Raw genomic sequence first — 144179 nt, forward strand, 5'->3', positions numbered from 1 at the left:
TTGGCCTGTATGCATTCAAATCAAAATAAATTTGATGAAATGCAAGTTTGCGAGCATTCACAACTTACAATAAAGTACAAAAATTGGACTGCACTTTGGACTACTCTCCTCCAAATGGAAAACAGGATTTGAACTTGTTGACATTTTCTGTTCCAAATTATTGTTATTCTAGTACAAGTATGTTTTCAACGAGCTGACCCAAATAAAATGGACTGAACTCCGCTGACGCTGCCCATTACCAAACTTGCAAATCAAACATTACCTCTCATTTTGGAAAATGGAGAATGAAAATGGTGCTCTTATAAAAAAAACGGTCTCCTTCAAATGATAATGAATGCAGTTTTCTTTCAGACTAATTAAAATCACATTAGAGCAAAAGTTGTTCTCCTATTGCAGGAAAATCACTTCGAACTCATGGCACATGCTCTCTACCTTCTTACCTTATTACCTTCTGTTTTTACCATAAAGGAAGCATCCAGGTCAAAATTACTCTTCAGGAAGGGTTGTCTATGGTCTTATTCAGCACATCTCTGTTGAATGGCCGACCTGAAAGCTCACTCTTGTTGAATTTGTCAGATTTATGAATCACCATATTTTCAATCGATTAGAGTTGCTCTTACATCAGTTTATTCTTTATCAATGGTGGTATCAATGGTATATGAGGATATGTTTTAATTTTCCCTCCAGCCATCTTCAACCGAATAGATTTCCAAGTGAATCTTGTAGTGTTCCACAGCATGCAGGAAGAAAAGGAAAAGTTCTTTCATTCACTTCACAATCCCATCGATGAATATGAGCACAAATAAACACACAAGTGACGTTGGTCCGTTGTTGCAAGCCCTCTTGGAGACATAAAAGTGGTGATCCAGGTTTTGCACTTCACCGATGGCCATAGGAAAGAGTGTGGACACAGTGCTAAAATGGGACCCAAAGCTACACAAGGACTTTTAAAGCAATATGTGATCCTCCTCTTTATCAACGAGAAGCCAGCCACTGAGATGACCTGGGTGAAATTTAATTCACCAAACCCATCCCTGGAATATGTAAAGAAGGCACTGTCCACTGAATTTTACACCAGCTTTAAAAAACCTCTCAAGTTGGTGCTGACATTGCCAGTGGCGACCACGAAATTCAGCGTAGGCTCCTTCAACTGTGCACAATGTAAGGAACTGAATGAAGTCTCCTGTGAGTCTGCTCCACATGCAGCAACCACATCATTCGCACAGATGATTCCAAATGTGTAGTTATCACTTATTATTCATGTTGTCATATCAATAGAAAATCAAATACTTGAAATCATTAGTTTGTTCATCTCTTTGTCTTCATAGTCTCAGCCTGCAGTAGTAGCAGCAGTAGTAGCGGGTCAAATAGCATCAGTAATTTCAGGAAATAGCTTTCTTAGAAATATTGTGTCATATTGTGAGAGCTACAGTATATTTCTGGTGCTTTCTTGGATTTACAGAATAATTGGTTAGCACTCAGTGACACCGTATGTCCTCTTGCCACCAGAAGCTAAACCTGGCTGGGTCTGAGCAGTGCAAGCCTTTTCTTTCCTTACTTAGTGATTTAGGGCATTTAAGATAGTGACTCTGAGCAAAATGTGTAATAATCCATGCTTTTTTTGTTGTGTGTGTGTGTGTGTGTGTGTGTGTGTGTGTGTGTGTGTGTGTGTGTGTGTGTGTTTGCACCTCTCTTTCTCGATCTCACACGCTTCAACAAAAAGCCCCATGTTTACAATGATTTTAGTTTGTGTTCATTGATGAATCAAAGGCAGAGTTGGATGATAAAAATGTTTGTGAAACCAAACAGTTGCCAGTGATGCTGTTCCTGTTTCAGCTCCCCTCACTGACTGCACCCAACCTCCATCCATCCCCGTACTTGTCAGCCATGTCTCCAGTGTGAAACAGTATCTGGACAATTACATCTAAAATAGGCCTTTAGTTTTTGTAGGGTGAGTTTTGTTTGTTTATTTTGTTTAAATGTGCCATGGGTACAGCATGATTAGCCGTATTACAGCTCTTGGGTGGATTTCTGCCTCTGTTTAGTTTTATATCACTGCAGTGTGGTGGACCAGTTATGTGACTATAAATTTCCCAAACTATAAAAAAAAAAATGCTTTCAGCCATAGACAGTAGAGGGCGAAAGTGCAGAAAATAGCCAACCTCTCGAAGAGCTTTTATGTGCAACATTAGCTCATGGTTAAGCTTTCAGAGACACTGCAGTGCTTTCCGCTAGATGCACGCTGACATACGAACCAGAAAGCTGATTTTAATTACAAAAGCTGTTTCCTGTGTAACCAGAGGGCTCTGTTAGAAGTTCAGTCTGTTCCAGTATGCGGCAGGATGGAGTTTTCATGTCAAGTCAGATTCTGAAAGTCTATTACTTTCCTCATTGCAGTTGAAAGTGTTTTAAAGCTGAAAGCATCTGGTCTTTGAATCACATTATCGTTTCAATACAAAAGCCAATGCATCAAGAAGTAAAGTTTGTCGTGTCACAATGATGGTAGTGGATACATTAGGGATGTATGAAAACGAGAAAACACCAGATGACATGCAAATGTGAGACTAAAGCTGCACAGAGGACTTCTAAGGAAACACTGCCGGCAATGCAACAATTGAAAGTGTAGCTTGAGGCTGTGAGTTGAAAGAAACACAAGCGTACATGATTAAAACAGATAGATGGAAAAGAGAAACCTTTCGGGATACATTTTTTAATTTCATTTTTAACTTTGCTGACATTAGCCTTTATCATTTGCTTGATGGGTGGAAAAAAGGTTTTCTCCTTCGAAAAACTAGGCTGTGTTTGGTTTTATATGCTCGAAAGTCACACCTGTTACACAAACTAATGTCAGTCTTACATGAATACATCGACCTAATTGAGATTCTCTTGTGTTGGATGTTAGTGCCATTTTATTTGTGAATCATAAAGTCAGACGGTTTGCTTTGAGACAAAAGAAACGATCAAAACCAAATTTGCTGCTGTGATCATGCAAGAGAGAAATGACTCTTGATTACCTAATCAACAATACTTGTTTTTGAGGATGAGGATTGTTAACTGGCAAACTCTACCTACTCCGACACACTCTGTTAATCACATGCCTCGCTATGGCACCAACCCTCTTTGCAGTAATCTAGTCGATTGTCACCAAATAATTGACAAAAATCAAATGAAAATGAAATGTCAGGTGAACATCACAACCTCTTCACAGAAAAAAGTGGAGGCTAAGCAAATTGGATCATCAACATTATACATTGTGCAACACAGTTTATGACGTGTATACAAAAAAATATTCTTCATGAACGTAACAACTGCATAACTCGCCCCCGCAAAAAACAATTAAAGTTGTCAAATGAAAAGCGAGCAAGAGCAGGTGCCTGCTGTCACTGCTTTCTGACACGACGATTCATAAAAATCATAACAGCTGCAAAAAACTGCTAGAAGCTTCTCCTCAGATGTTGCCTGTGGCACGCCTCTCGTCTTAAATAGATTGTTCCAAGAGAAAGTATGAGCAGGTGCCTCAAAGAACACACTTCACCAAGCACTTGACATATCTCCATAGGCTATAATTATCAGAAGATGGGGGAAAATGTGTTGTATTCTCTGAAGGAATGAATAGGGCAATTTAAATGAGAAGACCAAAGATGCATATCATAAATCTCCTGACTGGGATTGTGTTGCACAATCAGCTGGGATTGCAGCACTTTTGTGGAGCATCCATCAATATTACAGGCTATACGAACAAAGATACCACCTCCTAATGTTCTTCTGTGTGCAAGAGTTATTATCTAGACTGTAGCATAAACCTAGCATTTGTTCAGATGCTCTTTTATGAGCTAATAATTTCATTTTGCCCACAAATTCAACCAATTTCGTCTGTCCTTCTGTGTGGCTTAAACATGACTGTGTTTTCTTGTTGTGTTACTCCCTGTCTTGCTTTGTGCCGAGATGCATTTACAATTACCTACCTAACTTTTGAAAGCTCATTTTCAGGAGTGCTGCAGTTGGCGGTGCTAACAGAACTCAACACATAACCTGTAATCTTTCATGGACATGTTGGAGCTCATGAAAGATTACAGGTTATACAATGATTTCTGTTATGTGTTGAGCCTTTTGTGTTAGATGCAGCTCTCTACAAGCATTGGTGTGCACATTAAAGAAAGATTGGCAGTTTGGCATGTGCTGTTATTGCGGACTGTTATTGGCTCTACCAAAGTGGATTCTCAATGACAAAAGCTGCATTTGAAAAAAAATGTTTTCATTTTCAAATTGCATCTTTTCACTATGAATGCATCTTCATATGAAAATAACAGTGAATCTTCATGAAAATAGATCCTGCACCACCAGCATCTGAATCCACAAATAATCACATTCAGATGAATTCTTGCTTTTGAGATTAGATTTGGGCGGTTATGTCGTTTTCATAGACAGTATACTGCCACTTGAAACACACTGAGGATGAGTCCATTTCACACAACTCTGTAATTTGAATAATATCGCAGCAAATTTTAAATGTGCACCAAGTTAGAAATAAATGACCATGTGTGACGGGTACAAAAGTTTCATGAATATGCATGGGTGAGCGACTCCATATTTATATCACTTGACTGCCTGCTCTCTCTTCTTCTCTTGGACAGGTCTTAAAGGGGATGAAGAATTGCTGCCTTGTGAAATTATAGTGAAAGACTCATGGATTACCTGTGATTGCAGACTAGTAGATACAGCTAGGTCTAGGCTTAGAAACTATTAAAGCTATGTCATTTTTTGACATGTATGTTAAGAGAACAGAGGCTCTGCATTTCTTAAAACGAAAGAACGCAAGCGAGCGAGTGAGAGAGAGACAGAGAGAGAGAGAGAGAGAGAGAATCAGTATATGATCAATACTTCTTTCAAATATGTACCCGTAGTGACTAAATTGTATTACCATATAATCCTTTAGGACAATTTAAATCAAGGAGTCTCCTTGTTATATAGTCACAGCTTTAACATTAACCTATCGGAGCAGCCTACAAATAATGCAACAGTGGTAAAAATTGAGTCTAAGGGATAAAGGTCACATTGCTGTTGCTTACCAAGCTGTTCTCCTCTCCATTTTGCTGTAGCAGCAGTGTGATCTGGCATTATCAGTTTTTGCGCAGATAGTGCAGAAAAAGCAGTAGTTTATTTGTCAAGCAATCAGTCACTATCCTCAGGCGATGCTGAGCCCGGAATGCGGTGATGGCACCCCACTTTAAAACTAGCCGCTGACTTATTTGCAGCAGCTTTAATGAGTGCTCAATATAACTCCATGGATTTGTCATCACAAACTTAGGCCGCTCACACATGTTGAGTGGTAAAACCGCACTGATATTCTTCCCTGTGGAGGCGGGATTGTGCAACTCACATATCTAATGCAAATTCAACTTTGACACATCTGGTGGTCACCTTAGAAGAACTCACCAATGACTGCAGTTGGTGCAAGTGACAAAACAACATTTCATGCATCCACATTCGGCATTTTTATTTTTGTTTGCTTGGTTTTTGCTCCCAGTGAGAAACATGAAATACATTGCGACTGATTTCCAGATTACCCAGGAGAATTCTTCCTGAGATGCTGTACTCCGTGTTGGCAGTGCAGTAAGTACTTACCGCAGTGCAATGTTACTGCTGGTCGTGTGGAAGTGGCTGTGGTTGTGTTACCTGATGACAAGATTCTCTGTTATGTTTTGTTCCGAAAACAGGAACTTGAAGCAATTACATTAAAAGCCCAGAGCCAAAGGGGAGAGATTTGGAAGAGAATTCACCAGAGCCAATAGGAGGATTATTATTAAAGTCCCAGTGCTCCCTTGGAACATCCACAGAGTGTTTATTGACTGATATCACCCTGACTGTCCTGTTAGATTTGATGCAGCTGTTAGGGCAGCACAACATAACGATTTATGATTCTCTCAGGTAAATACGATTTGCTGACCTCAACAATCAAGTTTATAGTCCGACAACCTGATGAGAAGTGTAAACACCCCAACGATCTCGATGTCCGGCATCCTTTAAAGTACAATAATCAAGTGTTGAGACTTTACACATGGCAGTCAAAACAGACAACAGACAGCGCATAAAACTCTCACACACACGCACACACACACACACACACACACACACACACACACACAGGAATAAGGGCTTCATCTCTTTATGTAAGAACAGAAAAACGTATAGCAAGATTTCTCACTGTGATTTGTTTCGGTCTGTAACAAAGGGAGTGTCGTGGCCATAAAGTTTCATTCTCATTGATAGAGAAAAGATTGTAAAAAGAGACCGCATTAGAGAATTCTAGAGTTTTTGATCACCAAATAATTTTGAACAGATAACGTTTTAGCTACACTGAGCAAATGATTAAAGATCAGTTCACTTTCATATGGTAAAGCAGTTTTACAAGGCAAATGTTATACATTCACTTATTTTTTATGCTCTGTTCCTCTCTCTTTCAAAAATTGAGATTGGCTTAGCTCTGGCAAGATAAAGGCACTCATCATCTGATATCTCCTCTGAAAACTTCTATGTTCTCTCCTCATTTGTATACAGTATGTAGGACACATTTGGTCCTCTCCTGGAGATTATGTGTGTGTGTGTGTGTGTGTGTGTGTGTGTGTGTGTGTGTGTGTGTGTGTGTGTGTGTGTGTGTGTGTGTGTGTGTGTTTGTGAATCAAACAGAGTTGCAGGCGAGGTTGGTAATCGTCCATTGTGGCTTGGTGGGAGTGGGTTTGAGTATGGGTCCATATTTCAGGAGGGCCGTGTCAGTGTTTATTTTCCTAAAATGCAGTATGGAGGGATCCCGGGCATTCTGAAAGTAGCCCTGGACATTCAGTGGAATTGCAGAGGCAGTGGTGACTTTGCTTCTGACTGCAATGTCACCATTGACTGTGACAAACCTATGAATGTCATGAATACATTTTTTTTCTGGAGTCTTAACCAGGCATAGTAAGCCGCCAATGGCAGTAGTGAGATTCAAATATAAGCAGATCTATACATTGTCCATATATTTGTCTAAAAGTTTTCGGTGGAAACACTACAAAATGTTTCAAGCCCATACAAAGTGTACGTCCTTCCACAGGGATTGTCTCTGTATTTGCGTCTTGATGTTCCAGCCGCTATAAAATGATTGCACTGGTTGGCACAAGGACGACACAACATGAAAGCATACTGTTCCATTTTGCCGACAGAACAGATATCACCACTGATCTGTGACTGGTGGCCTCTCTAGTTTAATCTAAATTTGTAATATTTCCCGGCCCAAACTTATGCCTTCGTCACACTTTTGGTAGGTTTTCACAGGATGAATTGACACTGACTGCTTTCTTGGGTAAGGCTTTCTCGGAGGACTACTGAGAACCACTCAGAGGTGACAACTTCCTTTTATTCCCCACTTGGTGGAATTTTTTGGGGCACAGCACCACGTAGTGATAGGCAAACGTCCTAGCCTCTCTGGGAGACAAATCAGAATGGGTTTCTGCTGACTTGGTGATACCCCGAAACTGTTTAATCTTTAAAGTCAACTGGGAAAATCTGTCTAAACTTGACATAGCCCACCGATGATGCTGGCACCTTGTGTGTCTGACCTTGAATCTCCGCTGAAATCATCTTTAAGTAGTATCTTTAAAAATTCTGTAATTGATTTTGGAATCTTTAACAGTGCTCCTTTACCTGCTTCAAGTCGTTTGCTATTAGGTTGAGTTTTGCTATTATTTTGAGCCAGCTTTTATCTTTATTGTCCCTGCTCACTCTAACATTTAACATCTAAGTTCTGTTAAGGTTCAGTAACGAGTGGAGCCACATGCAGCAACACTCTGAGTGAGTTTAAAGGTTTATTGCCACGTACTTGGACTCAAAGGGATGACGGCAGATTGATGAACTGCAGAAGCTTGATGAGGAGATAATGCGCAGGTGTGCCAGCCACAGGAAGCGGGAGGGAATAGCTCCACCCACAGGTACACAAACAAACACAGACAGGGGATCCACAGATACAAGAGAGCAGGGTTACCATAGAAACACAAGGAAAACACTGGAATCATGAAGGAGAACATGACAATTTCTTTCATAACATGCTTCAGCTAGGGGTCTTCGTGACTGCCTCAAGATCAATCTCAAGCAATGTTCCCTCTAATTTTTCATGTGTCTTGGCATACACACAAGCAAAAATGGTACAGAAAAAAAGGTTATTGGTCTAATTCATTTACAGTTTATGTTGAATTTTATTTTATGCGCAGCATAGATTTTCTTGTGCGCTGAGAATGTGCGAGTAGTGCGCGATTGCGCATGCGCGCAGCTTAGAGGGAACATTGATCTCAAGTAATCACTTTCATGCTATGCAACCTATCTGGGATGGAAATTACACATCCACCTACACACATCTAAATCCAGAAGACTATATCAGCACAAAGGGGGCAGCAGAATGCAAACAGATAACTAAAAACGCACAAATGAGTCATATTTATAGGCGATCTGAACCAACAAATGAGTGACAATGACCCCAACAGTGAAGGGGTCAATGAAAAAGCCTTTCTCAGCCCGGTCTGCCTCACACAGCCAAAAAAATCAGATAAACTGGGCAGGTCAGTTTTCTTCTGAGTTGCAGAAGAGGCCTTTTGTCCGTTTTATCACAAATGAACTCCATGAATTTGTCGATGTCATTCACAATGTCCACCTTCAAATCTCTCTCATATTTCTCTCCAAGATTTATTGCCGATATGTGCAGTTGGAGTGCAGAGATGGAGGGAGCGTTACTGAGAAATCTAACCGTGTTCTGAATTTGCTTTTAAAAGCTTCACATTTCAGCAACAAGTGGGCCCCTGACAGGAGTGGAGACGATAACCTCTCTCAGCCCGGTAACTCTGTGCTCACTCATGGCTCCGTACATACATCGGGTTGTTTTGCCACTTTTTTTTCAGTACACAAGCTTTGAGCACAGGGTCGCATTTTTCCAGCCACTATTCCCAGCCACTATTCCCACGTAGTTAACAGGCAATATAGAAGACTGTAACTGTGGAGGTTGAGTATAAAAGCCATTTACTTAATCTGGAGGGACTTTGTCAGCAATGTGTCCTTTGCGGCTTCTATTGACGCTGCTTTCATCGCATTATTAGTAGTAGTAGTAGTAGTAGCACTATACAAATAATAAATGAGCTAAGGAGACAGGAGCCAAACTGAAATATCAATAAAAAAAAATTATAATATAAAATAACAATAAAATATCTATAATTTTTAAATATTCAGAAATATAAATAAAATATTTGTGGGTTAATTTTTATCCCAGGCCCCGGATGAGGCAAGACTATGTGGTTCCAGGAAACATTTGGAAATGAAACTATCATTAAGGTCTTGTGATGAAGTGTAAAGCCAAAAACAATTATTTTTAAGAGAAAGTTTGGGATACCAGTTTTATTGAAAACGACTAGTTCAAGGCTAGTTTCATAACAATGTTTGCACGTCAGGTTTTTATATTGGCCAATTTGCCAGAATAAGAATCTCTCTACTCTTTATCCTAACCTATCATACAGTATTGAATATTTTGATGATAGTCATTATTAACAGGGAGCAGGATAAGAACTACTGTCAGGACCTAAATGTCAGACAGAACAGGACCTACTTCTCCTTCCATCTTCAGTTGCACAGAGTCATGTGGGAAGAAAGCTGATGTTGGTTAAGCATAAGCAAATGGAAAAGCCAAATGACAACAGGCTCATATGGAATTAATTTACCCCACAAGATAGTACTGCAGTGAGTCAGACGTCTGTGAGATACTGTGGTAACACCACAAACCTCCTGAAACGTCCAAGACTCAGTCACAGTGGTGAGCATGATGAGATTCAGAGAGGGAGAGGATGAAAAGCAGGCAAATACCACATGCAGTGCCACGGCCAGACAGAGGAGTCTCACAGTGGCAGGTTCATATGAGGTAATGTCATTTTATAAATCTAAACAAAAAGCAGGAAATGTTAGTTTGTATGTAATTTTGTCAAAGTGCAGTTTCAATTAAACAATTCATATTCTGTTTCAAGGACGGTAAACAGAAAAACTATTGGATTGTAAAACGCTGCTTGATGACCAATAACCCGTGAATTATGAGAGGAGAACACAGATGGAGGAGAGTAACAGGGAGTGTTACATCTCCTTAGAGCACTAACAAATATGGGGGATCTGAACCTGGCAGGACTCCCATGAGGTGGAGTCCTTTGTCACAAACTGGCTCAGGATTCAGACAAGGAGGGAGATCATACATGAGTTTTATAGCTTAGATATTGTTTAAACCCAGAATAGACAAAAAAGTGACTAAACTAAAGGAAGCAAGAATAAAATGGATGTGAATAGCACCAAACCAAATGGCTGCCACCAGAGCATGACAAGATCGTTTGTCTGGCCTTGGTATAACACTAACACTCTGCATAAAAGATTTCATGTAATACCTATTATATATTTTTCCTATTCAAGCTACTGCATAAGAACTAATTGCGCCTAGCTTATGTACCTCAGTCCACTGCAGGGATTCAGTCTGTTTAGGTTCTCTATTGCTCTTTCATACTGTGTAACAGCGTCCATGTAGTTATTAACAACTGACTGCCTGATTAACCGTGGAATTCATTCCTGCGATCCATTATTCGCTTTTATTTCTGCCTTACAGAAGATGAAGATCATGGATGTAAGGAAGTGTTGCTTGAATGTATAGAAGAAGAAGTGTTAGGTTGGATTGATAATCAGGAAGCAGGAGGAAGAAGGTATACTTCATTTTTACACAATTAGTTCAAGGACAGGGTGAGAGGGTGTCAGAGGAATCGACCTTGTGCTCCGTCAGTTGCAGGAGTTGCAATTTGAACCACTAACCTCCGAACCACTGGACCACTGCATTTCTGACTTAGTAATAGCATTGACCAACAAGCTAAACATAGAGAGAAGACTGTGGACATCAAGAATCCAACAGCACAAGCATGAGTGAAGAGCCAACACTTGAACAGAAGAAACGAAACACAACCCGAATTAGAGACCTTCAATTCCCACAGCATCCAACAGTGATCATTAGCTCAACAGAGGGACTGACAGCTCATCCCCAACTGGTGGCAGCTCTCTTAAACATCATTTCTGCTACTGCTTGTTTGTTTGCTTACTCGAGTAGGGGCCTGACATTCTGATAAGAGGCTGACAAAGAGCTCTCAGGGGAAGATGGGGTAACAAAAAAAAGGAATCAGATGTTCCGTCCTCATTTTCACTATAATGGACCTACAGTGCAGATGAGGAGAGAGGTCATGTCTGGTCATGAAGGAAAAACAAAGAGAGACTGGACAAATGACAAAGAGAAAGCCAGAGAGAGAGAGAGATTTCAGACAGCTTTATAATGAGATTAATAGCAAGGGATTGGAATTTCAGCGAGATACCTGAGGCTTTGGGACAAAGTGAAAAGCACAACATGTTCTCCAGTCTCGCTCTTGTGTCTTGTTGTCGCACCTCGTCGTAGTTATTTTAGGCTAACCCACGATCTGCCGCTTAGGTAAAAGGATGGAAAAACAGTGTGACCAAACCTTTCCATCAGATTTCAAAAACATTTTTTCAAAAAAGCTGATGTCAATCCGTCCGTGGATCATCATCTGTGACAGCTGGCTACAGATTGAATCAAAATGGAGGCTCACATAGAAGTGTACAGTTGCCATGGAGAATTTTGAACACACCAGCATTGATATAGAATATTGTAAGAAACACGTTGTGTTTCCAAGGAAAGTGTAATTGTTCTTACATTAACTATTACATCATTTTTATGTTAAATAAGTATAGGTTATATAAGCACAGCGGCTGTTTTATAAAAGATATAATCACCAGTCTTTTTCAGTCCCTCCTTTGTGTCCAATGTGTCTCCCAAACAGCTGACAGACATTTACAGTCTTTTTACCAGTGTGCTACACCGATGGGCCAGCGAACCAGTGGACAGATCCAATCTCATTAGCCTGCGACTGACAAACAGCTCCTGTCAAAATGTTAGTGCCTCCTGTGGCAGAGATAGCAGGAGGATATGTCACAGACATACAGGTTAAACTGTATTCTGGTATGGCCTCGCCATCTCACACAGGGCTGAGGACATTAATCTCCTTTATGACAGTCCCCAACCCCTGCCTTCACAAACTGGTCCAAGTTTATGGGAAGGTACATAGCAGATAGCATTGACAGTGGAAAGTTTATCTACTGCAATATGTGTACAATTTGTCATGTCATGTCAAGTTTTATCATATTACACTCGTAATTGTAAAGCTTATTGCAGCAGCAGAAGTTATGTAGTAGTTTTACACTTTGAAATAAAGTTCCAATTAAATCAAATATATCTGCTCAATTTATATCTCAATTTATATTTCAGAAATGAATATTATTTCATATAGCATACACACTACACTTATGCATGCTTAGTACTGATTAAATACCTGTGTGTATGCAAACACATGTTATCCATGCATGACATATGACACTGCCTTGAAAGTAAATGTACGTAAACATTGTATGGTATCTACATTACATTGTACGTCTATTTCAGGTCTTTTGTCTATGTCCTTTACATCCATTAAGTAGATTAGAGGAGGCTTCTTAATTACAATGGAACGGGCAGTGCTTCTACTATTAGCACGCCGCGATAGACCCTTTGTTATGTTAAATGGGCCATAGGGATCTTTCACTTACTGAGCTGGTTGGCAGGTTGTATTAAGCGTAGAATGGAAAGATGCCACAGTCTCATTTAAGAGTAAACATGTTTGATTATGTGCCCATCCATTTAGTAACGCTAGGCTAATTTTGCCTGATTGTGCTGTTGTTGCCTGGCAGGTTTCGTGGAAACACACGAACACACAGTATGTTTCACAGCAGTGGAAGTAATACTTCTCAACTCTGTATGTAAGCGTCTCCAGCAGACATGGCATTTTAGAGAAAGGAGAGAAAGCTGCAAAGAGGCTCTGTGAGATGTAGTCTGTAACAGGGAGGGAGAATGGCAGCTGTGAGAATGGCAGCTGTGAGAAAGGCAGCGCATTTAGCATGGACCTGGCTGACGGGAGATTTGCGATCACTCTATGGGAAGCGTTTAGCCAAGCTGCTTGCCAATGGCTGTGCAAGATAACACTGCCAATTTCTTATTCATGGAGATGTGCAGTGATTTATGTTATAGTTGTATTTCACTTGAGATTAGCTGGAGAGAACCCCAGTGTGTCTCAGTATCAAAGATAAAACCTCTTTGCCAGTGGGACATGTTGTTTTTTTGTCATCCATCCCATGTGGCAGCGGGGGGCTCAAAACATATAGACGCTTTGCTGTGTTTTATTTGATAGTTTGCCTTTTTTTCCATGGATTTTGAGATGAACAAAGTTAGATATTTCGGAGGCGTATGCAAGCATATTCCCATAGTGTTTAGGAAAGGCAGGAGAGGCAGGTCTGCTTCATATCCCCTGTGTCAGTTCACAAAGGGGAAAGACAGATTTAGTTTTAATGCACCTCTTACCTGCAATAACCTCAAAATACTTTGAAGCTTCACATCACTAACAGTCGGGATGTCATTTAAAGTCAAATTGAAATGTGTTGTAGTCGGGGATAGTCTTGTTTGAACTGCTTGATTCTGTTAACTTCACAAACTTACTCTATCTATCTATCTATCTATCTATCTATCTATCTATCTATCTATCTATCTATCTATCTATCTATCTTTCTATCTATCTATCTATCTTTCTATCTATCTATCTATCTATCTATGTATCTATCTATCTATCTATCTATCTATCTATCTATCTATCTATCTTTCTATCTATCTATCTATCTATCTATCTATCTATCTATCTTATTTTTAGTGAGAATACACACACATATACATTTATATTGGGGTTAAACCAGGTAAACACACAGAAATTCAGAAAATAAAATTGAAAATATTTAAGATTTTAAATCTGGTTTCAAAATGATTACTTTGGTACATTACATTGATTAGTTACAAATGATATCTTCATCATTGGCTTATTTGATGACTACTACCTATTATATTGTTGGTGTGGTTAAACGATACAGCTGCTTTTTGAATCAATGAATCTAAAATTGTGTTCTCATGTACTTAAAGTCTTCAGATTTCGAAAAACAAAGCTTGCTCTTTTTTTTCCCCTAGAAAAGCCAAAACAAAATCCTTCAGGTAGTTACTACATGTAGGTTACGAGCTTGTGTGTATGTGTTGCAAATATCAAGAAGTGCCCTCGGGTTAATATGGAGATGGTATAAAAGCTGACCAAGAACCATTCACACACACACACACACACACACACACACACACAGTACACAGAGAACGGACCTCCTTCACCACCTGTCCTGGGGATGGAGCTGAGCTGACATTTAAAAAGAAAGCCCTGTATTACTGTTTCCTCTCTCTTGTTAGGTCTCCGGGAACTCCACTTGACAGACACATCTCCCATGCTGCAATTCTGGCCCACACAACCCTGAACATCATAGAGCATGAACACACACACAAGACAGACGAAGCACTGCTAGAGCTATCAGACCCACTTGGTTTCACACGAGAACACTCCACACTTCTTACAGGGTTCTACGGGCTTATCAGTGCATGGTGGTGGTGCTTAAACGTATATGTGTGCATCCATTCAAGCTACATATGGGTCACTTCCATAAATTCAAAGTTGGTACACAGATTTGCAGAGAGTCAAGCAGAATAGTATTCTACGCATTCCAACACCCACCAAGTTAGAAATGTGATAAAGGACAAACGGGGTCAAGATGATTTCAGCTTCCTCCAGCCCCGATTCAGAGCTTAGACGCGGCGCAGAGAATGGAGGCAGACTGCAGAGAAGAAAGTCAAGTGGGAGTAGTGGAAGTGGAGAGAAAGGGAGCAAGAGGTGGGGAGGGTGTTGGTGTGGCTGCCGTGAGGATGAAAATTGATTTATTGCGGCGCTGATGAGGAGCGGCGTGCCAGGAGACAGTGGGTGCTCTCCAAGCCCTCGCTGCAGCAACATAAAATGAAACAGGGGCCCTCCCTTCTGTTCTAATTGCTGCAGGGATCGCAGCAAAGGATCGAGGTCGCTAAGAAGGAATGTATGCAACCTCAAGGTTCATGTCAAGATGCCAGCAGCGAGCACATAGCACATGTTGCACCTTTCTCAGCATTCTATTGTAATTACACCGTTGTCAATGCTATTCAGAGTGTAAACATTAACCCCTGCAGCCCACACACAGATCAGCCATTCACGCAAAACACATAATGGAAAGATATGCACCTTATTCACACACAAAGTCAACAGATCGATACATGATGACTGATCTGTTGTATCGCCCTGCAGCAAAAAAGGTTTTAAGGATTGCAAAGTTGCTCAGTTGGATTCCAGCGTACAGCCCCGCTTGAGGGAGTTTATGCTTCAAACGCGCTCTCACAGCGTGCGCAAATCCACTGTTTAAGTTTAGACAGATCTTTCAAAAAATTAAGGAGGCATAATGTGTTGTCCTGACCTTTTCACTGGAACCTTTAACACTCACACTAAAGAAAAAAATGTGAGTCTGTGAAAGCTATTATTCAGAAGACATGTATGGTTTATTTCTGTGAGGTGGAATACTTATTTCAAACCTGTAAGTGATTTTTTGACATTATAACTGAATGAAATTGCTCTGGGTAATGAGAAAGGATGAGCAACTGGACTTTTCCCTCAGAGGATTAATATCCAACTCTGCAGCTCTACAAAGATTTTAGCCTCTTATTCTTTTTCACATTCACACGGAGACTCTACTCTGATGTTCATGACAAAAGTGTGCTTTTATATTCAGTACAGGACCAGTTTTAAGTAGGTTTACCAGCCTCATTTAAAATCACAAACTCTGGAGTATAAAGACTGTAAGAGTTTACTAGATGAAACATATAAAGCCACCTTTCTCACCTTTTGGGCTGGCATAGTGGCCAAACTAATGACAGGTGTCTTTTGTTGTCAATGTGTTTCTGAATGGCCGGTGTGATATTAACAACTATTTACATGTCAGACATTACATTAATAGGTCAACATTAATATCTGTTGTGAGACGCAGTAGAACACACTGAGGTTGCACACACATGAGCGACCCAACGTAGCATAAATGACTGAGATACAAAGAAAGAAAAAGCCACGTATTTGTCTATATATCAAATAATCGAGCTAAATAGAAAGTTAATAATAATGGAATGTTAATATTATATGTTTGTTTGTTTGTTTGTTTGGGTAGGGAATTGTTCATAAGCCGCTGAGCAGTCAGGATTGTGTATATTTCATTTTCATTATTTTTTGTTTTGCCCCCCCTGCGGTAAAAAATCGATGCAGCTTTAAAATTGTCATGGTCATGGTGGTACACACACTATTATTTAATCAACTTCTCCAATCCAATTCAATCCAGTGAAGCATCAAATGTTTTTTGAGAGATGTTGACTCAACTCTGGCTATTTTTGAAGCCACATTTTTTGAAACTGTCATACAGCTCTGCATTATGGTGAATATGTAATATAGTGCAACCCATATTTACATAATCAGAGTGGAAACGTTTCCACAGAACACAATCTAAAACTGCATCACCGCAAAATACACTTCCATGGAGTTGAAAGAACATCTCTCTGGCTCGGAGTCAACCAATACTGAACATTATGAGCAGCGTAAAGAAATGATTTATCGTAGCGCTGCTCTATTGTGTAGCATTAGTTTGCATGGCTATACTTGTGAACAAAATGATTAACGCTTGTCAATTGCGAAGATGTTATTGCGATCAAAGGTAATCAACTGAAGTATCATTATTCAGCACTTTTCCCACAAATACAAGATAGCATGAAAGTACTGATCAATATTGTGTGTGACCACCATTTGTATAGTGCAATGCAACACATCTCCTTCGCATTAAATTGATCAAACTGTTGATTGTAGCCTGTTAAATATTCTCACACTCCTCTTGAATATGATCCCATCATAAGGAACACCTGTGTGGCGATCATGGCTTTTAATCAGCATCTTGAAATGTCACACCTGTACAGGAGATGGATTATCTGGACAAAAGAGAAATGGGTGATGGAGACAGATTTATGAGCAAAATTTGAGAAAAGACGTTTGAGAGCACAGAACAAATCTTTAACTGTTGGTTTTATATTTTTGTTCCGCATCCGTCATGAATGTTACAAAACAATAAACCCAGGCTGGGAGCTCGGTGATTGTTTTCTGCAAATGCTTAAGTACTATATAAACAGTATGCTGCTGCACCCTGAGCGTTTTTAATGGGGCATCAAGCTTTGACAACAGAAGCATTTACTTGAGCACCCCAAAGAGCTCTGGAGCATGCTGCAGTGGTTTAAGGCAGACACAGCACGAGGGCGGGGGATGCGGCTGAGTTAACCAATACTGCTGACAAAGGTGGTGGTCAGCTTGTTTGTCTGTGTGTGTGTGTGTGTGTGTGTGTATGTGTGTGTGTGTGTGTGTGTGTGTGTGTGTGTGTGAGAGAGAGAGAGAGAGAGAGAGAGAGAGAGAGAGAGAGAGAGAGATCTACTTGCACACACGAATGTATAACTGGAAATGTCAAATGCAGACTTTGAGTTTCACAGCATGTTTTTCCTTTAAATTTCAAATGCCACTTTCTCTGATTGTGGGTAGGTACTGTAATCAATTTTCTATCAAATGCCTCAAACAAGTCAAACCCAGTAATTATCTGAGGTGATGCTATCACTTCCCCATCATTAGTGGATCCATGAATCACAGTGACAAAAGGCGTAGAGTGATGAAAGGCAAAGAAAAGAAACTGGCTGTGGCTGCACACAAACAGCAACAGTGTAGACTAATTTAAGAGTCGGTAAAGGATCAGCTGCAGGTCAGCAGCTCAGTAATTGTTTTGTGCCTGGCTAGACAGCTCATTGAGAGTATTGGCAGCAGTACAATGCTACTATTGTCTGACTATTATGGTAGCAATGCAAACAAAAATTATCTGAAATTGTCCATCGCAATAATTTCCTAAAACACACAAGTAAGTCCTTTGAATCTGTGTTTATCGGTGATTTGACGATTTAGGACAATTAAAAGGGACAATATGTGAGGAAATGTGTGTACAGAGTAGAAAGCTGCAGAGAGAAACAAGCAGAGGAGAGCCCCCGACTTCTGGCTAACACAAGATGAATTATGATAACTCGCACCAACATCTGCGCTAAATAATTGATGCCCTTTTCCTGCTCATTGGCCAACTTCTGAGACTCAATTTCCACTGAGATGACAGAGACAAAAACAAAGGAGATAGCAAGGGAGAGGCTGAATTAAACAAAGGAATTGAAGCTGCGCAGCTTCTTGCAGCAGAGCTCTTCATTGAGTTGCCTGTGATGAGAGACTCATAGGAACAGCAAACCCAGGAGGCCTACAGCAGTGCAGAGTGAATGTAAAATAAGACGAAGAGACTCCTTTGTGAGTTCGTAACAAAAGCAAACATAGAAAAAAGCCACACATTGTATGAGATACATTTCTAACACTCAGTAAACTTGATGTTAACAATCCTTGAACAAAAAACCCAGGTAGGAAAATCAAAATGTAATTGCAGCAGGCCGGAGGCTGAGCCTGAGGCACAGACCCGTAATTAACCTTCAAGCTGTGACGAACAGAGGACAAAAAAATGTGCCAGGCTTTAATGTTCTTGTCTGTGGTCAGTAAATAAGAGGCCCTGGGAAGACTGCTTTATTTGAAACACTCTCACAGGTCGGCCTGCCAGGTAGCTGGGCATTAATATCAGCTACTGCGAGAACCTGTCAGGATTTATTAGTTGGTATCACTGGTACTCAGCCAGCTGGTGTCAGCTCTGGCGGAGAAAGAGAAAAAGAGATAGATAGACGCGTGGATAGAGAGAGAGACAGAGGAGACAGTCAGACGGATCGATGGTCAAAGAGACTGGAGAAGAGACAACCTGCTTTCCTGTCTTTCTGTCCGCCTGGACATTGACCTGTCTGTGATGCCATGTGTGCATTTGTGTGCAGGATCATGTGGATATTTTTACAGACTGCTTTATGATAAGTTCACATTTCAGTTAGTCTCTGTATGTATGCTATACATGGTATAGTCTACCAGAGACTATAGGCTCATCTGTCCAGACTAAGGTTTTAGGATTCGCTGAGGTTCAGATGGTGCCTCATAAAGCTATTGGGGATATGAAAACAGGAGCACACACACACACACACACACACACACACACACACACACACACACACACACACACAGACACACACACACACACACAGACACAGACACAAACACATGGGGAATATTAGTCATTCTGAGTTCAACATGAAGTCTCTTGTTGTATTTCATCTGAATTTTGGCCTTCAAATCGTATCTTAATTGTTTATCATGCTGTTCCTCTCTAGACTACCTTAACATTGCTAAACACTGAGGGGTGGGAGGGGGCATTTTTCTCTGTTGCTAAGCAACAGGCACAGCCTAACTACCCTGCCAAGGCATACACAGCAGAGCAGTTAATGAGGATACAAAAGACTCAACTTCAAACGCCTGACGATGCTGTGATTCAGATTGAAATTGCCTGTAAATTTACATTATATGACGCAGGAAAATGAAATTCATACAGTACATTCAACAGAACACAAGGCTCTACCTTTAGATGAGGATGTTTTCGATTCACATCTCCATCTAATGCCAAGTCCCTGAGGCAAAGCATAGACATACACGTAGGTCCGGAACATCAAGCAGCAAGATGCTTCAGTTGAGTAGGAATGTACAGTATTTGTGATAAACAACAGAGATATGTATGAGTTACTGAAATGTACAATACAGGGTCACAATAGGATTAAAGGACTGCTAATAGGAAGGAAAAACACAGAAGCAGCAGCTACAGCAGGCTTCTGCCAAAGATAATGATGATTAAAGACGTCCCTGTTGTTTTGCATCTCTGTCTGCGTAAAATTAGCCTGAATCTTGAGGGAACTTATAGGAAAGGCTTGACTGTTTGAGACTGTTATGATTCGTTGTGTGTGTGTTGCAACATGTGTTACACAGTGAAATCCGCAGAGGTCCCCTGGTCTCTAATGAAATTGAAATACCTGTGTGTCCCTGGACTTATCCCTCCCTCTTCCCCAACCTTGGCAGATGTACTCATTAGGAAGATTATTTCAGTTTACATTCACGTCTGATTAAAAAGAACAACTGGGGAAGATCTGAAGTTTACTTAACTTTGCATACTCTGGAGAAGTGACCCTTTACCCCTGACTCATTATATCCTCTAACGAGAGCGAGGTTTTTTTGCTCAAGGCAGCTTGATTAAAGAAATAATGTATGAAACAATGTCCATGGAAACACACTTCACTTCAACACTGCCAGAATGTAATGACATGTCAGAAATAAACTTCCTAAATAAACATGGAAGGCTTTGGAAGACTTTCACACTGTTCAGCCAACAATGGTAAATTTGTTATTCAGACATTTCTGAGAACGAATTATTAAAAATATCAGTCTTGTTGACACTAAACCTGCGGTTGTGGATGATGTAGCTGAAGCCCTCTTTATAATCAAAGATGTGCAAAGGAATGAAAACACGACAGACTTACAACCTCCATCTCTCTCACTGCACTACATTTTTTCCCACGTTTCCTTTACTTGTGTCTTCAGTGTGTAGGACTAAGATGCAAGGGAAAGATGTGAGGCGAGAGGAACTGAATGTTTATGAGGAATGAAACATCCTCCTGCTTCAAGCGTCATCTGAAGCGCTGTCACTGATGTTAGTGATGAAAGCAGCCCAGCTGAATCAGCTGTCACTGGCTCTGTGTGCATGCACCCGGTAATCCAATTAGAATGCGATTTTAAAGAAGTGCTGCAAATACAGGTCATTTACACCAATACTGTGATCATGGTAAAGTGATTATGTTCATAATAAGAGTAGCAACAATCACAGAAAAATAAGTGGATTACTGCAGTTTTAAAGGCACGTATACGTCTAAATCACATTTCTTCTAATCTGACCAAGTTATGGCACATTCTAAAGTAACCTTTGTGTATTGAGCTGTAGGAATAGACACAACATGATGGTGAAAAAATACCACACTTCTTTCCACACAAGACGTTTTATTAGACAACTCAATAGTGCCTGTTGTGACCTCCATGTTGGATAGTTTCTTCACTCATCACTCCTCAAGTATGAACTCCGCAGAGCAAAGGCAAAGGCAAAGTGTTTCTCTATCACTTACTTCAGTAGAATCCTCCTCATGAGCATGGCAGCTTTGACCAGAAGCTATGCAGCCAAAACCTCACTCATTTTAGATCTAAACAAACCTCTGGCCATGGAGATGTTCCATTGCGATCATGATGAAGATAACAGCAGCCCTGACTCAAAGCTATTTAGTGCCAGGAATAATCAAATGTTCTGAAGAAAGGAACATAATACAGCACGTACCAGGCTATTGATCTTAGTCCTTTGCCAGTCATTCTTTTATGCCTGTGTATTATATATGTCCCTTCATCACATTCATCATGGGTCTACTAACGTATTCAAGGTAGTCAGTCTTGACCCAGCCCCTTTAAGAAGGGCAGGACCCTGTAATATCAAGGAGAGCTGCCACCTCATTTACATGCATGCACTGCAAGATGATTTAGAATCCTTTAAAACCTGAAAAATTCAAGGATTCACAAATTAAATATGATGATATATTCAAGTAAATCATCTTTTTCGTCTGTCATGTTAGAAATCAGTCCCAAAAAATATGTGGAGAATTGACAGTGTGACTGAAACGATGCGCCAAATCACTCATCCTCCGAATGTCATAACAGCAGGCTTATAGATCATCATGACAAATTTGAGCATCCTTGATGTGAGCCTGCACATATCATAGATCAATAAGAGAACGCATGGCTTACAACAAAATCGTTTACATCAATACAGCACCCTCAGCCAGCAGACGATAAGGGAATGTCACATGCAGTGTCGTATTGACCTCTCTGTAATGCGGCATGAGTGCAATCGTTGACAAGCTTGACAGAAAAAGAATTCCATGAGAGAATCTATCTGAAACTGTGGGAAGCAAACAGCGGTGCACGCATAGGGGGTGTGAATGCACGTGTGTGTGTGCGTGTAGGGAGTTAAGTGTTAAATAAATCTGCCCCCCATCTCCCACTGGTTTGTACCTGTGAGGCTAATTAAAGAAATGATTGGACTTTGATCAAGGAAGGTTAGATACTGTATTAGTCAAGATGAAGCATGAGAGATGTTAAAAAGCCTAATTGCTGCGTCCTTAAGCGCAAGAAATGTGTAGAGATGGAAAATTGCCAAGCGTGTGGTGGGAGGAGGACAAGAGAAAAGGTTGATGGTTGCTAATGGTACACAGTTTTACATACATACACAAACTGTACATTATTTGTAAACATTTGAAGAAGTTCCTTTACACCGTAAGGATTACAATCATGAATTACTTAGATATTTAATAATATAGATGGTTCATATTTTACAGTATGATGGGATGTAGATCCAGCGGCTTTGAGTGACTGAAGGGATGTGAAGAGCTTTATAAGATGACAGACAGGAAGTCAAGTGGTTCATCTGGTTTTCTGAAGTGAAGTGAAGATGCTATTGACAATTTTGAAGGATAAAATGGAAATGAGTTAGAAGAAGAGTGCAAGTTATGACTTCTTTGCTCAGTCAAACTCCAATGATGTTTTGAGTTATATAACATAGCCAATAAGAAATGATCAGATTTCGTATGAGTATCTAAATGGGTGTAATCCTCATCTTGGTTTAACTTTGCTTGATTTATAGCTTGCAAAAAAGACAAATGCTGTATTCCAGTTTGCTCTGGTTTACACACTGCTTCCTGTATAAACGCAGCGAACAATGATTCCATAACCTGCATTTCATTTCATTTCATTATCCGTCATGTTCTCACAGGGGTTTTATATTGTTAAGCGTTGCATAATCTACACACATTAACATCCGTGACACAGTCTTCCATGAATTACACAGTGGAGAAGCTGTAATGTTTCATATTGAAGCTTGTAAGATATTTTTTTTTTAATTCAGCATTTTATTCTTTGATGACTTTGGATGCCCCCAGGCTGTAGTCTGACTTTACTGATTTTTCTTTTTTGCCTTGTGCTGTGCAGCTATGGTGTGTGGGTGACTGATTGCAGTGAGAGATGGAGGCGTTTCATCGGTGGAGGCAGGGACTGAGTGAAAACACTGCGCTCTCTGGTGGCGGAGAGGGCTCATTAGCATTCCCGTTCACTGAGTGACGACACTGCAGCACAAGGCTGACAAGGGCAGAGGAGCTCTGAAGGATCGGGGAGGACGGCAACACTGTGATACATCTGTGTGTGTCAAAAGGTGTGTGGGACAGATTCATTGGAGACAATTCGTTACTAATTATTCCAAGACAACAATGTCGGTGGAGGTCTTGCAAGTGATTCATAATTACAGTGGATATGAGGTGGAATGAGTGAGAGAGTGACTGACAGTGTCAGTAATAACCGCTCCATCCAACACGTGCCGCTGCAACACGTGTGTTAAAGAGTAGAGCCTTTACATAAACCACTCGGCTGGCCTGCCATTTACTTACTGGGCTCTCTCCTTGATGGAGGATTATGAGACCTGTGTGAAAATTAAAGTCTGACATGTCTGTCAGTTTAAAAGCAAAGTAGATTAAGTATTTCCATAGCAACGGTGGTAAAAGCCAGCAATGTCACAGCAAGATATATAGTCTGTCAGAACATTGTTAAAAAAAACTTTAAATGCATTTTTCATACACGATGTTGAGTTACTGGCCTGGTGTCATGCTGAAGCTGTTAAGCAGTTACACAACCGTTGTGATTATGCACTGCGGGGACAGTGGCGTCTTGTGTAGGTCACTTTGTCGTGTAATGTAGTGTTCTTGCTGTTTGGCACAGCAGTGACATGTTTCTGTTCTGCCCCCATCTGTTTTCACTTTCTACTGAATGTTAATAAAGTCGGAAACGTCATGAAACAGCCAAAGTTTAAAATGTTACACTCTATTAGCTTAATGAGCAACAATGTCTGCTGGCACTGTTTAATATAAACAAACGTTTTAATGTCCCTGCTCCAGATGGTGCCAACAAATATCTGTTGCCACATTACGGCAACATTTTCATTAATATTGTAGGATGTCTAGCAAATGTGCTGGTTTTTTTTGTTTTCTTTTAAGAATAAGTCATTGCCAAAATGGTATCAGGGAACGGGGAAAGCAAGACAGACAGAGAGACAGACAGAGAGACAGACAGACAGAGAGGCAGACAGAACCATGTAAAGGATCACTTGGTCGACAAACATATCAATCACTAAGACTTGTGGAACAAAGCACAGTGCAATATTCTCTCTTTGCTTTGATGATCAATTCACCTTTTTCACCTGGGTCCAGGCTGACTGCTGACTCAAACACGGCTAAAAAGAAAGCCATGTTTTTAGGTGTTCATTTTGTCCATCAGCACTATTCTATTTGCTCAAGGGGAGGGCTGCTGTTTACAGCTTTCCTCCTTCATCTTGATGTTGTATCTAGCACAGCAGGTTTGGCAGCACTACAGTGAGCACATTAGTGCATAGTTGTGAAGAAACCACACGTTATCGCCTCTTTACTGTCAGGCACACAGAAAGAGGAAGAATGAATGCTGGTACCCCATTTTACTGGGCACCTATCATCAAGAAGCTTTTTGGTGAAAAATATACAATATATTGCAGCATCTATGAGTTGTAAAATGTCTTTACAGAATTCATTTCACCTACAAAAACCACTTGAATGAGTGGGGTCCATCTGACAGCTGGGCTGTAGATGCATTTGACAAGCCTATACCACAGAAAATATCCATTTTCTTTTTGCACATCAGCTTTTACCACATATAATTTACCACAGTTAAATTGGGAGTGTTATTCTCATAGGACCATTATTACCCAGGGACCTCATATGATATGTAATAATGTTTGAGGTAATTTGTGGTCTTGAATGCATGTAGATCTGCATTACAGAAATGACTTTCAAATATTTGAGTTAGTTTATATGGACATGACATGTCACCCTCTGTCCACCTAATGAATGTAATATTCACTTTCCTTTCACCTCTCTGACTGTGGGGCTTTGAGGTTTTCTGATAAAAACTGCCTCTACTCAAACAATAGAACTGATTAACGCTTCTTCTCAATGAAGTCGTGTACCTGCAGTTGGCCGATGCTACAATTTAATTAGAAGCCTTGAGCGAAGATTATTTCTTATCCATGTACTTTGACGACCATCGTACTACAGGTGTCACGACTTGTTGACAATTTGCTTTATGTGACGTGCTTTTGGGCCTAAAAACAACTTCTCTTTAACGTCAGATCAAACCATTCCTATTTCTAAGACTTTTACTAAAGTAGACATAGCAACTGAAAATGATTTCAAGCATCTTTTGCTATGACCGCGTGTGGATGTACAGAGGTAGACAGGTGGTTGACCTTTTGTTCCACCACTTGGTTGCACTCAACAATGTAGCAATAAGCTGCATAACCCCATGGTGCTAAACGTCAACAAGCAATTCTCTGCCAAATAGCAGGCTTCCACATTGGCCCACATGAACATTTCCTCATCTGCTTCCCTTGTGATTAAAGTATAAAGCCAAACAAACTCAAATTGCTTGGCTATTGTTGGGAAAGATTGTGGGTAGAGCAAAGAAATGATAGGTTGTAGCTAAACTCAGGCAAAGAAATACTAAGGAAAGATCACCAACATGGTTACAGGAAGTTTGCTGGAGACGGGACTGAAACCCAACTCCTTTGTATCGGCTTACACTTTCGTTGCAGGGGAACCTTCAACCTGCCCTGTACAACCTTCAGCCGTACATGGCAACCTATTCTCAAAGACAACATCAACATCTTTGCTTGTTGTATACTTTTGTTTTTTTATACTAAGTTCTAAAGGTGTGCGTACATACAGATCACTTCACACAGTCTCTCAACTAACACACACTCTGCGTGTCCCTAATGCACAGGTTGTCACATCTATGGACAGCTTTGAATGAATAATGTAATTTGAAGTTAACCATGAATACCTGTGAAGAACAGGTGGAAAAAAATCGTTGTTGAATAAAGATCCATGCATCCGTCCATTCCTACATGGCAGATATGCAACAACCGCAACAATGTAGCAGCATGGCCAGTGTATCATATTATGAAAACATGAAGATAAAAGGCAAATAATGGAATCTGATGAAAGAAAGAAAGAAGGAAAAGCCACACAAAGCCAGTGACACAAAGTGGGCTTTTAAAAAAATGCTACAACAGATGCCAAATTTGGCGGCCAAATCTCCTCACTATGTTTGACAAAGACTTTATGCTTTGCTTGGTCAGCCTCAGCGCCAAAAGCTGACAATCTCAGAAATGGATTCCAGGCTTAGAAATTGTTGTTCACATCAGCTCTGTGATACAGTGATACAGTTTTAGTTCCAGTGTAAACATTTCCCATATCTCAACGCGTGCAGCCTTTTACAGGGAGCATTGTAGCGTACTGCAGCCAGTATTGGGCTTTAAATAAAAACCTGTTATGTCCCTGAAATGACTGGACTGGAGTGTGCGGCGCTGAGTTTGCGGCGGTGGCCGGTGGCTGGCAGCTGATGTGGTGTGCATTCATAAATACACCTAATGGCTTGTTTTATGATCAGGCGTGATTTATTCCCCTTTTTCCCCGTCATTTCTTGAGAGTGATTGGTTTTGAAAGATTGAGACGATAATGCCGTGAGATACAAATGAGGAGGCTGTGAAAAATCTCATTTGAAAAAGCGAGGGGAAGCGTAGCCTTGTAAACAAAATTCTATTTCACATTGTTAAAAGGTAATTTGTCTCCATCGCGCCTGGCAGAGCCTTCATAAATAAAACAGTGCACATTCCAGGTGAGCACTCCTTCTCCTTTCTTGTGTGTTTTTGTTTTTTTGTCTCTACTTTTGTTTGCTCTCCCCACTCGCATGCAAATTAGATGCATAAAGTACAATGGAAAGATAAAAAGGAAGAAAAATTGGATAATACCTGAAAATTGAGCCGGCGGCGGTGTGGGGATGTTTTGGTCTTAAGCGCATTAAGTAATTTTGGTGACAGCGACAGAGTCTTTACAACTCCATTAAGAGTAACTTTAAAGGCACCATCAGTGATCTGTGAAGTTCATAACACCACCAGAAATCTAAAACGTTGGTAAAGCAGAAATGGTGTCTCAGCTGCCCCGCTGGTAAGTAGAGTTCCTTGTTCGCTAACCATTAAAGTGAAATGTCAGTTATTCTCAGTAACAGAAACATACAGATAATAGTGGAGTAGTGATGAATATATATAATCATCAATACTCCATGTCTAAATCTGCCAGTGTGTTCTCCTGTGTGTAGTTCTGCTCTAATTGTTGAGTTGTAGTCGTCTGGATTTTAAGGCTCTAGTTGTAAATGTCTGTGTGATGTGATGTCCTCCCCTGACAATAATACAGTACATACATTACTAACTGATTTAAACGTGCATCACTGTGGTGTTTGATGTGTTTTGTCCGTGTGCGTGCTTTCATATTGTATTCTTTTGCTCTTTCCTTCCCCTTTGCATGTTGAATGTTCGGCCCCCACACACTGAGCAAAGAGAATCCCAGGGGGTCGAAGTGTATTTAAACACAACCTTGCACTACATGATAAAGGCTGTTCAGAGGGATGAGTGTCAATATAGGTCTCTGAAGAAAGAAAGGAGCCGTGTATGATGTGTATATATGTTCTATGAAATGTCTGAACTTTGCTCCTAACCTCACCTCACATGTAATATGGACACATGCGATTAACTGCATACCTCTGAAAACTGAAAAGGGTAGGAACACCTTTCTCTCAGCATGGCAAACAACTCTTTATTGTCATATTCAATTAGGTGAATTGTCGGTTTGCACCATCACATTGAATTAAATCTACTTTTTCAAGAAAAATATTATCGTCCCCACTGTTTGATGTTTCCACTGCTGGGTCTGAAATGTTGGCTGTGTGAAACCCTCCCTCCCTCCCTCCCTCCCTCCCTCCCTCCTGTGCGAGTGATTATACACTTTATTGATGGCTGTTTTCTCATTTCGCAAAATTATAGCAATGGGATGAATACCAAATAATTGTTGTGTTGGATCTTGGAGCTTCAAATGAGAGCGTTTGTGCGAAATAAGAATTACAGACAAATTGGACCGCAGCGTTGGCTTGAGGACTCCTCATTATCTGCCCACCAGTAAGAGCTTATAATCACATACATTTACACCAGTTTGGCAAATACAAGGCGATGTGATGAGCACTAAGCCTGAGCCGACACGGCCATGATCAGGACAGGAGTCATGTTCAGGTGCCAAGACCACAGAGGAATCAGGAAAACACATAGACTTGTGACTGAGGCTGATTTCTAGATGTAGACTGAAGCAATGAGACGGAGGAACAGACAGCCCCCGCTCCCTCTCCTGTCGGAAGCACAGCAACCTTGAAGTTGAAAACATCTAAATAACCCTGGATGTATTCACAAGTGACAGAAAATATTGTTTACAGAACTGTTAGATAACAAATAAAGCAATGCGTTTGGTTGTGAAGAAAAAAATCTTCTGTTGTAAAGGAGGAAGAAAATTGCACTTTGTTGTCACACAAAACGCTCATAACCAGACTAACAGCGTCACCACAAGCTGTGTTGCTTTCAGATTGGTTGTGTGTTAGAACAACAACACAGAGGACAGGGTGCCTGTACAGAGAGAGGTGAACCTTCGACCCTGGGAGATGCAAATCAGCAGCTGGTGAGAGTGTGTGTCCCAGAGGAGATACATGAGTCGACATCTACTGTATCTCCAAACTCCCAGAGCGAAGTGTGGAGTCAGAAATACAGCCCAATGGGAAAAGGGCCGGGCCCAGGTAAGACGAAAAAGCCTCAATCAATGAATGTGCTCTATACACACATGTATGTTTTAAAGGTGCAGGAAAGTTACCATTAAACATTTATTATTGATTTGTTGAATTTATTGGCTGATCTCATATGAACGTCATAGTTTTAGGAGGTCACAACTATAATGGGACAAAATGGAAATAAATGACACGATGCATTCTATCCATCCTTAGATGTATAGTATCACATGTTAGTTGTAAGGTTTCTAATAAAACTAACTGAGCCAAAGAACAAAACACGTTATTCACTGTCAATAGAACAAAACACAGACTTCACATCTCACCAAGTGGATTGATTCAAATCTCAAGGCTCCACATGGGCTCACATTATGAATATTATCCTCTGTTGTCTTTCATTAAGTCGAGGGAGTTCAATTATTCTGACATATTATAATTAAAGAAACTTCACCTACACCAAAAATCCTGCGTGAAATAGCTATTGAACCTCCAATTTCATAAGTGCAGCCACTTCAATGCCGCAGGCGAAGTCAGACAGTGTTGCAAAGCTTTTACAGGGCCGATACACATTAGAATGCAGGATGATTCTTATGTCAGACTGGCTGACACGAGCCAGCCCACTGCAGCATAAACAGCTCCCCAGCCAAAAGCACTGAAGTCATTACAAATGTTGTGTATTATTCATGCACACACTCATAGCACCTGCACAAATGCAGGTTTTCGTCTGCGTGTTTGGAAGAACTGTCTGGTTGCTGGCTGCTTGGCATACAGCCTAATTTAAGGAGGTGCTGAGACTTAATTTAACATTCTCAGTGGGACCTGCAGCAGCATCCAGGAGCAATTACTGTAGGATTGAATCATCATTCAGGGCACATTCACTTAACTGGATTTACGCTGATAACAGTAGAGATGACAACAGTACAGCTGACAACAGTGCCTGGTAATATTTGACAGAAAACATTTCCCCTCCGACTCAAGTGAGCATTAAGTGATGCCTCAGAGATCCCATTATGTCATCCAAGTTCTCATGTAGCATCTGGCTACAAAGTGCTGCAACTGACCAACAAGGACAGCTTGCTGCACTACACTCTCAGACGACCCTGCTAAAGAAACGCCATGAAGTACTTTCCAAATCAAACACCAAATGAGGTCGCAAAGTACTTCAGTCCGCCTGATAATTGAACCATTAAACACATTTTATCAACTATATTTACAACCCTCGGTTAACTTTTTTTTGCGCCTAAAATGACATTAAAATGATCAGCAAGACAGAAAGATAATTAACTGTGTGCACAAAGCCCCATTACACACAGGAGAAAGTAGTGAGCTTGATGACTCATGTGTTCCTGACTCCTCTTTTTAACATCTGCTGTTTTCATTACAGGAGCTTGTTATCTCAGCCTCGGGCTAGATCCTGATAGACAACTCCTTAACCTGAGTGAGAGAGAGAACGTCTGGGTCACACTGAATGTCTTGTGCACCTTGTACAGTTTCTTCAATGCTGCAAACAAAAATCCTTTACCCTAGAGTTTCACAAAGTTTAACTTGTAATTCATGAATTAGCCAAAGTTTATCCGAGTAATTGCTTTCATGGATTACTGGAGATGTTTGGCCATTTGCTAAGCGGAATTTTTATTTCTGGTTATAAAAGCAAATTTGAGGCAAATAAGTTAAGGATGTGAATGGGGTGAGGCATTAGAATGCAGCCAGAATGCTGCTGTAAATCCTGCACATAAAACCGTAATAAAATCCTTTCATGGCCTCGATTGTGGGAGCTGTGAACAGTGCCAGCATCTTCTGGCTGTTATGCACACAGACACATGTTCTTTGTGCCGTCTCTCATTCAGGCTGTATATTATGTTTACCTCTTATTATAATAAATTGATGTGTCATTATAATAAATAATAACACATCAATGGCTCTGTAGGAGTCTTAGCTTATTGTGTTATTAGAGTTTTTCCAAAGGTACAGGCATCTCCGCTTACAACAGAGGTTTTTTATAGAATCATTACGTTGCAGATGGAGAATATAAAGATGAATTCATAGTCCTTTGATATTGCAGGCTAATGTATTCCATTGTTATTGAAGAGTAATAGGTAACAGATTATATGTTACACTTTGCTTATAGCACACAGTGATGATTACAATTTGAGATCTATACAAGCATGAAATATGAAAATCAGGGGATCTCTGGTCTTTAATAATGCAATCATTTCAATAAATGCGGTGTAATTATAACTGTGACATGTAAGTCGGAACATGAAGAGCTGAAGAATATAAATCAAACTTAATTCTAATTAATTAATTGTCTTTACGTAAATCATCATTTGTCAACATCAAAACATTATCAGAAAATGAAGTAATCTTTAAGACTAGAAAAATGAGGAATGCAACATCAGTTAATTCAATAAATGAATATAAATAAATACAGAACTGAATCGTTAAAGGTAAAGTGACAAAGGAAATAACGGCAAAACAAAGAGGTAGCAACACGCATTAAATATAAAAAGGCTAAATCAGATTAAGAAGTAGGGACAATAAAAGCTCTAAATGCTTTCTATTGGATACAGTCCAGAATATGATAAAGTTGTCTAAATGAGCTGCACAAAGACAAACCTTCATATTTTAGCAGCACATTTGATCAAGCAATCCTATTGCCTTGTGTTTCGTGTCAAACTAAAGCGAAAAATTCTGGACTCAAATCTTGAAACATCTGGAAATGTTCCGTTTTATTACTTTGTCTCAGGTCTCTTATGTAGTAGATGTTGTCGCAAGAACGTTATCATTTCAGGAGCGGGCGAATGTTGCTTTTCCCTCTTATTTCTATTGAGGGATCTGACAACAGACTTGCCAGAATCTCTTGGGCTGGCGTGTGTATAGAGATTAAATCAGGAGGCTAATCTGTGCACCCTGGTTGATGACAACTGCTCCCATACCGCATGTGGGCAGTTTGACTGTCACGCTTCAGCAAAGAAAGATGTTTTCGTCTCTCCCTGCAGCACCCCCTGTTGGCCCAGCACCCGCCAGAGCTCTTTGGTGGAACACTGCCTTGGCCTTCTACGACGAGAACTGCTGTATGTCTGAAAGGATCAGAGTGAGCTTCAGCTGTTGTTTTGTTGGAATACAAACATTCTATTCTATCTTTACTACCTGTGAGGCCTGACCTGGTCATCCAAAACAGTGTGAGCCTTTCTTTTGCTTCTCCCTTACTTTTGGCCTGCTGATGGCAAAATGCGTGCCCTTTCTGCCAGCAGTACCGTGCTGAGCAGTTGTTACAGTCATTCATGTTGGTGCGTATGTTCATCCTTTCCCAGCGTGGCATGAATTTATTTTTCGTACTTTTTTGTGCCTGCTGTCAAAAGGAAAGTATTGAGACATCACTCACCCCCATTCAATTTAAAGACTTTAATCCTCCATGGCCTGATGCTGTGCTGCAGTGACTCAGCGATTTTATGAATCAACTTTCCAAGGACAACGACCATTCTGAGCTTTCCATAGTCTGATTATCTGTTGCATTAGAAAGATAGCATTTTCATACATATACTTTACATTATTTTTACATTTACTCATTTAGCAGACGTTTTTTATCCAAAGTGACGTACATGTGTGGTTTCGATGTTTCTAGTCGAACAACGTTGTAGTGGTGGCATTCGTGGTTGAGCAAAGAGAGCGTGAGGGAGTATAAACCTGAATGTTAGAGTTCAGGTAAGTGGGTGCTGTACTGGAGGCTGTTTTGTAGGCCAACATCAAGGTAGCCAATGGAGGGCTATGAACAGCTGAATGACGTGTGCTGATTTTGGGCAAGTTCGAGCTGGCAGTTTATTCCTGTTTGCACTGCGTTTGAGTCCTTTTTCCTTTGGTTGTTTTTCTGGGGTTGGCCGTGGGAACAGTTGTGGGAACAGTTTGAGAAAGACTCTTTTCTATTCCAGTATGTCTGTGTGTCCCAGTGCACAAAGCAAGGTCCATAAAGGCAAGGTTGGGTGAGTTTGACCCTGACCTCAACCCCATCAAACACCTTTGGGATGAACTAGAGGGGAGATTGCAAGCAAGCCCCCGTCGTCCAACATCAGGGTCTGACCTCACAAATGCTCTTGGATAAAAATGTGAACAAATTCCACAGACATACGATCTCAGAAGAGTGGAAGCTGGGGATCAACTTAATACAAACAAATGAATAAATATAAACTGTGATTAAAGTGATTAATGCCTTTGCTTAAATGGAAAGTATACAATCTTGATGATGATCGCATCCACATCTGCACTCTGTTCTATGCTGTTATACCAGAATAAAAAGCCTGCTTCTTAAATATTCTTTACATAGCAGCTCATTAATATGTTTAGAGTTTTTCTGAGCTTTTCCCAGGGCTATCACTCACAACACTGGTGCGCTAAAGAGAATATTTATGAATGAGCTTAAATTGTCTAAGGTCTTATTTCGCTTGTTCTGGTTTAGTTGGTGTTGTTTTGTTTGTTTGTTTGCATAGTTAGCGTGATTCTTTCGGAATGAACTCCCGTGAAACCCAATTCCCTTCGTTAACGAGGCAACATCATGGGTTTGTTGCTTTCAGGTGAAATTAAGATCCAACAAGGCGAGGACGTAAGATGGTAAACTTCTAATTAATAATTTACAGAATGTCGCTTTGAAATTCTAAATATGTATTATAATTGAATGTATTAAAAAATATGTATTTTTGTGTGTCAAGGAGAAAATAAAGGATTGTGTTTAAATCAGATAGGGATATGTGCAGGGTTGTTGTTTTAGGGGAACATAACGCTTCATCGTACAGTCTGAGTCATGAGTGAATGTTATACAGTTTGTTGTCTTCCATGACTGTATATCTGTACATTAAATCCTGTTAGGTGACAGCCATAGGCTACGTGTCCCAGTCGATGCCTTATTTTTTATTGGAGCTGTCTGTCTGCTGCAAAATTGGCGATAAAAGGAGGCCCGTTAAAATAGAAATACAGCAAGCAGCGGTTGGAGAGGACCCCTGATTTGCAAGCTGATATCCAAACTAAGTAAAGACGTATTTCTGATTGCTTTTGAGTCTTTGACGTGCGACTCTTATCTTGGGGGGAGGAAGTGGACACAACTTAAAGCCCTTTGTGCTTTTTGTCATCCGCCAGCACTCGCGGGAGCGCTCCTGTAAGGTGTCAATCACAACAACATCTCGCTTTCGATTAGATCTGGGCAGACGTCGTGACAGGAGTGCCCCTGGAAGAGCTACAGTATTCCGTGTGGGACTGAGCAACCTTTAAATTGGCTGCACGGACCGAGGGGGAGGAAGAAGAGGCAGAGGATAATAGGCTTTAGAGAAACACAAGAATAATGCTGTATTCAAAACTGTGAGAATTATGACCCTAGTTGCATGAAATAAGGAAAACTTGTGAAAAGTACTAATTTAGTCGCTAATTAAATTCTGTACAACTTTAAATCGGCTTAATAAATGACTTTTCTCAATTAGCTTTCCTTGATTCCAGCTGAGAGCAGCTTTCCCCGGCTTGTTAATTAATTGCTTGTTTTAGTTTAATTAAGCCATAATATGATGGTTTAGGTCAGATTGCTGCAGCCTAAAAATATCTCCATGTCTTTAATGATAAGTGCTATTGTAAAAAAAACACACAGTTTGATCTTCTTTTTCGACTTTACAACGTTTCTCTCTGACAACTGGCACTGTCCCCATGAAGCCGCACTATGGCAGAAATGATCAGCCTCCCTGCACCATTGTCAGGCAGCAGTTCCCCGTCAGGCTGCCTTTCACAGTACCTATTAACAAAGGACAGGGTTCAAGACAATGAATGCGTTGGCATCTAGCTTCCTCAGCCTGTGTTTTCTAGCTCGGCAAAGCCTTCTCCAGGGGAAAGAGAGGCAGCAGAGTGAGGGTTTCTGCACACGGCCATAATTACAGTATAAGCGTTAGATGCACATTGTCTCAATTTACTGGGTCATGTAGTTCATCATAGTGTTCCAGAAATAACGTTTCTGTGAACCATGGCAACGTTATTATCAACATCTACCAGGGGTGGCAAACCAGTCCAGCTCAAAGAGCCAAAACAAAACCCAACACCATTTCAAAGAGCCACACTGTTACCAGACCATCAGTGGCATGATGTGTTTCAGTATAACATAAGAGCCATAGAGAGGAGGTGACGGAGAATAAGTCAAAATACAGGAGAGCAAGGTGGCAGTAAAATAACATAACAACAGACACACTCTCACTCACTCGCACACACTCAAGCACGCACACGCGTGCGCACCCGCACCCACACACACACACACACACACACACACACACAGCTTGACACGGCCTATAGGGGAGACAGAGAGACAATGACTCGGCAGCGCAAAACGTCCGGTGTTCATCTCCATATTTTCGTTTACTTTTTCACTTTCCTGCATCCATGGCGATTCTGTCAGTAGCTACTTCTAGTCTGGCTGGTAACACTCTGAGACTGCGTGCGTACATGAGAATGTTTCAAATTAACACATGCATTTAGATGTGAAATATGAAGATTGAGCACTCGAGCTGGAGCCGAGCCGCACGTCAGCACAGCAAAGAGCCGCATCATCGCCATCCCCGATCTAGACTGAAGACATTCATTCACAGTAACCATGGCATTCACATAAAGGTACTCCTTAAATGAACTGACCACTACTTCTTTACTTTCTGTATCCCCCTTTGTGCTCTGTAATGACTGCACAGTGCAACATTTCTTCCATTCTTTTCATTTTTGCTAGAGCAGTTGCTTTATATCACCTAAAGATCAAACCATCGGTCTGTTAAAGCAGATGACTGGGGCAACAAAGATTTGTCCTATCTGTCCACAACACAGTTACACCTTTGAGACTGAGATGTTTCTTTGATGGAAATCACAAAAGTGAGACCCATCACCCCCGGTTGATTGGTATATGAAGTTCAGCATGAATTGTCTCTGAGCTGTAGGTTTCTTTTTTTGAATAATTATTTTAAAAGGCGCCCACAACTTCAAAGGGCCTGCTGTCAGATGTCATTGTCTCTCCGTGACGCTGCGTCTCCTGTGTTTGGCCCGAATGCTCTTCCAAACAAATGGAATCAAATTAATTGTTGAGGAGACTGGCAGCTGGCGGGAAGCGAACCAGCCCTCATTAAAATGCAAGATCTCATTAACAGAGAGAAGTTGTGAGGCCACTCAATAGTTTTAACAAGACTTTTTACAAAGATTGGCCACAACGATTTATCTTCATTTGGAATATTTCTTTCCAGATCTAGAAGTATGAGCGCAAAGGAAAGAGGTCAAAGTATAACATATGATGAAGAAAATTCAGTCACAGTTTGTATGAATCTATAGATCTATATGTTTAGACATTTTCTGGCAACAATGGATTCATGGTTATGCCATCTCAAGTTTGAAGCAAAAGTTTGGAGTCTCTGGATAAATAGCTTTCCCTGCATGACAAAAGGTTTGATTAGTATGTATTCATTCTGAACATATCTCACAAAACCAGTGGCAGTGAATGTTATGCAGGTTTCAACTTAAGGCAGAAGGTGAAGTAAAAACTACACTGGTATTCAAATCATTTTCCTTATTCATTGTTTCAGCAAATGCATCCAGTGCCTCTGTACATGAAAGCCAAACACTTCTTTGGTCGTTCCATATTCCAAGGGATGAAGGGATGGGAGGCAGTACACTCATGTCCCAATTCCCCCCCAGGACAATGTACACTGTGTGAGAGCTGTGACTGCCCTCTCCTGGAATTTAGAAGGAGTGGGACAACAGGGTTGCATCAACGCCACATACCACTCCATATAAAACCTCCACATAGGCTACGCAAATCTTCAATCTTCGAATGGATGAATGTGAATGAAACATATAGAATAGAACTCCAGGGTCATATCGTGACTATGCCACAAAATAATCTAATTATTGATTATTACTAAAATTAAATTTGTGAAAAAATAAATATTAGCTTCCTGTTTAAAGCAGCACTAGGTAACTTCTTAAGCCTCCTAGTGTTATGTTGTTGTAACTGCATCCATTTATTCAGCGTCTCTCCCGATTTCACTTTTGATTTAGTCCCAAACACGCTTTTTGCACTGAGCTCCGTTTTCTAACACAGTTTGAAATGCAGCAAGTCCCGCAAGACATCTTAGCTATGGCCCTGTAACTGTATTCAAAAGCACACCCTCACACACACACAGACACACACAGAGTTAAGGGCTTTGCTCTGAATCTTTGCCAAGCTTCTTGAAATTGAGTGGGGAAAGTCTCTCAGCGCACACAAGCGACACACTGTTTGGCAAAATCATTGCACAAAAGAAATACAGTTTATTCATGCAGAGAAAGCACATGATGCCACCTGTGCACCCAGCATGCAATGTACCACAGGTAAAAGGTTTCCTGACAAGCTTTCATGCTCTGTAATACAATGTGCAAAAATAAATTGAAGTAGTCCAGAAGTACATATGAAGTCAGAGGCAATTTAACAACAATGTCTCATTGTGAGATGCTCTATAGTTTACAAATGACTTATTATCCCAAGCCACAGTTGTGTTGGCTGTGTTGAATTTGCCTAAATGCTGTCCATCACAATAATCCATTTCATGGCATCATGATAAATATGTTAACCTATTCCAACCCCGCTTTATTCATTTTCTGCCAAAACAATACTGTGGTTAATCCTTCTATTAGCAGCCCACCCACTCCCACCACACACGCTTAATCCCCACATTCATTTTAACCAAGCATGCCTCTTACACAAAATGGAAATCACACAAAATCTCAGACAGAGGTGTCTGTCACTGATTTAGACGCATCTACAAATCCTCCTCCAAAGGTTCGAAAGTCAATGTGTAAGTAATGTAAGGCTGAGGCTGAGGTTTGACCGATGAAATATAAGAAAAGTACATCACACTTTGGATTAAAGAAATAGATTTATGATAACAATATTCAGATAGAATAATCAGAATGAGTGGAGAGTGTCACACAGTAAAAGTATCTTTTTAAACAACAACAACAATGTACGAGCAAGAGGTAAATGATTAAAATAAATAAGGAGGAATTATCAAATCTAAAATGACACATAGTCAGCTTGAAATGGCTTAACAAAATGATTATGATTTTACTCCCACAGAGTTAAAAGCTTTAAAACGTAACTCTGAGCCTGTTGTGCTTTAAAATGAAGGCTTTTCAAGAAATCACAGGTAGCCAGTAACTGGGGTGATATTTTTTCTTTTATTTGCAGCAGTGCAGAGTCCTGTTGCTCTGTTTCAAAGTAAACCTTGGGTACAGCATTGATTTTGTGCATCTGTTAAGATAAAGCCCCCGGGAACCAATAGGAGACATTTTTCCCATGTATTTTTGTCAAGATGTTTCGAACAACACCTTATTTCCCTTTCTTTTTTTTTTTTCTTCCGAAGCTAGCAGGTGAACAATCATTTCTCACTTTTCCACAAACACAATCTGTCCCCTAAAGTCCACCGCGTAAACCTTCAGCACACTTTAGATGTCATAAGTAGATCATGTGGGAAGATGCATTCAATACGAACATATGTCCAAAACAGTGTTAGTAGTGATTTTGTAGACATTGAAATTGTTATAAATTGATGATTGATTGAATGGAGATTTAATCAATCATATTGCTTCAGGATGTCCCCATAACAGCTTTTAACTAAATAAATCTATGTCAAGCGCATTTTACTCTTTCAAAAAAAAAATCTGAATCTGCATAATAGAAATTAAAGAAACATTCGACGCAGCTGATTTTGTCGTAACTGCACATTTTATTGCTGTTACAGCTGTTAATACTGAACAAGCAAGCCTGTGAGGGATTGTGGGATATTTCTTGTCAGCAGGGACTGCAGAAAATGAACAAAAACTCCAATCAGGCTGAAGCTGTCCTTGTAAATTACTGGTGCTGTCTGTCATCATTTGTTAAAATAAAAGCTTTCTACCTGATGCTTTATGAGATTCCAGCTGATACAGCAAAATGATACAGTTTTCATTCTAGATGGAGAAGCAATTATGCAACTTAGGAGCAAGAAACGTGTTGTGTTTGCATGTTTCGACTGATTAAAATGTCCGTATGACTGATGCGTTTCCATTAGAAACCTTTCACAATTCAACCACATAACAATTGTCTTCCTTAGCACTTATAATTTATTGTATAATGCGATGTTCTCCTTTAATAGACAGAATAGGTCTAGTGTGGATGTTATCTGTTTAACCTGAATTATGGCAGCTTTAAAGAGTCTAGGACAGTCTGATATTTTACTTCACCACAGAGTCAAAAGGGTGGATCATTCCAGGAGGTTTTCATTATAGCTGCCTTATAAATCAGTCTTCTTTGCCGCTTTCTCTGTCTTTCACAAAGCTCCAGAATACCTCAAGGCCTTGGAACAGAGGAAAGGTCCCTCACCGTTCAACTTTAATCAAGCCTGCCCAAGCGTGAGGCAAACTTTTGAAGTATTTTTCTGGGAGTATGGCAGCAAAGACTTGACCACAGAACACACAGCTGTCACAGTAAATCCTCAGGCATGTAGATCACATGCTTTAGACAGTCGGGTTTTCATCCCCCCTGAGGATCCTACAGTCTGATGTGGTTACTGTATTTCTAGATGACATCCTCAGGCCTGATCCCAAGGAATTGTTGAGGGCATTAAATATTGAAGCGCCTCAGGGTTAACATTGTCAGAATAATAGTGTTGGTGGAGTGATAAGGTTAACTCCTGGATGTCCAAAGACTGCCTGGGGCTTAATATGTTATTTCATTTTATATCTATATAAGTGTCATTAGACTGTAAATTCCCATGCATTCAGGTTCAGTATATCATATAAGTGTACAATCCTAAGATATCAATAAAGGGCAACTCTTTCAAGCGTGATGCATGATGTCAGAGCAGGTGTTTTACTGGGCACAGATGATCGAAAGCACATCATCACCTTCATTTAAAGTTCGAACCACTTTGCTCTTCTCTTTCTCAGAAGGGAGCAAATCCCCATATTGCTCCATATAGGCGACGTAGAGTTTAATATCATACCTTGGGTTGTGGGAATCGGTTTCTGAAGCATTGGCCTTGCTGTTCGGCCAACTAATAAGGTCACAGCCCATTTAAATTGTGCATAATAGATAAACAATCATGAATCACAATAATTGCCTTTTAGCACAGTGCATGTAACATGATGTCACGCTTTGTTATGTCTTCACCTATGGCGGCGATGTCGTCACACTCACTCCCCTGCTCATTAGCCTCATCCTCTTACTGTGCATTTTTAACTTGTCACATACATTTTAGATTTAATGTGACTTTTGTAACACATTTTGCTAACCCATTTTTGGCAGTGTATCGATGACTCAGTATTTGATCCATGCTATTGATCCGTTCAATATTTGAACCACCAATACTTGAATCCATCCCATTTTGAAAGGATCAACAACGTGGATAAAATAGTGATGTCATTCAGTCAGCTCTGATGTGGCCAGAAGTGTAACACACTGCAAGGTTTCAGCCTACACAGATTGTTGCCCCTCATTACCCTTTAGAAGAAGACACGCAGCTTCAGCCACAGCTCCGACCAGAACACAACAAAACATCGCTGCTGTGTTTAGACCTTTTACTTAAGTTCCCACAGCTTTCGAATTTACTTTAAGATTGTACTTCTGCTTTAGAAAGCGCCGACGGACCTGGCAGCACAGTACATTCCACACTTGCTCACTGTTTATCAGCGGCAGACCTCTCTGATCATCTGGTAGTGGAATTTTAGATGCCCTGAAATAGAATCAAAATGTGGTGAAGTTGCATTTAGTCATTGTGGCCGCCGGACGGTGGAGCAGCTGCAGAGTGACCTGAGATATGCCCCTAATCTTATCACTTCAAGCACTACCCCCAGAACATTCTCCCTCTTGCAAGCTTTTTATTACTTTTTATCCAAAGCCCTTGTGCGTGTACGTGGGAGGGAGAAGGTTGGTTTAATATTATGGTATATATTTTGGACTCTACACTGACACAGCTGTTTTTAAAGTTAAAGGCATTGATTTCAGTTTTTTATAATGCACAAGGGATGGACAAAAGGAACACTTGAAAATTAGTGGGGTGTATTAAAACAAAATAAGATAAATTCCAATGGCAACATCAGTGCCACTACTTTGACTTTGGTATTTGATTAGATTTCTTCAGGCACATTAAACCTATATAAAGCTTTATCAAAATATATGTGTACTGCATTATATTGTTTTTTCAAATTAAATGTTATTGTTATTCCAGAATTTTGCAAGCATACGCATATACACACACACACACACACACACACACACACACACACAGACTGTGTCCATATAATCCATGGACACTAAACGTTATCATGTCACAGTTCAGTTGTAATCCATTTTTTTTCATTGCTCCATAGTAGATGCCACTCATGCCAGAAACGTGTTTGATTCAGATTATTTGAAAATGACAAATATTCAAATATGAGGCATTTTGATGTAAACAATGATCAAGGTGCCAAGTACTAAATCAATCGCTGGCTTTACCTATAGAGTTAAACAACAAACAAGTTTCAAGTCACGTCAATCAGCAGCTAAAAGGCAAAATAAAAACCCTGTAAACAGTGCATTTGCTGCTTTATATGCAGGATCAGAGTAACCATAATGGCATCCCATTAATCTCCAATGTCACTGATTCAAAGAACACTGTCAAATTCCTCCTGCTTCCCAGTGCAAATTTAAAACAGATGGCATCACCAAGGTTTGGCAGCATTTCTGAACAAACGGAACTATAAAAGAAGTGAAACTACCGTAAGTATAATCTATAGTAGTCTACTGGGACTGTTTATGTCTTCACAAGGATCCATTGATTACTTGTCCAATGAGAGCACAGGATGCACTATGGATGGTTGGAGGTCATTTTATCTCAGAGGATTTGTCATCTGAAGCATTATATAAAGCATAATTATACATTTACACCCACAGAATGTCAATGTGAACTGTCTTTTCAAATGACATCCTTAAGGAGGAGAAAACTGATTACAAATTGTTCATGTTTGGACGAGCAATTATGTGTAGAGATGAACTACCAGACAGAAATACAAGAAAGGAACAACATTTTTCAGTAACCACAAAACTAAAAGAACTCCTGAAGAGACTGGACAAGTTGAAATCATTTCCATCCCTTCGTTCAGATTTAGCTCTAATTAAATCATTGGGGGTAGAAATCATCTTTGATTATTGTCTCTTTTTAACATAGAAGGCTGTGCACACATGGTGCCATTAGAAAATGCAAAGACAAAGCCAGTTTATAAGAAAAAGTGAGGTTGAGCAGCCAGCACATTGTGAACACTGTGTATGCCAATAGCTCCCCCGGGGTGCAAGGCTACAGTATCTCTGCTGCAGCCAGAGCTGTGTGATCGAGCAGGGCAGCTCAATGAATGGAGATATATTAACACAGAGTGTTGCTCTGGGAAACATCAATCCAACAGGCAACGTTTCTCCAAAGTTGTGGATTCATTGATCCACAAAATGTGCTAAATGATTTAAGACAACGCCTTTCTCCAGCACCACTTATGACCCATCCAAAGGGCAAACCTTGTACACAAGACAATATTATGAGCTGTGTATATAGAAACATAGATAAAAGAGGACATACTCTACCAACTGCAAAGTAAATAAAAAATAACAGAATAAAAATGAATGCTTTACAATCTATTATTCTCAGAATGGCAGCTTGGTGGCAAACCTGCATCTAAACTAGTCCCTATCTTTTTACCCTTTCCTGCTATATGCAAAAGATGAACTCTTTATGTGTTCGTGAATTAATTTCAAAATATAGACCTGTTTACAATCATTATTCATGTTTCAGATGAAGGTTAATTATCAAAATATAGAGTAACATATGGTACAATATGATGTACTTTGGTGTCCCCATCGAGAAATGTGTTTTGGAGTGACAGTCCTGTGTGGATCCATACAAGTACGTAGTGCACATCAAGTGCAATATTTCACATCCCATATGGCCTAAACTCTTTACAATACATAGCATAATTACACAGAAAATCTCTAAAAAGACACATCTGATGCACTCCATTTCCCATATGCACTGGGTGCCCTGAGGCACATTGCACAACTATTGAGATTTCTGAGACGGTTATTGCCTTGTGTTGTACAGCTTCACTTCACGTTTGCTAGAGAAGCATCTTAAATCCAGTGAGGGATTCTGTGGACGGTATATGAGGAAGCAATTCAAATGGCTTTGCTTAAGGCAAGGAAATAGGATTGGATCTCAATTAAAAGTCAATAAGAGCATTATATTACATTATTTTGAAGTTTAAATTAAAATCTTTATGATAAAATAACATTTAAAAAGGTAAAAACTGTTTGTGTGGTTGATTTAAAGGAAACAAGGTAAATCACAAGTCTATGGGAAATTTCCAGATGAGTGGTTGCATAAAAACTCAAGGTTGCTCCCCTGTGGTTTGTTTTGACCTCTAGAATGGTAAGAAGACCAGTGCATGATGATCTACTAGGTCTGAAGGGTTCTATCATACATAAGTAGATCTATTTATGTATATTTTGGAACACTGGTGCCAACAGACAATGGACTCAAAGCAAAAGGTAAAGCAAAGGTATGGTACACAGAAAATCAGTCCAAGAAAGGCAAACAAATCCATTAGGGAGAAGGCAAAACGGTCAGAGATCACACACAAACAGGAAAACCACTATCTCTGGGCTGCTTGACAGAAAGAACAAATAACAAAGAACTGGCACAAAGGGAGAGAAACACAGATTAAATACATTACAAATACAAGGGCAGGAAACAAGGTATCTGTAACGAGCCGAGAGGTGAGTGCAACAAAAATAAAACAAGAACGATGAAAGATCATGAAGCAAAAATAAATGCATAACCTAAGCAGCAGCAGGGTGAACCAAGACATATTAATGCCCGAGCCCGTTTAATGCTTTGTAAACCAACAGTAATATTTTAAACTCAAGTGACTCTAAAAGTAGCCCAGCCTACTCAAAATAAAGGCATGGGTACGTTTCTCTAAGCATTCACATAATCCCTCTAATGTGGCTTATATTGTAAGATGATAGTAAGCAGTTCTCATAGCTCAATTGATATATGGTAGTCAAACTTGGATAGAGAAGGAATAGATGGTGCCAAGATTTTTTTTGTTTCCCTCTACGGTACCAAAAAGTTGAAACACTGGGGGGAAATTGTGTTTAAACCTTCTGTATTTAAACCCCTCTATCTGCTGTCTTGACCCTTTCCCGGCAAACCTTTTTAAAGAATGTTTTCAATTGCTTTGCACCAGATTTTGCTGCAGATAACAAATAGAGCTTTCCCATCAGGCCACTTCCCACATCCCTTAAAAGCCACAGTTATTGAGCCACTCCAGAAAAGGAACAATCTAGATGCAATACAATCAACCAAGAACAATCTAGGGATTACAGACCAATATCAAACCTACAATTTTCAAAGTCTTGGGTGAAAAGGTTGTTTCCTCCAACACAACAGCATTGAATAATATATTTGGTGTCTTTCAGTCCAGATTTTGGGCCCATCATATCACTTAAACTGCACTTGCTGGAATTAAATTATATACCTTTGATTAGTGACTGTAGTAAATTCTCATTGCTCTTATTTGTGGATCTCAGCTCTGTTTAACACAATTGGCCATAGCATTTTGTTACCAGAGACTAGAGAACTAACTGGGTTAAGGCTCTCTGGCATGTTTAAGTTATATTTAACAGGTAGAGATAGTTTTGTGTCTGTTGGTAAATACATGTGTAAGCAAACAAAGATGACACATGGGGTCCCTCAAGGATCAATTCTTGGGCCTCTTCTGTGTAAACTCTAAATCCTCCCCACATATGACACAAAACAGTAAAATCTCCTACAATAATAATAATAATAATAGTGTTTAATACCTCTCCAGTTGTCTTCTAGTATAAAAGACCTGTCAATACATTCTAGCTATTTTTTTTTTTATCTCATTTTATTTTTGTAGTTGTTGAGGGCCATTTAGATTTGACTCACAAATTGTACCGTTTACAAATGCTGCTGAAATCATATTTAATGATACATAAATAACAATGATAGTTTGCTTCTTTATGTGGTTGCCTGAGGAAATCATGTGAAATACTAATTACCAGTTCAAGCTGACTGCATTCATTATCAATTCTTACCAAGAAAAGCTTTCTTTAAGCTGAACAATTTGAATGACTTGAGGGGACATCTGTGCTAAATTCATAGAGCGGGGATGAAAAATCTATATGAAGCACATACAGAATATAACAGATTTATTTATGCTGCTGCAGCTGTACAGTATAAACTGAGAACCTGAGATATTAAAAATACCTTAAAGGACAGGGTAAATATTCATTTGTACAAACCAAAATTGAAAGCATGACCATTTGTTATTACTGTGTTGCACTTTTTATTTCTGCATTAATTAACCATGCTGCCACACAAAACTGTTTCAATTCACCAATGTTGGTGTCTCCAACATCCCATTTCAAAACAAAGGTTTCCTCACACTTCTGCTCTTGATTTGTTCATGTTAATGGGTGATGCCTTTGTTGCGTCATCCAATCTCTCTCGGATTTGACAGATTTTTATTTTTTACTTTAGGACATTTATATCTGAACTAGGTCACTGACATCATTTTCTTGTGAGCTATAGCTATCTGGAGATTCTTACCAGGTCCATAGGCCTTTGAATGAAATGCTGTATACCCATATTTTGGTGTTTTGGATTTATTTTTTTACACAGCATCATTGTGATTGATGTTACTGGGGATGCATAGTAAACTGAGCAAATGGCTTCTTAATAATCAAGTCCATCTTCATGCAGCTCTACAATTCTTGGGACCTGTTGGAATCTGTCAGTAACCAGACTTTTTGTGCCTTTTTTATGGGACAGAGTGTCTCCTCTACCCACACCTCCAATCTTCTCTCATTGATTGAATACCTGACACCAATTAACTTTTGGAGAAGTCACTTCCTCAGAAGTTACTCACTTACTAATCAAAATCTAGAGTGTGAATGTTTAATTCTTGTCTTCAGTGTTACTGATGTTAGCTATTATTTCTTTGTCATTACTTAAAAAGAGTTATTGCGACTTTGGTGAAGATCAGACCACGTCTGAAGAGTAATTAAAAGTAAATTTCATTATTTTCCTGCCACTGAGCAGCATCAATGTTTAAAAGAAACCTGCTGTTTCATGCATGGCTAAACTGCCTTAGACATATACATAAGAAGTTTCAAGACTACTTTTCTCATTCCGAGACTTACTGCTAAGAAAATGTCAAGATCAGCGTTTTAAGTGCCTCTGCCACTGATAGAAGAATTTCCTTTATTGTCAAAGGCAACATTAGGCGAGACATCAGGGCAAACTGAGGGCATCAAAGCAAACTGTGCCGCAGCTTTAAAGAAAAGAGCTGGAAGTCCACTTCCAATCACAGTCAATACTCACATGGAACGTAATAATTCACATGTTCCAATGCAGGTTTCCATAAATCAAAGAGATAATGAAAGACACATCTACTTGCAGAGACATGCAGACTTCACTAACATTTCTCTCGATTAATATTGTAGGCTTCCGTGTCATGACTTAATGATGCCAGAATTTCATCACAAGCATAGCTTCAATTGACCAGAATATAAAGTCTAGAGATACAAATGGGTTTATGCCTTTCGCTGCGATTTAATTTGTTTTACATTGACATTTAGTCATTTTGCAGGCGCTTTAATCCAAAGCAGCGTACATATGAGGTTTGGATACAACTCAAGCAAAGATTTAGCCTGGGGAACACAACAAGAGTAAGTGCCAAGAAGCTAAGTTCTAGTCAAACAAAAGTACGTAGGTGTCAAGAGGCAGAGCCTGGAGGCGGTATAGATAGAGATTTTTTTTTTTGATGTAGGTAGCACCATGCAGCATTTGTTGGTTGAGCGGAGAGGGCGCGAGAGAGTATAAACCTGAATGTGAGAGTTCAGATAAGTGGGTGCCATACTGGACGCTGTTTTGGGCAGGTTGAAGACCAGACGACCTGCTGCATTCTGGATCACTTGTGGCGGATTGAATGCACTTGCCAGTAAACCTGCCTGTGAGGTGTTGCAGTAGTCAACACGTGAGGTAACAAGAACTTGTACCAGGAGCTGTGCCACATATTCAGACAGGTCAGTCAAGAAGGAGGCCAGGGGTGTCTGAGGTGAGCACAGTGGAGGTGGTTGAGGGTTTGGAAGAGTATTAAAAGTTGACAGTAACTTTTGAGCAGCGTCTTTTATTTCATAGGTGAAATATGGATTTATGCCACCTGCTCTCAGCTGATCTGAGTGTTGCTCGTTGCTCTCTGATGGTGTCAGTGTGGAATGTGAATACTTAAGACTAGCTCCAATGTTTGACCTGCTTTGTGTGTGGGCGGAGTACTTTTCATTAAATTGATAATAAGCAGCGTGTCAACAACTGTATGGTCTAACACATCTGCACCTCATAAAGTATGTCGCTTACATAACTTGTAATTTTCCAATGCTGCTGCTGAGAACAGGTAATCATCTACAGTAAATTACTTTAGCAAATTGTCCTTGACAACATATTTAACACTAGGCTAACACTTCAAATGTTGCTTCTATTATCTTTAAAGGATGGCACTCATATAATTGAATAATATATAAATCATCTTACTGTACAAATTGTAAGCATGCAAGCTGTTTTAATGTGAACAAAACGACAAGATGCCTTCAAAATATTCTCTGATTCTCACACTCTCACTCTAAACTTTTAACTGTTCATCTGAGACACTTGCTCATTCACACTTTGTGGTCAATGCTTTACCACTGCATTCTTTATATGTAAATTTAAGTCCCACAATGTCTTCACATTATGTCTTCATCGACTCAATTCTCACTTTCCTAATTCTTGTGCCTCCCGGTGTCTGTGAAGCTCCATGCAACCTCCCGGACACTCTGTCATTCATTCGGCATAAGACATAATTGGAACCTGTGTTTTCATCTTGTTATTGTCTTCTCCATGGGAACAGAGGTAACTGAGAATAGCAATGCTGTCAAGTGTTCTATTACATGTCAATATATTATAGTGGCTGCATAATGGATTATTGTTTATTTGACTATCTAAGTCAAGGGAATAGAGAAATTCAAGTCACAGCAAAGTTTGATCATTAGATTTTTTTTCTTATTCCTTTGGTTATCTTCACATTACTTTTCAATTTAATGAAACAAAATGCTATCCTATCATATATTTATTAAATATAGGTGATCCCGCTATCTCCCTATCCCTCTATCCCAGAATCAGCAGAAGAAAACAATAGAAAATACATTGTAAGTGCTTAACCTAAAAATGTTCAAAGGAGTTTTTCCCTCACATAATATCTTCTTGGACTTCTTTAGTGGTGTTGGACTGGTACTGTTATTAGTTATCTAATCAGTGATGTCACTCAATGGTCACCACCCTTTGCTTCAGGCGCCAACTGTGTAATCAGATACACGGTATGTACATTTTGAATGCTGTGTTATAGATGTCGGTAACTTGGGTTGCAGGCATGACATCCTTTTTAATATCCTATCCAGTGTCAGCATTGTAGTTCTTTTGCACACACTAGAAGTCAAATGAGTATGAAATGAGACAGGCCTCCACACTGCGAGAAACAAATTAAATCCTGTTATGAGTTATAGCCAGACATCCTAATTAGTTCATTTTGTTTTAAGGTTTTACGTGCTAAAGATTATGCTCATAGTTTGTGGTATAAATAACTGGTAGCATTTAAGAGTGAGCCCTGCCGGAAATAAAAAACCTGGCAAATTATATGAGGGTCAAAACCGTTTTTGCACAGGAGAGAGGTTTGCTTTCACTGAGGAAACAAAGAGAAAACACAGCAAAGGGGACTGAGATGCACCGCTGGGAATTACAGTCATCTTTTGATGTCACCGTTAAAAGGTGCAGAAATAACAATCCACTTTGGGACATCTTCTCCTGCCAGTATGATAATACAGGAGTCAGGTAAGTGGCAGAGTGGAAACAATTTGGCCTCTCAGCTTTGCAGTAAAACACCGGAAAAACCACAGAAAAGTGTTGATGGTTATGAATCTATTATTATATATCAGATATCAATTAGTATAGTAGTTCAGTTGTTTTAGTATATTACAAAACAGCTTCCAGTATTTAATCACTTTAAACATGTTTCTTCTAGTTGTCTCCTCATTTTCAAAAGTGCTTGACGGGTTTAGCTGCTGCTACTGCTTTGGCTAACTGCTAGCTACCTTACTAGCACAATGTTATATCACATTAACGTTGTGGTACATTACATACTAAGGCAGAGATTGATGTTCATGTGGGACATCGTCATTGAACGTATGGTATCGGACAGAGCAATTCACGTGTTTACATGTCTATTTACAGCCTGGATAGTTCAGCTAAAAGACACGGTTCAGGCCCAGTGTAGCTTTGACTGATTAAGGTACTAGTCAGACTATTGTATGATCATTTATCACAGCACATCATACCATTGCTTTGCATGTAAAGCTAGCTGATGATTCACCCCACTCAACACACACACACAAACACACACACACACACTCGCATTGCAACAGCCCGTATGCTTCACACTGTTCTGCTCTGTCCTCATATTCTCATTTCATTTCTCCAGAGATGTTCCAGACAGCTTTGGCCCTCTTCACTAATCCCCAGGCTGCGACCTTTATGTCAAAACTGCACCACTAATTAATCTTCGCACCGTGGTACATTTAGTGGTTGAACCAACAATAATACAGACCTGCTCAGGCTGCTAAAGAGGGGAATGAGTTTCACAGCGGCAGGAAAGCATTTTAACGTCTAGGCAACAAAACCTGACGACAATTCTATACATGTAATACACCTGGAGCTAAGAACTAAGAAGGAAAAGGTTAAACTGATAATAACAGATTTAAATGAATGTCTACCAGAACCTCTATCTGTGGGGATATAGGACTAATATCTCGAGGGGAAAGTATTTGCACCACAAGATAAAAGTAAGGAGGCAGGGATTTGAGTCCTACACCTCACTGATCACGGATGGTTTGGTATCTATTTCCCAGCTGAATCAGAGCAGAATTTAGTGGATACTATACATTATTCATCTGTGACTTTAATACAACAACTTATAGTCCTATATCTCAACAACAGACCAGAACCCAAAGCCAAATAGAAACTGATTAGTGATGATTTTATGGGGGAAAGCATCTTTGGAAATTACGGCAGTCCTGCATCAAAGAAGAAAATGTATTTTTCCTGTAAATGTTATGGATAAGCACAAGGCGAGTTGAAAGGCCCCAGACGGACCTCGCCTTTCAAGCCCGAGTGAAGTTGTAGATGTTATTGAAATTTATTATTTTTGACAGGAACAGCACCCTTTTCTCTTTTTCTTTTTTGAAAGCAGAATTGATAGAAAAAACAATGGTCAGCCATTTTCATTTTTGATGTGATCTGTGGATTCCTAAGTGGCTCTGAGTAATGGACTGAAATCCTGGATGAATAACTGACGGCCGGAGAACAGCAGAGTAGCTTGGAGCTCTTGGCCCCCGCCTTCCATACTCTTGCCTCTGCTTAGAATGCAGCAAAGCATCTTCATGTTACCATAGCGATTATTATTGCAGTTGTTCCTCAGGGAGAGCACAAGCAGATATACATACGACAAAAAGAGAATCCTTCAAACGTGCTTGAAAGAGAAATCTGAAGGTTGCTTTCACTTTTGGCGCAAAGAGTAGCCTCTAAAACGATGCATATGCTCTCATAAATGAGAGGGTCATGGTCAGATCTAAGTACAATTGACCTGTGACAACTCCGTCTGTCCTGATGCTCTTGAGTAAGACACTTAAACCCAAACTGCTCCAGTGGAGCTGCTCAGTGGTCAACAGTAGAAGACTGCAGCCAGGCGTGAATGTGTGAAACTCTGCTATGAATGTTAATCAGGGCAAAGTTGGGAAAGAGCAGACTGCTGAGGTTACCTTCCCATGGATAAATTCTAGTAAAAACCAACTAACAAAAAAAAAATAAAAAAATCCAAGTACATGTATTCTGAATGTTCTTTGTTTCGTCAAAGGGTAAGTCTTGTCTCCTGAATCAATCGAAAGTCTGTTGTTAAAAACTAAAAAATCTAGCAGGCTCACAACAACATAGCATCACATTTGAGTCGTGTTTGCTATGAATAATGGATGTAAGTCCAACATTGGCTCTTGTTTTTGTTTCTCCTACAACTCCTGAAACAAGTGTCTGGGTCATTGGCTTCACATACTCACCTTTTTTCACTAGTCCTTTGTCAAGTTGGTCTTAGTTGCCTTGTGCTGGGCAGGGAGCGTACAGTTTGATTAAATATGAATATCCAAAAATATGAGGTAATGCAGGTTCATGCAGCTGCAGTAAGCAGAATCTGGAGCCACTTTATCAGGTTTGTTATTGTTCTGTAAATTGTCGAGGAGGAGCAGCAGGCCTGCCTACCTTGTTATGTGAAAATTTGGAGCTTGCAATTGTCATAGATTTCCCCCCATGCTACCTTGAGGCACACACACAACACAGTGTGAAGCAAACATCATTTACTTCAGTCAGTTATTGCTCAGCGATACATCTAGGGACACACAAAGCTCCCCTGGAATTAAAGCCAATAAAAGTGTTCCTATTTACTTCCACATGGGGAGTCAAACCTGTGACCTTTAAATCACAGGAGAGTCTCTTTCACCCGTTTTCCCATATGTTGTTATATAAGACTGGTTTCCTCCTTGGATATTTGGCTACCCATCATCCTGTCGATAGCATATAAAACCTCACTGTACTTGATGAAAGCACAACATAGAGGAAAAACTTCAATTGTATTAAATCTTACATTACTACATCTATGGTATTCGCTTGGGGTGTGATGGATGCAGCTGTGAGGTGCTGCTCCACACCAGTCTGCTTTAACTGAATGAGCTGAGGGTGGAGATCTCTGCCTTTCGATGAGGCGCTGGGCTTTTAAGAAGCCATTATGCAGCAAAATGCTCGTGCTTATCAAGAGCACAGGTAAACAGCTTTCTTCTGTGCTGTTCCGAGCTCCATGGTAAAAATCAATCTATCAAGCAGAAGCCATACCCAGCTGTTTTTATGGGTAATCTGCCTCTTCAGTGAAATAGAACATAGAATTTATTTAACATCAGTGTGGCCATGTTAAAAGAGACCCACAGGGCTTCTTTAAAGAAAAGTGAGCTGATATACTACAAATGTATATCAAGCAGCAACAATGAGTGGATCAATGAAATTGTGTCACAGCAGAAAAGCGTTTTTGAGCATCAGGCTTTTACATCGAGCTCTTCAAAATAAGCCAAGGCAGTGACACAATTAATTATGCGTCTCATGTTCGCAGTCTCTTGTGCTCAGGCGCTGTCCAAAGCTGTTAATCATGATGCGCCAAGAGATACACGTCTCCTCTGCCTGGAGACAAACAAACCTGTGCATAAAGGGAATTCAAATAACATAAAAGCAGTGGTTTTTCCATTCTGATTCTTTGGTGTTTTTCCTCCATGTTCTCACCTGCTTACCAATATCACGTGTGTATAACCAATCAAGATCTGGGAGGGACCAACTCTTGATTAAATAAACACACCTGATGATCTGGTGTGGGTAACACAGGGAGACGTGGGTAATATGGAAATATTCAGTGCTGTTGTTTACAACGACTGAACTAAAGTTGGCTGTATTATAAACCCTCAGACCCTTTAAACCTCCCACAGATCATTCAAAAGTATTTGAAAGTGACTTTGTTAGACCATGGCCACTGAAAATACTTGTTTCCAATGAGCTGGCAGGTGTTAAAAGTCAGAATCAGGACATGACGAACCAGTTCGAAACGACAGCTCATCTGCCATTTAAATGAACGAGCAGATAACCATGGCAACAATACTCCATTCTAGGTCACAAGTTAATCTCTTTGGCAAAACAGACTGTGACTTGAAATGCACTTTGAATATAATTTTTTTGTTAACTGTGACGCCATTGCACTTAGTGGCCACACATTAGAGTGATAATACACCCAGAGGTGTTACTGTATATAAGAATATGAACTAGGCAGAGGAAACACGAGTCTGTTGATGATGGCGTGATGATCAGTGCCTCTATCTCGTCCATTATTTCGGTACATCAGGACACTATTGTTGCTTACTCTATTTATAAATGATACATGAACAACAACCCTAAGGTGATAGTAGCTTTCGATGCTGTACTCCTGCTCTGCTCTCGTTTTGGAGCTTTAATAAATTTCAACTTAAAATGAGTATCTCTGCCGTTTAGCATGCATAACGTCTCCAAGTTAAAGAAAGAAACCGCTTTAGTACTCCAAGCCTGTGCTTTTGTTTTGAAAAGCCAGCCCAATAAATCATATCTCTCATGTACTTACAACCCAGGATGGTCCCAAACCATCCCTCTCCTGTAAATACAAATCTCAGTCATGATTAATTATTCCGTCTCTGTGCAATTACAGAAAAATAATGCATAAACGTGGACATTAATAAAGATGATAAGACAGGTTAATATTGGAAGCACATTGTTCATGAAATGATACCAAGACAGGCGTGTTAAGAATTGTAATGGATCTATCAAGGCATTATTTTGCAGCTTAGATTTCAAATTCTTGTCACTCCTATGATTATTTTTGCTGTAGCTCACAAGTGAACTTAAGGCCTAACGTGTTTATCTCAATGCCAAGCATATCAAACTCCATCTCTCGTCAGGATTATCTCTCACTGCTGTTATTACCACCAGCGGAACCTTGATGAGGACCTACAACACCAACTGGTTGGACTTAATAACCCAGCCTATCAGCTTACCACAACAGTCATTATGTGTCCACCTGTGGAGAAGCACACAGACTTGTCTCTCCTTCTCCCCGGTCCACACCTTAACGCTCCGCAAGACTGAACAGATTAGTTTTATGAACATCATATATTTTAGCTTTTTTTGAAAGAATATGATAATTAATTCATTGAGAAAGCGTCTCTTGATGTGCAAAGCCTGCCTTATGTATTTTTATCAGCTAGAAAAATGAAACCTTTCCTTAGTCAAGACAAAAACAATCCACAGCTGACTTGAGAGAAGAAATAAGAGCTCGGTTCCAAGATCCCTATGCATCCCCTCCTCTGTCCTCATTCTCGCCCTCAATTCCCAAAGCAATCTCAAGTCAGTGATTCTATTAAAACAATACTGCCTCATGCAAATTGCCACTGTCAAGCCCCTTGGTTTTATTTCTCATCCCTACTCCTGCTCTCTAACGCCTTAATGGAGATTGCACCAACCAGACTTTGCAGCATCAGGTAGAATCAATGGTATCAATAAAACAATTTGACAATCATCTCCAGCACTTTCCACCCAAAAGGAGCAATATGTGGCTTGGAATGGATCAGCGTGCAACTTAAGGCCACGGCCAACAAATCTGGCCTGTACCTGTTCGACCTCTAGATTGCTTAACGTTTGGTGTAGGAACAGAATTGAACTCATTGGTATGTAAATGCATTAGTTGTTGATACTTTTCCCAGGTATTGTTAATGAGCCTCTGTGCATTGCATGTCAGCTTCTTGTGGATATGAAAATGTACCATGTGTTCAATCAGTATCTGTGTAATTAAGGGACTGATTTACATGCTGGGTACTGTGGCGCAATTCAACTTCTCCTTGCATATATTAGTCATACGGTGTTGCAATGTGTGCAAGGGCACTAGCAGAGTACCCCACTGGGATCATTAGGACAACCATCTGCTCTAAGGAAGAAGCTTGTTTCTGTAACTCTCAGAGTTAGACCTTAGACTTTAGACTTACGCTAATTGATTTAGCTAAGGTCTGCTCCCGCTCAGTAATGAGGACTTTGCTGTAAATCTGTGGGTGGTTCTCAGTCTGACATTCAGATATGTAAAAATTAACTGTCAGGTCAAAGTATTTCTATCTCTTTGCTAAAGGGATGAGAACACCTCTGGGCTGCTGTGCGGTTACCAGAGCTACTACAACAAACTGAAGAGCAAAAGAACGATTATCTCTTCTTTTGTAGCAGTTCTAAAAAGTGATACTGATTGATGATTCTGTGTGCAGTAAAGTAGTTCTTAGAAGTGAAATATTAACACCTAAAAAGTTTTTAAACTTTGAAGGCCATCGCATTCAAACACAAACAGTACTTTTGCTTTGTTTGAGGAATCTTGTTTTTGGTTGCAAGTTGTGAATTCGTTACAGAAATCCTTTGATTAGTTTCTTTTCAACTCAAACTTACCATGAAGTTTTAAAAAACATCCCTCCCAACAAAAAAAATCGATGTATTTCCTCCTGTATACTGTGCTGTTGTTGTCATGCTTTTTGCTTACCCGTGCCATTTTCTTCTTCTCTTGGAAACACCTAACAAGCAGGTTTTTGAAATATGTGTTCACTGATATAAAAAATGGAAGAAATCCATTTTCACTATTTCGACCACCGCCCATTAATTCAGTCCTGTCCTTCCACAATAATGGATATTTGTTTGTTTTTTTAAACACTGGCTGCTACATTTTAGAAAACGAATCAACATAAAACAAAACAGAGTTTCAAACATAACCAATATTTCATTTCTTAAATACAACATCCAATGAAAACCACAGTCTCAGTTTGTTATCATATAGAATATTCAGGAGTTTGCAGCAAAGGCAAGTTTCATTTGGAACATGCAATTAATTGCGCAATATGTGCATTGCATACAGTACATCAAAGCTCAAACCATTTATCAAAAACACATCAGCAGACAGCAAATTTACTGTAGGCCTGTTTTACATCTTGCATGTGGGTCCAACCAAAGCAAATCACACAAGCACAACTTCAGAGACACAAGTAACTTCTGAGTCCCAAAACAAATGAGCTTTCTGTGCCACTGTCAGTCATTATGTTAATTTGCTAATGCAGATTAAAAAGTAATTGTTAACGGTGTGTACACAGAATAATCTGCCTTGACTGACTGCTGTGGAGGAGATAAGAATAAGCTGTAAAGATGTCCAGTGCAGGGCATTATATGCTTCAGTACACACTTTTTGTTTGTAGCAGGTTAATTTAAAAAAAGATTCTGTGGGAGCAGACCAACTGTAGCCTTATCTTCTCCTTTCATTTTCCTCCACTTAGTCTAATTTCACCTTGTGGACAGTAATGAGGTGTAAGATTATCCTATAGGTTTTTGTTGAGGCTGGCAGTCCATCTTAACTAGGAGAGAATCTGAAAATGTGCCTTTAATATTGAGTTGTGTATAATGCGACACATTTACAATCCGAGAAGTCAATGGTGCATTTCAGTATATATTTAGTATTAGTCTTTGTGGAGAAGATAACAAAAGGTTAGGAGGACAACTTGTGTCTTACTGAACATATTATAGCAGAAGAATTTAATTAAATACACCGAATAAAGCTGAAGATGACACAATTACAAGCTTGTAAAAGGAAATTCTTAAAATGTACACGAGAATATTGTAGGACAACTCTTTCTGTTGCGTTGTGCTATGCTACACTCTAAGTAACTCTGCATATTAGTCGACATGTTAATCTCAAATGTGCCATTTGCAGGTTATTGTCAAATATAAACAGCACAGTATTAAAATGATTTGAGGAACATTTTTATTCAGGTGAAAAGCCGGTGAAATTGAGTGATGGAATACGTCTTACAGTGGGAGAATGAAAGACATACAGAGCAGCAAGGTTACCACGGCACCCTTCCTTCAGCTGTCAACACCAAGCAGAGGGGGGAGAAAAAACATTTCTAAGCTCATACATCAAGTAAAGTGAGTTACTTACAGATACACTTAACTCACATTTATTTTTCCTTAATGTGCAAGGTAAAATTAAAATGACAATATAAACACTGCATGTGCATGTAGTCGTTTAGACACTGTAGGGCATCCATCCATCTCAAGCATCGGGCGGTTCATCTCAATCTTTAGGGAAGGGGTAAAGGTCGGATACCTTCTGGCACAATTTACAACATCTTCCTCTTCTCAAACTCCTACGGAGAGAGACGAAAAGAAGGAGGTGAAAAAAAAAGGAAAAGGGGTGAAATAACGTGAGAGAGAGCGCGGCTTCTTCACAGAGAGATCGCACGGCTCTATTTTGATCTTGTGCATCGGAGCCTCTGTTGAGGTGAAACAGAGGCGGCTCGAGCACGGAGATCCTGCGGTTCATCCTGCCGAGGCAAATTTTACCACATGTGGGTCCGTGTTAACTTTCCGTTGCTGGTGTGTAAGCGCTTTTACTTTCCGGTGATTGATTAAGAGTTTGCGTCAACAAATCTGATTAATGCGAGTTTGCAGTTAGTGTTTTTATCAGTGGAGTCCAAGCACGGGAGTATAAATGAAAAGCATTATGATAGCCATTAAAATGATGTCGCTATTTACATATTCAATTTGGAAAATATCACCCAAACTGCAGGATGATAGAATATGTCATTTCCCTGGAAATTTCCATTCCACAGAAGGAGGGGGAAAAAAAACTTTATGCAAATGTCATTTATCAGGTCTACAGAACTGAACACACACGCACTCGGGCACATGTTGGCTGATTCCACTGTAAGAGCCGTGTGTATTCCTGAAGGTCTACTGCCACCTTCAGGAGGAAATGCGATGACGTTCTGATTGCACTGCGCTACCACGGCAGAGACACTGCATCGGAAATGCCATCTCTCTTAAACTTGACTTTTTAGGATGGCTCAAATGAATGAGGACGTTTTTTTTTGTGTTGTTTTTTACAGGTGAACGCACATAAATGAGTGTGGCATTTAGGAGGCAAGCGGCACAGCTGACGGGGAGGAAAGAAGGCAGAGCTGGGGTGGAGGGGAGCAGAGGAGAAAGACATAAACGGGCGTATGCTTGATGGTCGATGGCTTGCAGACAGCAACTCGCGGCTACAAGAGATGAATCATAGAAACCAGGGGAAAGAGGAGGTGTTTGTGACTGTGGTGAGACTTTTCTGTGCGAGACACAGTCAGATACCAAAAAGACAGAAAGAGGCAGGCAAAGCGAGGCTGAGATGGAGAGGGCTCCACAAGACGACTCGAGAGCAAGGCGGGGAGTGAAATGAGAAGTCGAGAGTGCCGCTGCTCAAAAGGACGGGTGAAAATATTTTTGCGGGGGGGAGGAGGAGGAGGGAGAGACGCAACACGAGAGGGAGCGAAGCCATTTACAAGCCGGCAGTGACAGCCGCTTCGACATCCCCGGGGCCAGAGTGTATACTTCAGAGACGCGACTGCTGTCTGGGTTATACCAAACAAAACAAGATCTCACAACTTAATGCGTTTGGTTGCGCACAGCGAGGGCTTCAAGATGACTGCAGACAGTAAACCAAAGAAAAAAAACTTCCTCACTGTAGTCCAACTTAAGACACTTTCCAAGGAGCTAACGGTCATAATGTCTTCCGCGTGCGTCTGTCTAACAGTGCTCGTGTACAGCGTTGCTCCTGTCTCACTGAAAATGATAATTGATTTGACTGCGAGCATTGAGCGTCAGTTTAATTTGTCAACACGTGCCAGATTCTGTTCTTCATTTGCAAAGAGCCTGTAAGAAAAAGTGTGAATGTAAATGAGAAGAATCAAACACCATCCAAGCAACAAAGTGGGGATTAAGAAAGACAACAGCCGAGCACAAGCAGAGAAACTATTTGGTCGACCTGCGTCTCATTTTGTGGTACATCGTGTTCAGCTGAAAACACAACATTTTCAAGTATTAATGGGACGAGCTGGAACCTGTGTGAGGCACTACAGCCGCCGCACACAGAAAGGCCAGCATTCAGCTTTGATTACCATTCAAGTGGATAACATTACCGAGCGAGGCTGCGGATGACAACTCTCAGCAGCCCATTCTCTCTTTGATATAAACAACTAAGAGCATAATTACTGCTTTTTACTTTTTAGTGCTGTTTTCTTCCATCACAAAACGTCATCCATCTTTTCATGATTCAAGGCACGCAGTTGCTCAATGGCTTTTCTTGTCTGAATGCGTCGAGAGAGAACACTTTTGACTACTCAGGGTTAACAGTGTCGGCATGGACGAGGCTTTGCGACACAACTTTCTGTGTGTTTAAGAAGAAAGCGTCTACTGCGGCACCATTGTGTGCATACTTAATGTGTGAGTAAACGCTGATGCAGGCGCTTCCCTTCGCAGATACATATTTTTAACGCTCCCAGCATATGGTCTCTTGGGTCAGGCGGCGTGTAGCACCTGGCGGGTGGCAGAACTGTGGCGGCCCCCGCCTGAGCAGCTGGAAGTGGGTGTCAACGTCCTACGCGCAGGTTACCGCGGCGCCCACAGCCGAGGCATTACATGTGCGCTTAGGTGGTGATACTTGGCCGACCGCGACCGACGAGCTTAACACAGATGTATGAACACAATGTGCAGCAAAATGAGCAACCACACAAGGCGTTTTTCATCATTACACACAATGATTATGAATTAAACTTCGGGAAAAAATGCGTGTAAATCTATATCCATGTGCAGTGGTGCCAGCAGTGGTAATTAAAGTGTATGATGATGTATGGGAGTAATACGTGCTTTCACTTTTTATACATCTTGTTAACAGTGCTCCCCAAGAGATAAATTCAAATAAAGAGGCAGTGGTGCCAAGTCAGCCACTGTCAACACACGTTTATTAATTTCTGCCCTTCTCCGCTGCCTTGCTTTACAGCATATTAAAAATTCAATCTCAATCTTGCTACTACCTACAAAGTTGAAATCCTGTTCCCTGTAAACATACTTGCATTTGTTCAGTGAGGGAAGACGGCGCTTAAAGTGAATCACGTCACAAAAATATCTAAGCTGAAGCCGAAAGAAAGTGTTATTCCATAGTTTTATACTGGGATTTATTACTTATTCACTAGACTCTCGTCTAATGAGCAACTTTCTTCATCAGTTGGTTCTATGTTCTCAGGGCTTTAGAGTTTTGTTACTCCATCTAGCTGAACTCTTACAACTTTTGACTTTTTATAATATTAAACCCATAAAGTATCCTTCTATTTATGTGCTTTATTAATTTTTGACTCAAACTCCAGAAGGACAGAAACCGAAGTGCATATCGACTTTTGCACATACATTTCATCACAAGTTTGGATATTTCAGATGACCTCATATCAACATTGTATTTGCTCTACAGTAACTGTTCTCACCTGTACATATGTGTCCAATTCAAAAGACTCACCTTGAACATTGTGCTGCCCAGTTGGGCAGGAGACATGCTGACTACAACACCTGCTGACTGGAGGGCTGAGATCTTCTCTTTGGCGCCACCTTTGCCACCGGCGATGATGGCGCCGGCGTGGCCCATCCTACGGCCGGGGGGAGCGGTTAACCCGGCGATGAAGGACACCACTGGCTTGGCGTTGGCACCCTAAAACACAGCAGAGAAAAGAAAATGTGAAACCTGGGCAGAAAATTAAGTGGAAGTAATAGCGGAGGAGGATGACATCAAGGGAAAGTAGTTGGCATAGCAACAAAAAAGATAAAACTCCGACTGGAACGGAAGAAAGCAAAACGGAGGGAAAGGTACCAAAAAAACAAAAAACAGAATTAGTTTCCTGCACCTGCATTTGATGCAGTAATTACAAATTAAATACCTCGTGTCTTCCCATTACCGAGCTCCCATGATAACAGGCTTGTCTAAGCGGTTATCTCCGTCTCAGCCTGCATTATTAAAACAAAGGGTCAATCAAACCATTTAATTGCATGGGTCGCTGTATGACCAGATAGGGGCTCGGGCTCCTGCCATTTCATATCATCTCATTTCTGAGATGGTAATTAGTCATGCAGCTGCTGATTAGCTCAGCACCTGTCTGTGCTGCTTGCTCCGTGATGGATGTTACGCTCAACAGCTAAGATCTTTTCCAAGGTGAAGAGAGACAATATTTCATCTTCAGCGATAACATCATAATCGGAAGTAAGTCACAGGGGATTGTGTGTGTGTGAGACAGAGAGTGTGTGTGTGTGTGTGTAAGCAGCAGCTAATAGTTCATACTTAGAAAGGATAACATTATTGTTGAGGATCGTTTCCTACAGGCACGCACACACACACACGCACGCACGCACGCTCGCTCGCACAGCCCTGGGTTTTGAAGACAGGCTGTACCTCGTTTGCCAGACTGCATTCAGGGAGTGAATGTGGCGTGTTCAACAACCGGGTGAATACAATGAAGTCCTTTAAAGACACCCATGGCTGCTGCTGCTGCCATTTTAGACACAAATTCAGACCTAAATTTGGCAGGAACAAGATGGCAGCTGCTAAAATAAAGTGGTAATGGCTTTTGATATAAGCACAAGCCGAGCGCTCATCTGCCAATATCACAGATCGTCACCAGCTACGCCACGTTAATGATGCATTAACATATGAACAGTGAAAAATAATTACCAGAGACTTTTAAGTGGACTAAATCTATTACTTGCGTCTGTTCCGTCTGCTGAAAAACGCACAAAACAAATGAGCGACATGCCGCAGTCAGCTTTCTGGAGTCAAATCACGTTCTGATTAAACAATCCACCCTCGTGTGAATCAAGCCTTATATCTACCTCAAAAGAGTTGGGCTTTAATTACTCCATTAATCCCTGCCTCCCCGGATACTGAGCACTAACAAAAGGGAGGAGAGTCGTATTACCATTTGCTTTACCTGTCTTTTGTCTTCCACGGGTAGCGGATCAGATATATGACTTTAATTACGAGACCAAACAGGGTGGTTCCCCCAACGCCACGGGAGGAGCGCTTCATTCAGTCTGCTCCGAGGTGAGGCAAGCTTAGGAAGCCCAACTGAGACAATTATATGCCCCTATAAACACGACAGGTAGGCATTAATAAAACTGCGGTGTGCATTAACAAGGTAGACGCCAATACACACTTCTCACCTCCGCCCTCAGCCCCGGACTGCGCCGCCGTTCAGCGTTTGTTTCCATAGAATTATCAGGGCTTAGCTGAACTCAATAGAAAGAGCCTGGATTCTAAACTCTCCTCCTTAAACACTCCCGTCGCAGTAGATAAGCCTGAAGAAGGTTTTTGACAAGGTCGGTTCTGTGTAATGTTATGACAATTGAATTTGTAAAAATATGTCCTCCTCCATGAGAACCCAAAGGCATGGATGAGATTTGTTGTCGGTAGGAAAACAAAGTAGAATAAACGGTCGGACCTAAAATCCGCACATCTTCATATGAAGTGGAATCAGCACAGTGTCCTTGTGGAGTTGGAGTTCCATATGTGCAGCGCCTCATGACACAAAATCAATCATGGCACTGAATGGCATTTCAGAGAGCTCTCTATACACACTGTCAACATCCAATCAGCATGCCGGAATGTTCCACTCAGATAAGACAACTTCTGAAGGACATCTGTGACATACAAGTAAGCAAAACATTGACAAACATGATGCAAAGACCCTGATGCACAGACATGGAAACGCCCCAAGGTTACGTTGACGCCGACCCGACCGTTTGTGCCAAATTTGTTGTTCTCCACTATTAGTAACAAAAGCTAAGCACGCCATTTTATATACAATGTTCTACGCAATTGACTCTCTGTGAAGGAGCTGCTGCTGCCGGGCTTGAACGCTCCGCTGGGCTTTTTCATGCGTGTTAGCATTTCATCTGAACAGTCCCTCGGTGTCAACACGACGCCTGATTGGGTGGGGGTGTTTGGACTTTATGAGTTGAGTGGGAGAAGTCATTCTCCTGAGACGGCAGCGGGAGATTTGCATGCATTAGGGATGTCGAGGGCAAATCCATTTCTCAGCTCAGAAGGAAGGAAAACACACACACACACACACACACACACACACACACACACACACACACACACACACACACACACACACACACACACACACAAAGTCGTCTGTAAAGGCAGAATCCTGGGCCAAGTCTGCTGAAGTGAAGGATGTCACTAGAAAGTTCTTGGCCACTTAACTACAAAAAGTGTTTTCTGCTTGTGAACAATCTCACACAGACAGACAGACAGACAGACAGACAGACAGACAGACAGACAGACAGACAGACAGACAGGGGGGCTATAATCAAAATAAATTAAATACAGCACATGAATTCATCCCTCGTGCTTGGTCTCACTGTATTGTCCTGCATTCCATGGATTTGAAAGGACATGGCTAATGGCCACATCGGGGGAATAATCATTTTTCCCATGAAGTGCCCATGAAGATGGAGTGCTGCAGCATACGACATTACAAAGACAAATAATGGGAGAACAGAGTGTACATCCTTACAGAGTTGTGTTGTTTGAGGTACTCTGCAGCATTCTCCTCTGCATTGCCTCCAATCTCTCCAATAAGGATGATGCCCTCTGTCTTGGGATCCTGCAGGAATACTTCCAGACAGTCTATGAAGTTGGTGCCGTTGAATGGATCACCGCCAATACCTGCAAAAGACAAAGCAAACACCTGTGGTTCCCAATTCATGGCTCTCAGAGGACAGCCACTGTGAATATTTGATGTTCACACGACTGCGCAGCCTGAAAGAAGCAGGTGACGCTTGCATGCTGTGGTCTAATCAACAACACGGAAAGGCAAATTGTTTTCAAAACGACAATGGGGTAGCTGAAAAAAACATTCTGGAGTGTTTCACGTGAACGTGCTACATGCTATTGGAGAGACAAAAGGCCTCAGCATGCTATCAAGTTGTCTGATTGCATCTGAATCCCCCTTTGTGACAACTGGGGATGGGGCGACATCAAATAAACTACATGTGTAACTTTCAAACCCGCCCATGTTTCGTTTATAACAGGGTCAGATGGTTAGGTTGTATCAGAACCTACATGTTTAGTATCTGTGGCATCTTAAAAACACATTTTTGGCTTTTGAAAACCAACACGGTCTTCCCATCCTCTCATGAAACACCTCGAGCCGCAGGCTTTATTGTCTTCCTCTCAGCTCAGCCAGACAGAGTTAATCAATTTGTATTGGAGCCATCACCACTGCGATCCACACAAGTCATGTCTGAGTATGAGACGGTGCGGAGAGATGTCTGCATGTCTGCAGATTGGTAAGTGCACACAGATAGACAACAGATTGGGCTCAACAGATCAGATTGTAGACTTGAAGGAATATTGATGTTCAAAGTGTTGCCGCAGTGGTGCTCAGATCTGAGCAGCATCAGAGGAGACATGTTGCCGTTTCAATCTGAACCATCTGTGCCACGCTTCCTGCCATGCATGAGCATCCGATGAGATTTAGTGTATAGATTCCTGACAACTCGGGTGAGACCAGCAAAGGTGTTTTTTTTAACTGTATCTGCTGGAGGAGGGGGGGGTGTGTGTGTTACAACCTGCTTGGTTTTCTAGATAATTACTGTTTACATATACTGAAAAATAAGATTATTCAGATTAAACTCCTTTTTGCATTTGCAACAATTGCAATAAAGCTACATTTTAAAGTAGGTACTTTAAAATACGCCTAGTACCTGATGCCTTATCTGAAAGAATTGCAGATGTCAATATATTCTTATCTGTGATTGCAGTGTCTCCATGAAGTCACACTCTGTGACGGGCATCATTGGTTCCTACTTGTTTAGGATCTGTGGCAGTTTGTTCGTCTACAACCAAATCCTTCCATACTGCCTTCAAGTAGTTATTTAAATGCTCTTGGTGCAAAGACACATTTAAATGAACATATTTAAGCTTTATTATACAAGTACTAAAACATGACTTGCTCTTTTGTCTCTGAGTCTATAAAGCTGGAAGCTTACCGATGCAGAGCGACTGGCCCAGGCCCACTTGTGTAGTTTGGTGCACAGCTTCGTATGTCAGGGTTCCTGATCTAGACACAATGCCTGTGAAAATAAAAATAGAAGCAAATGTCACACGTCACTCCAACCAGGACTACAAGCTGTGAGTCAGTGTCAAACTGATGCGACACGAGTCGGTCCTTTTATGTCCCCGCTTTGACTTAATTGTTTCAACACGCACAGCTCTGTCAGCGCAGAGGAAGACGTGACAGCTGAGCTCTCACAGAACTGACTTCCTGCAAAAGTCCAGTGGTGAGCTGTGGCACTCAAACTGTCGGTGACAAAAACTCAACTAATATCAAAGCACAGGTACACTGTGAAAAGGCCACACACACACACCAACTTTCTGTTTATAGAGTTCTTTCTGTTGAAGCATGATGAAGCAATTAAGAATGTAACTTGTTTCATTAAAATAAACACAAATACAAATAAATGATTGTAATTTGGCAAGATTCACACTCCAAGTGATTTCATAAACTTCATTAACTGGGGGAAACATACCAATTCTTCCTTTCTTGTGAATATGACCTGGCATGATTCCAATCTTGCATTCTCCAGGCTGCAAACAAGCACATTTACATTTTAGATCAAATTCAGGCGATGTTCTCTTATATTCATCTTTCTTGACTGAGGAAGCGTGTGTGTGTGCTTACGTTGATGACTCCTGGGCAGTTGGGGCCTATGAGGCGGGTGATGTTCTGGCGCAGCAGCCTGTGTTTGACTCTCACCATGTCCTGCTGGGGGATGCCCTCGGTGATGCAAACCACCAGAGGGATCTCCGCGTCGATGGCCTCGATGATGGCCGCTGCCGCAAATGGAGGAGGAACATAAATCACAGTGGCATCAGCCCCTGTGCCCTCCTTCGCCTGAGGCAGAGAATAAAAAGGTGGTGTGTTAAAAGGGAGAATTCTAAAGTAGGAAAATAGTGCCACCTAATGTTTCCTTATAAAAAAAAAAACTAAGCCTTCACAGTTCACAGGATATTAGTCACAGATCTGTCAGAGCCGTAATGTAAAATTAATATTTCTCCGCTTGAAAACTCTTCAGAAACTCTAACATCTGTTATTTCAAAGTGTGAGTGTACGAGCGACTTCAAACGTCTGCAGGCTGCAGGAAACTCAGATAGATGAGGCAAACCTACCTCCTTCACTGAATTGAAGACGGGCAGGCCGAGGTGCGTCTTGCCGCCCTTGCCAGGTGAGACGCCTCCGACTAGCTGGGAGCCATAGTCGACAGCCTGCTGACTGTGAAAGGTTCCCTGAGAGGAGAGAGGGGGAGGAGCCGGCGTGCGTTTGCGTGTGAAATGGAGTGGATACAGTCACATCTGTAGTGTCAACCTTGAGACATCATTAACAAGGAGGAAGGAGAGATTTGCTGCCAGGATTAATCACCTGTGCCGTGTCAAAGGAAGGCAGGCTGGCATAAACTGGGTTCCCGTCCAAGTATTGTTAAATTGTTTATATTGAGTGCGAGTCAAAACATTCTGGACAGCTTATGATGTCAGCTGAGTGTAATCAGCCTGGACGACGGTTAAAGAATCAAAATCAAAAGCAGCTATGGAGATTCTCACCGTATTAAACATGTCTGACCTTCCCCCCCATGGCTGCGTCCATGCAATTAGCACAGTTTACTCCTGCTCACATTCAGGAGGGATATTTTTATAATTCATCTCATTTCTACATTTCACAGGTTCCGTTTTGTATCGAACACATTGAAAAACAACAACTTAAGTGATGACATAGTTAATATCTAACAGTCAAAATCTGTTCTCCTCTTCAGAGCCATATTTCTGGGTTCATATTTCACTTTTCGGGGGAAACCATAAAGATTTGGTGAACTAGCAAGCACGAGTGAAATTTGATCTGGACTGCATCTCGGAAGTTTGTAATTTGCCTGTATGTCGTTTTGGATAACCGTAGAAATCAACAGCACGACTATAAACGTGTTCCCTTTAATGAAGGTGTCAGTGGAAAGCAGTAGAATGTCACCTTATTGACTCCTGCTTTTCATTTCTCATTTCACTACAATGATGCTGGTGAAGGTGAACTTGCTCTTCAGAATCTTTTGTCTTCCGTGTTTGCTAAACATTTCACCGTCGTGCACCATTTAAAATAAAAACATCATAAAAAAACGGAGCACATTTTATCTCTGAGAGGTCAGGCGAGGTGAATGAATCACTGCCAAAGATCCCGGAACTAAATATTGATCAAGCCGCCAAATAAATGACCTACAAGTGCAAATAAAAGACCTTCATGTAAAAAATGATAACCACCCTGTTAAGGAGAAGCAGAAGCGATGAAGCAGCATTTTCCCCCAGCTGTAACACTCCGTCATCCCCCATTCATTTGTGCTGCTAACGTGGCTGTTTTTGCCAGTCACTGTTATTGGGAATGTTGGGACAATAAATTTGAAAAATGGCCCCGTTTTCAAGCCAGGAATGTGCACTCGATAGCGCTCGCTTCATTTCTCATCCCTTTCTAATTACCCAGAGTGTTCATTGGAACTATATTTAACAAGCTTTTATTATGTTGAGAACAGGGCGGATGACAAATGGAATGTGCTTAAGGACAGAGGGGGATATTAATCTATAAAGTCAAAGTTTTGCGCTTAGCTGAACGCACTTGCCAAGTTTTTTATTCCTCTGGACTGGATGCTGTTTGAAGTGAAGCACCTGCACTTTCGCCTTAATCTTTAAAAACAACTGGATGATCGATGTGCTGCACCGAGTTATTAGAAGAGAGGGATGATCTAACTCAAGCCAAATAAAAACCTCAAACTTTGTACACGTCTGAAATGTGTCAAAAGAAAAGAAACTAAGCGGAATTTTCAGTACGTGCTCATTCCCTTAGATAACCCTGAGACACAACAGGCAAATCCAGCATTGTGTTATCAAAACACACACATTACAGCATCCAACACCCAGTAAACAGAGGTCTGACACAAATGTGGAACTCGAATGTGATCAATTGAAGAGCTGATGGAAATAAGAGATAGATGCACGGAGCAGATTTACATGCGTGTTGACACATGAAGACTACAGCAACATGTTCTGATTGAAAACAGTGTGTTGTCATTATGTGTGTATCTGCTATACAAACCTGCTTCCCAGTGAATCCTTGGCAGATGACCTTGGTGTTCTGAGTGATGTAGAGGTGTTTCCTGGAGGCTGTGTAACAGTGCCTGACTCCACTCTGCTGCACTGAAAGAGCGAGAGGAGACAACAGAGATTTCAAATATCAATACAGTGTCGTTAATAGCGTCCTTGAAAGACGAAAGCAGGATACACACTCCAGACATGAGTGTTTGAATACGAGTACGAATTATATGAATGAGAAAGCCTGTAAACACAAAGAGCACAAATACAGAAATCTACGATGGCGTTTAAAGAAAAAGACAAACCTGGAGATGTTTGAATGTTTATCAAGAGCAAATATAAATATTCCTTCTTGGGGTGAACACATTCCAAATCTAAACCCTCCAACCACTGCTGTGCAAGAATCCATTCAGCCAAATAAAGAGTGAAAGTTGCTGAATAGGACCCAAGCTGCAAATGTTCTCCTGACTTTAAAGAAAGCTTCTAGTAAATTCTTCATTATTCAACATTTTGGCAGCAGTGACCCCACACGGAGAAAAAGCTACTTTGAGACATCATGCTTAGGGCTGCACACACTACTTACACACACACACTGACCAACACCAATCAAGTAACTGCATGTGTCCATACAGGCTATGCTGCAATAATCGATCACATCAAATGAGAAACTCTACACACACTGATGTCTAGATGCTTATTCAGATTAATGATCATTCATTTATCATGATCCTGTTTTGTGTAAACGTGTAAAACATGTCACATGGAGATTTGAGAAGTTGATATGATTCATATGTTAAGCAACTTTCAAATGTTCTATTTGGATTGGTGTCCATTGAGGAATCCCTCTTGTTGAGCAACTTCTGTTCCTGTTCTTTGGTTCCTCACTCATTACTTTCAAGTATTGCAAGTATTTGAAAAAGTGGGTTTTTATTAAATATACCTCTATATTATTCAGGTTTTCCTTTCAAAACGTCAAAACATGCTCCCTTCATAACAGATTTCAAACACCTTCACCTCATGTTTGATTCATTGTAGCAGTTTAGAGACTTTAAAATGATCAATCAAGTGTTCCTTTTTCACAGGATATGTTTGTGGAGCTGTGATCAGATCTGACATCGTACTGTGTGTCTGGTTGATTGAGCGCAGACGCATGTGACTTCACAGTGGTTGAACTTTGCTCTGTCGGTGTCATAAAACTTATCAACGCCGCTGTCACAAAGTTCACCTGTGTGCAGTAGCGCGACATACTAACTCATTAAAACTTGCAATAATAAAAATGACAGCAAACCGGAGGATGCAAGTTCTTATCGCGCACATATTAAAGTGGATTCAGCTAGAAAGAATTTAGTGCACACATAGCTGTTGGCGTGCAGGCTGACTGAGCAGCTGCTAACTGCTGAGTGAAAACACGCCAGTTTGTTACCAGGGGAACACAAATAGTGTTAAATGTTGGCATTGCTTCAACAGCGTGGACGGAATGTCTACGCGAAGTCAAAGCAACATGCAAAGTCAGTCAAAGCACAACAACTGTTTTGGAAACTGACAGAAGGTTCAATTTGAGTCTAGCTTTAGCGAGACGCTAACTAGCTAAGCGGCTAAGTGAATGGGTTTCATTGGTGTATCCTGCTAGCATCCTGACCTGACTGACTAGCCTTCATGCTAAGTGACAGGGGTGACGGGAAGGTTTGCGAGGCAGTGTGAGGCTGTGAAGAACCGCTCGCGTACAGCAAAGAGGCCAGGCGTGTGTTTCCTTTGCAAAAAAAGTGTCACAGAAATATCGTGGTTTGTTAGTGTCATTTGTTGAAATACTTACAGAGCAGCCTGGCAAACAACCTACAGTGCGACATCTTCGGTCATTCGCCAATGACACGGGACGCGAAGGACCTGGCTCAGAGGGTATGGCTGTCTACAAATAAGCCCGTGGCGAGCTTCGAAGAGACGCAAATGTAACTGTTCCTTAATAAATTATCCCTGAAATAATTACATGCAGTCATTATTGGCTGTTAGTGGGTGGGGTAGATATGTAGTTTAAGCAGAACTGACACTAGTATTGAAATTATTTCAGGCTAAATCTAGACACATGTTTACACGTAATGATTTCTGGGAAATGAAGTTCAATACACAGAACGCCAACTTAGTATTGTTGGCACTAGGGGGCGTAACAGCCACGTTGATACTTTCAACACATGTCATTGAGATTTTCCAGGGTTAAGAAAACGTTTAATAAAAAAGCACGATTAGTTCAATTTGTTTTAGGTTATTGTTTTCTTAAAATGAACAACATTTGATCCAAATGTAATTCAAACTTTTGCTCACGACAAAACTACCATGGCTGAAACCTGGAGTTACCATATTGATATTTTTGAAACAATGTGGACACTTTTCCCAATGTTTTCAAGCAATTCGGATTTACAACATGCTTCTAATGCAACACTGTGGTGGTCAAGCAAGTTGTTTTTGGATTTGATTTTCATATTTTGTCATAACATTTCGTGCCCAGAAAATAATAGCGTAATGTCACTTTAAATAATGACTTCTAGTCGTCCAATCAGATCTCACCAACTCCTCTGGCGTTGATTGGCTGGATACCCCAGCGTCACACATCTATTCACGAAGACCTTTACGCTTTTCCTCTAGTTAGTCTCAAGGTTTCTGAGGCGAGTTTACGCAGCGATGGCAAGTTGCGCTCAGAAATGAACGCAGTGACACCAACCCCAGGAACTATCCACTTCAAACACAAAACCTGCATATTGACCAGTTCAAGATGGTTTTAGAAACCATTTCCAGGATAATAAAAGTCCAGCTTCCTGCCTACCTCAAGAAGCTTCCCCTCCCGGAAACCATCGGCGGATTTGCAAGATTAACAGGTAGTGAACAGCAGCTGACTGCTTTTGACTTCTCAACCCATCAGGGACACTTTGATCACAGAGCAATTCACCGACAACATTCTTACTGAAAGTCGCCCATACTTATCCATTATGTGCCGTAAGCCTCTTAACATTAACATGACCCGAACACGTCTTGGTTATTTCCACCATCAACCATTTGATCACAACTGTAAGCCTCCAGAGTTTGCAGTGGTAAAGTTAGCTTCTGTCTCAACGATCCTTAAAATCTGTACATCTCATTTAGGAACAGACTCTATGAGTTTCATTGGGTTTAAGTGGTGTAAAAAGTCTGCATAAACAAGTTGGTGTGTCACTCATTTGTGTGTTTACATCTAATGCAACACATCCTATGCACGTAGGGAATGTAGCACTACACTTCTATCATTAATTAATAATAAATGATGTCAGTGCAAAGAAGCATTCAGGTTAATGTTATTCGTGTTAATGTTAGTCGTATCGTGGTCAGTTGGCTTCATGGAAACTTCAATGACCCAAATGTGTGTAAACGTACCCACCTCTTCCTCAATATGTAACCAACTCGCTCTTTATGAGGATTACCAGGTGATGTGTAGGTATGATGGTAATGCTTAGATGTAATGTTTGATTATGTGTAAAGTTTTAAATCGCCTGTTTCCATACATCACACTGGTGTCTGTCAGATGAACCGACATGGTCCCATCCACTCTATGACTTAGATTAACCTGAAACCGGACAAATGCCAGATTACTGATAAAATAATGAGAGATGATAATGAACTGAGACAGAGTCATCAAAATCAAAAATCTAAATCTATATAGTGAGAAATTGGCTGCCATCTGTTTTTTACAAACTTCACGTAATTTGTTTTTGACCAGGATGGCCCAAATACTACAAATGCAAAGGCAGTGTTTTTGTGTTTACATTCCAACAATAAAGTTGATCATTAAACTTCCCTTGGAGTTTAATTAGACAGTAACAATTCAAGTAATAATTGATTATTACATTCACTTTGCATGTTACCCTTCTTAATGTCCTTCTTAAATGCCATTTTGATACACAGGTGAATATTGTCCATTAATGTTGTTTTGTCAATATATCGATCTATTAGACACTCTCATAGAACCTGTTATACTGGGGACATAAAAGCTGATTTCATTGTTATTAATTATTTAAAACTGTTCAGGAATGAAAGTCTAAAATAAACTAAAATAATAAAAACTAAAATAATCAACAACAACTATATATATATATATATATATATATAGATACTGTATATATAAATAAATATCAATTTACATGTGCTCACTTTGAAGGCTAATGATAAAGGATTACAGGAGTAGTTTGGGAACCCCCACTAACAGCTCATCTTGTAGCTGACGAGCTCAACTTGACCTTTGGAAAGTGTCAGATTTAGCCTAAAAATAGCCTTAAAAAGCCCTTCAAAAGCAGAGCTGGCCCGGCATTGCTGAAATGCCCCTGTGACAAACGACGCGGCAGGTCCATTAATGATGCATGACAACCACTCTGAGAAAACCCAAACCAAAGAACGTAGATGAAAATGTAAGGAGCAGTTTGTGCAGGATTACAGGAGCTGGTGAAATATGGCAGTAAGGTTTTGCTCTCATTGTCGTTTGAAGTCAGAAGTTGCCTGAAGTGAAACCTGCTCCTGAATGTGGCGTGCTATCATAAAAGATTTAAATTAAATCAGTCAGTGGAGCATGAAAGAGAAAAGCTTTATACATTTTTATACCGAATATAAATCCTTACAGAAATTTGATTTCCATAAGAGTATTATGTATAATTCTAGGTCTATCTCATAGCTAATGGTCACGCTGTAGACTCTATTCATAGTTAATCCTCAGTGTGTCTGTGTGTGTGTGGGATCTGTAAAGGTGCTTGCAAGATGGCCACCTCTCTGGACACGCTGTGAAATCCCCAGTTCTTGTTAGCGTGAAATTGGACTTAGCAGTGATGGAGCATGATTCAGGGCAGTGAGCTCGGCCTTGTGTGTGAGCCTGCAGAAGAGTCCAGTCTCACATAGCAGAGGACAAGGCCCATCATGTATCAGTATGTTTGCAGAATGGAGTTGATCTGCCTTTTTGGGCAGAAAGGAGAGAAATCTTGGACCCTGATCAGATTCAGTTGCTCCATGCATCTTGTGTCTCGATGATAAGAGGCTGTTTACACTTGTGCTGTGTCTATAGTATCAGAATTGTAACCGGATAGGGGAACTCCACATACAAATGCAGGTGTAAATGCCCTAAGACGTGTCACGTCATGTAATGGGTGGGGTATTGAGAGAACACACACCTCGAAAAAAGTGCCTGAGGTGGTTTTAGAGAACTTTGGTGGTTCTTTACTTTTTGGGTTCACTGAATGCACGATTGTAAGCAGAGTATTATACTCAGTGCACATACATACAGCACTTTCTGTACCTAGCTTTCCTGTCATTGCAAATTATAATTATTTGGTTGTGGTGTAGACTTTAAACAGTTATATTGTGTGTTTGAGTTTAACCACCTAATCCTGTGTTCTCAGTATCCGAGTGGCTCCGGTTGCTGCCTCTCCTGGGTATCTTGGCCTTGCTGGGCTATCTGACTATTCGTCCCTTCCTACCAAAGAAGAAGAAGCAAAAAGACAGCCTGATCAATCTGAAGATCCAGAAGGAGAACCCAAAGGTGGTCAACGAGATAGACATCGAGGACCTGAAAAGCACAAATATGTGTTACTGTCGCTGTTGGCGCTCCAAAACGGTAAGCTGAGGACGCCACTGCACTGTTATTAACCAGGAAGTGCTTCTGTATGTCACTGATCAGCTAATATAGCGCTGTTTCCTTTTTTAGTTTCCTGTTTGTGACAAGTCCCACATAAAGCACAACGAGCTTACTGGAGACAACGTGGGGCCGCTCATACTGAAGAAGAAGATTCTATAATAATCCGATGGGACTTTGCTTCTCACCTCCTCAGCCTTTTGTTTTCATTTCTTAGCATTTTGAGTGTTGTCTTTTTCAGGAAGGGCCTTTCCACATGATGTCGGACTTCCAGTGGTCTCAGTCCCGTTCACTTATAAAAATCAGATCCCTACGGTCTTTAATGACTGTGTACCACGTAAAAGGTTTTACAGCCTTTTCTTCTTTTGTGCCTGCAGTAGTTATTCCCAGGACTGTTCTGTGTCTAGAGCCTTTTTTTTGTCTGGCTGTAAATGTCATTTGAAGCACATCTGTTGTTCCCAGTCTTTACACAGTTCCAAATCATTGGGACCACTTGATAGAGAAAACTTGAAAAATATGATTGCAGTGACTTACAAAGACTTTTAATCTGATCCATCAGGGGAGAAAAAGGCAGTTCTGACCAATGAAATGATTGAATATGTAACACACATCTGACTTAAATGTGTCCTGATGTGGATAGCAAGGTAGGAAATTCCAACAAATTCGAAAACATTAGATATTCTGAGGATAATTCCCCTTGATGGTATTTGGTTCTTTGTCAGGTTCTATCTTTTCGTTCACTGTCTCTTCTTACTTAGAATTATTTGTGTTAAGCGTAAATGTTAACATATTATCTTTTTAGGATGTGAAATATACTTTAAGTTATTGTGTTTATCAGAAATAGCTTAATATACTGCAAATGCATTTTGTTCAATTCCTTTAAAGTGACACCTTTAGTCTTGCAATATATCACCTCGGTTGCCTTCAAACATTTCATACCGTCACTCCCTTGAGCAAAACTTATACAGTACATTGGGTTTTTTTATCACCACTTCCTCCTGATGAATGACTCAGAAAGTAACTTCTGCATCAAAATTTACAGCTGTAGGTTTTTTGTCTTAATTGTTAAGTTTTGAATTCATCAGCAATACTACAAACATAAGTGGGTTATCTTGTCAGAGTTCATATTTTGTATCATTACTTGTAAAACATTTGTTGAAAGAAGCAGTTTGTTTGTCTCTCCTGCGTTTGAAATGGAATCATCAATGTGTTTAACCATCTGGGTGGTTGTTGTGAGCGTGTACTGTAGTTTCAATGAATGTTAAACATAATTAAGTTCTTAGATTACTTTCTACATTTGTCTAATGTATATTTAAATACAAATGCGGAGAAGATACATATGCTGTCCACCAAGGGGACCATCAGGTTATCACTGGTAAATCTATTAAACACATTTAGAGAAAATAACTCAAGCTTTGTGTTCTGTATGTGAGGGATATGATGTAATGTAGGATTGTTTTCAAGCCTGCAGGCTGTAAACATGGTCAGAAATCAATTGAACTGTGGACGTTTGCTCTCTCTCTTTGTCCTACGTGTAAAAATGCAAGTCGGTATAAGTTAAATGGGACACAGAGATAAATCAAGGACATACAAAATCATAGACTGTGACCTGAAAAAATACAAAACACCTGTGCAGCTTATTGCAGTTCAGCAGCTTTGTGATAAATCCTCCCTTTGGGAAGCAAACAGTATGCTGAGGCGCTGACACACAGAAGTGTGGAGTCATTATGGTTATTTTAGGGGCCATAGTTAATCGTTGTTCTACCCAGCTTTACATTCAAAACAGACCAAACAGGATTAGCTCTCACTGGCAACATTATACACTTGAAAGGTTTTTTTGGAGGCAGGAATGTTGCATTCTTGCATATACTTGATAGACTTCCCAGATAACTGTGTGTGTAAAGGACCCACATCTTGCATTTGAATTAAGATTCAATATTATATAAATAAAATGACTTAAAACATCAAACCTCTACAAGAGACATATTTTATTTATTGCTTTGAATTTTTGGTAAGAAACTAAATTCTGTAAATTTATCATAAATACCTACTTACATGTAAGACCCTTTCAAAAGAGGTCATGGAAATATAAACAAAAATATATAAACTTAACCGTAATAAAATTGGATTTGGTGATTTGATTCACAAGATTGGATCTTGTGAGTTTTGTAAATAACACAGATCTCTCTTAAAAACAAGACAAACTACATTGCATAAAAAAACATCTCAAAGCACATGGACAGCACCCATAACTGTGCAGATACTGCTGAGCACAGGATGCCTAAAGCATGTATGTCAGAACTGTGTACACTAGTGTAGAACAATAAATTATGACTACAGTACATTCAATAATAAAATCTGCGTAAAAGGAAACTGCTTACAACTCAAAACACAGACCTACAATTTCAAGTAGAAATAAATTGCAAACAGAAATGTAGTAATAAAAAGAACGAGGCAAAATTTTGATATTAATAAATATGACGGGGTGGAACAATATCCACCCTTACAAATACAAAAAGTAAAAAGTCTTGATGCCCCACACTAATGTGAGTAAACATTCATTTGCAACCAAATAAGTATATTGATCATTAACCCGTTCATACACAATGACAGTGCAGACACACAGATGTGGGTCATTTGGTAGCAGCCTGGAAGCTGGACGCCCCTATAGGCTATAAATATACACAGACATCATGTGTTCCTGCAGGATAACAAACATCAAGAGCTGACCAGCAGATCAAAGAGCCACCGGGAGGCTAGCTAGCTAAAATATCTGAGGTGTGAAAGCATGTGGGTGTCTCTTGGCGTCCTTGCTCACTGGAGGAGCACAGGCAGTGTCAGAGTGTACTTTCATAGGTAATCGGAGTTTCATTGTCATCATCAGATCCTGCTGCAGCACCTAGGAGCAAGACAAAGTGACAAAACAAGTTACGATCCCACCAGACCACACACAAGCTACAATCTACTACACTTTTACATTTAAAAAAAAAATTTGACACCAACAATGCAACGGTGGTGTGACCACACGAGAAATGGGAACAACTCAGTCCTTGTGTAAACACAAGAAATCTAAAGCTATCACTGTCACAAATGTGGAGTGGGAAGGACCTCAACTACCTGGACAAAACTAACGGCAGGGTGGCACAGCGGGGGGGACAGCTTGGGACGGCATGGGGTGCGGAGCTGAGTTGAAGTGTTGAATGTGGGACTTTACCTACCTAAGAGAGAAGCTGATAAATTGTGTTTGACTCGCTCACCCCAGGCCGAGTTCTTGGGTTTCTGGAGCAGGTGAGGCCCTGTGAGCCCTATTATAAGGGCCCCTACAGGCGCCGTGAGCAGGATGGCCAACACGGCCACAGTCAGCACGTCCATGCCGTACTTCTGCTGCTGGATGTCATTCTTGGCTCTGGCCATGTCCAAAGCTATAGAGCCTATAGCTGCCTGAAGGGCAAAAGAACAAGATCAGTGTTCAAGCTGTCTTCATTCATACTGCACTATTATGTTCAGTCTATACTCGAGTCATTACTGGCATACGTACCTGTACTGTGGCTTTTGGCATCCACGCAAGTGAGATGAATATCTTTTCTCTCAGGGTAAAGCCGGCGCAAAGCACACAGACATAAGTGAACAAAAGTCGAACAAGCAGGGCGATGAGCAGAGAAGCTATACCCAGACCTACACACACATATGGAGAAGAATATTACAGAAAGGAAGAATATCGGTCTCATATCAAACGTTCATCATCTATATCAAACGCAAGGGAATGAAACAAACAGGAAAGAGATGTGCTCAATGGCTGTAAATGTATTCATCCACTAAACCTGTAGAGTGGAAATGTAATCTACACACACTTAGCTTGGCTTTTATTCCTCTAACTTTAAAGTGTAGCCAAATTTCGAAAGGAACTTGATCAGGTTGAATACTTTTTCAGTAGATTAGTATATATACAGCACCCGGACCATGCATTTATAGCATTTCATCGAAATCATGAAGTGGAATCCATGTTGAAAGAGAAAATAGAGACTACATTGTTTTACATGACCAAAACTACTGTGACACATTATCAGGTCAACCTGTCTGGCAAAATGTGGGTTTTCCGTTGGGAGGAACTGGAGCTTTTGAACAGATGAATGTGCTGTGTGTGAGATAATGCCAGTGTGAACACAAACCCAAGGAATAATGAAAGGGCTCTTTTTTATCTATTCAAATACATTTACATCTGTGCGGCAACATTTGAATCTGACAGGGACATAACTCTCCTCCCCCTGTATGATATTGTTACGTGTGTGTGTGTGTGTGTGTGTGTGTGTGTGTGTGTGTGTGTGTGTGTGTGTGTGTGTGTGTGTGTGTGTGTGTGTGTGTGTGTGTGTGTGTGTGTGTGTGTGTGTGTGTGTGTGTGTGTGTGGTCTCACCGACTGTGTGTCCCTCCAACTCAGAGACTCGCATCTCTGTTCCGATTAGTCCGAAGAGCAGCGGCTGGAACACATCCCACGCCCACCCAACCACTTCCTCCACACGGGCCTAAATACAGACACACACACACACACACACACACACACAGTTAACTACTTCTGTATCAAACATATATTTCTGACATTGTGATGATGAAAGAGAATGCGTAAATTACTATGACTTGAAATAAGTGCCTCAGATGTGTTTGTGCGTGTATGTGTTTGCGTGTGTGTGTGTGTGTGTGTGTGGGTGTGTGTTACCTTTTCTGTACCCCAGCCAACGCCAGCCAGGAAAGCCAACACGAGTGTGCAGAGGCCTCCAGAGCCGGGAAACCCAGCGACTCCACTGCCAAACACGGCAAAGACAGACAGACCAAGCACCAAGAAAGAGCGCTTCATCACCATGTGTTTCTGCCAGAAAAACACATATAATCATTACCTTTAATTAAATTCAGTAATGCTAAACTTTCTCACAACAAGAGCTTTTCATTTCATTGCATCGGTTCTCGAGCCTGAGATGTTTTATACGCAGGTTCTCTGCTTTAACGAATTAGGACAGAGCTTTGATAAACCTGGATTATATCACGGTAACGCCACTAATGCATGCCTACCTGATCAACACTTGGGAAGTATTGGATAAGGAAGCCCAGGAGAATGCCAGCAACCATACCACCGCCCACCTCCAACAAGCCTCTCAGCAGGTTGTACCAGGTGGAGCCTTGAGAGAGGAAGATAGGAGAGAACACAGAAATACAGAGGAGCAATTAGACTATTTAATGGCCCGATGATGTAAACATCCAATGTTCTGACTGTCGTTTGGCATCTCCTTATACAGCCTCTCCTATGTGACATACTGAGTGCACAGAGGCTTGACACATACTGGCTGTGTCTGAAACTGCATTCGGCATACTGACACTCTCTGGTGTCTGGAGAGAGAAGTACAGTGTTGCTTAGTGTTGCTTAGATACACGACCCTGGAGATACAGTATGTTGATGTTGCATTTCAAAAAAGGAACATGGCATTCAGTTCTTCTAATCTTTCCATGGGCCCTCAACATGTGGTGGATGAGCTACCTGTGGCGAAGGCCATGCCCAAACACGTGGTGAAGCCCGTGATGGCAAGAATGTCATCAAAGCTGCCGGCAGCCATGAGCAGCGTGGGGATGCCCTGCTCCACACCGTAACCATCCCTCTGAAGCAGCAGCATGGAGGGAACCACCACCGCCGGAGACACGGCTCCCAGCACAAAGCTGCAGGGAGAAGAAGATGGAGTAATTATTCTGGTAACTGGTCCTACAAAACTTCTCGGAGAGAAAAGCTCCAGAGCCTCTGCGGAGGATCGACAGCTTGTGGTATTTAACACTTTAATTGATTCTTTTCATGATGCCTTACTCTGTTTCCTGCTTGCAGACTTTTACTCAAACCTCCAGTCTCTGATTCTACACCAGATAATCATGAAAGGCTGTTTTCACACCTGGAGTCAGTCAGAGTTCAACCTTTTATCTCTTCTTTCAAATGTCTGTCGGTTTCACACTGCAAGGAAGCACACCAAACCGCATTGACTGATATGGGTTTGAGCTGATTGTTGGCTGCTCCAGACACTTTCATTCAGTTTTGTTACCTCAAGCTCAGTGCTGCAATGTCAATGCTTCTTTTTGTGGCATAACAACCACATGATGATTCAGGAACTGTACAAACGTCTATACGGATGTCATAATATGGGAATTTGTCTTTTTCTTTATGTTGTAAGATGAACCCTCACTGTTCCCGAGGGCATCGCAGGCTCAAATGTAACTTTTAATACTATTTAACCTTAATGCGACATTGTTCCTTTCGATTCTCTGAAATCCTTTCTCACGGATTCTTTGACTGAACATTTTAAGTTTGTCTAGGGTTTCTAGGCGCCGTCTGCTCACATTTCCTGTAGACACTTTCTTTCTTCCTCATGCATTAAAGACTGGAAACCTGTCATGTCCTCTGCAACACCAGCGGAACTGCGCCTCTGCCCGAGAGCGCGACAGACACTGCTCACACGGCAAATGAGCCCAAATCAACGCGGTAAAAAACGAGAAGTAGTCACGGGAACAGAAAGAGGAAATGCTATTGATTCATGGCAGGAACAATGGAACGGGTACCTCGATAGAGAGGGAAACAGAATTAGTGGTGGTGTATTTACCCAAGGATGAAGCCCCACACCCAGGGGAGGCCCATGAGGAAGTGAGAGACCACAGCCACAGTGCAGGCCTCCACCAAGCAGGGACCAGCTGCCACACGGACACACACCGACTTCAGTTTCTTCAGAGCCTGACAACACAAATACATGATTCAATAACACTGACAAATGAAATGGTGTGTATACAGTAGCTGTGGGAAATGATTATCTGATTGATTACTAACTGACAATGCTTCTCTAAATCATCCTTGATCAGATCCTTGATTATTGAGAAAGCATTAAAGGAAACACTAGAAGACAATCTTTCTGTCTGTGCTGGACATACCATAGGATCCAATCCCAGACCTGCTCTGGCCAGAATGACTGCCAGGGCGATGTTCCTCAGGGAGGCAGACCATCGGACATCAATCTTCACACCATCTGTTATAACGGGAATGTTCCTCAGTAGGAAACCCATCAGCAGCATCCCTGAAACACAACACAGAGCGTGCGTGAGAGAGACGAAAGGTGATATTACTGACTAGGCAATCCAGCCGTCTCTCCCTCTCTGCTGAAGAACAATAAGAGTGCTCACCCGGTGCTTTCTGAACTCAAGCATCTCAATTTAGAAACCAAAGACTCTGTGAGGCTCAGAGCGTGAATATGACCACCATCCTGCCCTGCCACAAAACATCTCATGTCTTTATTACCTTTAGCAGAAAACACTTAACAACCATGAAACTGACAATATCACACTGCAATACACAATAACTCACACACATTCCTTCCAGTAGTGACAAATGAGACTTCAGACCACAGAATCAGACTGATTTAGTCCAAAGGAAAACTTTGGATGAAACCTAACTTCACAAGCAGTCTTTATTATAAGCAATTTCAAAAGATACACTACCCTTATAAAGTTATGTGTGATCAGGGAGTGGCTGCACATTCCTTGGTATTTTATCTTAGAAGGGCTTTAATCGAAGACAAAGTCACAAAATGAGTTTGCCAGTAGATTTCCTTTGTATTTATCTCACCAAGTGGCCTGAAGGACTGAAGACTGACTGCCTGAATAATGTTTGAATGGTTTCTGAACTTAAGAGTATGAAGGGCCTGAAGAAATGGTGAATATATTTGAAAGGAGGATGGCTAAAGAAAAAACGTTCAAATAGAAAGCATTTGTGTGAGTAAGTGAGTGAGTGAGCGAGTAAGTGAGTGAGTGAGTGAGCCAGTGAGCGAGTGAGTGAGTGAGTGAGTGAGTGAGTGAGTGAGTGAGTGAGTGAGTGAGTGAGCGAGCGACCGAGCGAGCGAGCGAGTGAGTGAGTGAGTGAGCGAGCGAGCGAGTAAGTGAGTGAGTGAGCGAGCGAGTCTCTCCCTCCATGGAAAAAAGGATCCCTGAAACATCACTGGCAACACAGCACAGCAGTCACCATAACACACTCGTGCTGTGAACAGCTGGGAAATGTTTCCTGATCCCTGCTGAAAGACGTGACCTCGTAATCAAAACACTGCAACAGTGAGAAATACAGTGGGAACTACTGGAGAGAAGGTTTTGGATTGTACAGTGAAGGCGTCACGGTATCAGTCTCACTGTCCGGAAGATAACCGTCAACATGGGCGTCAAGTGTTACATTAGAGGAGTTTAACCATTGATGTGCTGCATATAGTACGTACAAATACACACATATGCAGATAAGGATTTTATAAAGACTCAGCACATTTTTATCAGCACATAAAGTATAAACAGAGGAGTGCCGGCCTTACCGAGCAGTGGGGGGAAGGGGGGCAGTTTGGGCAGGCGGATGAGGGACACCAGTTTTCCACCGACGACCGCACAGATGAAGAGAACGGTGATGCCAAACAGGTTACCTCCAGGAAGACATTCGTCCTCTGTGATGGACCACACCACTCCGAAGAGCACCGATGCCAAAAGGACTGGAGGGGACAGGACAGAGAAGAACCACATCATGAAATATATCAGATCCAAACCCTGCTTCTGTGGCACTACGTCCTCAGCTTTCTGTAAGGGAACGTTATCATGTTAAGTGTCATGGCATTCTCAAGTAGCTCTTAAGAGTCCTCTGTATCCATCAAAGGGGAACAACACTGACATTTAGTTTCTCATAAATGACCACTGAGGCAAAGTACTCAATTGAATCCTCATTATATAAAGTGACAATGCAATATTACAATATGTATTAATGTCATTGCTGCTTCGATTTCATTTCTAAGAGAAGAATCAGACCATTCATGTCATATCCAAGCATTCCCAATGTTTACAGAATGGGTTTAACATCCAAGAGCAAAGTGTGTCTCTTACGTTTGGTCACCAGAGAGGCAAAGAGGCCTCTTGGAGGACATGGGCAAAATCTGTGGAGCAACGGACAGCAGACGAGTGGAGGCTCTGTGTTTGTCCCGGCGTCCACCACGGGGTTGCGTGGAATGAAGTAGGTGGTTTCTTCGGTGACATTGGGACTGGAGGCGCGTCGGACTACCACCTGGATCTGGTTTACATTTAGGTGCTGAGGAAAGCAGACGATATGGTTATGTTACACAGTGGACAGGCAGAAATCATGGCCATTCTAAGAACTTATTTTTCACTTAAGGGAAAAGGTTCCAAAAGCACCGCAGTGAGATCGTACCTTTATATGGCCGCATCACTCAATTTGCGAGACGATCCTTTAAATTTAGGTTTTAGTATATCAACACTGAATATACACACAATTTCATGCCGTCTAGTATCTCTGTGGGTATAATATTGCACATATATACATCGTCAGACTCCATCAGCAGGAGCAAACCCACATAGATCTGCTGTTACTGTGGTGCTGAGTCACTCACAGCAAAGAAACACCCCACTCCCTGTTTGATTATATTGTACACATCCAAAGACATTCAACGTGAAAGCATAAAACAATCCCTTGACTGTGACATTAACAAAGATAAAATAAATTACAAGTTATCTTAAATAAATTGAATTATAGCAGTTTAATAATCAAACTGCAGGGCATATTAAGATTTTAATTCGAAAGAGAAAAAACTGTAGTGTAGCCTCTCAATAGCCACACCCTGGCAGAGACTATCAGTATGGCCCTATCAGTTTGTTGACACAGAGCTATGTCATACCAGTCGGGCAAAGGCTGCCGTTTCTTGGAGAATAAGTCGATATGTTGCCCAACTAAGCTGATAAATGTCATTCCCAGAAAGCTGTTATTCTTTCCACAGGCATTGTTATATTGTGTTCTTCACTTTGTGGCACTTTGTCCAATGAATTCTCACATTAGAGGTATAGAGTGAGTCCAAGGCTACAGTGCAGCAATATAACAACAAATTGATAACACGGCAAAGTAGATTAATTGGAGAATCAGCATTGCCATAACAGCACCCATATCATTTTCTGTAGTTTAACAGCTCAAAGACAAATTCATTTTAGAACATATCTATTGATATTGATACTCTTTGCTGCTAGATTTCATTGCAGAGGCCTTAATACTGAATAACAAGAAACTACATGAACTTGAGAAAGAAGAAACAACAAGAAACTACTGTACCTCCACATGGTTCGGTCCAGGAATCGCAATTCTGTCCAGCAATGGACTGGGTACCGGGCTGGGAGCTGGACTGGGCACTGGGCTGGGTGCTGGGCTGGGCGCTGGGCTCGGCTCTGGGGTTGTAGGTTTGGGCTGGGTGTCCTCCATGACAATTCGCTGCAGTATTTCTGGTCCTCTCACTCCTCTTAACACAGTAAATGAAGCCCAGGGGAGGGGTTAGCCATTGATAGGCAGTTCCTTCACTTCTGTTTCCGTAGGTCTGACTGAAGGCTCCTATTGATTCATCACCTTTTTATCACTGCAAAAAAACACAATATTGTTTACTTAATACAGAGCAGTGGTGTTGATTCAAGTGGGGCAATTGGCAAACGGTACATACGGCTAAGGTTGGAAAGTTTCCACTTGTTCAAAGGCCTGTTTTGCAAAGGTGAGCCAACTTTTAAAGGGCATCTCATTCACACCTGGTCCGACTGTGTGGTGTTTGCAGGTTCCCTAACCCTGAGCACGAATAATGGACAGAGAATGGAAGGATAGAGGAATTTGACTTCAGTTTAAGTTTGCAAACGTAGTAGTAGTCTAGAGCCAACACCTATTTCACATAGGTAACTGTGAAACGGCACAGCTGATTGGTTGCGTGTTGGAAAGGTCACCACCAGAGGGGTCAGGGCTTCATTTAATTGAGCTTTGGAGTGCACTGGGAAACACAGCACATCGCTCAAGGTGGCAACTTGGCAAGGTTGAGAGGCACTGCTCAGCAACATGGAAAGGAATGGGCAGAAATACACTGCTGTTCATATTTAAGCTGCCTCACTGGCTGAAGCACCAACAGAAAAAAGGTTCAGTGAGGTTACAGAGGTCAGTTTCATAGACTATGCCTATGTTGGTAAAGTGTATTCCTCCTTAAAAAGATACTACTGGGTGGAAATCATTTATTCTTTGCTTTCAACTGTATTAACAACTGTGACATCATTCATGATTCCATTCACGTCTCCCATTTCCCACTATAATCATTTGATGTAAATTAATTGCTGGACCCTGAACAATGTTTCTGCCAAGTACACACACACACACACACACACACACGAGCTCTCCAAAGAGGATTTTAGTCTTATTTGTAAATTCAAGACAGTTTTGTTTATCTTATTTATTAATAGTAATCGAATGAAATCAGTTGGGACCAATGCTTTACACCTCTAAGTTATACAGATGATACCCCCCATCACAAGCACACAATAAGCTGAATGTCAGAGGTAACATTGGTACAGATCCACAACAAAGACTGACACTATAGATGCACATCAACTGCATAGAATCTGACTCCTAATGAGGATCTGTGACTGCCATTTACTAAGGATAAGGACACTATTGGTAAAACATTAACGTAATTAGCCGGCTACTCTTGTATACAAAACACAAGGAAACATTTCAAACCACTACAATGTTGTGACAGTACCAAGGCGGTGACAGACGTTAGTTAATCCAATTGTGACGAGGCCACCTTGATGGACGTTTACAGCTCCACCATATGGCGCATCCTCCAGCGGGTTAGCTCAAGCAGGTAACCCCCGCGATGAGACGCGATCCCTCGGTTACAAACATAGTCCCGGCAACGCTATCACGCCTCATCAACCGGCAATGCTAGCCACCTAGCTAGCCAGCTACGTGATAGTGGGGGTTGGCTTGCTCTCGGTTGAATTGCGGAGCCGGTGTGTGTGGGTGGGGAGAACACAGCTGACAGCTACAACCGCGGGTAGAGGAACGTAAACCCAAACAGCACCGGGAGGTCCATTATTGGACAGATGCATGCCGGAATCAGCGTAGCAGCTAATGCTAATAATCACCGCAACACGTGTACTGGCATTTCCTCCTGGAACGTTATGATAAATGTTCAATCGTTCACGTGCTCTTTAACTGGCGGCATCGATCAGTCACGTTAAGCTTCCGTAAAGATCACAAGTTGCTCGCTTCAAAATCAAACGCGACCTCCACCAGCTTCAACCAGCACCCAGAGGCATCAGAACCACAAGAACCAGGCTACGACTCGATTCTACACAATCAACATGTTTAGATGTTTGCCCATTGATCGCATTGATGTTCGAAGTGTCGCGGCTGTCCGGCGGCGTCCGTGTGATTCCGGCCAACAGCTACCGGGAAAGTCGGAGTCATTTGAACGCAACACGACTGTGCCCTGGTCCCTTATATGGAAATGTGTTAAAAATCAAATAGAAACGCGAACAGCTCACCTCATATGTCCGACAGTGCCATCGCCCCTGAAGTGTCCAGAGTGTGTGTGTGATCCCTACGGCAGAGCAGCTGGGGGGCGGATTAGTGTGGGACAAGCATGTGTGGAGCACTAACCTGTGTGTGTGTGTGTGTGTGTGTGTGTGTGTGTGTGTGTGTGTGTGTGTGTGTGTGTGTGTGTGTGTGTGTGTGTGTGTGTGTGTGTGTGTGTATTGTGACTGAAACAACAGTGTGGGGCTAAGTTTTGTTTGTTTTGTTTTAAATCAATACTTTACTAAATATCACCAGTAGTCCCACTGTCAATCGAACAAATTTATTAAAAACACAAACAAATAATTACATGGTTTGCTGTGACGTTGCTCATGTATCTCGATTTCTTTCAGTATCTTTTCTCAGGGCACAGACTTGTACAGACTTTGTTTGATCACGTTAAAAACATATATTGGCCTGATCTGGATTTGATTTTCTGCAGTAGGAAGAAGCTCAGAGTCTCCATCCTCCATCGATGATGTGTTCAGTGCCCGTCACGTAGGCCGACTGTCAGAGGAGAATAAGATGACAGTTAGTTCAATACTCTTTCTTTTTACATCCGGGCAGGAGAAGCTTGGTTGCACGTGGATCAATAAAACCATAGCAAAAGTCAGCCATGTATGGACTCAAGACTTTAGTTTAGACTGCTTGCTTGAACTTTATGTAATTTTCGATCATAAACAAATAACCACAGTAATAACCACTGCATAAACTTCATTATTTCCCGATGTCTGCGCGCTCTCACCTCGTCTGAGGCCAGGTACACACACAGGTGAGCCACCTCTTCAGCTCTGCACATCCGGCCTGTTTTCTGTCTTGCCATGAAATCCTTAAAAGCCTGCAGAAAGGAATTTTACACTCAATCTTAAGTCATTGGGTTAAAGTAAAGATGCAGCTATGAATGGCAGGTATCACCGTCCAATTGAGATCAGAGACAGCAGAAGAGCACATGAAGGGTCCACAGTACCTGCTCTGGGTCGGGTTGGGCCTGGATCCTCCCCCTCAGTGAGGGAGTATCTACAGTCCCTGAGGAAACAAACACAACTCGTGTCCTGAAAGGCTCAGCAGTCTTTCACAAGGCAACACACACACACACACACCAATTCACAATTACACCGACATATTCACATTCACAATTCACCTACATGTCTTTGGACTAAGGGGAGGAAAGTGTCACACTCAGGTAAAACCTCGCTGACACGGAGCGACTCAGAGAAGGATTCAAGCTCAGCACCTTTTTTTGAGGCGACAGTGCTGAGCAGCGAGCCACTATTGTTGACCAGGTTGTGGATTTTGATTACGTAAATGACAGACCAGGGTACAATTAGTCTGCTGTAGAAGGACAAATCTCTAAAAAACAGCTTTAAAACAGAAAAAAAAAGTAATCATGAACTTGCAAATTGGTTATTTATGCAGAGTGGAAAGCTATTTGGAGTGATTGTGCCATATTTCTTAATGGAAAAACGGCACATTGTCCTCAAGCACATAAGAAAAACCATGCAATCTTCCTTAAAAGCATATTGGGTGCTATTTTAGTGAGAATTGAGGATGCCTGCAGGATATTGTTATTGCTTTAAACGATGGTAGTCTTGAGCAGCAGTTAATCAACAACAGGAGGGGACATTGGGTGTTTAGTTTGCGGGGTGTGTGCCAAAAACTCACCGGGGCAAACGCAGTTACAGCGAATGCCTTGATCGATGAAATCGGCAGCTATAGATTTGGTGAGGCCGATCACGGCGGCCTTGGACGTGCTATAGACGCAGCGGTTCACGACACCTGCGTTAAGGGGAGAGCAGATGTCACACAAACATGCACAAGCCAAGCAATTATCTGGGGTAAGAGGATTACACCTGGCTTCATGTGTTTATTCAATTAAAGCGTAGTGGTTTCATCTCTGCGATAGGATCTTTTACCTTTTATGCTTGAAGCAACGGATGACATGTTGATGATGTTGCCTGACTTCTTTTCCAACATCTGAAATGAGACAAATATGTGGAAGGTGGCAGAAACATGCAAACACACCTTATATGTACTGTTTACACACATAGATTACATGCCGAGCTGTGGTTTTAACTTCTACTACAGCACATAAATCAGACAAATATGCTAGGATCAGCAATAAAAATTCAACTTTGAGACACTTTGCTCAGTTTGTGGCTTAAGGTGGATTAGTACTTGAGCAGTCATTGCCAGGCTCATCATGTCTCAGGCTCAGAGTAATACAGTAACACAGCTAATCCTGGGGGGGACAACGGATGAGAACACAATAAAGCATATGTCACTCAGTTTACACCGGCACCTATTGTGTTCCCTCCATAACAGGATCAACTATGTAAGCATATGGCACAACGCAGTCAAAGGTCACCTTTGGCAGAAAAGCCTTGCTCATGAGGAACATGCTCCGGACGTTTACGTTCATCGTGAAGTCCCAGTCTGCTTCCTCACAATCCAATATGGAGCCGTGGTGTACAAACCTGGAAGGAGGAAGAAGCAGGTGACAAAAGAAGGGAATATAGTTTAATCATACAATCTGAAACAAAGATATTGACACCGTTTGGCTCTAGCTACAGGGCAGTCTGTCTGAAAAATACCCATCCCCCCCCTCAACATGTTACTCTGGCTCTTAAAGGTGACAATTTAGAGACCTTTGTTAAGGGGATTGGCACAAGGTCAAGTAAAGGTTAAACCTTAACGTATAGGGATTTAGAAAATGTAGTTAATTGGCAGATGGACAGACGTGCCAAATGTGCAGACGCGATGTTGGCTCTGTGATTTCATGCTAAGCTTTAAGTTAGATCTGAATTACGTTAAGTTAAAGCAGCACTGTGCCCTTATCTCAGTCAGTGTTTCTCCTGGTTTCACTTATGCTTTAGTCCCAAACACTGCAGAGAGTCTATTGAGATACGCTGAGTGAAATAAGGGAATCTATAAAATTGTATTGGGCTGCTCTGAGCATGGTGGATCAGTCATGCTCCTCTGGTGGTGGGAAAGGATCTTTTTGTACCCGGCAACATTAAACAGCACATCTAAGTGGTCGTGTTCCTTGGCCAGAGCTTCCACTTCATCCTTCTTCGTCACATCCACCACCTTGGTCCTGATACCTGTGGATTCCAAGGGGAGGAATCAAATCAATATTCATGTATTCAGATGTGGTCGAGCCGGGGAACAAATAGGTTCTGAGCCGCTTAGTCTGCCCGTCACAAAGGATGCACACCAAGTTCTAAAGCAGTCATCAAATTCTAATATAAACCTATAAATCAGGGCAGCTAATTAAAACTTGATTAAAAAAGAAAGAACAATATAAACTGGAGGCATACGTGAATGAATAGGATCTAACCTTTGCAGCACACATATTAAAGGGGCATTTGGGGCAAATGTTGAGGACAGAAAAGTATGAATCTAATGGGAAGATCACTTGAAGCACCAGAACTAAAGTCTTGTATTTATAACAAGTTATTATTACTATTTTTGTAAGAACATAATACTAAAAATGACATCAAGTTTGGATTTACAAGTCAGGATATCTTATTATAAAGACATTTTGTGCTAACAACACCAAAAAAACTAAACCATTGCGCATTTTTTAAGCTTTTTACCAAGCAGCAGAAACTAACATAATTGCCAAAAGTAAATGAGCAGCCATTACACTGGTTGTCCAGCAGATGGCAGCTGTAGCCCTACAGAGTTGAACGATACCTGGAATTCCGTCCAGCTCCTTCAGCTTCTCTCCATTGATGTCCGTTGCTGTGACTTGAGCTCCTTCCTTCGCAAAGGCCTGCAGTTCAAAACAAAGCTGGTGAAATCGGTGCAGCTTAAAGAATGATATTAAAGATGTTACGCGTTGTGTTTACAAGAGGCTCAAACACAGAAGGCACCAGGTCTTATTAACAGCGAGGGACAGCTACCTTCAATTATTCATGAAATCTGGTTTACTGTCTGAAGGAAAATTGATTCCTCTCTGATTTTAGGGAAATTATTCAGGCCACAACGTGTCAACATCTCAATCTCATTATCAAGCACTTTTTCTAACCCTAATGCCTGAACTTAGCAATTTAAAGGCACATTAATTCGGTTCTATTCGATGGGGGGGAGTGCATGGTTAACCACATAACAAACCACAACAACACAACACTTCTAAACAGAAAAGTCTTAATAAAGCCCACACTAGAGCAGGAGTCCTATCAGTGCTTTGGCTCTAATGGTCTGCCACTGCGTAAATTGACATGGACTGCGTATCTAAATTCACCCACACTACACAAACCCTCCTAAGACATTGCAGGCTTTTACAGGGCCTCACAGGCGACACTTGAAGAGAATGGGGCCGATGATGACCCTGTCTCGACGAGGATATATGAGCCTTTGAAGTGTTTTGCTATTGCTTTGGCAAGGCTGTCAACAGAGGACTGCACAGCTCCTGAACCAATCACCCTGCATCATCTCAAGCGACACGAGATCAGAGTTATTTACAGGAGGTGCATGAGGAACGACCGCACAGTCGTCACACAAAGACAAAGCGTCTTTCATTCATTGTGACAAACGAAACACTCACTGTGTTCTTCACTTTTAATCTATTATATCCTCTTACTTCATCATAACCTAGTGTTCATATACTGTATACTTAAAAACAACCTGGGGAGAACCCGTGTTACGGAGTCACAATTACAGTTTTGAACTATGTGTTTACGCCACAAGTCATTACTTATTAAAACATAAATGAGCCATTTCCCATGTGGTTTGGAATGAAATATAACAGCGTGCAGTACTGTTTTCTATACATATATAGTGTGCAGGTCATTACTATGGCTGCAGCTCGTCCAATCCCCTGCGCCGCTGCTGACAGAACAATCACTTTTCCATCCAGGCGGCCCATCGTTCACACTTCACAGCTGCAGTGACCAAAACAAACAAACAAACAATGTTCAACTGTAGCACCAGATTAATACAGATGCAGTAGAATACATTTCTGTCTGAAGTCTCTTTTAAATCAAAACCTTTCTGTTAAAAGGCCGAAGAAAACATTTACAAATCAAAACCATTTATCAAAACCCCAAATTTCTCTAATCTCAACTGAAATCTCCTCAGTGGGTGTCACTTCTTCACTGAAAACTTTTACTTGTTCATTACTTTTGTGAACTTGAAATGTATGTTGTGGTGTGATGGAGAAAGCTCAACTGTTTGTTTGGACAAACCAGAGCAACTGGCCAGTAGGAGTAAGCAAATGCATGCCAGCACAGCTATCATGGTTGAGCAGATAAATGAAACCCTCTGCTTTACTAAGTGATCCCAGAGAGCTAACGGAATAAATAATTAAATGTTTAAAACCAAAATAGTAGCTCCAAAACAACAACAACATGATCTTGCAGATGCAGTTTTGTTGCACCACAAGTCAATCATGGAACCAGCTTGAGATAAGTAATGATTAACAGGCTACGTCTCAATACTTCCTCATGTGTACGAGTTGGTTTAAGGACCTGAACACTTACACCTGCAGAGGAAATGCATGAATCTGCACCTACACGACATTTAACACTATGAATTTTCGAACACTGACTACACCATGTAAACATCAGACTGAGTGAATCCTTTCTCACATCATTGTTTCCATCGACTTAACTGTAATGGCAGTTTTGCTTTCCCATTCTTCATATGTGCAACTGAAAATCCCACCAAAAAATGATCTGCTATCACGGATATCGTTGTTGTTGTTGTTGAATAAAGTTAACTTTCAGCCTAATTGGCAGTTACAGTTCAGGGTCAGTGCTCATGGTGCTCGGAATGTTTGGGTGGATTTGTAATCTGTAAACAGTCTGCACATCTGCACTCATTAAATATTTTGTACGTTGTTAATAAATTCGCCTTAACTGCACTTCTCCTCTGTGACTGTCAAAGATCGGCATTCATTACCATACATGCATACAAAGCGTGGTTATGTCAGCGTTTGGGCTTCTGTCCTTCTATACAAATACACATTGTGCAATAACCTCATGATGTTTACCGCTTTTTGTAATAATAATAAAAAGGTTTGTCGTAGTAATGTTAGTATAGAAGAAGACTATTTTCTTGCAACTCACCAGGGTCAGACACGTTCAGGCTCAGGGTGCAGAGACCTCACGTGACCTGGTTCTTAATTCCAATTGGTTCCCGATCAGGAAGTGTGTTCGCAAGTTTTTTATTAGAAACACTTACAAAGATCATATGATAACATCAAAATAAATCTCTTCCTGCTTCGGCCGGTATGGCTAAACCAACCATGACACGACCGTGTTATATTTACACAGCACAGCTCTTGTCGATGCATCTGGCATTTTAAAATGTGTATCAATTTGCTTTGATTCGTAGCAGCTGCACGAATTAATTTTAAATTAGCCTTATCTGGCTATGCAACTCGCAACATTTAAAACGTGTCAAATTATTTTCTTCCGCTACAGTGGAGCGTGAACTATCTTGATAACAATTATCTCTGTTGTGGACGTTGACCCTTGACGTCTCCCTAAGTGCATTTTTATGCCGTAGGTTATTTACATATTTTCCCTTCCGTTAACATTTGGTGTTTTTAAGATTCAAGCATAAATGTTAATAATATATACTGTCAAATGTTCAGTCGTGCCAAATATACAGTGAAAGAGAAACTCCAATGCACATTAGAAGCTGTATCTACTGCTGAGAGACATGCATGGAGTCAAACTCTATTTAGGAGTCCATCCTCAACCATGTGGATAGAATATTTTCTCCTAAGTATTTTTTTTTCAGGAGGAGCTACATCTAAGACCCCATTTGTTTTCATTACACCAAGCTGATACACATTCTATAGGAGTACATGGTGGCCCGCTCTCTACTGGAGCAGTTCTAACTGGCTGGGTTTCAATGAAGGTCCCAGGCATTTCATCAAAGCAGACAATATCGACCGATCACCACTGATGTAGCATGATGGCATTTAGTCTCCTGTATTTCATCGCGCAGTGTAAAATGGCATGTTTGGTTTATTTAAGGTTTTGCTGAGTTCTGTTGTGCTGAAAAAACACATTTATGTACGTCCCTGTCCTGTTTTAGAGATGCAGTGTGTTGACTGTACTGAATCTGACACGGGAGAAGTGACGTGTGGCAACTCCTTAATGACATATTGATCTGGTCAGAGGAGCAAATGAGAGCGTTCTTCCTTAAGGCCATGTAGCCATTTCATTCAAGGCCATCCGTCAAGGCCTTTTACAAGGTTAACTTAATTTGTTTCAACCTAATGAGCCAATACATTTAGCATTACACGTACAGCGCAGTAAAGGCTCTTTGGACTGTAATATCAGTCTTATTAGATATATTGACATCGGGTTAATATGCATTGGAATGGGTCCAGTATAAGTGGAGCGGAGTGGCCCTGATGTATTTGCTTTAAATGAAAAAAGAGAGCTTTTATTATATGAAGAAGAGAAAGAAGAAAATGATTTACTACTTGAAGTATTATCAAGTATTAAAGTATATATCTGTTTGCAGACCTTAAAAATGTAAATTCAGAAACTGCCATCAGTTACAAAGGAATGGAACACGGGTCATTACTCTCATTGCTGCACCGAGCAGTGAAAGACCCAGTAAGTATAGTAGAAACACTCTAAGTAAAATGCTTTTCAATTTGATAATAATAACAATGCTGCACGGATAAAAGAAAAGAGGAAATGGATAAAAATAAATAAAGAATAATAATAAAAAAACTCATTTCAAAGGTTCTAGCATTTGTCAGCAATATCAGGGATACATTTATGGAAATGTTTTACAGAGTACTGTTTTACATTTTCATCATATCTACAGAAGGCGGTACATGTGCGCTCAGAAAGTGGAGGCTGCAGGTGAACTGTGCTGAAAACTCGTTAAAAATCACATTATAAGACGATTTCAATCCATGTTTTTACACAGCACAAAGATGAGATGGTGAGGGCGGAGCAGTAAATGTAATTAAATCAAGAGATGGAGAAATACTTGCTAGATATGTTAAACACAATCAAGACCAATTATAGCACACTCTTCAATAGGAGTAAGCTGCTATGGAAAATAAATGAATTGATGAGTTGATTGTCCTGGTCTGTAATTTGGTAAGGTCACAGCTCAGGGAACCGAAGAGATTCTGCTGTGATTTCTTGCTCCAAGGGGGGTATTTTTGAAAGCCCACTAATAGATGTTGTTAAAGGTCAAAAAACGGAACATAACGATCCCGAGCATTCTGTCATCTCTGATTCTTTTTTAACTCTGGAAAATCAGGAAATCATTACACTAAACCTTTGCTTGTCTGAACTGTTTCCGAGGTTAAAAGGGCCTATTGTATTTTTTTGCCGTCACTCCGGGAAGCAGGTCTTCTTTACATGTGTGTGTGTTTGTGTGTGAATATGTTTTGTGTAGATGCTGTTGCATCTCTGTAAACTGTGGATACAAATTATGAGCAGAAACAGCTGAAAATCATAACAAGACAAAATGCTGATTCTGCAACCAATGTTCAGGGACTAAATCAGAATATTTTACTCTATACTTGTTTCATTCTTTCCTATCCTGACAGCCTTATTATGAACAGCAATAGGCAACATGATGGATGGGTCAGAGTCTTGTTTGGCTTGGGCTCAAAGTGTCCAGCAGCACCCCTGTGTCAAACCTTGAAATTGATTGCCATACATTCACAGGGATGTCTAGAATCAAGCAACACAATTTCCAATCTCCCAGGTTTGAGGAATATGATGAGTGCTGACCTTTCTCCGACACAAATATCACACATCCTCTGTATACACAAGGCTTGTTTGCCATTCTTTCGGAATGTGGAATTGTCGATCTGGACTGTAGCTTCAAAGACAATCACCCAATCAGGCAACTGGTGCCTGAAAACAGTCACATCACCAACATTACTGAACCATTTCTCCTTTGTTTGTAATGACATGTTGTCTTCAAATGCCTTGGGACTGAATAACAACTACATAAAGCTAAAATGGCCCTCATTAGAACGCCTCCTCCTATCGTGGAGATTGTGTTTGTAGGTATAACTTTGGTATAATTTCTGCTTGTGTTCTGTGTTCAAGTGGAAAGTCTTTCATAGTCTTTACAAATGTAGTAAACATCCTCCATTGTCTAGCAACTATTTTTGGAGCCCCCCTCCGGGCCTCAGTAAGCCTGGCTACGGCCCTGTCTGTGTGCCATTTGTCTCTCTCGTCTTCACCTCATTTCCCTGAGGGTTTAAGTGAAAAGGCCAAATAGTTTTTGCAGCTCCAGAAGGGAACAGGTAACGGAAAAGCTCCTATGTTTGCTCATTTGTATACTTCAATATTTGCCTTTAAAGTTTGACACACTATTGTGATTTATGTTGCCGTTATGACAGTCTCAGCTCCAATTTGGATGAATCTTGTGGATCCTGGGCTTCATTGTAAACGTTTTCTCAGTCGATGACACAAAAAGCTTTACCTCATTACATTTTCCACTTATGTACAGCAGCAACGCGGATGAAGTTCTTCTCAAAGCTTGTGGCAGTTTTGCTGTCAAATCCATTCATAGCACTTTTAATGAGAAAGAATCTAGAGAAAATATATATGTGGCTGTACTTGCACAATGACACTAATAACATTACTTCATGGAATCAGATTAATCAAGAAGATTATGATGGCCCCCTTACATTAAAATTAAAAAGTATACACGCGCGCACACACACACACACACACACACACACACACACAAACCATGATAGAGGAGTACCTTCCTACTTAACGCTAGGGTTTTCTGTGACACTGCTCACCTTAGGTTCAGGAGGACTGACTTATCTTTGTGGATTTCTTGGCAGACAGTCTTAGGAAATTGAAGATGTGTCAGAATGGAGCTCACGGGCTTTCAAAACAGCATGTCTGCCTGTTCGAGACAGAGTCTTCAGCAACGCATGGTAGAAAAATCAAAACAACAGGTCAGAGAAAGAAGCGCAGGGAGGAGTTGGGGTTTCATGAAACGTTGCTCTTTGGCATTCACTCAACTTGGCTTTGTCATCTCTTCAGCTAGAGGCCAAATCACTGTCAGTAAAAAAACCCAAGGAGCCACTTGATCATTCCTTGTACAAACAAAGTCTGATGGAATAAGACGGGCTGCTTATAATATGTTTAATATTCCCTCTAAATGAGTAAGGGACTGACACAGCAGATACACAGTGGATGTCTTTCATGCTACGCACTTTTATCCTTTTCCAGGTGAGCATGTGTGATGTACTAAACAAGCTGTTTGACTCGGGCTGTTGCTGTCAAATTGCAGATGCAGGCACCTATTTATGGAGAGACACAACTCCACATTGAGATGGGAAGAAGATGCAGGATGGTCTTTTCAACTCTGAGTGGCTCTTATCCAGCACATATTACAGCTGTATTGATTGCATTCACACCTGGCTACTTCAGACTCAAAATGATCAGATTGAATCCTGATCAAAATTGGCTCTACATGCATTTTCACATAGCTTTTCTTTTCTTCCTTTTCTTATTCTAGGAAGGGTTTTTTTTGCAAGTTAAATCATGATGGATATAAATATTTAAGTAAGCACTTACACACATGTCAGCTGTGTTCTAATCAAGTCGAACTAGCACATGAAAAATATTGGCATACAGCATGAGGGTAGCAGCCAGGGAGGAAGAGTATGGAGTATGAAGCCTGTCTGCATACTGATGTAACGCTGACAGACAGACAGACCGGTAAGGTAAAGGTAAAGTAGCTCCTATTGGTACCTGAGTACAAGTAGACACACCTTATTCAAAATGTCATTGATAATCAGGAATCATCCTTCCATTAGTACATGAACATTAGTCTGTCAGCAGTGGATGTTCATTATAATTAAGTGTCAAAAGTATTTTGTTGGGTAATTGTTCTGATGCATTAAAAGATAATGGATGGCTCGTCTCTCACAGTGGCATTTTAATCTTGTTTGTAGGAAAAGCCGGGACCATAAATGAAAATTAAAGTCAAGTAGGAACAACAGCGAACAAACACGCAGCAGTTATTTATGTCACTTGTGCTTATGTTCCAGGAAACCTGCTTAGCATTAAATGTGATGTGGTGAATGTGTGTGACGCACCAGCACCAAACAGCAGGAGGGACAAAAATAATGACCAGTGCAAAGCTTCTGAGCAGACACTTGGCTAGATTTCTCAAGGGCTACAAGGAGTGAATATTTGCAGTTGCACAAAAACCTGACATTGATCATGTTGCTCCATGTGCGCTGAATAAACATACAGACATGGTTTTATATTTGGAAAATGTTTGATAATCCTGAAAATTACTTGTTTCATACAAATGGGCAATCTGACCTCAACAGTAAAGCTTAATAAGTCAGTGAGTTAAGGGTGTCTGTGGATACAGGATTCAATTTTAGGCATTGCTATCGATCAATATGAGTGGCAGAGGTTAGTTTATTTTGCTGCGGATCACAGAACGCCTTGGGATCCTCCTGGCTGGAGGGGATGTCGAGGGAGAAGAGCACGTGGACTGCATTGCTTAGGCTGTTGATTCAGTTACCCTGACCCAGATATGCAGCAGAAAATGGCTGCATGGATGCTAAATTAAACAGATCCTCCACAATTACAAGTGTTATCCGGCGATGATCATTCTCTGTCACCGACACAGAGTCAATGAGTGTTGTTTTTATGTGTTCACATAAAAATGTGTCATCAGTAATCACGTTGTCTAACACTGAAAAGGACAGAAGCAGTAAAACTCTGACAGCAGATATAAAACAGGGACCTGTACCAAAGAAATTGACAAGTTTATGTTCTTTTCCTTATCTACCACTGCGGTGGGTAAGAGGAGCTTGTAAAAATGACTGCTTTGACAAAGAGCAGCGTACCAGAACTCCAAAGCCAAATGCTGCAGATGTGTTGCTTTGCTATAGTTGCCTTACTTAGTACTGTGGAGAAAAACAACACCTCATTTTTAACAAAGCTTATGTAGAAGTAGCACCAACACTGCTTGTTTCGACAATAACAACAACAACATCAGGTAGATATTGTATAGAGCTGATGTACATCACATATGACAAAATGTAAGATATATATGCTGTATATTTATATGAAACAAACCATGACTGACAAATGTGCTGTCAGGGGTCCAGCAGTCTGCTCTCCAAAGCTAAACATCACTGCTGTAAACCTATTGCCTTATTTAGCGGCGCTTCCCTGTAGAAAGTAGTGTAGACCACAACGATTAATGAGAATACTGTCATTAAAGGCACGAGCACAGGGAGATGCATGAACAAAACCAAAAACTCAAAGGAACAAGACAGACGAGAGAAGTTCAGAAAAACCCTAACGGATTAAACTGATAATCCGTTTTACATTTCCCAAGAGGTCGAAACAAGGTTTTTAATCAGTTTGTGATCATGAGTTGACAAGACCAAAAACTACTCAGGTCAAGGAACCACAAAGACTAATTTGTTGCTAAAAACGGATCTTTCTCTCTCCCTCTCTCTGTTTCTTTTGCTCTCTCTCTGTCTCAGAGTAGAGTAATTAAATCTAACTCAAAGTTTTAAGATCCACGTTTTAGCCTTTATCACATGTGTTGCCTTCGTTACCTGCTCCTCAAATTTATATTGAATTTATTTGTATGCGTTACTTGCCTATTAAATGTGTTCATCTTATCTCAAGCTTTCGTTCCAAGGTTATTGCTAAAAGATCAACAATATACTGTCGATATGATTTTCCACTCTCATTTACATTTTCACACACTCTATACTTATGATCTCCATTAGCCAGGTAAGAAATCTGATTTAATTTGTCTGTGCTACGTACAAATCTGTGCAGGCTCTCTCAAGTCATGATGAAGCTGTTTGCCCATGCTGAGAAACACAAGAAGAAGAATCACTGTCTTCTCCTCGTCTGCAGCACATTTTCAGATTGGATCCTTTGTACCCTAAACCCTCCTCTGCAATTTTTGAGCTGACGATTAGAGATAATAGAGGGAACAGGTCAACATCGCAGCACAATTCAACCGACTGATTATGTGTTCTTAGATGGGTCTAACACTGTAAACATGCTTATTGAGGATGTTGTGCATTTGTGGGCGCGTTAACAGACCACACACAAAATAGCAGCGCGTGAGCAATGCATTCGTCAGTATCCATGGTGACGTTGGTGATGTTTGCTGTTCGTAATGGAGAGCATCCCACAGTCAAAGCTATCTAATTATAACCTTCACCTCAATGTGGAAGGCCCCCCCACAGCTCTGAGCGACATGCTGTGAAGTGTGGGAAGGTGATTGGTTTGGAAAAAGGCCACAAGGGCAAAAGAAACTCAACTACAAAGGACTTCATAGCTCCAGCTGGAAGGAGTAATGATTTGGAGTGTAGCAGTGAATGATTCATGTACTTACAGCTTTTAAGCAACAGGCCACAGCATCCCAAACTCACAAAGCAATCCATCTCTAATGATGAAGTGGGACCTTTGGCCAGGACTCAGGTTTTGTTTTCAGAGGGCAAACCCTTGTGTAACCATTTGTTTTCTCTGAAATTCATCACTCTTCAATTAAAAAGTCCAATCTAAAAGAGAGAGAGAACAAAATACCCTGATTGGTATTTATTATGAAATGACCTTTTAATTCATTTCTTTTCAGGGAGCAACATAATGTTTATTTTTATGTGAAGGTGAAATATTGTTTGATTTATTTATTAATTAGACAATAAGAGTATGTTTGGATTATATTTTATTATCAGCAGAATAAATGTATGAAGTTGTTGTTTATCTGTTCAGCCTTCAATCCTGAATAAGAGCTACTTGTATTTTGGAAAAGTTGCTGAGTGTCGAGTTGGTGATAAAATAAATTGATTATTGATTATCATTGACGTCGGGATACCAGAGACCAGAAGGTTTCACTTTAGTCTCTCTCACAGGCCAGCAGCACGGGAACACGGAAACATCTTGTACTGAATCCCTTCAGCCCAGAATGAATACACTGTTTTATTTACCAATTTAGCATATCAAGACAGAGCGATTGACACATAATGACACTTTAACAAAGCTCAATTTAAAGATATAATCTGCAACATTCTAAATTTTGGTTAAAATTGTCGCTGTTGTAGCGTTTTTTCCTCTGCATCACTGACAGCAGTGACCAAACTTTACATTCCATTATCATTATACTGGCATGGTGCTGAACAATGAACACGTTGACAGTCATAGTTATGTCTAGAATTATACATAAATAACACCTTTTCTTGAGCTTTAATCTCATCCCATGTTCATTCCTTTGGCTTTCCTCAGATACATTTTCTTCTATTTACAAATCTTTTGCATTGTATTATATTTTTCATAACTCACTGCAAAATGAGTACACATTTTTTCTTTCAATTCTCCGTTAAATTGCTCAGCAGTCACATAATTGCTGCGGATACAATTAAGAAAAGTTGCAGATTATTACATTTGCATGTTTCAGCACAAAAACAATGTTGCTCAGTTATTGAATTTTCTCAACTTTAAAAGTTGAATGCTTTGCAACAAGTCACACGTATATTTCATCATAAGCAGTGAGCTTTGGATGAGGCATCAAACTACACAACACTCAGCATTATTTCAACAGTTTGCTCACTGACACAGTGCAGAAAAAGTATACAACAAAAAACAAACCAAAACAACAGTTACCCTACGCAAAATATAAACATGTCAATACTGACCATTTAAACTCTTTTGGATGCTTAATTAAAAATATGATATAGAATGATAAAGACACTTAATTCAAAAAACACAATGCCTGATTTAAAGTGAAAGTAAGGGCAAATAGTGTCACGCTACCATTCATAAACACCTGTTCCCCCAACATGCACGCACACACACACACACACACACGCTTAAACACACACACACGCATGCAAGCACACACAGCACGCACACGCACACATAGCAGCAGCAGCAACAGCATCTTGTAACTTACATTTGCACTGAAACAGAGAATGTAGGTTTACTGTGCCAATGAAGGTTTCCACTATTTACTTCCATTAACGTATGCAGTGACCTTTAGAAAGAAGCCTAAACTCTCACTCCACTGTGCATGATGAGTTAACCCACAGTGTCTTCAACAATATAGAGCCGCAACTCAAATGACTAGACTACAGGATGAATGAAGTCAGTATTTACTTAAAGGTTAATGTTTGAGTTTCAAATTGAGTCCTATTGTTGCTACATAACAGAATGGATCAATGAAAAAAGTATGAAAATGAGGCTCTGGTTGATATTAATTCATCCTCCCTCAACACAACAAAGATTGTAGCCACTGTATTACAAAAAAGAGAGGCACACAAACTGCACAGTCACACAAAACACATAAACCCACAGAGAAACACAAGAAATGGATTCTTTACCAAACACCAATATTTAACCATTTAACAACGTAGCCACAGCAATATTAAGATTACTCAAAAGTCCATAACGATTTCATCCTATATTTTCCTAAATACACATTGCACAACCTGTTTTGTTTTTCACATTCTTGAGTAAATACTTTCATGAAGACATGTAACATTCTTTCATTGGTAACAACAATAATGTCGAAATTAAATTTTCTTCTTTATGCTCATCATTTCCATCATTTTTGTTCCACTTAGTTTTGTTTGGAACTTTTTTTCTCCGGTAAAAAGCAAAATGATGAAGCTGTCGCAGTTTATTTAACAGAGACTCAATCTTGAAAATAAGTCACCAAATAGATATTTGCCACACCCATCTTAGGTCTCTTGACTACAGAGAGTTGAGCAATTATTTTTATTTTTTCTTATTCCATAATCATGAAGACATTTCTGTCCATCGTCCACCGTCCAGCTATCATCACACTTCCCAGCAGTAACACATACACTCATAACACATATTACTTCATTATTATTTTCCTTACTTACTACTACTGCTTTCAACTTCATCGCCAATGAACACTCTTCCTGCACAAACCTCCCTTTATAGATAGACACTTCCTTTCCACACTACGGCTCCACTGTTCCAATTGGGCTAAGCAACAACCACAACGTCGCCTGGTGGGAATTCAACACCTACATCGCTCACAAGTTCAATTATAGCTGCAGTATGAGTCATAGTAGGTGGAAAGAGGTGGGGAACGCCTGCCTACCCAACCTATATGAGACTCTGCAACTCCACCTCATTCTCTTGTTGGCTGCTTGAGATGAGGTGTGAAAATTAAGAAGGGCCACAAAGCTGTGTGCTGTTATACCTGTTTAAATTACTGAGAGTACAAAAACACTCTTACCAACCCTGCCCCTTTCCAAAAGTGAAAGTTTGTGCCGCAAGATTGCAAAGACATAGACACACACACACACACACACACACACACACACACACACATTACACCCCCTCCGTTCTATGTGACTGTCTGGGCATTCAGAACAGATATAAACACATTTACCTCCCGACTGGGATCTCCCACTGGTGTGTCGGAAGAAGCACACAGCACCCTGTAGGATGTTGCCTTATGGGTAATAGCTTACTGTGAAGCATCAATAGCTGCAAAATGCCAGAATCTTTCTGCTGTCTGGTAACACAGAGGAAAGCATTCTGGGAAGGCATTTGAAATGCAATAAAGTATTTACACCAAGGCTGACAGTATCTTAATGAGCAGATTCCACTACTGGATCCTTGTGGTCACACTCAATCCTTTTCTTAAGAGCTGCAAGCTGCTGGTTAGGTCGCTTTGGATCTGAACATTCTCCAGCAGCCAGCAACCAGCTATTGACATACTGCTAATGTATACAACATACAGCCTCTGATCCATACAGGAAACATGTTCCTCTGTAATAGTTACAAAACCAAAAGCCAAACTCAATCTCAGTACATTCAGAGCTGCCTTCAGAGCGAAACAGAGCTCAGTCAAAAGCTATTCCATTGGCAAACCTCATTCATGGCCTTGGGGTGAATTGATTGTGTCCTCCATATCCCTAAGTACTCATAGATGAAAGTAACAGACCACAACATACTTACTTACATACTTACATAATTACATACATTACAATAATGGATATCCAATGTAGCCAGACCTGAATGATTGGCTGTTCAGGAAATAATACTTCATTACTTCAACACAGACTGAATAAGGAGGAAATCTCCGGATTATATTTTACACCAAAAAACTCTGCATTTTACAACAGCATAATATGTGAAATCAGTAGAGACATGTGATCATTTGTACTGTTAAAATAGCTGTTTTGGCCTTAAGCAAACACATTTAGTTCTGCGTGCAGTGCATGTAATAAATTCTTTACAAATGCATGTCTGTATAGTTTGCACATCTGTAAGTTTTAGGAGAATTCCTCAGGTTTAGCATTTGGGGCAATTCCATTTTGTGTTTTCACATTGCCACCGTTATGCCCGCAGATGTCTGTGTGGCGAGACGTCATGTAGCTCCTCTTCCGAGAAGACAGAGAATGCTTTCTGCCAGAAACACCAGCGCCAGTCCCACCATCGCCCTCAGCAGGGTCGTAAACCACCACCGTGGTATCCATCCGCGACAACGTGTACATGCTGCTCTGGCGTGTCGGGTGCAGTCGTGTGGAGCGCAGTTCCAACTCGTCATAGCTGGAAACCTTGACGAATGGACACCAACGGAAAGCTCGCTTGAAGCCAGCTCGAAACCTGGGGCCACATCAAGAAGCAGGTGGGAAGAGTTGGCAAATACAATGTAGAATACAAAAAGAATAAAACAAGACGAGAGTAAGTACAGGTGAATCTCCCTGAAATTGCTTTTTTTTTATTTGCTGTCCTTCTGACTTTCGATTAAATCTCTACTGATTTCTTAACCATTTTCCTTGACAACAGAAAAACCATATGCTGCCATTCACTTAAATAAGAATTGAGGAGGTGGAGGGTGAAAGGCCATGGAGGAATGATGCATTCAGGTGTTCCCGAGTCTTTTTAAAGTGATAATAAAGCATTGCTAAATAGCCTGCCAAGCAATTATCAAGTTAACACTAAATCTGCAGTACTTGAGAGAATTGCTTGAGATCATTTTCTGAACTATACTCTAAATCACTGTAACAACCAGCTTAAGGTACTCGTGGGGCAATACTGTGTAAAGCAGCTGAGAGATGGTCTTGATTGATTCTCCATTACCAAACCAATAAAGACCTGAAGCACCATATTAGAGATTTGACATACAGTAAATCAGTGAGAGGCTGGAGGCAAAATCTGGAGGCGTTTCATTTCCTCACCACAAATGAAGTTTTTTTCCACCATATTTCTCCATATTTAGAGTGCCCCAAACCACTTTATTGTTGTCACTGTAATGCCACCGCTGCCCTGGGGAGGGTGTAGACAGATAAGCACTAACTCTGTGACATGTGGCTCAACCAGCTGCCTGCTCCTTCTCACCTGTCAGATTTAAGGTTCACTGCGAGGGCGTAATGCAGCCCCCCCTCACCCCACAACAGAATTAAATGGATCATTACTCAGAGGGAATGGTGAGAGGAAGGGAAATAGGAGAGCTTCTTTATTTAATATCTCCCCATTTTCCTTTTCTATTTCCAAAATCCTCTCTTAATCTGCCCGTAGCTTTACAGCCCAGTGCTGTTCCCACACACAAGTCGTCTCTGATGGAGTTTAATCAGAAATGTGCATTAATATGTATGCTACTAATTACCCATAAATTATGAAAAAGCATTTCATTATCCAGGTTCATGTACTTTGTAGGTCTAAATTGAAACCATTTCAACTGTTTTCAGAGTGAAACAGAATAATCACAGGAAATAAATTTTCCATTTTCCCCCTTTTTTATCTCATGAAATTGTATTTTCATTATTTTTTATTTCGATTTGACTAAATAGAGTGAAGCACAGTAAAGTAATGCATACTCACAGCTATTTCATGCCATTATGACATAATTATAAAAGTCCATATCAGATTGTTCCTGTGCAAAATTAATGAACCCACTCTCATCTTCTTATTCCATTCACTGCTCAAATCAGGTCAAGTATTATCTCGTTCAATCACAGCGTGGCACCAGGGAAGCAATAATGTTGAGAGATAAGTTTGGTTCTCATGTATTATGTATTATGTGACCCACCTGCTGTTGAGGCAGCAGTAGATGATAGGGTTGTACATAGTGGAGCTCATGGCCAGCCACAGCACGGACAGGTAAACCTGCTGGATGTACTTCCACTTGCTCAGACGCTTGTTGAGGCCCGTCAAAATGAAGTAGACGTGATAGGGCAGCCAGCAGAGGGCAAAAGTCACCACAACGATGATCATCATCTTCACCACCTGCAAGAGAAAAAGGGAATGACGGCTGTCTCTCCAGCAAAACAACAAGCAGCTGTAATGAAATCAGAAATCACTTTGTTGATTGTTGGCTTGAGGAATGTTGTAAGAACCCAATTAATCTAAGTTAAAACGAAAATGTATGATGTATAAATAACAGCATAAGAGTCAAGATTGTGCTGGATTTTGACGCTTCTTCATCTTCTTCATCTCATGGCTGTTTGTGGTGTATTGTGGAGACGAGTGAGCTACACTAAATATTTTTCGGATGAATCAACAACAAATGGAGCCGACTACAGATTTGTTTAGTTTAGACGTGAAATGATGAATTTGTTTTGGCATCTTTTCGATCTGGATTTACATGGTGGAGTTCATTAATCTACACACACACGCAGAGTGTGATACAGATGTTGTGTGATTGTTGTTGTTTCAAATGGCACCAAATGTGATTAATAGTGGAAAGAAGAAGAAAAAAATTACGTGTATATTTTTCATTACATAACTGTCACTAAGTGTTTCTGTTTGTTTAATTAAGGTGAGGTAAAGTTAATCAACTGCTGTGTATAGTACAAGGGTGGTAAGCGAGAGCAGATCCAACAATACTGCGTGGCTCCTCTGAAACAGGCATGCGACCCTCAGCAGAGACAAAACAGACCCTACAGACTCCCTCCTGAAATCTAAACACAGGTCCTGGCACCTCTTGTTGTGAGCTCAAGACTCGAGGAAGTTTATGGTACAACACAAGCGATGTTGTAAACTGTACTTGGTGGTTATTAAACAATGTAAGGGGGGGGGCAGTAGCTCAGTGGGTAGAGCTTCTGCCTGGGAACTGGAGGGTCCCCGGTACGAGTCCCTGCCGAGGTGCCCCTGAGCAAGGCACCGAGCCCTCAATTGCTCCCCCCTCTGCGAAGGTAAATGTAATTAATGTAAGTCGCTTTGGATAAAAGCGTCTGCCAAATGCTCGTAATGTAATGTAATGTAATGTAATGTCGATCTTTGTCAGATGATCATATAAGAAGGCTTTGTCTCTCTCTGCTCGTTGACGACTAACCATCTATGTATCACCTCCCATTGGAAACGCATTATTATACTGTAGATTCTGTAATTCTGTAGTTCTGGGCAGAGCAAACAGCCCAACACAGATTCTAACCCTTAACATATATGTAACTATCCCGCTCAAATCATAACCTTAACCTGTTTCCATCGCAACCATCACAGGGTCTGAGCCTAAACATTAGCAGTTATGCCTACACACTTCCAGTTTGGGGGTTGAGGCTTATAAATTGATTTTTTTGCCACCAACAAACACATTTATCACAAAGCTGGAGGCACTGCCGTCCTTTTGAGATTATAACTTGAATTTAAGCTTTAAGGATATTATTAACTCGATTAACTAAAATGTGCTGTGATTTAAAATGCTGAATTTGTTGACTAATGCGAGGAAGTGCCTGACAGATTGAAGTGTAAAGGTCAGATTGGTCAGAAATGTCAGAATGGTTTGTTACAAGCAGTTACAAAGTTGCAAGTAGTTTGAGTGACATCTAAAGCTCAACTCCTTTGAAGCTGTCGGTTGTTTATAAACAACAAGTGCAGCCAATTAAGCAGAGACGAAGGCAGAAAGAGCAAAAACTACACATGATACAGTTCAACACATGTCCTAAGTTTCTATATATGTATTGTTTGTGAAGTTTCTTGCAGAAGTTGTTAAGTTGAACACATTTTTGCGAATTTGCAGAAATCTTTGAAATATTAAACGACATCTGAAAGACCACAGAGTATTTGAAGATGCTGAATGGGTGGCTGACAGCCTGAAGTCTGAAGGCCTGGAAAATGCTTGAATGGTTTCTCTGCATGAAAGAATGAAGTTAGAAGTGCCTGAGGGAAATTTGAATAGGTGTTAATGGAGATTTTACAGCTAAAAGATGCTGAATACTTCTGAAAATATGAAAGATATTAACACCAAAAGTCGTAGCCATCATCTCCTGAATATTCTGAACAATTTAATGTTCAAACGGTGTCTGTGGGTTTAAGTATTCAGAAGAAGTTAACTGCCAAGAAAAGCTACTAAATTAAACAGAAGAACAATACCTGTGCTGCAGGGCAATCACTGATGACTCCAAGGAGAGAAAGCAGTACTCTAAGGTCTTTGGTTGTTTAAACAGCCCATATTTGGACTGTCACAGAGCTCAGTACAATCTGTGTAACCTGCATATACAGAATAAACACAGAGTACATGAGAGTGTCTGAAAGATTTCATGTATTAATCTGCTTTAACACGATGACATACTGCGCTAGATGATCTTCTCACAGTCTTCTAGCACTTTAAATGATAGAAAATAAACATGTCGTACCTTCACTTAAGATGAGGGACAACGTGTTCCCGCGAGCAATTAGTGTTTTCTTTTAACATGTGAGAGCGGAGCATCATTTCTACCGATTTTGGAGAATATTCTTTATGGCATCCAAGATATGATGCATGGAGTATCAGCAGTTCAACGGTTAAACAATCGCACTGCATACTCTGTTCGGTCTGTGTCATTTTGAAAAGGCCAGCGCAGCAAAAGTGACATACATCATCTCCGGAGCCTGCCTCATCAAAACCCACTCAGTGTTGGCCCGCAGGTTGTGCAAGTTAGGGGCGGACAGACTAACAGATGGATGAACTGGATTCCATCCTGACACAGCAGCAGCAGCACATCTGACGTTTGAAATATGTCGTGTGAGGAATAGCAACAGGCTTAGGAGAGATCGTACAGGGGTTTTGTATAAACACGAGTGGGGCCACAGGGTTCTCCTCAAGGCTGTGAGCACATCTGGCAACAAGCCACCGAGACACAGAAAGTATTATAAACCCAACAAATCCCTGCACGAGTATACAAGGATTTTCCATGAATTTAGAATATACTGAGCTATGATGTTCCACAAGGTTACCCGTACTTATACTGACTTTATTACAACATCCTTTTCCCGGTTGGTATCAAGCTTTCAACAGTCTGGCAAGGTCGTCAGTTGTGAGCTGTCCAGATCACTCAAGTCATCTGCTGCTGGCCTTTTTAAAATACCAAGAGTCACTTTAAAAAGTGCCCCAAGAGCCTGCCTGGTGACCTGAGATGTACTCACTCACTTTCCTCTTTTTCTAAAACCACACGAAGGCCTGATTTATCGGGCCGATACCAATCTAACGAAATTGGTCGAGTCTAGATTAAAGTATCTAATCTGAGCAAATTAAAAGCCTTCTATGCTTCTCCTCTTTCCAATTCTCTGCAAATCTGCCTCGACTATGACTAAGACTTATTACTAGACACAAGCAACACACTCAATATTGCTGGTTTAATAAAGTAAAGAATGGATTAATTAGATCTGTGAAATTCTGAAAAATGGAAAATCCACCTGTGAAATTTATTAGTCTGGGTTTTTCTGGCTGTGCGGCTAAAATACACATCTTAAAACCACATTTGTGACACAGCTGCACGTCTACAACTAAACATTTGTTATTTCTGCTTCTTTGATAGACGGAGTAGCTGGTGGTGCCCCGTACTGTGATCAAACTGAGAGGCAGACGGGAGAGTCCTGCAAACAGGCACCCACATAATATTGCATGTGTCTGGGGCCTGATGGGAGCTTGATACTCCCGAGAACAAGGACAAGAAGAAAGACTTTGCTGCAGACAGGACAGTGGGCGTGGACGTACGTGTCCAAATTTCAAACAATGAATGGAAACTTTCAAAACCAGATTAGCTTTCGTAAGAGATTCCTTTTAAAGTCCAAGCACAGTATTGGACGCCCCAAATTAGATTTTTTTATTTTAATGGCAGCAGAGGTCATTTAGTGTAGATTGTATGGAGGACACAACGAATTACGAATTACGAATTACACACATCACTGCATAAATCCACAGATGCACCGGTTTCAAACATTGATTAAGAAATCAATGCAACTGGGAGTTTCATTCCACTGCTGCTTCAAATAATTACTGGTTATGACTTAATAACTGCTTAGGAGGGATGCAGTTTTTTCTTGAAGCCCCCTTTATATTGACCACTACAAAGTACAAATGCCAGAATGACAGAGATGCATAATCCTGACATCAAACAGATCAACAAAGCAAATACTGTGAGTCAATCTAAGGACACAAGTTTGGCTTGCGAGTACTTGTTTGTCAGAACGTGTGTGTGTGTGTGTGTGTGTGTGTGTGTGTGTGTGTGTGTTTGTGTGTGTCTGTGTGTGTGTGTCTGTGTACTCTATACCGAACCACTTATCCTGAATAAGAAAGGTTTCCTATTAAGGCCGAACATGGGAATGCTACACAGCTGTGCTCCGACAGAGAGAAAAAGAAGAAAAGAGAAGAACAAAACAAGAACAGGACATTTACATAGAGATGGACCTCAAAGGAGGTCTTCTAATCTCGTTCTGCTACTTTGATGTGTCATAATTGCTATACAATATAAAGACTAAAGGCCCCTGGGACAAAACCAAAGGGAAAAACGGTCTTTTATATGAGGAGTAATCATGCCAGTAGTGCTGTCCATAATAGCTCTGTGAAAAAGGATTATTGGGGCCCCTGCTGCGGATCCAGGCCGGGCATAACCGAACGCCTGAAGAGCATAAAACTGTTTTAATCCTGAAAACTGAATATTGTATGTGGTTTTGATAGAATTCTGTCACCTGCTTACAGAATTTGTTGATGGAGGAAATGTGATGACAGCCTTAAGATATCCTTTACTTTTCTATACCAGCATTTATTGGGCAAAGTCCAATGAAAACTCCCCGCCTCCCTCAGACATAATGGTAGCATAATGTCAAGAGATCTCCAAAAAACCACCGGGCTGTGGGTTCAAAGTGACAAAAAGTTTTGATAAAATCTACTCTGATGCTCATCCACAGTATGAAGATCAATAGGTAAGTGCATTCCATCTCAAATGAATTCACACAGATTCAAACCAATATTCATGTAAACCTGATTACTCTTTTGTGTGATGTCATCCTGTGAACAGTTCTTAAGAGTTTTAATGCCTGATTGTGGCAAGTAAATCCACCTCTACTTGGTTAAAGCTTAAGGAATGATCATTATAATATTTCTATTACAAATGACGACACGGCATCTGCCCCTAACTGAATTGCAGTGCTTCTAATTACCCGTAGGCCAGTACAGATATTATGTCAATTATTTACACAGTTTGGTATTTTTCTTTACAATTTTAACACAAATTACTTTTTAGCACTTACAACTTAGTGTAGCTCATTAAGATGCTGCTCGTCACATTTTGAATGTTCTTTCTGAACTAAAATGAACCAATCAGGGAATTTCTGAATCATTTCAGCCAAGGCCAAGAGGACTTCCATAAATGAGCAGCCAGATCAGTAATTGATATGACCACAGAATCTTTCTCATAATGTATCATTTAGGAGGTCAGCAGGCGCCGTGAATCATACTTGTCTATGGTAAAATATCCCCAGATGATAATAAAAAAGCTAAATGAGTTGAAATCTTCTGGCTGAGCTGTGCAGCTGCTCTTTTGTGTGACTCTCCATCACGTCTGAGAGAGCAGAGAGAAGAGATTGTACCCTCACGTCTCATATAGGGTCACTCCATTCTGAGCCACAAGAACCAATTCTATCCTGAGTCCACAAAGTAGACGCAGTAAATAGAATGCCATTGTTAGAAATAAATGGCAACATTCACACTGGATAACACCAATTCTTCTTTGAAGTTTATGGTCAGAAAACAGTTGGTTATTGCACGATACTCTATAAGCCTATCACATCTGAGAAGAACAGAGCAGGAAATTAGTTGAACTACTACACATCAACAAATGGACTACATATTAAACTAGAGGGGCATTGATTAGAGCCTTGCATTAGAGCCTCGCACTGCTCATGTTTGCTCACGTTCCTCAAATGTCTATAATGGCAGATTTTACACATGAAACCTTAACTAATATGAGCGGGGGAAAACAAATCTATGTAAATAAGGACACCATATCAGTTTGACGCTAATTTGCTCATGGGAGTGATGTAATGAAAATCAAATGCAAATTAACTTTTTAATGCATAAAATGAATATTGAGTTAGATTGTAACAGATGATAGCCGAGTAGAGGCTTGTACCAGTGCCGAGAGTTCTTTGATTAATCCAGTAAATTACAACACAGCAATTAGTTACTTTGCAGCCAGAATCAGAACAGCCACAGAACCACCGTTTTCAGTACAACAATACAAGAAACTTTCTCCACCGCAGGACCGTAAACAGGGTTTAGAAAAAAGCAAATAAACTTAGAAATTGAAGGTTATACAAAACTTCTTGATGATTTAAAAACTATGTAAAGCCATTGAAGAACAAAGAAAACAAGCAGAAGGTACAAGAAAATCAAACCAGACACAACCCATGAACGCTTTTGTGAACAAATGTTTTAATATCTTTTTCAAATGTATACAATAAATCTGTACAGTACAAACAAGAAACAATAAAACAAATAATAAACGCCTCTGTATATTCTGTATGTGTGTGTGTACACACGTACCTCCACTTCTTCATTTCATGGTTCACTGAAATTACCTAAAATGAGACAGACAAGTGAGACACACTTAAGTTATGATTATCACTTACAAAAGGGACATTTTGGTGTACTAATGTTGAAAACATGGGTTACCTTGACAAGAAGGGAGAGCTGGAGCCTCCTGTGGCCTGACGGGTCCCACCGCCTGAGAAACTCTCTCCTTGGCCAGTTTGATTTTCCACATGCATTACCTCTCAGTCCTGTGAGTTGTTCTTTAGACATGCTGGCCCTGAGCCACGTTTGGAGCCTAGACAATGATGGTGGTACACAGGTCATATCCCACCAACAATAATTAAACAGAATGGTGCTCTGGCTGCTCACTTTGATTAGCTCAGTGGTTCCCAAAGTGGGGGGCGCAGAGCTATTGCAGGGGGGGGGGGGGGGGGGCACGTGATGGCAAGAGGAGTGAATATGTATATGAATAAGTATCGCCTCAGGCAAATGAATGAGGTGATACTTCTTCATATCGCAGCAGGAGAGTGAGCATCCAGGTAACATTATTATTCCTCCATGCGCCGCTCCACAGTTTGCGCTGATCAGCTGGTTTGACGTATTGTTAGCTTGGCTAGCCGCTAGTTTAGCGTTACAAACCCAGTTGTGAGGGATTCACTGAAGTCCCTCACTCACAACTGGGTCAGTCACTGAAAAGATGTGTTGATAAAAAGTGTAATTTTTGCACAGAATAACTTAATTTTGAAACTATATATTCTTCTAAGCATATTCTTATCTACAGGAGGGGGGCCCTGCAGAAAAAGCTTGGGAACCACTGTCATTAGCTGCTTGAGATCTGTCAGTTACACGTCAGTAGAGGATAGGGGGAGTAGTGTGTGGGAGGGGCGCACACACACAGCTGCCAGGCAAAGGAGAGGTGTTCAATATTAACGACTGATGAAGTGATTCCATTAGTGGTAAATAGAGGTATTTTGAGGGATGAGAGGTTTCTTAAATCAGATCCGATCAGTAGGAGGTGCTCGAGGTGATCTGTCCACAGTTCTCTCAATTGATGGATTCTAACTCAGTATGTGAGGAGGATTTCTGCAAGTTCTATGAAAAAATTATATACTGTAGCTTTAATGCACCGACTAACTGTGTAATGTTGTTTTTGTCTTTAGACACACACATTATACTGATAACAACATTCTTATTTACAAAAACCAAGTCAAATTCAAGATTGGGAATTGAATTATTGCTGCATGAATAGACCTTATGTTTCCTTATGGTCCATAGGGACCTGGTTGAGCACAGAAAAGCTTCACCGTGAGGTTGGACATATATTCAGGATTAGGAAATCTCATTATCACTTGACATCAACAGGAGCAAACAAGATGCACACACACACTATGGCTTAACGCCGGTGGTGTCAGAGTGGAGGACATACAACAAGATGAACTGATTGACATGAAGAGCAGCAGACATGTGACAGCTGATTGCTTCTTTATTACAGTATGTCATTTTGAAGAGACAGCTCCAGGCACGAGCTCAGAGAGCACACGTTGGCTGGTTTTAACTTCAAACAATAGATGGCTGAATCTCTATTTGTGTAAAGGAAACGAGAATGGATTTTCATTGCTTCCTGACATCTTGCAGATATTTTCGGACAACAACAAGACGCAATACACACACGCATGTTTGAAAATAAACCAGTTTTGACGTATTTCAAACAGTTTCAGGTATAACGCAGATCCAGCAGAAGATTATGTCCACAAACCACTGTGCGATGAATTTACATTTAAACATTTGTTTTTAAGGTGAGGATAGTAAGAGCTTGTATATATGTATATTAGCAGAGGAGTTTTGGGCCCTGGTGGAGGTATGCCTTCTCTCCTCTAGTTCATAATAGCACTCGTCTTAGAACAAATATGTATATGTAAGTTCACTGGGCTGAATATAAGTGTTTTCAGAAATACAGAAAATGAGCACTGATGGCAGCTACTTTTATGATGTTTGTCAGTGTTGTCAAGTGCTGCTCTCTATTTTTACCCCTTCAGACTGCTTCCTGCTTTCAAAGCCTTCTAAATGTGCATGAGTTACAGCCCAAGCAAAAAAAAAGTAGGTAAAATGTAACCTCATACAGACAAGGGCAAAAAGACCTAAACGCATGTACACACATATGTTCCATTTAACTTATTGATCTGCACAGCTACTGTGGAAGATCCACAGGAAAACATTCAAGGCCTCAGGCTCAAAATAATGACCAGTGAAACGCATGAAGTCAATATTTCACAATAATGACCAATGAAATGCATGAAGTCAATACTGAACAGCCACTGGCAAATGGTCTCTACGTTCAATCGGACATGAAGCAGTGTGGCAAATATTATCTTAAGTTTGTATTGTGTACACATGCTCAGACTATAATGGAAATGCATAATCATTGTATCTTCTATCTATATCTACTTTTCTATAAAGTAAAATAGGTATTGTATAAAATTAATATATAACAATATTTTTTTAATGTAATTGATGAAATCCCCTAAAATAGATTTACTTTGCCTTTACGGACCAGCAGTTCCCGAGCAGAAGAGGTGTTTTGATTTTTACAACCAGATTTTTCATGGTTTATTCATTTTATTCTCTGTGGGAACTCTAAATTCCAACTGAGCCTCTCACTCCTGTGTCATCGAGGTGTTGGCGTCAGATATGTTTAACAAACTGTGGACAATCTCCTAATGCCCCGGTTTCAATACAAATGCATGCACAAGAGTTTGGCTGAGGACAACTGACAACTAAAAAGGTTTTTTTTTTCAGTGGAATCAGGGCTTTCCCCCCTGAATTGTTTGCAGTGCAATGCGTCTACCTAATCCAGATTTGCAGCACGTGAAATGACATTAATCCTTCAGAGGGCTGTAGCTCCCAGTGGTGTTTTACTCCTGAAATAGAGACATGACAACTACAAAGCTGCATTACTTTATTAACAGTTTAGCTTGGTCCACATTATTTTTCTTTCCAATATCCCCAGAGACATGGGGGTTGATTAATCAGATTCTTAATATATTTCTATATGATCAAAGGGCCCAGTGCTCCTGCTTAAGGCGAAGAGAAATGTCTATAATATTTGGGTCATCCTTCTTTTTTATGCTCCCTGCATGAATGCGGCGGTCTGTCCATTCTTTATTGACTGAAATATTCCATAATTATCATACAATCATCTTTGAATGTAACAGGAAATGGGACTTGAAATTCTTTATGCAGATTTATGTAGACGAGTCATCCTCATTACATTTTCTTTAATATCTTTTACACTTCTGGCCGAACCAAAACATTTAAGTGCCACCTTAGAATGGAAGTACATGGCATTATGGAAATATACCTAAAATCTAAATGAAATGTAGGTGAGAGTCATAATTGCACTACGTAAATGTGCCTAAATGAACCCAATCTAATTAGTCATTTCCCATAGCTTTCAATTGTTCATGTACTCTCTAACCTGGAGGTGCTGATGTTACACTACCACAGCTGCTGTATTGTTAAAGCTGTAAAAGAGAATTGCCTTGTGACTCTAAACTCTCATTTTTACCTTTACTGGGGATGTTATGCTTTCACCATTGTGTCTGTCAGCAGGATACATTCATAAGTAGAATATCATTAAATCGGCATGGCATAAAAACCTAGGTCAGGGAGAAATGGATTACAAGCAGCAGAGATGTGAACTCTCCACCATGGGAATAGACAGTAAAGGTAATTCAGACAGACGGGATCAAATTTAAAACCTATATCACCAACGGTCAGTTCTTTAATGGAAAACTCTAAAATCTGTGTTTTCCTCTGTGTTTTGTTTGTTGTCCTGTTGCATTCTTTCATCATTTACAGCTTATGGTTTGTTACATAATGAAACTGAGGCTAAATATTTATGCATGTGCCCCCAGGCTGTTTATTGGCAAAAGAGGCAACCCCATCATGTTCTTAACTTAATGACTCTGGCCGTGTGTTAACCGAGTGCTGTGGCGTTTCAGATAAAGCGTGCTTACCTTCCTTTTGGCTCGGAGCTGTCCGTGATAGTTATCGGATGAGTCCCCTGGGATCTCCCCCCCCCACAGCGTCATCCCCACGACGGTGTAGGTGATGGCCATCACAACTAAGGGCAGCACGTACACCAGAACTGTCACGATGATAGAATACCTACAACCAAAGCGGGGGGAAAGGTCAATGCATATCAATTGAAAAGTGTATTTATGACGCCTTTATAGATGATTTACTCTGCAGTCAACATTGATTAGGGTAAGTGGACTCCTGATGTGTGTGTAAAGGATAACACATGAATCTCTTTGTTGCTTGCGGTTTCACTATTGGCATTGGAGAGGAGCTTTGGTTACAAATCATCCCCTCTTGAATCACGTCACACCTGCACAGCTATGAGGCTGCCATCACCGGCCTTTATCAACGCCTCACAAGGCTCCAGCTGGTCGAAAATGTACTCAAACAGACTTAAATCACCATTATTTCGGAGGAACGTTTGGAGGGTGATGTTGCTGGTATTTAAAAACGTATTGGTCAAACTATTTAGGAACACACTTAGTAAGAGGATGTACAAAAGAGAAGAACATCAGACTATGAAACTGCTTGAAAAGTTCTGTTTTGATACTTAAAAACACATTTTGAGCCGAAAGTCACTTTAAGGAAATGCCTCACTAAACTAATAACCCCCGCTATGAAAGCAAGTTAGAGCGGCAGAAAATCTTTCTCACATGAAGGGGTCCTTAGCCATGCGCGGCCAGGCCACGTAGCAGAGGGTCCTGCGAGGGAGAGTGCGGGTGGTGGAGAAGAAGCAGAGAGGGAAGGCCAGAATCACAGCCAGACTCCAGATACACACAATGACCCCCATGGTGGCCTTTGCTGACAGACGAGGCCTCAGAGGATGGATGATGGCCATGTACCTGCGGGGCAAAGGTCAACAAGTTAAATAGGACATCCTCTGTGATTATGGGGAAGGACACAAATGAACGACACGGCCACGGTTGCTTTCTCCCTCTTGTCACGTTGTTCGAGTACCCATGTAGGAGAAGTTCTCACTGCAATGTTTTGCTTTCAGGCCTGCAACATCAAAAAGTCAATGAGATAAAATGAACACATAACACCCCACTGTTTACTGTACTCAGACATCACTGTACTCTCAGAGCTGGTTGGAGCAGCACCACCTCTTCGGTCCTTATATTCCATCAACGGATGCTCCAATGACAAACAAAGAGAAAGGGAACATTATCGAGATCATTGAAGAAAGAAATGACAGGGACTGAAAAGTCTTCTATATTTACCCACATCAAATGGAAGGAACACTCATGTACATCTTATTACCTTCCAATAAGATTCGCTATCCATTAATATTGTAAAGTGTAGCACGGTACAACTGACAAAGATGATTCAGTGTTGAATAAATGATCATTCTGCAACTTCTTTTCTTGGAAAATGGCAGAAGTCGATCAACAACTGTGCAATCAACACAAGATGCTATATTATTTCCAAGCACGTCATTCAGTCTTGCTGGGATGTTAAAGAATGAGTCCTGCTCCGTCACCTCTGGAACTCCTATGGGAGATGATCAAAGACGCCATGTGTGTTCACCAGTAATTGCTTGGCATTTATGCTGAAAGGCTCTCTGGCCCGCATGGATAACGGCATGTGAATAGCTTGTTAGAAGCACGAGTATGTGGCACAGCAGTCTGAGTGATTCACAATCCAACAGACCACACACACCATCCGGAAGAGCACTGCACAATGAACATAAACACAAAGCAGTGCCAGCAAACACTTTACACACTTCACATCCTTTGGAATTAGCCACACACATCAGAGCTCTTTTCTAGAGGCGCTGCCAGCAACTGGGCACAGTCACAGACTATTCAACTCACGTAAAACGGAGCGTTTCCACTGCTCTTGCATCCGTCACCTTCGCTGTCACTAGAAAACTTTCAGGCGATGTACTGTTCTGAAGTCGCATCTCTGCCGTTTGACACTTCAGTGTATTAACGGGGAAACACTCACTTTATCACTGCCAGGTAGTTTAACCAGAAGGGATTACTTTGGATTATAGAGGCAAAATCTCAGCCAAACTGTTTACTCAGCTAAATGTCAAGAGCTATCTCGTCAAGCGTTGTCTCATCAGGCGATGTCTCCTCGGAGAAAAGAGACGCATTTGATGCTCAGCTCCCATGACTGTACATTATATTGATATTAAACAAAAGAAAACATTTGTTATCATCAGTGATGTGAGTGTGGCGTCTCCTCCGAGTTCTCTCTGCACATTCACTTCTAAGGAATCTCAGCTGAGGGAAGTGTGATTTATAGAATATCCATACGGTAGAAGTACATATATATACAGTCCATATACAATGAGCCTGGAGAGTATCCAGGTACCATAGGTAACATTGTAAACATCTAACTATTCAACACAGGCTGACTGTTAAATTCTGAGCCTCACTTATATAAAGGAAGTCGTACAAATCTTCCATGTTCCTCAACAAGTCCATTCATTACAGTTGAGTGAATGCAGAGAATATTTATTAAATGTATGAAAATATTTCTTATGTAAGCAAACCTTATTGGTCAAGACTACAAATACTGCAGCGTGCAAGTTCCACACCGGATCTCTCATGTCTCTGCTGATTTATAACAACGAACCAGAAAATGGGAAAAGTCACCCTCCATGTTATCAGAAACAGCTTCAGAGCCCCGCTGGCTACTTTTCACTCAACGAACTGTGTTAGTTTTGTTACAGTGCCCAAGGAGACATGCCAGGTAGAAGAGAGAGAGGCAACAGGAAGGACAAATACACTGATGATCACGAACTGTGGCCCGGTGCCATTTGAAGACATCAGAGCGGAGACAGGCACCGTACTCGGGCTGGGAGAGGAATGACCAGAGGTTACATTCACATCATGTAGGTCGTGCCAGTGTTCTCTTCCTCGGTACACGGTAGATGGAATTGAATGGACACCGTTGGAACAGGGCTCGCTGCCGATGCTGCAGACCAAACCTTAACAAAGCCACGAGCGTATATGCTGTTGCTTTTGTCTCCCTAGGAGCAACACGCACGCACGCACGCACGCACGCGCACACACACACACACACACACACATAGACATAACCCAGTGAAGCATTATGATGTATGAGGGCCCCACTGATCACAATGGAAGCCTGTGACTGCATAACCACACTACTTTAAAGTGGATATATAACAAAGATAAGGATACATAACGCAGGTCAGGGAGGAGGGATTGCGATGGGGAGTGATGATGACGGTCTTTTCTAATGTTCTGGTACACATGGAGTCAATCACTGCAATGCAGACTCTCAGGGGAAAACCACATTCAGTGAGTAGCACTGCACTGGCAGCGAGACAAACAAAGGTGAAAATGAGGTCCATTAGTCTGAGATGAACACCCCACTGGGCCACCATCATTCCACTGTAATAGTATCAAAGACAAACAAGTAGGGGCTCACACCTCATTAAGTACGACAATAAACGTTCCATCAGGAAGCTCCAAACTCCAGGGTAATAATCTGAGCAGCCATCGGTGGAATAAATGTGCATTCATTACTCATGTGACGGTTGGAGATTCCATAATCCAGTTATTATTCTAGAGTAAGCAATAATCGCGCTGGGGTGAGATAAAATACTTATTGCATTAGCTCCGGCTTGCCAGATCATTTCCGCTCCGAGTATTCAAATACATACTCCAGGCAACAAGGAACCCTGGTGCCAACATTTCTAGGCACAGTAATCCAATTTTCTGCCATTGATAGTTGAAAGGGGAGCGAATGCAACTGGAATAATCAGAATTAGATTTCCTAAAAAGTCACGCATGAAGCACCTGAGATGAAAGCAGTTAGGTAACAAGTAGTTGTGTCCTGCATTGCTTCAAAATGAATGTGCTGCTCATCTTCTCTCCTTTGATGATAGTCAGGGGACGAAAAAGGTGGAAGGCTGGAATTAAAACTGGATTCTACCTGCAGAGAGACCTTTGTTCCTCTTTACTATTCAATGTAAAAAATACAAATGATAATCTGGGGGAGATGAGAAATGAAAAATCTGAAATAGAGGGGAGGGGAGAGAGGGTGAGAGTGAGTGAGTGAGTGAGTGAGTGAGTGAGTGAGTGAGTGAGTGAGTGAGTGAGTGAGTGAGAGAGAGAGAGAGAGAGAGAGAGAGAGAGAGATCCATCATCTCACCTGTCCACAGCTATGGCCGTCATGGAGTAGATGCTCGCAAACACAGACGTGACGGGGAAGAAGTTGTGGAATTTGCAGTAACCTTCCCCAAAGTACCACTCCCCGTGCGTGGCGTAGATAAAGTTGATCAAAGTGTTGAACGCGGCCATCGACGCGTCCGAAAACGCCAGGTTTAACAGGAAGTAGTTGGTCACCGTCCTCATCCGCTTGTGGGCAAGTATGATCCAGATCACGATGAGGTTGCCGAACACCGCCACCGCCAGAACGAAGCTGTAGGCGACGGACCACAGGGCGACGCGCCACGGCGGCTGGATGAACTGATTGGTGTAGTTACCCGTGATGTTCGATCCGTTTTGGGGTGCTGCCATCTTCTTCTACTCTTTTAAAACTCGCAGAAATGTTAGTTAACGCGTGAGTGGAGTTGACGCGGCGCCCAGGATGGATCAATGCAGGTGGAGGTTTGCGCATCAGGCACCATAACGCGCAGCTACAAACGCATCGGCGCACGTTAGAACACTAAACTTAAACACGATGTGATCTTAACTCAATCTTCGCCGATCTTAACCGAATGTGTCCACACGCTGCTCGACTCACCCCGAGCCTGTTGAATGCGGGGTGGAGGCGCGTTCTCTCGGCGGGGACGCGGGGGAGCAGTGCGCACTCGGTGACGCGCAAGTGGCACACACGGTGAGAGAGACCGGACGCTTTTATAGCTGCTGGTTCCAACTTCTCAGGCGGTTGTGTGTTTTCCTTTATCTGCTCCGAACATCTTCAGGTGATCCCAAAGAAACCACAAAGGGGATATTGAAACATTCCAGGCGGCGTGTGTCTGTGTGTGTGTGTGTGCGTGTGTGTGTGTGTGTGTGTGTGTGTGTGAAAGTGATGTGCACAATAACACGTCGAACCAAAGTCTCTTATCCTTACATATGTAATATCATCTGAATTGGTTTTATGTTTCAGCACAGCCCCCATGGTATTTGTTTCCATAGACACCATATAGGAGATAATGGTGTCATCGTATTGTGTGGATCAGCCAACTAAATCCTCCTGGAAACACATCAAAGTCAATATAAAACGTTTCATATTTTACCCACGTTGGTGGAAAAGATGCAACACTTCCCCTTTTCTGTCAGACCAGCCAGCACTCACAACTGACAGAGTGAAATCCCCCTGCAGACATCCAGCCATTCACCCTGGAAAAGACTTCCCTCAGCTGCCTTCATGGCCTTTAGTGCTGTGGGAACGTTTCCATCTCTGCTCACATGCATATTCATTCAGCGTGCGAGAGGAAAAGAGACATTTCCTTTGAGCATGTGCCTGTTACTGATATCATCGGGTGCATTAATCAGCCTATGGGTGAGGCAACACCCAGAGTCCTCCTGAAAATTTATGTTTTTTATCTTGTAATCATTATATTACAGCACCGTGAAATGAGGGAACAATAAACAGGCAATGAATCTTAAGGATGTGTCATCCCCTGTTTTAGACCTAGAGCGCATCACCTCACTTCAGCGTTTCGCCTGAACGCATCGTATGACAGCCGAATCAATGTGTTTGTCCATTCATTGCGGTACAAACTTTACTATTGCAAAAAATAAAAATACACACAAAACATTGCTTTTGCTCATTATTGCTCCACGCAGAGAAGCTGTTAAGAAAATCCTTAGCAGCGGTTGTAGTGGAATAACCTGGCCATTCATCGTTTAAGGTACGACAAAAGAAAGTGTGAGTCATATCTGCACCAAGCTGCGAAGGATATCTAACAAGGGCTCACACCTACACCTGGGTTTTAGTGCAATTGTATAAAAACCACGAAAGCCAGGCTGGCGACATCGGTCAAAAACCAAGGATGTGTCTGCACCCACGCTGTGGAGTCAAACTGGACCATGATTCCCTTGATAACATCCATTCTTTACTCTCAAATGTCACATGTGGTAAATCATGATGTGAGCATGAGAGCGGCGTCTCTATCTAACGACACGAAGGATGCAAACGGCCTCGATGCAACACTCATATCTTTCATACGCCGATGTTTTTGTAAGGTACGTTCAGAGTTTGGGTTATTGCTATGCAGCCTTTGTCCTGCCAAACTATTAGAAGGAGCGAGTACATGGCCAGTGGAAATAGGCTGTAATCCACTCTGTAATGAAAACATAACAAAGAGACCATGTCAGCATGAATAGGAAGAATATGAATAAGAAGTGTTATGCAGTTTTATGAAGTTATTTATATAGAAAAGGCAGACATCCACCCATCCCATCCATCATGACAGAATGTATGTTGGATAAGCAGTTTCATCAGCAAAATATAAAGCATAAAAGGTCCCCCAGTGTAATTAAGATATTGCATTATATTGATTAATGGATATCAATCGCAACATTTGGGTATATGTCAATATCATTTTCCATATTTATCAAACAGATGGTGTCCAGCTCGTCTTTGTAGCTTTCACAGGAGCGTCAATCATCATTTAAGAGCGATGGATCACCTGCAGTTAGGCTGAATTGGGATGCAAACGACTGACACCCTAGATGTTATCCGCTCTGCAAGACGTTCATACTTGCTAACTAGAGCACATTCAAATGAGAAGTAGTTATTTTTCTGTCAATGTAGTCACACATAGAGTTGTGTAATACATAACATATTATTCACCCAACAGACAATTAGCAAACCCGTCGCACATCAGCTGGCACTGCCGGCGTGTCATTTTCCGCAACGTGGATTTTAGTGTAATCAATGTCCAATGTTTGAGAGCGTATTGAAATCCATGTCAATTACTTTGGCTGACAATTCCTGGAGGCCTCGGCTGTGTGATCTACGTGGGGATGTCACTCAATTATTTAGAGAGTGATCTGTACTTTAAGAAATTCACAAAGCATTCAGGACTGCACCGGAAACCTTTTATAAGTTATAGCTCATAATGACACTGATGATGATGATCTTAATGTATTAAATTACCAATAATATTCTCCATTGAGCTGACAGATTACATTTTCTCAAAACGGTAAACACAGCAATCCAAGAACTTGATCTTGGAACTTGAACAACAGATTGTACATTTTCAATGATAGCGCACAAATTTCTCAATAGATCAAACTTTTTTCCAACCACTACATCCCTTTTGATTGCCTGGACACACTTATCCAATGTTAAACAACATCAAAGTAAGACTCTTACATTTCCGTTTCGCACCACTTGTGCTCAGTTGCAATCAAGTTGAGGTCATGTGTTTTGGAATCCACATACCACCTGAAGTACAATTAGCTTTGCTGACTACAAAAGCTATCACATGTGAAAGCACTTGATCCTAAAGTGAACCCGACGGTGATGGATGAACACAGAGAGAGAGAGAAGCCGCGTGAGAACGAGGCGAGGTAGAGGAATGAGAGAGGGGAGAGGAGGAGGAGGAGGAGGAGAGGGAGGAATGGACACACGACGCAGGTTCAAAGTGTTAAAGGAGAGATGGAGAAGAGAGGGGAGCAGAGTGAAGAGACAGGCGAGGAAGATGAGAGGTCGGGGGAAGTACACGCGGAGGAGTTTCTTATGAAATGACAGCCATCGTAATAGACGCTGTGGCCAACTGTGGCTGCAATCATTGGTACGTTCCAGAGGTCAGTGCATCATCACCATGACCTGTGCTGAAGTAATGTAGAATAGCTACGTACTATAGAATGGAACAATATAATGGAACAAAGATGATCCATCTGATGAACAGGAATATGTCTGTATTGCATCTGATCCAATAATAACAAAAGAAAATATTGTCCAATTCGTTTCGATTTTTATCTTTTCCTCCTTAATGCATATTAAATGAGCAGAATAACAAGTCAACCACAATTTCTTTACCATTCCATTGTAGTGAACAGTGCCAAACTATAAAACTGAATCACTGCCCAGTCCTACTTTCAATTCATTTAGCCAGTTTAATCATACTACACAATGAATAATAATTGTTTTTTGTCTTAAAGCAAAGGATACATTCTTCTGATGAGATTGAAGTGATTTGAGAGTTTTTGTAGTGCCCTGATCATCACTGAATGGTAAGTATATAACCTTTTACAGGATCTGTATCATTGTCATTTAATGAAATCCCATTGTGTACGGTGCACATGCATATTTCTGCCCCGTCAGGCCATCTTGTTAGAGGATAAAGGCTGAGCGTCACAGATCATAAATGTATAGAGCTGAGGGCTGAGATTAAAGACCTTAATGGCTTCAATCCATCATAATTGGACAGTTTTGGGGAGATCAGTGGACTTTCAAGCAGACTTTACAGTTCTTAAAAGTAGTGATGTACAGTTTATGGCCCTTTTCCTGTTCTCTCTATAGATTTGCTTCGAAATCTGCAGAACTGCATTCAACTGATCGGATCAATAACAGAAGAAGCATTGTGTATTGTCAACATAACAAAACATCCTGTATACTGAGGAAACATATTGTGGCATGTTTCATAAACAGTAGTGTATGAAAGCAAGAAAAGAAGATTGAAAGGGTTATAGACCTGACGCAGTGTTCTTTAAAAGCTGTCAAGGTGATTTTGTGCTCACTGAATAAGTAAAGTCATCCATAAAACCTGGATTTCATAGTGTATGTGATCCATTCTTTTACCAAAAAATTGCTGCAGAAAATAGCTGAATCCAAATCACAGCAATTACCTGCAGTATAAAGGACTGAGTTATGCATTAATGAGACACACACTAACAGAACTATGTGATGGAACAGCTTTGACGCCTTGCATACGATCACACATGTTGGTGAAGTGCATTGTTAAGAAGTCTCGCAGGGATGAGCAGAGGTCAAAACATGGCTTCATTTACATGACGTGCATGCTTTGACTGGGCTGTGTCTTGACCTCTGCCTCTTCTGCCTTAACCCATCGTCTCTCACCCTGAACACTTTGAGACTGGCTGCTAATGAGCTGCCACAGGCTCAATGTCAAGCCCGCGTCTTTCCTCCTCTACATCTCTCACAGCAGCAGCTTCAGTGTTGGAAGTGGACCAGAATGTGTGGACATCAACCAGCAAGTCTACAAATTTCCTTTCCCAATGCTTTGTGACAGTTAATGAAGCAGCTTGTGGTAAACATTGTCTTTGATTCGTAGCCCGGCTGCGTCTGCCACGGGCCGCAGTCTGCGTCATGGCTCAAAGCTATTTGCTTGGATCAATTTAAAAGTATCCAGGGAGACCAATTACATTTGCTAATGAAGGGAAATTGGTTTCAATTATTTGCTAATTAATGCACACCTCAGACATTAACAGCTGATGATGCTGTTTGCCCCTAAGGCGGACATTGGATGTCTACAAACTTTAGGACTAATGGAAGTGTATCCACTCAACATAGAGTAATCAATTAAAGGTTAACAGAGGCCTTGTTTCTGCAAATGAAGAATTCTAACACAGTTTAAGAGTCAATTTTGTGTGCGCAGATGCAATCTTGGCAGAAATATAACTCGACCGCACTGCAGAAGACAGACTTGGCACATGAACAGTAACGCTAGCTGTTCCAGCCAACTCTAAGCTACGTGGATCAACTCACAAACCAGTTTTATTTTAGAGATGAAATACATTTATATGACTTTCTTTCCCAGCAAGCCCACCCACAATAATAGAGCCTGAAAACAGCAGGTTAGCATCCACAGTGAAAGCTAGAAACGTGCTCAGAGAGACGCTAGACCAGCGCCACAAGTTTTACGAGTCCATTACAATGACGTTAACCCCTATCGACCTGCCTGTTAGCTAGTTGGGTAGGCTAACAAAGGTTTGTTGTTTTGGTCAATACTCCCCGTGACTTTGACACTAGCTGGCTTGTTACGCTGGAAACGCAAAATCAACTCCTTTAAAGAACCTGAATGACATCACTGAAGGTTACAGATATCTGCTGTTTATGTGCTAAATAGCTGCTAAGGAAGCTTTGAATGTTTTAAATTGATTGATTGTAACATTTGAACGAGGCTTCCCCTTCTTTCACTGATCTGGCGGCGTCGTCCTCTCCCACTTACATTTGTTTCCCACATGCAACAGCGGCAGAGGCTTTGTCTGGATGAGGTATAAGTCCATACATCTTTTAATTATCGTTGTCAGAATTCTCTTCCTCAGAGTGAATATTCTCTGGAGTCTGTCATCATTTCACAAGGCACAAATCGCTGCGTCTCTTCGATAGATAACCAACCTCAGGATCATTACATTAAGTTGTGTGTCGCGTGTGTTTCTATGAGATAAGCCAATGTTGTTGTTTTTAATCAAAAATAAATGGAGATAATAGTTCCTCCTGTTTTTACAAATCATGTCTCAACTACTGGGTTTCAGCTGCACGAATAACAGAAATGAGACAAGACTCCAGGACACAGCAGCTCATTAGTCTGCTTGGTCTGCTGTGCTCTGGCCTCTGTCACAGCTCAGGGTTGATTGTAAAGATTTTATCAAAGCAGTTTGACTAAACTTGTCTGGAAAGACTGAATGAGTTTAGTTGCAGGTAGATACCCAATTATCTCCTAAATCTAGTAACACTTTTATTTTATGGGCCTTCTGGATTAACTGGATCTCTTAAAGCCAAATATATTGAAATCTCTACTTGAATTTGAATTTATGTGTGTTCCTAGCTTATAACATTTGACATTTAAACTGTTATCATTCTTTCCAGTCTTTAAAGATGTTTAAAAGCTTATGGTGAGACATGTTTGTCTCTAAAACCTCTCCCTTCCCTCCTCTTCTTCTTCCATTACATTACATTACATTACGATCATTTGGCAGACGCTTTTATCCAAAGTGACTTACATTACATTACCACCCTTCGCAGAGGGGGGAGCAATTGAGGGTTCAGTGCCTTGCTCAGGGGCACCTCGGCAGGGGCTCGAACCGGCGACCCTCCGGCTCCCAAGCGGAAGCACTACCCACTGAGCCACTGCCTCCCTCCTCCCTCCTCTTCCTCTTGTTCTTATAACATTCTACCCAGTTGCTGCTCTGGATATAAGCAACATAATGGCTCTTGTCTTCTCTAATACCCACTCACACGACTTCACCAGAGATCAGATATTCTGCTGATAGGTGACATGACGTTCTATTTTCTCAGTGTCTTCAAAGAGAAGATTGCAGTGCCTTGGGTTAATTGGCGACAGTCAACCGCTTCCCTGCTCGGCTGCAGACCTGTACGTACTGTCACATAAACAGGCTTTTGCTTTACTGCAGACGACAGCCGTGCCGTGAACATTCAATACAGTAAACACCATCAAGTTCGCAGTCCCAAAGGGAAGCGTCTCCTCAGGGAAATCAGCCCTTTCTCTCTCCCACAAGCTATATGAAACAAGTTTCATTACTCAGCATGAAGTCCGCCAAGATTGTGTACAGGCGTGTCCAGGAAATCAGCATCGCATTGTATATATGATGATTATATTGTTTTATCTCATGTGACACATGCAAAGGACTGATAACAAACATTTGATGGTATATGCAATGACAAACTTCTTCCCTATCACAAATTAATGCGAAGAATCCCGAATTTTAATTGAATTTGAATTGGATAATTCTGCAGCGAAAATGCAAACAACTCAGCACAGCTCAGTCTTCCTCCTCCGTCACGGTACATTTGTCTAATTGGGTGTTTCTCTCCATGGCTCGGATTTATCGGTGCTTTGATTAATGCAGCAGAGCTTGTGAATGAGATTCCCCGTTGTGGCCACATAGTCGCCAGTGCTGAGAGAGAGAGAGAACTACCAGAGATGATCAATAGTCATATGCTCCGCTGGTCTGCCACCGTTATCTTAGGGGAGAGAAACTCTTGTGCCTATTTATTTTGCTCGCTCAGACATCTGGCTCTCTGTACACACACGATGGCTGCTGTCACCAGTGAGTTATGGGGCCGGAGTACAGGAAAAGATTTGCAGGATTTCATTTGTGAGATTTGATGTAAAGAGGAGCTTCTCTTCGTTTTCACTCAGTAGTGTAGAGCATAACACTTTATGCATGCACACTCACAGTCCAATTTCTAAATAAAACCTGGTGCCTTCAAGGGGAAATACATTTCAGTTTAACTATGCACTTGGTGTATTTTCATGGGTATGTGCACTGTAATTTACTCTGAGAATCACTATCTGTGATACCGTCTTTCTTCTCTTAGAACTACATTGTAACGCTTCACTGCTGGTTTTAGTCCAAGGTAAAACCAGACAACACAAATAAATCACTCCGGTTCCATTTTTCAATTACAGTTATTCTCACTGTTGCCATAAATCGAGGTGAAAAAACACCTCAACATTCTTTTGACACATTGATGACAATACGACATAAAAGCAAATGGAAGGGTCTCCTGGTGTGTGCTGGGGTTGTGGGAGTGCCGAGGCTCACTGCGGATGACGTCTGCCACACTTCATGTGTGAAGGTTGAAGTTATTTTCGCAGCAAAACACAATCGCTGCAATTGTTCACATGTTCCCACACAGTCGTCAAAAGACCATATGTCAATTTCACAACAGGATAATAACAGCAGAAGAGGATTGTTTCCAAATCGATTCTAACAAAATAAATGTATTTTCCACCTTTGACTTTTATCCTCCATAATAAAACGATTATAATATATTAACCTTTGTGGTTCCAGAAATATCTGAGTCAAGTTATCATTTCTAACCCCTGGCTGTGCTTTAACATGAGATGATTTGCAATTTGTTGCTATTTACTACCCTCGTGTGGACAGAAGTGTGTACTGCATGCTGAGCAAACTGCGGATGAAACACTTGAAGGACTCAGAGGGAACACACAGTATAAGCGACGATACAAAGTTTTTTTAGCCGCTAGAGGCCAAGACTGGGAGGTCTGTAGGACGTCATTGCATTCCCTCTTCCTTTATATGGCAGAATAAAGAGAGGATTCTCCATGGCGATGTTATTGCTTATTTATTTCTTATTTCTTTAGCGGTCAACAGAAAGTAGCAACTCCCAACTCACCCACTCTCCAATAGAATCAAAAACAAAAATACTGTCCTGCAAACAGGTGCAAGAGATAACTAATCACTGCTACGCTCCGTGACGCACACAAGTATACACAGACGCACAGACGCACAAACGCACGCCCACACAGACGCACGCCCACCATCAAGTGACCAAGTGACAGATACAAATAAAAGTGCTTTCCTTGCCCCTACACACAGTTTGGTGAGATATGATCATTTATGATATTTCTTAATTCTTATTAAATAAATACATATAACTGATTCATTTATACATATTGGCAAAACATCAAAAAAATAAACATTTGAAGCAAGTTCCAGTTGGTCCCTAAAGTTTTCTTCTATTTTCTTTCTTTGTGTGAACTCCAGTCAGAATGTTTTTAATGTGTTTAAGTTTCTAAAGTGGCTACATGAAAAGTGCTTTTCCCTTTACAGGAGCTGTGGGCTTATTCTTCCTTTGTGTCCTCACCTTTCCCCTCTTCCTCCTTGACCTCTTCTCCTCCTTTTTCCTCCTCCTCTTTTTCTTCCCCTTCTCCCTTTAGCTCTGCACGTTCTCCTTTTTCTTCCTTTGCCTCTTCATCCGTTTTCTCTTCCACCTGTTTCTCAGCCGTCTTCACCTCTTCCTCTTCCTCATCCTCTACCTCCTCTCCGGTGATGCGCTCCAGATCAGTGACGCGTTGTTTGAGGGTCTTCTCTTTGTCCTGGTACTTTCCTACAATCTTCCTCAGCTTGATCTGCATCAGCTCCATTGAGCTGTACAAACGGCTGACCTTGACCTCCAGCTCCTTGGCCTCCGGTATGATGTTAGCTGGATCCAAGTCGATCAGATTGTCCCTCATGAGGATCTCCCGACCTTTGTCCTCCAGCATGCCCTTGGCATCTGGATACTCTGTCAGAGACTCCATCAGGTCATCCTTGGACAGGCAGAAGAGGTCAGAGTATCCTATGCTGCGGATGTTGGCCGTTCGCCGGTTGCCTGCTTTGCTTCCTTTGATATTCAGAATGCTGATCTCGCCAAAATAGCTTCCGCTGCCCAGGACGACAAACTGCGTGACACCGTCATCTGCGACAACTGCAAGTTTTCCATCTTTGATGATGTACATCTCACGGCCAATGTCTCCCTTCTTGCAGATGTAGTCTCCGGGGCTGAACACCTGCGGCTGCAGCTTCAGCACCAACTCAATCAGCAGTCCAGCTTCACAGTCAGAGAAAATACGAACCTTTTTCAGTGTGTCCATGTGAACCTGGATGGCAATCTCAGCCTTCAGCTTGTCTGGGAGATACCGTAGCACTTCCCTCTCGTTCTGTGCTTTGCCGTTATTCCACAGATAGTCAAACCACTTGATGACTCGATCCTCCAGTTCCTTGCTGACCTTCCTCACCTATAAATGCAAAGAAAGGAAGAGAATTCAACATATAATCAAAGAACAGATGAATGTGGTGCCTGATTGTTTTCTAATGTTTTGAGCAGAAGAAGGTCACCTACACGCATGTACTGTTTGATCTTATCAATACGGGACTGAAACTGAGCTTGTGCAGCATTCATGTTGGAGATCATGGTAGCAATGTTTCCCACAATGGTAGCGAAGATGAGGACGCCAACTAAGAAGTCCATTACATGGAAAAAGAACTCAGAGTCCAGAGCTGGTGATGGAGTTTCTCCAATAGTTGTGAGGGTCAGTGTGGACCAGTACAGGCTGAAAGAATACTTCCTCATCGCTGTCCCATACTCGGGCGCCTCTGGGTCATCCAGAGCCGGGTAGACCCAGGCGTCAGAACCAAAACCAATAGCCTTGGAGAAAGAGTAGTAGAAACAGGCATTCCAGTGGATGATAATTAGGATGTACATGATAAGGTTTCCAATGCGGAAGAGGTTGGGGTAATTCGTTTTCGTTTCGGTCCTTGTGAAGAACTCCAGCATTCGGCCGATTCTGAGTAGCTTGTTGATGCGGATCTCCGGGTAGTTTAGACCCAAAAACAAATAGAGGATATCAGTGGGCAGCATGGAGATCATATCCAGACGAAACTGGAAAGTAGCCATGTAGCTATCCAGTAGCAGCTGCTTGTCTTTCACCAACAGGCCTTGCTCGAGGTAACCTGGACTCAAAGACGAAAAAAAGGTTGACACACATTCTTCAGGCATTCAAGACATCAACCATCAAAGGAAAATAGGTTGGCAATGTCGGATATTGAAAGATTGTGACAGAATGGGACGCCTGGTGGCAACAGTTCACCTGTTCTGCTCTTGAAAAGGATATCTGCCATGTAGATCAAGTCTGAGGCGAAGTCCAGGAGGAACCAGTAAACGATGTAGTCGTGCTGCAGCTCCTCAAAAGAAGCCCTGGATGCAGAGGAAGAGCCGCAGGGACGCAAAGCAACGGTGAGTTTGTAAAGAAGGATTGAGGGAATGAAGGTAATGGAGAGCGACATTATCTCCGTTACTATCTGCAACTGTGGCAAGTGACAAACAAAACAAGCTGGAGGATTCATTGTAACTGTGAATATTGATTGATGATGTCACCTGGCAATGATCATGGTCCAGTTATACATGACCGGCACTGTGATGATGAACAACCAGTGGTAATACAGATTCCCAGCAGGATTTATAACAAACAGCTCTTTGGGTCTGTGAGGAGAGACGCACAACGAGTTTAATCATTTTTTTGAAAGATTAAAAAGAGTTTTGTCTTCGTTTACAGCTCCTGGGAATGTCATCCGGGATGATGTTCGTACTTTAATTTCTCTTTCTCCTTCTCCTTTTCTTTCTTTTCCTTTTCCTCCTTTTCCTTTGCCTCCTTTGCCTCCTTTTCTTCTTTTTCCTTCTTCTCCTTCTCCTCTCTGTAGGAATGCGAGGAGAGAGACTCATTTAAAGCAGTTAGGAAAATTGCAGGCAAGGTAAAATCAGCCTCTGCCTCTCATCCTTGCGTCTCTTTTGTCTCTTTTTCTGCCCTCTTATATCTTTGTTAAGGTCATTATGACACATCAAAGAGAAACTCGCTTTCTCTTCATTACTTTACTTACTCTTCATTGTTGTTGCTATTGTTCACATTGCGCAGGCGATGACGACAAGCTTGAGATGCACTTCTGGAAACGCAAACCGCACAAAAAACAAGCTTCAGATTAACGTATTTGTCCAAACATGTATGAAGTGAAGTGATTTCCTTACAAGTCGTCTTTCGGGTGCTCAGTTTGTGGCACATGGTGAGACGGCACGTTGAGGTGGGCACGGGTGCTGGACGTCGTCATGGCGGCAGATGCGTCGTCTGACCGAGACGTGAACATTGACATTAGGGTGACATCATCTCAGAGGTGTACACACTCAGTTAATTAGTGTTTGATTACTTTCAGAAATGTGTCTTCTGCATTTGTGAGCTAATTACTCTGTGCAGTGTGGCTCCAGGGAGAACAACTCCAGGTCTGCAGGTTAGTGCCTTGGTCAAGGGCAACGGCAGGAGCACTGGTCACACAGATTCACACACCAACATGAGGGGGGAACAGGCAAACTTCAGGGATTCAAACTACGATGTACACACTCTCACTCCCAACACAAATACACTCGATATCTTTTTAACTATCACACATTTTGTCAAACAGTTGATGCTACAAAGTGAGACATATTTGTGGAGCGGTTGCTTCTGTTTTCATTGTTCTGGACTCACCTCCTCTGCTGGTTAAAGCAACACAAAGTCCATTTGCTCCTCTCAAGTCAGCTCTGGCTTCTTACAGCGAGTTACAGTGTGTTTACTATCTATCTATCTATAAAGTCAGTATGATATGAAGTCAGAATCCAGCTAGGCCAGTGAAAGCTGAGCTGCAGCCCGACTGACCGTGTCATAGAGTCTTAGTGGCTCTGATAAGGATTTATGGATTAGAAATGTCTGAGAGGAGGTGGAGGAGGAGATGCAAAGGCACTCATCCTCCTTATTTATCCTCCAGTGTGTGTGCGTGTGTGTGAGTGTGTGATGATATACAGTATGGATGCAGTATGTGTCTTGTTACCATGGAGTCCAGCGTACTAACATCTGTACGTTTCTTACATTTATAGCTTATCTGCAACAAGCTTTCCTTTTCCTCTCCATTTGTGGCACAATATAAGGTTTACTCCACTTCATCTGTACACACACACACACACTTACACTTACACACACCCTGCTCAGTCAGCACTCTCGGCCCTGATCCTATTAGATGTAGCCAGGTAGTGCAGATTGGAGATCAGGTGGATCAGAATCCTATTACATTAATGTGAATCATGAGCATGAAATGAGATCTGAACCTGTATCAGTGTTTATGAGGGCCGTGTGTGTCGGTGGCGCCCCCTGTTGATTGGTGCTATGACCCCACCATTTCAACGACAGACTTCATTTGGTTTGTGTTTCATCTCGGGAGGAACAACAGCAGAATTTTAATGTTTTTCCTCTTTTTGGGTGTTCTTTCATTCATCCCTACTCTTTGTAGTGTTGTGTAGTGTGTGTGTTCTGTCTTCATCATGAAAAATAAATGAAGAAAGTGAAAGCACAAGGTTGTGAAAACATATTTTAATTAAATCTAAAATAAAGAATAGATAGAAAACTTTGAACTATGTGTTTCAGACAGACCGATCAAGCTCGGCTTCTCAGACAACACATACATGTTTTAATATCTTAGTGAGCAAAACATCCGCTCACAACACCTTTTGAATTCTTTCGCAATGCAAACACTGATGCTGCTGCAAAACTGTGACCAAAACTGTGATCAGCTGGTAAACTACAGAGAGACAGCAACATCCACGGCAGCTTCAGCAGCAGCAGGGACATCAGCTGCAGGAGCCACATCCACGGGGGCCACATCCACGGGGGCCACATCAACGGGGGCCACATCAACAGGGGCCACATCAACAGGGGCCACATCAACAGGGGCCACATCAACGGGGGCCACATCAACGGGGGCCACATCAACCGGGGCCACATCCACGGGGGCCACATCTACAGAGACCACATCCACAGGGGCCACATCCACAGGGGCCACATCCACAGGGGCCACATCCACAGGGGCCACATCCACAGGGGCCACATCCACAGCAGCAGCATCAACTGCGACATCTACAGGAGCCTCAACAACTGCTGGCTCTGCAGCTGGATCTACTGCCGCCACTTCCTCCACAGCTGGTTCGGCCTCAGCTGCTTCCTCGGGTGCCTCTGCCTCTTCTGCCTCCTCGGCCTCCTCAGCCTCGTCGCTGTTTAGGGGGGCGGCAGCAGGGGCGGCTGCATTGGGGGCTGCGGCGCCATCCTGGTAAAGGTGCACAATGGTGCTTTACTTTTCTGTACTTCAGTATATTTGTATTTATAGTTGCAGAAATTCCCAATGCAAAAATATTCCATTATAATTAGGAGTCCAGCATTTGAAAAGCAACTGGCGGCTCATTGTGAAGAAGCTGGTGACATCTGTTGAATTATGCAAATGTTACCTGAAGGTGAATGAGCCAATGATGAAATTCCTCTAAAGGGGAGAAACTAAGTTTTTCATTTAACTGAATGATGACATGTTGAATCCTCCCATTAAACAATGAAACCCTGGAGTTAATTTAATAAAAATCCACAAAACTGGAAATGCAAAGTCTTTTATCCAAAAAGGAAGATTTAAGGTGGATTAACTTCACACAGAAAACTTTGAACATCCAGCTTTGCAGATTTTCACAGTGAACACGTCCTTGCTCGTCCAGACTGGAGGAGCTTCACTGATGTCTCTAATAACCAGGCGGAGGTTACACAGGTTGAAGTTTTACGCCTTCACTGTAAAATAAATGTAGTCAACTTCCCTAATAGAAGGTCATGCAAAATTACAGTACACCAGTTAAATCCCTCTCAATTGTAAATTGCACTGAAGTAGGTAGCAAATGTTTTTTAAATGTAACCTCTGAAATAGGAAAGTCCAAAGTGTAAACAAAGACAGACATGTCCTCACCTCTGTCTCCTCCTCTGATGTCTCCTCCTCAGGGACTGGAGGTGGAGGAGGGGCGTTCACGGGCTGATCTGCTGCCACATCCACCTGCGGGAATAAATATGTTTCACTTAAACGGGACACGACTCATGAACACACAGATCCAATGTGTGTTACTGCGACACAAGCTATTTAAATGGCGTCAATATACTAATGAAATACAACCTACCACAGCAGCTGCAGCGGGGAGGAAGGGGTTACTGACTGCTCCCTGGAATGATTACAGATGCAAAAGTGAAGTTTATTCCTTCATTTATTGAAAATTGCTCATTAAGGTGATTACAATCAGGCACTGAGCGTCATTATTGATGCGCGAGTAGTTCACTGACTCACCTGCTGCTGGTACTGTCTGTACATCTCCATCCATCTCAGCGCAGCATTGGCGTGTGCTGCAACCTGCTGAGGGAATACCAGACATAAGACTTCAGACGTATAATTAAGACAATTATCAACTTTCTCTGTGTGTCTATGTGTGTGTGTGTGTGTGTGTGTGTGTGTGTGTGTGTGTGCGGGTGTCCTACCTCGGTGCTTTCACTCTGCGGGGCCTGTGGATCCAGAGAGAGAGAGGAGTGAGTGAGAATGAAGGCAGCATTTCCCCCCAGAGAATAATAAATATTTGCAAAGGCAGCCATCTCCAGAGTTCAAGAGCAATATGTGCAGCACTCACAGGGGCGGCTTTGGCAGCGGCCAGCAGGCACACGAGAAACACCACCACGGCCTTCATCCTGGTCCTGCCGCAGAGGAAAAGAGCATTAGAACCATTTAGCCAACCTTTGTTTAAGTGAACGCTTCAATAACAAAGACTCACCTGTCTTCTGGTATCGAGAGCAGCTGAGGTGGAGTCCTTCTTTTAGGCGACGGAGGAAATGCTTCATCGCTGACATGGAGGACATTTATACTCTGGAGCGAGCAGAAGCGACCAATCACGTTCTCACATCCAAAACCTCTTGATGTATGAAGAAATGTCCTGAAAAACTGGAGGAAAAAAAAAAGAGGCATGTGGGGTTAATGCCCCTCTTATGTTTAATTACATGCCTTAGAAAGTATGCTCAGCACACACTGCCCTCTTTATTGCATGAAAACCAAGAGGCGTGTGTGTGTGTGTGTGTGTGGTGTGTGTGAGGTGTGTGTTTGTGTGTGTGAAGCTGACATAGGCATGTGCCTGGAGGTGCCTGGAGGAGCAAAAGGTTTAGACTGGAAAATGTTCATGTCAGACAGGTAAATGTAACACACACTCATGTTGGTAGTGTGTGAGACGTCCTTATCAGATGTATTGATGCTGCTGTGCTTTTCCTCTACGACACACACACACACACGTGCCTACACACATTTTCAAAAGGTGTTGTGTATGTTTTTGCTGTCTGGGTTTAGTTGATCACCTGCTTCCAAATCAGATAATAAATGAGACACAGTTTAATCGCAGACATTCCTCAGCATGAACACACAAGCATCAATGCTGAAATGATTAACTAATCAATTTCAGAAAAAAGAACAAGAACAACACATTTCTTTACAACTTCACTTCAAGCTGAGAGTTGAGATCGATCGCTGCCTAACACACAATCTAACATCCCAAAGGTTGGATGGTGTGTGAGGCCGCGATGGATTCAGTGTCTCCCAGGGCGAGGACCCAAACCCATCAGGACCATGTTGCTGGGTCCACTTGTCTCCAACCCTTGCTTTGTATCCTATAATGGTCTTTTCCAGGAGGTCAGAGGTCAAATAAATAATCAAAGCTGATGTCTTTTCTCTGCCGTGGTGATGAGCAGAGAGACAGCCGTAAACAATCGTAGACGATGGCGCCGCTGTGTTAATCGGCGTGTCAGCGTGCTGGCGTTCTGGTCGTGTTGTTGCAGGTCTTTGGTCCTCAGGGGGGGGAGAAGATGGAGATCAGGATTAAAGCAGCAGCAGCAGCTTTCTGCTCTGCGGCATCAAACGTTTGGCTTAGACTGACGTGTCGCCTCGGGGGGAATTTACTAAACCTGTCTGCTGAATGTGTGTGAGTGTGTTGTAAATATCACACACGGTGCACCGCTGCTGCCGCAGAGTGTGTGTTGGGTGAATATATCCACTCATTACATGTGACATACAATACAATACAATGTTTTATTTAATCGTATTTGTATGTGTGTGTGTGTGTGTGTGTGTGTGTGTGTGTGTGTGTGTGTGTTAGATTGTTTGACACTAATAAGGATGTTGATGTCTTACATAATTGCTCTACTGCAGCAATTTAATGCAAAAAATCACATAATTTACTTTGTTTTGATTGCCTAAATGTCTTCTCAGGTTGTTTTGATGACCTCATCGCTGCAGCTCAATCAGCACTATTTCGTATTGTGTTGTTTATCATAGCAATGATGTTCTGAAATCTTAGCAACACAACGGTGAAGTCATTAAGACTTAAAATAAAAGTGGATGTGCTGAGCGGATCAAGGGATCAACCGACTCCAGCAAGTCTCTGCAGGTCTCTGCGTCTGTGCTGAGGTGGGAGATGATTGAAGACGGTCGCGCGCGCGCGTGTGTGTGTGTGTGTGTGTGTGTGTGTGTGTGTGTTTGTGTGTATGTGTGTGTGTGTGCGTGTGTCTACAGAACGGCTCGGAAACAATTTAGCAGTCATTTTCAGTTTCTACATGATTGTGAAAGTGGAAAATTCTGATGTTTCATCCAATTAAACACAAGTTACAACTTCAAATTTGCTTGAATGAACAGTTTTTATTGTCAAAAGAAAAGGGACATTACAGAAAGATATGCAGAATGCGTCTTTATATGCTTGAGCAAAGTAAAGTGCTGCATTTTCTTTTGCACTATGATTAAAAACAGTCTCTCTAGTATCGCAGAAAACAGTTTAATGGAGTCCACAGGTCTACAGTGGCTTCATGTTAGAGACTACAGAGTGAAGCTGGTGGTTCTCTTTCAGCACAGGCAGTTACTTCATGTGACATTTTTTAAGTTTTTCTTTAGTAAGCTTTAGTAAATACATCCATGTATTGCAAAAATACTTTAAGATGATGATCAGTCTTCATTTAAGGTCCTCCGGTGCACAGAGTTGCGACTCATTCCTGGCCTCCTGCTCTCCTCATGCCTGTGCTGGCATCTGCAAAGACACATGGAGGACAGTTGACATCAGGTTAAAGCTAATATGTTGATGCCGGATCATATTAAGCATTAACTTCTTTTTCTTGATACCAACAAGTACCTGGCTTGTTTGGATGGGTTGGTCCTGGAGAACAGGCTGCATCGGATCCTGGGAAGGAAGAGGGTTGGTCTCAAAAGCGGGGAACTGAGAAGGAGAACAAAGAGAGAAATGATTGGATTCAGTCGTTAAAACAGGCTTCACATTACAGGTGTTGTTTCTCAGGTGAGGTGTTGTGTTTCCTCTCACGTTGGGGCTTTGCTGAGGCACCGTCTGAGGAGGGTAGTCGAACGGGAATATCTGCCAAAAAACAACACGGAAAGTCTCAAATCTAATACGCTCACATACAAGAAACTGGAATATTCCACATCATAAAAATGAACACGTCTCACATTTGGGAGCTGTGGGATGTGCGGCATGTTTGGGATCATCTGAAACAAAAAATGCACACCGTTACATTCACATTCACATGTCAGCATTACATTGAAACATATTTCTGCACCTGAGACCGTAATGTGTTTATACCCTCTGCTGGGAGAAGTCAAAGGGGTAGATCTGGAAGGAAGTAGAAGATATGAACAAAAAAACGTTTCATCGAGTTCCCATCAAACGTGCTGCTCAGAGCCATAATTAAAGAGGAAGAGCACCCGTCAGGCTCCAACTGTGATCTTGACGGATAAAGAGCAACACTTACCACTTCAACGCTCTGTCTACCTGGTGGCTGAGGGATGGAATACTTGATGAAACCCTGCGAGGGTTGCAGAGAGATGAAGGGAGAGAAAAATGAATGACAGCCACTGAACTTTTTGGTATCTGTTTTTTTTCTCCTAAAGTGTGTGTGTGTTTAGTCTGTGTGTGTACCTGTGAAGGGTTGCCCCCGGCAATAGCGCCGCCGGGAAATGTGCCGGGATAAATCTGTAGAGAGAAACACAAACATTGGTGAGTTTGTGTGTAACATAAACACACACACACACACACACAGCTCAGTCAGATGAAAGGTTAATTATAGTGAGACATGATATGGGGTGGGACGGAGTGTGACGTACTATTTCCATGCTGATGGGGGCGGGGTAGCCGGTCTGTGGCAGAGGCTGACCTGCTGCGTAAGCGTTTCTCACCTGGACGGGTGTGAGAGATTAGACTCGAGAACAAGACGCCCATTTCATCATACATACATAAATAAATACAGATTGTATAGCCTGGTATGTGTGATTACCTGCTGGACTTGTTGTCTGGAAGCTCCGTAATGAGGCAGGTAATTAAAGAAGGACTGCAAACGAAGGGTAAAGAGTAAACAGGAAAAGTGAGAACAAATTCAACTTGGGAGAAACAAAAATGTCTGAGTAAACTTTCTCTCTTCTCCAAACTCACGGGTGCAGCAGAGGCGGCGCTGGCCAGACACAGACACAGGAAGGCTAGCTTCATTTTGACAGAATGTGGGAGTCCTGCAGGCACAAACACCGTCTGTCTCAGCACAGAGCACTCCCAAGGAATTCTCTGTGCAAACTTTGTATGCTCAAGTTCTCTGTAACTTACCTTTGAGTGAGGAATACACCAGTTGAGCGATGAAGGAGGAGGTGAAAGATGAGGTCTCGGTCTGTCCTCTGCTCTGCTCCTTTGTGCTTTTATAGAGAGGACCAGCTCATCTCAGGGCCAATCACAGCATATAGCAGTGATGGTAGTGATGAGTAGGTTTGGGTGTCTAGCCTTCAGCTTTAGTAAATGACCGGTGGTCAGATGTACTTTCCGTGTAATAGTAGAGTCTGGTTGATTACAACGTCTAGTACCGTTCACGCCTTCGCTCCTGATTCTGCAGAATCTCATCCAGGGAGCTTTATAACTGCACATCTATACTCAAGGACAAACCTCAACCACTCAGAAATATTAGAAATAATGCTGTGTGTGTGTGTGTGTGTGTGTGTGTGTGTGTGTGTGTGTGTGTGTGTGTGTGTGTGTCTACAGAACATTCATTCATTCATTCATTGGTAGTGAAAAAGCTTCTTGTCATGTTTTGTCCAACGATGAAGTAAATAATCCAAACATAACGAGCGACTGCTTAATGTTTATTGCAAGAGCATTGATCACAAACTTTGCATCAGAGAGGAAACGTGAAGTGAATGCTTGATGACAGAAGCTCTCGATGTGCCGATCAACAACATGCTGTTGTTTTCAATCTCCGGCGGCTGTAAGCAGGACTTCCTGTGGGGACGGGTAAGAAAGAGACGCACTGATACATGCATACATACAAACAGATATACTGAGCTGAGCTGAGGATGATTTAGTTCCATGAATTGTCTCGTTTGGTGTTGTTGATGTTGTGTGTACTGTGTGAGTTCATGTCTTTCCTGGTGTACCTGTCTGTGTGCAGATGTGCGTCGATGCTACTGACTTAGAGATTTAGTCATCGTCATCATCGTCGTCATCGCTGAGTTTCTGAGCCTGAAACGACAGAGGCTTCCAGTGAGACACTCAGCAGCAAACACACCCACTCAAGGGTTTGCTGGTGGATTTGATGTTTTGCCCAGCTCAGCAGAAAGAGCTGGAAAGCTGTTTATCATTATAATCACACATCGCTCACAAGCAGATGGTCATTCTTACAGGGGCACGGGGCGCCGCAGTGGGAGGAGCAGGAGGAGCAGGAGCAGCGGGAGCAGCGGGAGCCGCAGGTGCAGCAGGATTGGGAAGATCAAATTCAAGCGGGCAGAACTGTAGGAAACGTGAGAGAGGAGTGATGATGACAACATGCAGAGGAGTTAACAGAGCAGCCAGAGGAATGAAAGTCTACAGGCCCTTACCACCTCCAAGCCATTGGCCTGGGAACTCCTCCTCATGAAGCAAGTGACCTTTAACACACACACACACACACACACACACAAACAAACAGGCACACATGAGCGCTTAGGATACACTTTACATTCTATCGATTAACCATTTTCAGCGAATTGTAAGCAGGTATCAATACACACATCAAATCACAACTCACAGTTCCTGGGACAGGCTGTCTGCGGGCATCAGGGAGGAGCTGTAAGAACACTCTCAAGATTATGATGATGATGATGATGAGGGTGAGGATGTAGAAATGTTTAGATAATATGGGTAATAAAAAGCTTTTACAGAGGCTCTTACAACATTCTGCCTTCCAACTGGGGCTCCAGCAGGAACAGCCAGAGATGCCTGCAAACACACATTAGAGTTTAGCCGCATGAAGGACACACTTTGGTGATTGACAGATTTACCAGCAGAAATATATGTTGTTATATGTGAGTTCTTACCAGAGCAGGAGGATGATGGAGGTCAGACCCTGTGTGCCTCTGGTGCTGTAAAGAGGATTTAGAGAGTGAAAAGTGAAGAAGGTGCTGCAGCTTGAATGGAAAGCTTAAAGCACACATATACAAAAGAGCAAAAGATGAATGTTCCTTACTGGGGTGCAGAGAGCAGATCCAAGCATGCAGAGAGCCATCGGAAAGAGATCCATTATGAATCAAGCTGTCACGAAAGAGCAGAAGCAGGTTTTCACACCTGTAGTAATGGAACAGTTACTGTGTGGTCGCCTTCTTGTGTCACTTCTTGGGTGAACCCGGCAGAGAGCGTCGGTCACGTGCACGACGACGCTGCGTAAACTTCCCTTGGTACTGTTTATCCAGAAAACACAAAATTACAACGTCAAGCGTGCGGTCAACAGGTTCCAATGTAGCGGTGATGTCACTAACAACAATGATGTCATCTAGACTAACGAACTTGCAACAGTGATGGAATCTAAACTAACATGTCAATTTTAGACTTAATGGAATCCCAATCACCAGGTTCATCTCTTACATACTGCATCACAATCAATGATAACATGATTAGTTTCCATAAGAAGTGTTTTATGCTTTTTTCTACATTAGCTTTGTTTCTTAGCACCACAGGAGACCAGAGAGGCGGCTGAGAGAAAATGGGATCGACTGCGCTGAATGGACAAAGCTTGGACCGGCATCAGGGACGATGAATAAATCCAAATGTGACTTCAAAGCTTTTATATCTCTGTGAGAAATGCCAAACTACATTGAAGGCTTGAAATACGTATCAATGGAGGATGATTTTATTCTGTGTCTACTCCCTTGTTTAGTTTCTTTACAAGTTTTCAGTTTTCTTAATTTGGTTGGAAATTCTAATATGAAATAGTTTGAAAGATCGAAGCCTTTTCCTTTTTTAAACTTTCATATGTACAAAGTTTTTTTTGCAGACGTTGGGTTCAGTTGATTGGTTTGCATTGTTCATTATAACAAGATGAAACTGTCTGACCTTTGCTCACTCCCATATTCTCATATCAAGATGTTTGAATTATTACTTTAAAGTGAAATATTCTTTGCTAAGCAGTAAGAAAATGTGATGGATGAGCTTCTGTTTTCTGACTTTCCATCATTGTGGTTTAAGTTCTTCATCTCAAATGATCCATTGTGTTTAAAAAGAATTATCTAAAAGGTTAAATGACTTCAGTGAAACCACAAATTGGTGACTTTTTGAATATGGCATGTGTGGATATTATAGCTCAACCCTGATGATGTAACCGTCCTGCGATTCAGAGCTGAAACTAGAAGACTGTGTTTGAATTAGCAGAAAGCAATTTGACTTTTATTTGTCTCACTGAATGAACTTTGTTGAGAAAGTTACATGCCAAGTGACAAGTCACATTTCAGAACAGAATATATTTGGATTCAAATATGACTCAAATAAAATCATGAAGACATGGATTAATGGTTAATTCAGTTCAAAATTTTATTTGCAATTACTTATACTAAAAGGAAAACATCTAGCAATGAAATATGAGCTAATGAGACACTTGACAGACATGAGTGATCAATAATGAATGGATTCTGTCGGTGCCGTCTGCAGCCTCAGGGACAGTTTCCCTGTGTGGGCGGAGAAGGTGCGTTGGCCGTGGTCCCATCCGGTCCTGTTCTCTTCACACCTGCAGGGACAGTGTTAGACGTCCCTGAGGTGGGCAGCCCCCCTGATGACGCCAGGTTTGACACGGGCTCTGCCGGGGTAGCGGGCCCAGAGGCCTGACTCACAGGCGCCACAGGCTGAGCCGCTCCTGCAGGCACGTTGGCGTTCAGGTCTGGTATGTACATACTCAGACGACCCAGTCTGGCTGCCATCTGAAAGAGTGAAGCCAAAGAAGGCTAAGAGGTGAAGAGAGGGAGCACTGACTGAACACTGTTTCAACAATTTGGGAAACAACTAAATGGCTGCGTTTACCACAAGTTCCTCTGAACTGAGAGCGCCTAGTGGAGAGTTCTGGCACAAAAAGACAGCAAAAAATAAAGCAATTTGTGAAAACAGACAAAATATTCCCAAAGTGTATTTTATTGTATGTGTGTTTTACATTTACCATAGGTGGGAGCATGAATACAATTTGACGATTCTGTGGAGAGAAATCAGGCTGTGAGTTTTCGGCGATCACACTTGGTTTTGTTATATCTGTCATTGTTGAGTGTGAGTGTGTAATGTGGTGGGTAGACTGCACCTGCTCCTGCTGTGTGGTCTGAGGTGTGTTTCCCACAGGGGCAGCAGCTACAGGAGGTGTTTGTCCAGGTGACGCTGGACTTTCGGGGGCTTGGTTCCCTGGAGTCTGTGGCTGAGGTCCTTCAGCCATCATTGGGAATCTGTATGGAGAGAACTAAAGAGAGGAAGATGAGATTTGCACATTTTGCCTAAAACCATGAGACAGTTTTATTTAATCATCGGTGTTCCTCAACAAATGCAATGAGACAATAATAATATCCAACATAATTTCAGATACAGTGGCAGGAAACTCATTCACAAGGCAACAAAGCTTTTCTTCTTGTTTTTTGTTTTTCTTCAGATCTTTGTTTTCACACTGAAAACAGCATGAAAATATGAAAAAGCCTTATATTTTCTTCACCGTTTGCTGCATCAACACATCAAATAGAATATAAGACATCCTGGCAGCGGGGACAGGAAGCAAAAAACCTTCAATTGCTGTTTTTGTTTCTTTAATTTTCAGTACAGCACACCAGCATAGTGGTGCCTGTTAATTACATCTCACCATCTGCGGTCCGTGTGGCGACGTGAACATGGGGAAATATCCGTAAGGAGAGAACATCTGAAAATAAAGAAACAACTGATCTCCAAAACGTACCAACATTAATTAATGAACAATATTAACCATGGTAGTAACAGTTGTGGTAGTTGGTAGTTTGATTGAAACCTACAGGATGATTTTCGACAGACTGCGTTTGGCCTCAATTATTTTACATTTCTTACCATAGGCTGCTGTGCCAGTGTTGGCTGATTGGCAGGTTGAGATGCAGGAATGTTTGGCAGCATCATGAACGGATTGCCCCCCTGTGGGGACCAGGGGTAGTTCTGCAGGGGAGGCAGGAACTGGGGGCCGCCTGGCTGCAGTTGAGGCAGATTGGGCGAAACCGG

General features: G+C 41.4%; 8 protein-coding genes across 12 annotated transcripts; 1 reads left to right on the top strand and 7 right to left on the bottom strand.

The window, feature by feature from the left end:
* Positions 1–56448: 56448 nt before the first annotated feature.
* Positions 56449–69589, bottom strand: suclg1 (succinate-CoA ligase GDP/ADP-forming subunit alph). The gene is made up of 9 exons (XM_076145474.1): positions 69508–69589; positions 67699–67799; positions 65742–65858; positions 65254–65466; positions 65102–65159; positions 64562–64645; positions 63085–63236; positions 60030–60218; positions 56449–56850 (listed from the first exon to the last, which is right to left on the bottom strand). The coding sequence occupies exons 1-9, from the start codon at positions 69539–69541 to the stop codon at positions 56824–56826; spliced, it is 975 nt and encodes a 324-aa protein (XP_076001589.1). The 5' UTR covers positions 69542–69589; the 3' UTR covers positions 56449–56823.
* A 748-nt stretch (positions 69590–70337) lies between these two features.
* Positions 70338–75103, top strand: cisd2 (CDGSH iron sulfur domain 2). Its single transcript, XM_076145339.1, has 3 exons — positions 70338–70561; positions 73100–73314; positions 73405–75103. Exons 1-3 carry the CDS (start codon positions 70459–70461, stop codon positions 73492–73494), a joined length of 408 nt encoding a protein of 135 aa, XP_076001454.1. The 5' UTR covers positions 70338–70458; the 3' UTR covers positions 73495–75103.
* Positions 75104–75325: 222 nt separating this feature from the next.
* Positions 75326–85934, bottom strand: LOC142994594 (sodium/hydrogen exchanger 9B2). Of its 5 annotated transcripts, XM_076145335.1 has the most exons (14): positions 84940–85690; positions 83866–83984; positions 83487–83784; positions 82256–82457; positions 81700–81870; positions 80282–80424; positions 79960–80087; positions 78858–79033; positions 78395–78501; positions 78045–78194; positions 77745–77853; positions 76871–77007; positions 76551–76773; positions 75326–76231 (listed from the first exon to the last, which is right to left on the bottom strand). In XM_076145335.1, the coding sequence occupies exons 3-14, from the start codon at positions 83631–83633 to the stop codon at positions 76170–76172; spliced, it is 1755 nt and encodes a 584-aa protein (XP_076001450.1). In that variant the 5' UTR covers positions 83634–83784; positions 83866–83984; positions 84940–85690; the 3' UTR covers positions 75326–76169. The 5 variants fall into 5 exon arrangements, 4 of the variants coding, with proteins under 4 accessions (XP_076001450.1, XP_076001451.1, XP_076001449.1 ...); XR_012961417.1 differs by having other exon boundaries at positions 76450–76773; positions 83866–85690; XM_076145336.1 differs by lacking the exons at positions 83866–83984; positions 84940–85690 and adding an exon at positions 85730–85934.
* A 90-nt stretch (positions 85935–86024) lies between these two features.
* On the bottom strand, positions 86025–91892 carry bdh2 (3-hydroxybutyrate dehydrogenase, type 2). Its single transcript, XM_076145338.1, has 10 exons — positions 91829–91892; positions 90556–90643; positions 89454–89532; positions 88762–88858; positions 88123–88231; positions 87671–87731; positions 87420–87533; positions 86725–86783; positions 86503–86595; positions 86025–86264 (listed from the first exon to the last, which is right to left on the bottom strand). The coding sequence occupies exons 2-10, from the start codon at positions 90625–90627 to the stop codon at positions 86211–86213; spliced, it is 738 nt and encodes a 245-aa protein (XP_076001453.1). The 5' UTR covers positions 90628–90643; positions 91829–91892; the 3' UTR covers positions 86025–86210.
* Positions 91893–102946: 11054 nt separating this feature from the next.
* On the bottom strand, positions 102947–120067 carry tacr3a (tachykinin receptor 3a). The gene is made up of 5 exons (XM_076145635.1): positions 119700–120067; positions 116222–116410; positions 115505–115655; positions 104787–104983; positions 102947–103360 (listed from the first exon to the last, which is right to left on the bottom strand). Exons 1-5 carry the CDS (start codon positions 120065–120067, stop codon positions 103027–103029), a joined length of 1239 nt encoding a protein of 412 aa, XP_076001750.1. The 3' UTR covers positions 102947–103026.
* Positions 120068–129081: 9014 nt separating this feature from the next.
* On the bottom strand, positions 129082–131881 carry cnga1a (cyclic nucleotide gated channel subunit alpha 1a). The gene is made up of 8 exons (XM_076145718.1): positions 131802–131881; positions 131657–131719; positions 131548–131586; positions 131369–131473; positions 131157–131261; positions 130870–130976; positions 130122–130732; positions 129082–130017 (listed from the first exon to the last, which is right to left on the bottom strand). The coding sequence occupies exons 1-8, from the start codon at positions 131879–131881 to the stop codon at positions 129082–129084; spliced, it is 2046 nt and encodes a 681-aa protein (XP_076001833.1).
* A 1332-nt stretch (positions 131882–133213) lies between these two features.
* On the bottom strand, positions 133214–135461 carry enam (enamelin). Its single transcript, XM_076145689.1, has 7 exons — positions 135420–135461; positions 135279–135342; positions 135133–135156; positions 134945–135007; positions 134781–134822; positions 134576–134659; positions 133214–133900 (listed from the first exon to the last, which is right to left on the bottom strand). The coding sequence occupies exons 2-7, from the start codon at positions 135333–135335 to the stop codon at positions 133379–133381; spliced, it is 792 nt and encodes a 263-aa protein (XP_076001804.1). The 5' UTR covers positions 135336–135342; positions 135420–135461; the 3' UTR covers positions 133214–133378.
* Positions 135462–137312: 1851 nt separating this feature from the next.
* Positions 137313–139348, bottom strand: scpp5 (secretory calcium-binding phosphoprotein 5). Its single transcript, XM_076145628.1, has 11 exons — positions 139281–139348; positions 139116–139189; positions 138961–139014; positions 138791–138862; positions 138606–138659; positions 138439–138492; positions 138270–138299; positions 138137–138175; positions 137994–138044; positions 137808–137891; positions 137313–137705 (listed from the first exon to the last, which is right to left on the bottom strand). The coding sequence occupies exons 2-11, from the start codon at positions 139167–139169 to the stop codon at positions 137688–137690; spliced, it is 510 nt and encodes a 169-aa protein (XP_076001743.1). The 5' UTR covers positions 139170–139189; positions 139281–139348; the 3' UTR covers positions 137313–137687.
* Positions 139349–144179: the final 4831 nt, after the last annotated feature.

Source organism: Genypterus blacodes, unplaced genomic scaffold (genome assembly GCF_046128005.1).
Source record: "Genypterus blacodes isolate CSIRO-AG114 ecotype Tasmania unplaced genomic scaffold, CSIRO-AGI_Gbla_v1 ptg000030l_1, whole genome shotgun sequence".
NCBI classification, from domain to species: Eukaryota; Metazoa; Chordata; class Actinopteri; order Ophidiiformes; family Ophidiidae; genus Genypterus; species Genypterus blacodes.

What these genes read in the sequence shown, in the direction of transcription:
- cnga1a (XM_076145718.1), bottom strand. Translation starts at nt 131,881, where the DNA reads ATGACGACGTCCAGCACCCGTGCCCACCTCAACGTGCCGTCTCACCAT. An exon ending in AATAGCAACAACAATGAAGA is followed by an intron (nt 131,587 to 131,656) that starts GTAAGTAAAGTA and finishes CAAAGATATAAG; the next exon opens with AGGGCAGAAAAAGAGACAAA. An exon ending in TGGACCATGATCATTGCCAG is followed by an intron (nt 130,977 to 131,156) that starts GTGACATCATCA and finishes CTCTGCATCCAG; the next exon opens with GGCTTCTTTTGAGGAGCTGC.
- suclg1 (XM_076145474.1), bottom strand. Translation starts at nt 69,541, where the DNA reads ATGTCGCACTGTAGGTTGTTTGCCAGGCTGCTCT. An exon ending in TCTTCAATTCAGTGAAGGAG is followed by an intron (nt 65,467 to 65,741) that starts GTAGGTTTGCCT and finishes TCTCTGCCTCAG; the next exon opens with GCGAAGGAGGGCACAGGGGC. An exon ending in ACCTCAAACAACACAACTCT is followed by an intron (nt 60,219 to 63,084) that starts GTAAGGATGTAC and finishes GCTGTGTTTTAG; the next exon opens with GGTGCCAACGCCAAGCCAGT.
- LOC142994594 (XM_076145336.1), bottom strand. Translation starts at nt 83,633, where the DNA reads ATGGAGGACACCCAGCCCAAACCTACAACCCCAGAGCCGAGCCCAGCG. An exon ending in TTGGCTGGGGTACAGAAAAG is followed by an intron (nt 77,854 to 78,044) that starts GTAACACACACC and finishes GTCTGTATTTAG; the next exon opens with GCCCGTGTGGAGGAAGTGGT. An exon ending in GTTGGAGGGACACACAGTCG is followed by an intron (nt 77,008 to 77,744) that starts GTGAGACCACAC and finishes ATGTGTGTGTAG; the next exon opens with GTCTGGGTATAGCTTCTCTG.
- bdh2 (XM_076145338.1), bottom strand. Translation starts at nt 90,627, where the DNA reads ATGGGCCGCCTGGATGGAAAAGTGATTGTTCTGTCAGCAGCGGCGCAG. An exon ending in GTGCTGTTTAATGTTGCCGG is followed by an intron (nt 88,232 to 88,761) that starts GTACAAAAAGAT and finishes TCCTCCTTCCAG; the next exon opens with GTTTGTACACCACGGCTCCA. An exon ending in CGTTGCTTCAAGCATAAAAG is followed by an intron (nt 87,534 to 87,670) that starts GTAAAAGATCCT and finishes CCCTTAACGCAG; the next exon opens with GTGTCGTGAACCGCTGCGTC.
- scpp5 (XM_076145628.1), bottom strand. Translation starts at nt 139,169, where the DNA reads ATGAAGCTAGCCTTCCTGTGTCTGTGTCTGGCCAGCGCCGCCTCTGCT. An exon ending in CCGGGGGCAACCCTTCACAG is followed by an intron (nt 138,493 to 138,605) that starts GTACACACACAG and finishes CAACCCTCGCAG; the next exon opens with GGTTTCATCAAGTATTCCAT. An exon ending in GTAGACAGAGCGTTGAAGTG is followed by an intron (nt 138,300 to 138,438) that starts GTAAGTGTTGCT and finishes ACTTCCTTCCAG; the next exon opens with ATCTACCCCTTTGACTTCTC.
- enam (XM_076145689.1), bottom strand. Translation starts at nt 135,335, where the DNA reads ATGAAGGCCGTGGTGGTGTTTCTCGTGTGCCTGCTGGCCGCTGCCAAA. An exon ending in ACAGACAGTACCAGCAGCAG is followed by an intron (nt 134,823 to 134,944) that starts GTGAGTCAGTGA and finishes TAATCATTCCAG; the next exon opens with GGAGCAGTCAGTAACCCCTT. An exon ending in TCCCCGCTGCAGCTGCTGTG is followed by an intron (nt 134,660 to 134,780) that starts GTAGGTTGTATT and finishes TTATTCCCGCAG; the next exon opens with GTGGATGTGGCAGCAGATCA.
- tacr3a (XM_076145635.1), bottom strand. Translation starts at nt 120,067, where the DNA reads ATGGCAGCACCCCAAAACGGATCGAACATCACGGGTAACTACACCAAT. An exon ending in ACGGCCATAGCTGTGGACAG is followed by an intron (nt 116,411 to 119,699) that starts GTGAGATGATGG and finishes TTTGCCCCGCAG; the next exon opens with GTACATGGCCATCATCCATC. An exon ending in ATGGCTAAGGACCCCTTCAT is followed by an intron (nt 115,656 to 116,221) that starts GTGAGAAAGATT and finishes CTTTGGTTGTAG; the next exon opens with GTATTCTATCATCGTGACAG.
- cisd2 (XM_076145339.1), top strand. Translation starts at nt 70,459, where the DNA reads ATGGTTTTAGAAACCATTTCCAGGATAATAAAAGTCCAGCTTCCTGCC. An exon ending in CGGATTTGCAAGATTAACAG is followed by an intron (nt 70,562 to 73,099) that starts GTAGTGAACAGC and finishes CTGTGTTCTCAG; the next exon opens with TATCCGAGTGGCTCCGGTTG. An exon ending in GCTGTTGGCGCTCCAAAACG is followed by an intron (nt 73,315 to 73,404) that starts GTAAGCTGAGGA and finishes TTCCTTTTTTAG; the next exon opens with TTTCCTGTTTGTGACAAGTC.